Raw genomic sequence first — 142564 nt, 5'->3', positions numbered from 1 at the left:
TTTTAACAGATCTTAATTATCTTATCATTGTAGGGTTTGGTTGACACACAGACTCTCATGTCAGAGCAGAGGACACGATACCACTTTGAAGCCAAAATGGCTGCAGATGGACATGCCATGATCCTCTCAGCTAATGTTACTCGTGGACTGGGCAGGAAGACCAGATTTTCTGCTACTTTAAAAAATGTGTTTAGAGAAACTGCATCACTTTCAGGTATTCAACTGACACAACCACATAATACAAATGTAGCATTTATAGACTTAAACTCAACACTCAACTTTCAACTTTACTTGTAATTTTGCTGCATTCATAATCTGCCACATCAGCTTTTAGCATGTAGGTTACTGATGTAGCATTTGGCAAAAGACAGATAATTGACATCTGTCTGCAGTGTCCCTGGAGCGCAGACGGGATGGCAGCAGCAGGCAGTACTCTGTGGAGGTGGAGCTCCTCTTACCTGGTGTGGTTGGCAGCAGGATGCTGGGTCTGATGGAGAAGAAGGGCTCACTGTGGAGCTCCGCACTGCGGCTCAAATATGGTCTGGGAGGTAAGTGACTGAAAAACATCAAGTATGTTCTGATCACACCCAACAGTTTAAGATGCTGCCTGTATGAATAAACTCCTGAATCACCTGAAAGCAACAAAACCCTATAAGCAGTCTTATTATTATATTGTCTATTCCTTCAGATTCTTCCCTTTTTTCCAGAATCACAGCACCCTCAGGAAGAAAACAGTAGTGAGGTAATAAGAATTTTAACATCATCAAATTATCTTGACCTTTGACCCCTGCCCAGGTGATTCCAGGCATCTGCGTCAGGAGTGCCACACATCTCAGAGACTGCGGAGTGAGAGGGATGCAAACCTCACCTACATCATGAGAGCCGATCACGAGTTCTACTGCTCCAACGCTGCTCCCATCAACCACAAGGTAACTGTAGACACAAGTCCACAGTATGATGCAGTATATGTTTTGTATGCTTGTACCTCTCCTTTCCAGATTTTAAAAAATGGGAACCATTACTGTGACTAAAAGGTCTGCAGTTTCTCTTTTCTTTGTGTCTTCTCAGATTCATCTCAGGCATGAGGAAAGCCCCAGCCATGTTAAATCCTCCCTGGATGTGAGCTACGGCAAACACTGGGATGAGATGAACAACAAACGCACACTCCTCCTGAGCCAGTCCTTCAAAAACCAGTCCACACAAAATCACACCAGCTATACACTAGAGGTAAACGCACATGGAGATACAGTTTAGTGAATGGCGTAAATTACTTCTGTTACTCTTACATCATTTTTTCTTCTCTCGTGTGATTGCAGTTCAGTCTTCAGGTTCCAGAGAAAAATTTAAACTACCGCACCCAGCTTCTGCACTCCCACCTGAGACAGCTCGGGTCAGAGAGCAGCACACACCTCAAAATCAACTACAACAACTTGATGCCACTTGTGGCTGGATTACACTGGAAAAGTCCTCCAAAGAATGCCCTGCAGAAGAAATGGGAAGGTAAAAACAACTCAAATTCCCAGAAACATCTTATTTTATTAGATTTTTCATAGTTAATGCTGTGTGAGTATACACCTGCAATGAGACTCTGATCAGCCTCATGTCTTTTGACTCAGGCATGTTTAACATGGACACACCGTGGCTGTACATCTACACCTCCCACAAGCTTAGCCAGCAGCAGCGTCACACTCTGCAGCTCACCTCAGAGCTGACAGCCAGCAAGTGGCTGACCATCCGTAACCTCATCCTGGAGGCTTTCTACAGGGACAGGGGCAGGGAGAGGGAGGCCCGTCTGGAGCTCTACACACCGTCTGTCATCTACCTACAGGTAAGGATGGATACTGCATCTAAGAGTTCAGAGTATCACAATTTAGTTTTTGGCTTAGTGAAATACTTCTTCTTTCTCTATGCACATGCCCTCTATCCTACCAACTCCCTCTCCAGGCAGGAGGGTGGGGCACAGTGGGGAAGCGAAATGTGAAGGCCTCCTGCTCCTTGAGCTCATTGTGGACTGCTTCGCTGAAGGGAGACGTCTCTCTGGAGGCCTCAAAATTCAGCCACACCCTGCAGATGACCTCCAGCTACGGCAAGCACAATGCCAGTCTCATGGCTGCCCTGAACACTGTGGACAAGGTGGGTGGCGACGCTGGGCTGTGTCTGTGGAGTGGATGTGTTAAACACATTTTTTTGCATATTATAAAATGAAACTATTTGTCTATGTTCTTGTGTTTAACATTTCCAAACTAAGAATTTGAAAAAGAGGCAAGTGATAGTGAGGATGACTGTGTCGGAGCCGAAGAAGCAGTCCACAGAGCTGGAGCTGGAGGGAACAGTGGAGGAGCTGAAGAAGGACAAGAAGATGTATCAAAAAACAGCAATGCTCAAGCTCAGGTCTGTTCCCTGGTGTGATTCACTCGCCCTTAATCTGTGTATTTTGTGATGATTTTGACTACAATGTTGCTGATGTTAAAAGTGACACCATTTCGCACAGACAGCCTTTTCAGACTTTTCCTCAGAGTCTCCTCCTTAGGGAGACTTTCACCGTCGACCTCCTCAAAGGTCTCTACATCCTTGAGTCCAGAGCTGGATTCCATGGCAACAGAGAAGTCATTCACACCCTCACCCTCGGCTACCAACCACCAAGCCCTTTTGTAAGTTGAGTGCAAGTTGAATTGTTAATTCAGTCCATAACACTTGATGAAAAGAGGGAGGGAGCTGTTGATCACTGTATTAAGTAATTTTCATGTTTGGTTTTTTACCTCTCTCATATTTAGGTTTGCTCTTCACTGATTCATTTTTTCAGCTCAGACACTATTCCATCAGACTCAGAAATCTGTGTGACCATATCCAGCAACCAGGTAATCAGTTTTCCTCTATGTTAACACTAACTAAAAAAATATGGTAATTTAATTTGACAGCAATATCAATGAAAACAAAAGCCACTTATTAGACACTTAGAATTTAAAATCTAAAATATTTATTTAGACTTTCAATTCTGGTCATTCTGTGAAAGTCTCAAATGATTCTAAATATGTCGAATTTACATAAAATATTAAACATATACATATACATAGAATTTGCTGTTGTAATGCCACAATCATCAAAGTTGGATCTGAATTTTTCATATTGTTATCTAACTTGTCTAATGTAACTTTTGAAGTGGATATTTGAAAGGATTACTGGGAACATTCATTTAAAAAAATAGTGTATTGCCATATGCTTCTACAGACCCAGAAAGACATACACGGGAGGTTACGGGTCGGTAGCAAGGAGAAGCTGACTTTCTTTGGACAAGTTCAGTTGAACCCTTTGCATTCAAGTCACCAAGAGATTAAAGTTAAAGCCAACCTTACCCATCAGCTCCAGGTAAATCAGTCTCTCTACCCTGGAAAACAATGTTTCACTGATATAATTAAATTGTGCAAAGTGCTGTTTTGTGTGTGGTGTTGGCAGCCAATAGAGTAGTAAGTGATGTAAGTCCCTATCCAACAGTGTATAGTATAGTTTACAGTAAAAAAGGCCAAACTTGTGACCTGTTCAACTGTCACTGCTGTTACAGCTGCAGCTCCCCTCCTCTGCTATAGTGGAGGGTGATATATGTTGGAACCCCAAAAACAACATGGACTTTGATTATGCAGCCAGAGGTAAACTGAGAATAGAGAGACAGGAGTGTCAAGTAAGTAAAGCATCTCTGCATTATAATTATTGCTTATTTTATAGGCAGCGTTTCTGATAAATGTCTGGTAACAAGGTGTTTTTCTTTTTAGCTTTCTGTACAGCTGAATGGAACATCAGGTAGAGTCGGACTGTATTCATTTCTGAGTCACCCCTTCAAATCAAAGATTCCCAAAACACTAGAGGTGGGCTGCTTTGGCGTTTTAACAAATGATTGCATTTAATGTTCACAAAAATGAAAAAATCCCCCAAAATATGCTGTACTTTTTTGTCGTAAAAATTCAGGTTGTGCATAACGTTGATTATACTGTGCATTTTAGCATCTGAGCTATCTTGTCATGTTGATGTTTTTCATGTGAAGGCAAAAGCCACTGCAGACATTTCCACAGAAGCTGGCATAGGGAGCAGCTCAGTGCTTGTGAAGGCTGATGGGAAGGACAGGCTGATGCTGGACTCCCAGATGTCCCACTCTCTCCAGCGTGGACAAAGATCCGTGGGACTCAGGCTGAAAGTCTCCCAGAGTTTACTGCCTGCGGTCACTGATATACATGTAAACATGACTGCTAACATTTCCTCAGACAGGTCTGTACCAACATCAAGTTTTGATTTAGTCTTTATCAGCAATACAATGACACATTTGAACTCATACTTGCACTTCTGTTTTTTGCTTGGCTCTTGCTTCTCCAGTGTGTCTCTACATGGCTCCTATACACAGGGACATGAGGCTCTGCTGGCCCAGGTGAAAGGGTCTCTAAAAGATATCAGGGGTCCCCAGCTGGCTGTGTCAGGGGACTTAAGGCACTCCATGACCAACCTCGCTTTTCTGCCCTCAGCCTTGGGATTAGATGGGGCACTGGGACAGTCTGACACCCTCATTGAAGGTAGAGATTAATGTAGAAATGTTAATTACATTATAATTATACTAATAATTGTTGTATGAAATTTTGAAAAGTTGCCCCAGATGACATTTCGTGTGTGTGTGTGTGTGTGTGTGTGTGTGTGTGTGTGTGTGTGTGTGTGTGTGTGTGTGTGTGTGTGTGTGTGATGCAGGACAGTTAAGAGTTAGAGTGATGGAGACCCTGCACAGTGTGGAGCTGAGGCATCAAAAGGATCCTGGAGAGCATCTGGGAAGAGTAGATGATGAGGTCATGATGGGAAAGAAATCACGCATGGCCCATGACTGGCTGTGTGTTTGGTCTGGGGTGGAGAATTTGTGTGTTAATGTGAGCCGCCAAGTGGGAGCTGAAGGGAGGGGTGAGGTCTATACCCAACTGTCTCACTCTGTCCGTCTGCTTAATGCCACAGGTAATATTTGCACTTCATTTAGACGTCATAAACCCTCTATGTCTGTTTGTCTCTCCATTTTAGTGTCTTTATCTCTCTCTTTTCTTTTCCTTCCTTCAGATGCTCGCTAGATGTAAGCTTGCTACTAAAGGTCACAGCATCTCATATATGTGTTATTCCATTAGGTGTACCTGTCAGCAGTACTGCCCATGTGAGGTGGTTCCAGGACGGTGGTCGACTGTCAGTCCTAGCAGAGCTGCAGTCTGGACTTGAACATTTAAAAGCAGAGTTTAATGGAGGCAGGACAGACCAGCTTATTGCACGATGGGAGTTTGTCTCAAGGCTGCAGCACCAAGTGAAAGCCCTGCTGACAAGAGGCATATCAGGCTCAGTACAAGCCAAAACACATTACCAGGTGCTGGATTATCATAACAATCTATTTTTTCTCTTTTATCAGGAATCTCAATATTGTTTATGGATGCTCATGTTATTTTTTTGTATTTTTTGTGTATCTTCCATTTGTTAGTTAGATACAGAGGGTCTGGACGTAGGACTGGTCCTTCACATGGAAGATGAGAGAATGGCTGACGTCCTGTTTACTGTTGGATCAAAAAACAGCACAGCTGTATTAGTATTGTCTCTATGGCAACAGATGAAGTTGCTCCAAGGACTCATACCTGCGTCTTTACAGGTAAATTGTGCATATTTTACATCATGTTCTTGCATGTTCCTATTCCTGACTGCCATAACTTCAAATATAAATTTAGTAAATTTATGTCCACTTAGCTTTTGTCCTTTATCCTTTATGTCTTTAGTTATACAACATTTTTCAGTAAATTGAATCATCATACATCAATGGTGAAAAGATCAGTAAAGTTGTGTGTAGTCAGTATAGCAATGCTGTTTTACATTCCACAAAGAGGAATATATACATTTAATAAAAAGGGCCCAAGGATTGACCCCTGTGGGATGCCACAACTTAACTTTTTCCTTGTTACTGTACATCCCAAAATTTGTACCCTGCATGTAGGATCTGAAGATGACCCACTTTTCTAGCATCTCTTATAGTACACCACAATCCAAAGTATCAAATGAAGGACATGGAATAAAACAGAAATACTGTTTCAACATGTTTTATAATCATGCTGTAATCTTGTTTCATAATCAGGGCTCAGATTAGCCTGTTGGTATACCACAATATTTTATGTGCCTGGTTTAAAGCTCAAGATTCCTATGAAAGTCTTCCATCTCCTCGTTCAGTTTTTCCTTTGAAAAACAAACTCTGCCAACAGGGGGCTTTGTTTTCACAGATGAACTGCACAGGGGACGCCACCGCAGACCGACTCTCAGCCCAGTGCTATGGAAATGTGGCAGGCCGCCCTGTGGAGGTACGAGCCTTTCGCTCCTATAGACCACACAACAGGCTCTGCTATGGCCTGTCACTCACTCACTTTAGCCTCAGTGCTCAAGCTAAAGGCTGTTACAGTCCTAACGGTCAGAGGGAGCTCAGAGCAAACCTCACTCATTCGTCTCTGCTGCTGCTGACATCTCTGGGCGTGCCCATTAAATCTGGTTTCAAGCTTCTGCTCCGGCCTGGGCCTCAGAGGTGGACCCTGGGGATTGGGTTAGTGATTGGTCCATGGAGAATGGACTTGAATGTGGCACTGAGGGTGGAGAGGGCTGGGCTGTATGGCTGGCATGGGTTACTTGAGTATGGGAGCCACAGTGTTACAAACAAGGCAGAGTTGACTGGTCGGGTGAGGTTGGAAAGCTTGTGTCACATCTGGGCAGATGTCAATGTGGCATGGGACTCAGTCAGTTCCAGTCTGTTGCTGTCTGTCCGGTGTAACGGGGTAGGGAGGCTGGTTTGGGAGCAGGTTAGGAGAATCGAGGAGGGCATGTTGCATAAAACCTTTCTAACCATACACGGCCAGGCAGGAAGAGATGGACTCAGAGGATCTCTGGCTTTAGAAAACCAGCAGGACTCCCTCCACTGCCTCTTGTCTATGCTACTAAAGGACCATAAGGCTGAAGTGGGCTGGACTCTCCAGCACCACTGGGCTTCTGTCGCTTCCATTATCCCTAACAGAGTGGACGTCCAAGGTTCAGGCGAGCTCCACGACACCTCTCTCTCTGGAAGTGCTCGTGTCTCTTTCAACGCCCACTCTGCTCAGATAGACATCACTGCTTCTTGGGAGCCCTTCACCTCCTTCAGGGTCACACTTCAGCCAAACATGGCCACTACTGGTATACCAGGGGTGGTCACTGTTAGCATCTTGTCCACAGCTGGTAAAGCACAAGTTAAGGTGGAAAGTGAAGTATGCTCCATGCTTCTCCTAGCAAATCAACAAAGGAGAGGAGTGGACAAGGGGACGAACTGGAATATTTTTGTCCATCAGCGGTGTGTCCTTTTGAAGGTTAGACAGGAAACAAGACAAAGTGTCAGAAAACTTGTTTCCCAGCAAAAGGAAAGCAAGAAAGACATCTTTACATTGGAGATGACTCTTCTCTTTCCATTACAATATAATTAAGTTAATATTGTATGAAGCCTAAGGAGTAAAGGTTAGTCATGATTTTAATTTTAATTTTTAATTTTTCTTCTATAGACCCTCCTGCCCCCACAGAACTCATTCAACATATCCATCATCCGTTCTGGCTGCTCCACAAATCTCAGCTCTGTTCTCCACGCCAATGATGAACAAAAAGTCGTCCTTACTTTATTCATAACGTGTCAACCCAGTCTTAGTCTGAAAGCATCAGTCCAGCATTCTATAGACGCAATACAGATGCTGGGATTTCCAACCCATGGAGCGCTGATCCTTAACGTCTCAGCTGCACATCTGCCTGAGGTGGAGGTCGGCTTGGAGCTGGGACACTGTTATTTTAGGGGAAATTTGGAAAAGAGCAAGTCTTCAGAAAAGGAAACAGAGAGGAGCCAGTCTTCTTATGCTGTAAATGTGACGAACTACTGTCCTGCTCTACAGGTAAGGAAGCCAGTATTCAAAGCATATGGAAACCTGAATAAACTATCATGTTGATGTTGTAAATATTGCTGTTACCTCTAACTGTGGCAATACATTGTAATTTCTTTTATCACAGTTAAAAGCAGTGGGATTTCCTACATAACTCACCCCAGTTCATGTTAACACAACCTGGTTTGAAATACTTTTTTTCAGCCTCCTTCTACGTCAAGCTACGGCTCATTTGTCACTGGCAACAGTGCAGAACGACACCATACAATAGATGAAATACTTGCTAGATCACTAGCCTCCCCATTTGGTTTGCTAACACTATAGAAAGTGATACGCAGAGAGCTGTACCCCTCTAAACCTTTATTTATGTCAGACTACTTCAATGTACGTGAAGTGATGTCACTAATCGGGGCAGCATTAGCTTTGCTGCAGCTATTAACTAATTATTTTATTTATTTAACAGGAATAAACTGTTTTTATCTGCATTGACATTTTGTATTATTAATTTTTTGTCTTTATTTTAAATGTGACAAAAGCGTGACATAACAAAGTAAGACAAGAAAAAAGAAAAACAAGTGGAAAAGTAAAAAGAGTGTTGATATGCATGACGAATGAGAATGTGATATACTTACAAGTTAATAACAAGGAAGCAGTCTGAGTATCTTAACACTGAAGACACATTTATTTGACTCGTATATTTTTCTTCCATAGGGAACAGTTCTCCCAGTGTCTCTGGTGCTTCATGGCCTTCTGTCATTCAACCCCTGCCTACTGAGTCTGACCTCTTTTCTGAGGGCAGACAACCAGGACCTAGCTCTGGAGTTTGGTCTGTCCTGCAGGTCTCCACATCTCTCTGGGAACCTCACACACACTTTCCCTGGGCTGAGAAGCCGAGGTCTGCCCCAGACTATCACGGTAGAGGCCACTGCTCCAAGAGGCTCTGAGCAGGCTGGGGCTCTGTTAGTCAAAGTGGGGACATGTCACATTAGAGTCAACAGAGTGACAGAGGCCAGAGGAAGGACAAAGTGGCTCTGGGCTCTGGAGTCAAAGTGCCCAATGTTACAGGTACGACTTTATGGACGACTAAATCAATGATGTAGCTGACAGTTGCGTCAGGCTGTATGTCTATTTATCACATGAATAACTTTGCAATTTTTAAATTGTGGTCCAGTCAAAATGGTTGACTTGACACGGTCATTTTAATTATAGAGCCAGTGCTCTGAATAAAATGGAATTTGTTGCAAAGATTAAACTACATTTACAAACTATCTTTGGTGCATTAGGCACTACAATAGACCATTTTGCATGCAGACATATTGACATATCAGGAAAAGCACAGGTGCCATTAATAACATTAATTCAGACCGCATACTGGAACATCCAGTGGAATTGAGCTAATGTTTTTCGTTACACCTGTGCTTTTCCTGTAATGGCAAGTTAAAATATCTACTGTGAGAAAAGGCCATAACAGTTATTTTTTTAAAATTCTCAATACAATGTTTTATAAACTGCTGGGGTTATTTAGACTATAGAATCACTATAGAATCATATTGGAGGGCAATGGGTTTGGGGTGACCTGAACAGCTTCAAATCCATACCTGACCTAACGCATCCCTTACAAATACACAAAGAAGCATTACTAACTTTATATGTAAATCGAACTGTTTCTGTTATATTCAGTCTGCTTTAAAATGTCAGTGGCAATGGTTTTTCAGCAGCTTTATTTTTACTTTGAATATTACACTGTCTGGCCTCCTTGATGAGCTCTAATAACCATTTTAAACTTTATGTTCATATGTGAAACTGCCACTAGTTTTTATTGTTTCTTCCCAGGCCCATTTGAATGGATCAGTGTGGCAGGAAGCTCAGGGTACCTGGGCAACCATGCTGAACACTAATCTGGGGGGCAAAGGGGTTTATCTGAGGCTGAATGCAAGTGCCTGGCCAGAGTTAAGTCTGGAAGGGGAGCTCAATCACAACTTTCCTGCTCTCAGAAGTTTACCTGAACGCAGCAGACTGAGGGTGACAAGCAAAGTTGGAAAACAACGTTATGACACTGAAGCACTCATTCAGATGGGCGAATGTGGTGTCAGAGCCAGTGGAGCTGTGAAGTCACATCCAGGCCTGCAGGGGTCACTGGTGTATCACAACAACTGCACAGTGATTCAGGTGAAGTACACATTGTACACAGATAAAGCATTTATTCCATTATTATTCACACAGAATATTTGACAGTAGATTAATTAGTTGCTGCCTGTCAAGCTGTCACATTTTCACTTGCATCTTGTGTTGTCTTTTTTTAGGAGTGGGGTAGTCCAGACAGGATGCAGGCCTCTGGATCCTTGGTTGTCTCCCCTACTCTTGCTGAATCTCATGTCTCCATGGCAATAGACAATGCAGAGTTGCAGGCTTTAGTGGCTCTTAAGAAAACCAAGGTGTGGAAGGACATGAATTACATTTCAACTTTTAACTTTTTTCTAATTAAAATGGAATAATTTTACATCTTAATTTATGTAAGACAAAAATGTAGCCTTTTCTGTTTTCAGAGACCAAAGGGTGTGAAGCCATGTATAATGTTTTCCTGCTTTGGTTTTGTATTTTTTTAGGATACAAATGAAGCATCACTTTATCTTAACCACACAGTGCCCCTGTTGAAGAAGCTGGGTCTCACTGCAAATGCTGCACTAACAATGAATTCTGGTCATCATAGCAATCAATCGTACTATTATCTGTTGCACAGCCATGCAGGAAATCAAAAGGTAGGATGGTTGATTGTGGATATTTAAAATAATCCCACTTTGTGGCAGAGTTAGGGTTTGTCATATCCAGGAAAATTAAAAATATGTATTATGTATATATAACACTGTTCAACTGTTCTTAATGCTACAGGTAAGTCAAGAGATGACAGTGGAAAAGACGTCTGAGACGGTCAGAGTGAAGAGTAATTTCAGACACACACTGAACTACCTGAAGAAACTGGGAGTCCCTGGAAACAGTAGCATCCAGGTTAGAAATTGAAAAATGTGCTGCTGATTTAACCAATTACCACCTGTGACTGACTGAGAACGCTTCAGTTAACTTGTCAGCATCCACTCAGGAGTCTCACGTAGTTAATGTCTCGGTGACTGTGTGGGCAGGTGGAGCTCGGTTCTGCTGAAGGGAGGGCGTTGACTTTACAATCCCAGTTTGGAGATCAGCAGGCGGGACTGATACTGAAGATGAATTGTTTTCCCATGACCAAAGAGATAACAGGGACCATGTGGCACAGCTGGTCCTGGCTACGGGACAGAGGAGTGCCACGTAATATAGAGGTAATAGTACACTGGCATTAAACATCCTATATAACTATCAAATATGAATTTGTTCTTCACATTAACAATTCATTAAACTGGTGAGATATGGGCACGCAGGTGGTCGAGTGGTACCATGTACGCAGCGGACCCCGGTTCGAGTCCTGGCCGGCCGACCTTTCTGCATGTCACACCCCCCTCTTTCTTCCGTAATTTCCTGTCTCTCAACTTTCAAATAAAGGCATCTATGCCAGAGACAATCTTTTAAAAAAATGGTGAGATACATTAGATTGATAGTCATGAGGTTAGTAACAGCAAGAAGCAATCGATTTTATTTTTCTTGAAGGGCATATGTTCCATCCAGGGAGCGTTTTCTCAGCTTCGGTCCAGGGCTCAGCTTACTGTGGATGCACACAAGCTGCTCATCACTGGCTTGAATGTGAGCATGGCAGGTGGACATCTGGCTGGGCTTTTCTCCTACTCTCCCCTGGTTTCTCAGACGGAGACACAGTTCAATCTGAACACTGCGGTGACTGCTCAGTTCAAAGGTCAGATTGTATTAACAGCTTTGTGTAATATTTGTGTGCTGTAGTCGTCTTTTAATCTTGTTTTCTGAAATTTGGAATGGTTAAAAATAAGAAGTTGTTTCTTGGTGTCTTTTAAAATAAAAAAGAGAACAAGACAATATATAATTGTGTATAATTCAAGGCCCTTTTTCCCAGTCATGTATGAACGTGTCATGCTGCATAGTAGACTCTTACAAAAGATACTTGTACACCAACCATCTCATCATTGAATCTCCAATAAAACTGTTTTTAGAGGAAGGACATATCAACATTTTCTAAAACCAGATTATCTGCAGGCACTAAGTAGCTACTTGAACTTTGAAACCAAACAAAGAATAATCATCATATTTTATTCTGATATAGACACAGTGACTGTTTTTGTGTCAATGCATAAGCAACATTTCAAAGATGAGAGTGGTGAGTTGGTTTACACTGTATTTTCCCTTTCTATTTCATTGAGGTGATAAATGTAATACCCAGGGTTGGCCAGCAGATGTCACAAATTGACTTTATCGATCACTTCAAGACTTTTTCAGCAGAACTGATTATGATCAGTGTTTTTAAAACTTAGTTTCTCCTTTACTAATTACATTAATAGATTTTTCAGTTTAGCTTTAAAGTGCAGACATTACAAAAACTCAGTGCTCTGGTCCACACTGTAGGTCCTCTGCGGAGTGCCTCAGCAGACATTCATTGTGAGGACTGGAGGGTCCGAGTTATGGGGGACGTCGGGGGTTGGGGGCCGCATGGAGGGTCAAAGGAGGCCAGAGTTACACTTAAGCACACTATACAGGGTCAAACCAGCCCCGCCTTGCAGGTAAGGATAGCATGCACTCAAATTCCCACAGTACCTTGAACTTCTCCAACTCAAACTCTTAAAAACTGGATTCAGAGAGTACACAGAGTTGAGGCAGAATACATTATGCTTTGCCTCTGGATATGTGGTGTGTTTTTCTATGCTGAGCAGCTCTGTGCTGTTTATGTAGGTGGAGGCCTGGGGAAGACTTGCTGGGTCACAGCTAAGGTGCTCAATGGCTGTGAACCCTGAACTCAGCTCATCATTGGCCCTCATCATCCAGGGACATCATCTACCTCACAGGTACACACACACACACACACACACACACACACAAAACACACTTCTAGAAGTTTGAAAATACATATAATTTCTCCTGCAAATCACACACATTCTTCAAGTGACAGATGTTCTTTTGACCAGCAAGGACCTGATGGTGAAGGTGGTCCAGAATATCCCCAAGATGTTGGTCTACTTGCCCCCTCAGCTCAATGTTCGGTCTCAGGTATGTTCTGAAAAATTGCCTCCCTATGTTTGTTTGTCTGTTATGCAGCAGCAATATTGACGAATTGTTCTTGCATGACATAAGAATAATTTCTTAATGATTTTTAAATAAATACGTTTTATTTGTATGACATGTCACAACAAGTGTCACCCTTTCTCTTTTCCCTCTCTCCAGCTGAACCAGTCCCAGTCCAGCGTGGCAGGTTTGGTGGAGGTGTCTTCAGGCAGAAGGAGGCTGTGGGCTCTGGGGGAAGTGGCAGCCATTGAGAGTGGATACAGACAGGCTCTAGAGCTCAAACATTCATACCCACAGGTATTTCTGGTATATATGATATATATATATATATATATATTTCTTGACTATGATAAAGGGTGGCATGGTGGTTAGCCGTGATTAGTGCTGTCACCTCACAGTGAGGGGGTTTTGAGTTTGAACCCAAAGGCAGGCTTTCTGTGTGGAGTTTTCGTGTTCTCCTCATACCTGCATGGGTCCTTTCTGGGTACTCTGGTTTCTTCCCACAGACCAGAAACAAGCAGGGTAGGTTAATTGGTGACTCTAAAATAGCCTGTATTTGTTAACGTCATTGTGAATTGTTGTCTGTCTCCTAACTACTTGTTAACCCTGTGATTGACTGGCGACCTGTCCAAGGTGTGCTTTGCCTCTCACGCAATGTTTGCTGAGATTGGCTCCAGCTCTCCCACGACCCTCTAGAGAATAAATGGTAAAGGAAATGGATGGACTATGATAAAGTACATAACATTTACATCACACTTTACACTTTACACAGACACAAATTACAACTTTTGCAATATAGCACTGTAATTTTGTTGTCAGGGACAATTATGCAAATGATAAAATAGAACAAATAAAACATATTGGAACTATAGGAAAACAAATTAGCTGGTTTGTAATATGCTTTTAAAAGAAGAAAAGTCAACATTTTAAGAAGTAATTTACAAGATGACACTGGTTCGGGTCCTTGGATCAGTCTGTCTTTCCACATCCTGACATGAAATGAAGATGCACACACATCCTAAATGGTACAACGACTGTCTTTGTTCTGTAGTTGAAGCCACTGCCCAGGACAATTGCAGTGAGGACAGTGTATGAATCCAGGAGCTGGAGCTACCAAGTCCAACATGGAGCTGTGTGGGGCAATCAGGAGTTCAGCTTGTCTGGTCTTTACTCTGCACCTCCAGCACTGGAGATGGGGAACCAAACCCTGCAGGGTAAACTGTCACACTCCAGCTCTGCAGAGCCTCATATCTCTCACATTTATATTACATCTTTAAGTACATATAGAGCAATTAATCTGTAATGTGCTGCAGCTAGTTATAAGTGACAAAAAGTCCTTGATAGTAAAATTCTTCTAACCATCCAAATGCAGTTCACTAGAGATTGTTGTTTCTTGTCCTCAACTGTAGTTCATATCACCTGCATTCCCCGTTGGACCAGTTTGGAGATGAGACTGGAGCGTTCCTTACTGGGTCGGCTAGACAGTGTTTTACTGGGCTGGACAAGGCACGGCCGACTGGAGCAGGTCAGAATACATAGAGTATGACATGACCCAGAAAACATGAGGCGATCTTTTGTGACATCTGCTTTTGTCTGTGACTCAGCTTTTTGTCTCCTTTTGTGTCTCTTGGAGTTTGAAACTGTCATATTCAATTGGCAGTGCTCAAGAGTAGCCAAAGCAACGTTTAATGAAACTGCAATGAACAATAGTCAAAGAAAAGAGTTCATGTCAAGCCTGATCATCTGTAAGGATCTATATTCTTACTTCTGTGTGTCATGAACTGTGGTTTGTTCAACTCAAGGTCAGAGCCCTCAGCTTGTGGAGTCGATCGGAGGAGATGAATGAGACCAAGTTGGAGCTGAAGCAGCCCTTCTCCTCCACACTCAGCCAGCTGTCTCTTCATGCGCTGTCACACAGCTCACAGAGGGAAAAACGCAGCAGCCATCAAGTAGACCACACACACTTTTTACACTACTGAAATATCCATTTCAGCAGCCACTAGATGAGGCTTACCACTTTATGTCAGTGGATTTGATACATTTATCAAAACTACAGCTCATGTTCCTAAATCATTTGAAACAACCATCACCATCAGTACAGACTCATATGTTGCAGAATATGAATTAGTTTAGGTGGAGCAGCCCTCTACCTTAAATGTTCATATTTTAAAATGCATGAATTATTAAATCATTTTTTCAGTATTTATTGTTTACAACATGTAACACATCTGTCCACTGTGACGGACACCATACAACAATGATTTGCTATGTATCATTTACATTTGCACAGTTTACATTAAATTAAACTAGATTATTGTGTGAGTACAAAAAGATAGATTCCATACACATTTTACTAAACATATTTTTCAGCTTATTTAGTTTCGTTCGGAATAAAAGATATTCTCAAGATATGAGTTGCATCGCCTCATCCCTCCACCTTTTTCAATTTTTGAGCAATAAACAACAACAATAATGAGAGAATAACACTCAAATAGGTTACACTACAGGGAATTCACTCCATGGTGAATGTGAAGGTTTTGATAAATGCATAAAAGCAGTAATAGTGCTATTAGTTTTGCAATTACAGCATTTAGACAGGTGTGTAGATAGTGTGAGAATATGAATTTTGTTTTAACTGTGTTTGGAGCTTAATTGTATGTTTAACTTTTGTGCACTCAGACCCATCTGTCATGGGACAGTGCAGTGCCTGTCAACGTCTCCCTCAGCCTGACCAAGCAGTGGCAGATGAACTCTAGCAGGGGGCAGGCGTGTGCTCTGTTCTCAAGCCAGCAGGTAGTGTAAATGGATCCTCCTTCAGGATTTCTACATTTTTGCCTAATCAGTCTTTATTGAATACCTGATTATGTATTACTGTGTGTGTGTGTGTATGTGTGTGTAGATGGCAGTGTCTTCTGTTAAAAGTTGTGTGTCAGTGGGCCAGGAGGGAAACTTATATTCACAAAATGCAGAGTTAAGATGGGACAACAGGAGTGTCAAGCAAGGCATGAAGTACCAGGTACACACAACATTAGTGTGTTGTTTTTGTTTGGATTTCTGCATATTAAACTCTCTCTTCATGTGGTGCAGTTTTCAAATGTGGGTTTTTCTTGTGTTGTTGCTCACAGAAGGGTCCACGGGGAATGCACAGCCTCCAAGTTAACGTTGGGCTGGACAAAGTGTCTCCTGCACCCTGTCCTTCACACACACTCCTGGCTAAGGTCCAAACCAACCTCAGGGATCGCTTTGAGCACACAGTGCTGCTGGGCCTCTGCCCACCACAGCCTGTGAGTCCACAGCTCTTTGTCTGTTGTTTTTCTTTTTTTTTCTGCTTTAATCTGTGACTCTCAGCGGTATGCTGATTTATTTCTAAGCTGGTAATTTATACACCCATAAATGTGTCACTATAAATGAGTGATGCTGTGTCTGTCTGTGGTTGCTCTGCATGCTGGTCTAGCCTTATGTGTCTATGGGGAATGCTCGGCATGACTCAGAGCGTACACTGAAACAGCATTTTTCAAATATTTGTTATGTCTAATCAGGCTGCTTTAATCTGACAGGCTTTAAACTGAACTATTTATCACTGTAAACAAAACTCAGATGTAGAAATATTTAAAATAGGCTGATCTAGTAACATATTTTAATTACATCTAACACACAGAGGATTTAAACATTTCTCTTTTAATTTGACTTAAATAAACGGACACTGTATGCTACAAAACCATCACTCTCCTGATGATCTCCTCAGACTCTGTCGTGGTCAGGATCCCACAGACTGAACTTAGGACAGGAGCTGTTTTACACACAGTCTCGCCTGTCAGTTTCGGGGCGGCCCCACCAGTGCAGCCTCACCCTCGCCCTGACCAACTCCTCCACGGCTCAGGGCACCAACATGTCTCTCTTCTCCGAGGTAAACACTGAGATAGACCCGTTGGTGATAATTCAACAGTATGTCTTAGTTAAGAACTGAAGAAAGAAAATCTCTCTAGACTCAGTGAAACAGGAAGCATGGCAACAGACTGTCAGTGATGATATACATGTTTAATTAAGTTATGTAGTCATATCCAGTTTTTATGTTATTCGATATATATATTCTATTACGTGACAGGTAGAACTTTATAGACATAAGCTGATTAAATAATGGTCAGTATGTATGATATCTACTTGAATAACAAGAATATGTTAATAAATAAGGGTTTAAGACCCTCCACAGATCTATTCAATGGGGTTCTTCCATAAACTGAATTATTGCCTTTCTTGTGATAATATGGGCGTTATCAGCTTGTGTTGAACAATCTGCAGCTGAGTCTAAAGTACAACTGAAGTCTCCTGGAATAATATTCTGTCCAGAAAGACTGAAAACTGTAAGGAATAATTTCATGTAAAATCTAGGATCATAATTATTTTAGCCATAAGCATTTTGACAGATTCAGGCAGGCTATTATCTTTAATTGTTTCAAAAAACCTACCTCTTCAGTCTTTGATTACATCTGGACCTGAACAGAATACAGTCATAAATATAATGACCCCTCTTGACTGGGAGGAAAATGATGGGAAGAAAACCTGTCCTGGCTATCTCATAGTAATATTAGAGTCTCCTGGGAAGACAGTCTTTGCTTGTAGCTGTTTTAGTCATGATGTTAATGATCAAAGTCATCCCAGTTATATTCCTCAGACCCCTATAATACCTTGAAGAATGGAAATTTAATTTTGGCCATATAACAATCAACAAAACTGAAGGACCATGACCTTGAGAGAGAGAATTTCTAATTTTGAGAGAAACATATTACAAAGATAAATTCAATATGTAATACGAAACATAACCCTTAACAAATCCCCTGTAGTCACTTCATATATCTGTTCCCCTGAGACAATATACCCCTGCTCCAGTTACAAATCATCTGGAAACACTAGCTACACCTCTGAGCAGATTTCACTCTTGGAATTAGTTTCTTTTATCTGGCTGGTTAGTAAAAGTGATCCCATTTACCCTTTAACTCATATGATGACAAAAAACCCCTCAAGAAAAAACAAAAGAAAAGAAAGAAAAAAGGACACAGAAGTACATAAGCTGTAACAAATATTTGTCTTGGAGTCTCCTCAGTTAGGGTTTAGGAAATTCTTCTTATCAGTGAGGGTCCTCATAAATATAAAAGTACAATCATGTGTATGTGTACACTCGACAGTCTAGGATAGGTAACTGGAGTGTGGAGGTGGGAGGCAGTGCCCTGTCTTGGCCCCGAGGGTCTGGTCTCCAGGTGCAGGCCAGACTGGACCGCAGAGAAAAGATTTGGCTGAACGGCACAGTGGAGGGAAGATGTCTTCAGACCACGGCAGGCTACAAGAACGGTAAATCCTTGCTCATCTCTGCATCCCTCACAAAAGTGCTCAAAATATTAAAACTAAGATTAAACTAGGATAAACTTTTTACACATCTGTTTATGTGCAGGCCCAGACCTGAACGAGGACGTCACTGCGGTGGCATGTGTGGGAACAAATCACAGTTTAATGATGAATGTGCAGAAAAGAGATGGCAGCACTGAACCTGAAACTCTGGGCAGTTTGTCTGTGGGAACAGCCAATCAGAAACTGATGTTGAGAGCAAGTGGCTGTTTGGAGAGTCTTACAGCAGTGGAGGTACCACCAAACACAAAAAAAGTAGCTGTATTTGAACTCCCAAACAATATAATACTTTGAAGTACTGTGTGTTTTTGTTTTCATAGGCACGTGTTCAATATTTGAGCTCTCAGATACAGAGGAGGCTTCTGGAGAGAGTCAAGATAATACAGAATCTCCTCGCTGAATTCAGACGACAGGTAACCACATCACACACACACACACACACACACACACACACACACACACACACACACACACACACACACACACACACACTAGCAAACTTAGTGTAAACAGATGCTGCAGTGGTGTAGGCTGAGCCGCAAACATAGGGCATCAAGCTGGGTTTCATTACACAGTTTGTAAGGAGCTGACAGCTTCTCTTCTCCGCTTTTCCCTCCAGTCCAGAGACAGTGCGCTGCTCCAGGAGCTAGGCGCTGTGCCTCTTCACGTTTCCCTGCGAGCGGAGGCTCTCTTGGGGCAGAGAGACAGAGGTTTGTTGGCTCTGTGGCAGAACAGCCCGCTCCGTCACATCTGGACTGACAGTCTGCCTCGCTTTCTCGGGCTGCTGCAGCATGCCTCGCTGCTGGGACAACAGGAGCTGAGGAGTGAGTTCATACAGATGAAGCTAACCAGTGATGTCAACTTAATGACAGCTCACAATTTGTTTTGTTGGAAAAAAGAAATAAAAACTAAAGGAGCACCTTTTCCTGCTCCACATTCCCCCTTTGATCAAAATTTTCTTTGTCTTGTAAATATAGAAAATATACATACCTACAGTCTATAACAGGAATAGACTGGTGCACTGTGGTTGTATATAAACAGCAGATTTAGTCGCTGTAAATGTATTAATGCCATTTAGTTCTTGAGTCGGGACAGAGCAGTCTGTCCCTGCCTTTCTTCACAGGCAGAAATCTAATTTCTTTGAGATACCCTGAATCATAAACTAATCCTCTCTTCCTTTACTTAATTATCTGAAGCATAAAAATAATCCTCTCTGTCTTCCATCATTATTTATGTTTTTTTCGTACATGATCACTGAAATATTGTTTTGTCAGTATACTCTGACCCCTGCACTCCTCATCATTTTGTTTCCTCAGTGATGTGAAAAACGAAAATGTATTGCTGTTGTCTTCATCTTCAGTGCTCTCTCACTCCTCAGGGCCCCTGGCCACACTGGCAGGTGTGTACCAGGATGTGAGGGGCCAAAAGCTGGAGACTCTGTGGAGGGAGGCAGTGTCGTTGTGGACTGAGCAGCTGGTGGAAGTCCTGCCTACTATGTTAGAAAACCCTCAGCTGAGGCCGCTGGCTCAGGCCAGTGTGGCCACGCTCAGTGTCGCCCTGGATGTGGTGAGAAACCTGTGCTCTCTCTTTGTTGTTTTTGATCTGCATTAATATTCATCAGCTGAAAAGTGTTTCCCAGTTTAGCTCATTCAAAGCATGATGTAGACATGTTTAAATGAGTGTGATTGTATATGATCAGAGTGCATTAATGGTTGATGTTCTTTTGTAATCAGGCAGGCCAGCACACTTACTACTGGGTTGAAAGCAGGTTGGCAGTAGCTCTTTCAGGAGTCAGGAAACGACTGGCTTCTGTCTACAAATTCTCCCCCAGGTACTGCACGTCTGAGACCTCTCTGCAGCACTCCATAAAAGCTTGGTATTTCACTCTGGGGGGGGGTCGTCTCCTCACTTTTTGGATAATCTAGCAAAACGTAACCTAAAACATTGTTTATTAACCGGATATTTGCCATAACCCCAATTTAATCCTGCGGGAGACTTCACACCTCATTGTAATTTAAAACAGAGATAAGATCTTGGGTTGTCTTCACTTTTTGGATAAGCTAGCAAAATGTAACCTGAAACCAGCACATGTTAGTGCTCATCATTGGAGAGCTCACACCCTACTTTTCTTGGTACAATGTTTTATTAGTAGTTAACCAACTTTAGCTCCTTAATAAATTTCATTCAATATTTTCATGGCACATATGATCTCCTCATGTTAGCATGAGTGGATATTGCAAGTAGTAGTAGTAACCTGCATTATTTGTATAAAACTAACATAACTTACCCTCATTGTGGAAAACTCATAAACATGCACTCAGAGCACAGTCACAGAGCTCACTGAGAGGCACTGCTACATCCTGTCAAACTAATGCCCAACCATGTATGATACCAGGTTTTTGGGGAGTCACCTCTCTTTACACCCTTCCTTTCATAAAATCATTTAAAGGCTTCAAAGAGTGGATACAATCCTCATTATGTTTTAGTATGCTGGTCCCACCCAGTAACAGTTAAAGTGAAAACATGTTTTTTCAAGAATACATATAATTGTTGTCAGACTGGTTTTTTAGTGATATCATTTCTTTTTGAAGCAGTTCCAAACTATACCATTGACATTTCCCAAATTAACATTACCAAATTAATTTAGCACATCTGACTAAATGCTTCAAGGTTTACCATTTGCTGATCACCAGATGCTGAACCAGAGCAAAACAGGTGTAAGGAAATTATTCCAATAAGATATTCTAAACCAAGTGATTTTGTTTTTTCCAGTGAGTGTTCAGTAACTGTGTCGGTGCCGCTGCCATCACTCCCGTGGTCCAGAGTGGCTGAAGCTGGACTGGTGGAGGTCCTTTTAGAAGATTGGCTTCTGAAGCCCTTGCAGACCCTCACCTCCATCAGACCCACTGCTGAACTTTACCGCCTCAAGAGGAAGATCATGGACAGTCCCTTCATGCGTAAGAAAGACTCACATTAAGTCTATTAATAATAAAGGGCAATCATTTTACAGTTTGACCCTTTTTTTCTGTCTTTCTTGTTCTATTCCTCTCCTTAAGACCAAGCTCTATTGGTGGCAGATCAGTTCGTAGTGACCTTTGACGGAAATCTGTATGAGCTCCCAGCCTCATGTCCACTTCTTCTCGCCCAGGATGTCAGCGCTGACCCATCATTCATGCTGCTGCTCAATTCGGACTCACAGAACTTCCTCCTGCTGGGAATGAATAACAGCACGATCAACATCCAGAACAATGGACAGGTATCAATGACTGCTGATAACAAAAGGCTGCTCAGTAAATAGGAAAGCGGTCTAGTTTTCAAAAAAAAAAAGGGGACCCTGAGTGCCTGTACATGTGAGAAAAGCAATCTCAGTGGTTTTTTTGTGTGCCTTTAGGCGAGGTATTTGAAAAATTACAAAAAGATTAAAGGGAAAAAATATTCTTTGTGTCACAGGTGAAAGCCAACTGCAACAACGCTGTAATGCACACATTTCATAGTGACAGTGGAGTGACTGTCAGAAGAGGATCAAATGCTGTGCATGTGTCCAATCAGAATGGCGTATCTGTGTCATGTGACCTGACACTAGAGGTGTGCAGCTTGACTCTTGATGGGTGGTTGCACGGTAAGAAAACTAAAGAGTTAGTATGATTAATTAATCCATGGTCAGAATTCCTGATCTGACCAATTGTTAGCTTAATAATTGTAAAGAATATTTTAATGTCTGTGTTCTACCCCAGATAAATGTTTTTCTGTACACAGGTACGTCTATTGGTCTGTTGGGGTCCAATGACAATGAAGCAGGGAATGATTTTCCTTTACCTGATGGATCTCAAGCTGAACACTTGAAGGATTTTCTCTCTAGTTGGCAGGTACACTGGCAGCCTTTGTATATTGAGGACAAAGGATAATCCTAAATTCTTGAGTCTATAAATGTGTCGTGTCTGACAGTCCTCCCCTGCAGTTTAACCATTTGTCTGTGTCTTCAGATCAAACCTGAGTGTATTAAACCTCCAGCTACAGCAGTAGAGCGCCTCTCTAAAGCAGCTGTGAGCCCAGTGTCCTGTGACTTTCTGTTCTCTTCTCCTGACTCTCCACTGAGCCCCTGCTTCAGGGTGGTGAGTGAGAAAGAAGAGCTGACACACTTGAGCAGTTTCTTACCCAGCATGATTTTAGATTACGAGATTAATTGAGTGTGAGGTAGATTGCTGTGAAAACAAGTGTCTAGCACAGTGCCTACCAGACAGCTCCCTCCCTTTGAAATCTAATAAACCTTTAATAGATTTCAAGCCAAGAGAAAGACATTAATTAACTTGGCTTTATGACAAAAATTCCCACATGATAAAACAGACAAGATACACGTCTTCACTCGTTGCACAGATGAAGGAATAATTATTCAATGGAAAAGTGTACAAAAAAATAAACATGTTGCAAAATAAATGTATATATTTTAGTCTAAAAGAAATTGTACTAAATGTACTTTTGATAGAATGCAAAACGTCACATTGTGTTTTTACTCCTGGAGCGGCCGGACATGTCTAAGTATATTAAAACAAACTCAGGATGTGATAAATTAAGTTCACCGGACACTAACTGTGCAAATGTAGATCATTTTTAGGTACTGTTTGTGATGGATTGTGAGCTCCATGTTCAGACTGTGTCTTTGCCATCAGGTGGATCCTGGTCAGTTCTTATCAGTGTGTGAGTCAAGCTCCTCCAGAGCCCCTTGCAGATTAGCATCTGCCTTCACTTATCTCTGCCAGCAGAACTACATACCACTGGAGGTCCCTGTCCAGTGCTGTAAGTTGGAATATAATGTACCCAAGATGTGCATGATTAGACTCCCACTGTATCCAATCAATAACACTGTGTTGTCTGGATGTGGCAGATGTTTTAAATTGAAATCTAAAAAACTGTTTATGCATTTTTTTACCCTCTTGTTTTTCTTTTTCTTTCAGTGAAAGTATGAAGGATGGACACGCTCGTGAAGAGCAAAGATAAGAGACTTATGACCTCTAATAGCTGCTAAAACAGACACATTTACATTCTCATACCACTGGTTGTGCTACATTAATTATATCATTACATTTTATATGACATTTTGTACCCCACTGTATAGTTCCACATTTTACTATACCTCCTGTAATGTACTATACACTGTTCTTGTGCCAATAATGTGAATAGCAACTGACTAACTTAAACATCTAGTTTATTATTAATCATACGGCTTCATTGTGTATTTTCTGTGGTTTGTAGAACAAACACTGAAGATCATTGGTGACTGACTTTAGTGCAACCACAGTAACTACTCCTCACAGACAACCTTTTACCATGAAGAGATCAACAAATGTTTTTTATACAGTTTGATAAAGTACGTTTATTACATTGTACTATTGTATGTTAAATGCAGAACATGTTCCAGTGGTTCTTGCTTGATTACTTTGTTCCCTGGAAGATGGGTATGTAATTGTGTATCTTGGACTTCTGTCTCTGTGTGACACACTCGGCGATCCAGATGATGTTGCGACCTTCCTGCTCCTTCAGCTTGATGTAGGAGTAAAATATTCCAAAGTGGAACTGCTGCAGGAAAGCAAGCGTGTTCAGCTTCACCTGAGAAAAGATAAGAGTTGAAGCCACTCAGACAAGCTGAAAGGCAGTTAATTGAACACATATAGACATTAATCACACTGAGAATATGATTTGTAGTTTTGAATTGCGTGTCCACTATTTGTTGTTTCGGCTGTGCAGGTGCCCCTTAGTAAAACATACTGTTACCTCTCATTCCCTAACTTCACATATTGCTCCCTTGTGCCTACATATATGTATTAGTACTGTATTGATACACCATTAGTACAGAAAATGAAACTGTAAATTGTGTGTGTGCATTGCAGGCCTTTATCCACATTCTTCACAGTGTCAGTTAAAAAAGACTGACTGCCTATACTAATAAATTGAACTTTGAATCAACTCGAGAAGCACAAGTGTGAAATGTGTTGTTTGATCCAAATATTTTCAGAGAAATCACCTGGAGGCAACATCATTCCATGGGGCACTACGCTTTTTCTGAAGGGCATTAAAGTTATATTACCTCTTGTTCAAAGAATCTGTCCTCCAGAGTCTTGAAATCTGATCCTGGCTCAGGGTCATCAAAAATGATTTTATATTCCTGCAGATAGGTTAGGCCAAGGTTAAACAGTTCGCAAACAATACAGCAGCTTTGATAATGGAGCCTAAACAGTACAAAGGAGGTCAGACTCACTGGGTAACACTCGGCCACAGCTTTGACCTGTTCAGGGTCTTCTGCTTTTGCCAGCAATTGCAGCCCTTCAGGGTAAAGTTTGCCACATGATGGATACAGCTCGCTCCTGTCTGCACCGCTGAGATCTGTCCCGAAGGAGTTCACTGTGATTGTGAAGGCTCGTCTGTCTGCTTCGAACTGCAACAGACACGCATACATGGAGTATTTACAGCAAAACCAATTTCATACAGTTTGTGAAGCTTCAATGGACCCAGTGGAAATAATCACAGTACCTCCAGGAGAGGACACATTATATCCTTTGTGGCACCACCTGTGTGCTTGCATAAAGAGTGGAAAGACTCTAAATATGCCTGGAAAAAACCCCATCAAATCTCATTAAAAAGAAAAAAAAAGTGCAGTTAACATGTTTGACAAGGTAGTAAAAACAGACATCATGGTAAGTTACAGTTGTCATGACATCTGTCACCTTATGCAGTTTGTTTCTCAGGATCTCAGCTTCCATCTCATCCAAGTTGGAGTCAGATACAGCATCCTGGAAAAATGGAGCTATAATACAGATGGGTGGGCATCAGTTTCATCATTAATGTACAGTTTATGTCAGTTTCTATCTAATAAAGCTGCCTCATCAATTCAATATGGAAGAATTTTTATACCAGGAAAAGAAACAACATAGATAATGTGATAAAAGTAGTCATGGTAGTTCAAATGTATGACTTAATAGGTCATAATATGTAATGTTGGTCCACTACTTTCCTCAGACTCAACTATGGACTGCATTTATATAAAGTGCCTTTCAAGTTCTTTTAATTCAGGGTTTTTGGATAAGGGCACTTCTACATGCAGACTGGGATGGAGCTGGAGTTTAAACCACAGATGCTGCAGTTAATGGAAGACCCTCTCTACTTTGACAGACATTCGCATTCTGACATTCCTTAACCTGGCGCCTTCAGGTTATGCAAATATGACCTTGAACATAAGCAGGCTACAGAGGGTTACCTTACTTTTTTTGTAACCCCCACATGCCCAGACGTTTTTTTCCTTTTCAAACAGCCTTCAACCCCAAAGGAAATAGCCAATTTTACACAGTTGAAAGGCAATTACTACTGTTTTTATTTGGGAATGAAACACAGATTCTGCAGCTGTTTGATGAGTCTACCTAGGGGTGTGTCCACCAGGATGGCTGAGTAGAGTTCAGTCGGGGTGCGAGCGATGCCCACTGCTGCCATTTGGTCGAAAGCTCCCAGTGGGTGACACCGTGGCAGCAGCTCTGCCACATCCCTCTGTTTCAGGGCTCCGGTGATCAGCATCACCACATTGTCGATCATGTAGCTGTAGCTATGGCAACACGGATAACACAGTGAATGGATGTCTCTTCTGATAAATCCTTCTCATTAAGGACATATTTGCCCATAAATATCCTTTAAAAGACTGTGAAACTGGAAGCACATAGAGGAGGTTGAATGAATATAGTTTTCTTTGAAAATAATAGATTGCATTATAGGCTTTGCTGTGGCACAACAAAGGTTTCTTTGAATAGTGCTTTTAGCTGTGTAAGGGTTATCCTTTTCAGTAACATATTTCTTTTTTTTTTGGCGGCCGGGGGGGGGGGGGGGGGGGGGCATATTGAATGAATAGAGAACTACAGGGTATGAGTATTATGCATATTTGGACAATATCCCACACCATTGGTATTATTAGTCATAAAGCAAATTTCATGTTGTAGCATACGTTATATAATCAAGAAAGGTGGAAAGTGGTGGCAGAGCATTGGAGCGCAGGCAGCTGAATTCGGTCACCAGGTTCTCCCTCAGTTTGCTGTCCACCAGAGACACAGTCAGGTCGTCTTCAGTCGAGGACAGCAGTTTACCGTAGTCTGTACTCTGAAGGTGCAACTTCATGTCTAAAGAAAGGATAGAGGAGGAAAGACCTAAAGGTTCTTCAGCCAACACACATCACATGGTATTTCTGCTCTGAAATCAGAGTTTTCCACACTTGCTTCCTGTTAGGTCACAGTTACCAGACATCAGGAAGAGGTGAATCATAATAGAATGTGTAATTTGGCGACAGAGTTGCTATTTCTGACTCTCTGGCCAATTTGTTCAACACATTAAACATTAGATTATGGAACAATGAACAGTTTGTCACAAACTAAGACTGTACAATTTTTGATGGTGTTTTTCTGTGAATTGTCTCAAAGACTCTTTCCAAGAATAATTTCAATACTAACATGACCAGTGAGTGAAATAAACATCTGACTGACATGCACTTTGTCTCTTTCTCAGAAAGGAATGTTTAGTTCCTGGAATGAAAATTCAAATTATCTCCTTGGTCAAATGGGATCCAGGTGAAAAAACTGGGTAGATAAGATGATCCCTGTCAGCACTCCTCTGCAGCTACTTAAAACACACACACACACACATACACACACACAAGAATTACACGTCTTTAGCTGGAGCTGTAATATATTTCTGGGAATACTTGCACAAAACTGAAACCTACCCAACACAATTTGCAGTGGATTATATTATTCTTACCCTCAAGTGTGTCACACTGGGCCAGATTGTGATAGTCATTGCCAGTGAGAATCCCAGCCTTCATTCCTCGAACCAGACCCTCCAGATAGCCATGATCCACATTAAAACTGAGCTCTGGAGACACTGCCATGACAGTAAATGGGTTGTTAACAAGCCTGGCTGCAGTTGAAGTGAAGGTTCCCTGGTAAAAATGTGCCCCTCTTTGTTGGGTTTACTGTAACTTCTCTATTATCATGTCTCTGACTAACATTCATGCAGTTATTTTTCCTTCCTCCTTGACACCAAGAAATTCCCTAGCTGCCCTAAAAGTGTTTGCTGTCTCAAGCTCTGCTCTCAAGTACATTCAGTCTGACTATACAGGTAAATCACCTTTATTTTTTGACTAATATCACCCAGGGAAATAAATGTATTTTGAAGAAACTGTGTAGCTATATAAATCAAAAAATAGGTTGGTCTTTGGCTGAGCATCAAACATGAGTGCAAGAATGAAGCCAACAAAAATTACTTCCCTGTTTTAAAACAAACAGTAAGAATCAGCTTCACTGCTCTTCCATCATGCAATGTACACAGTTTTTACGCACCGTCAAAATCAGGAACGATCAAGTGTTTTATTGAAGTAAAAAGACAACATGTTTGACATTTATTATGTTTCCTTGGAGACACATCAATGCACCCAGATAATCGCTGACCTTTTCTTGTGTCTTCCTCCTTGTACGAACATGACTATTTTGTTACTGGTTCAATTACCACTCTGTGTTCAGCTCTATGAACTTATATGAGTTATTCCATCATAGATACATGACTAAAATGTTAGCTAGACCTTCTTCAATGACTCTCCCATCCTCATTTCCTCTGTGCTCATGCCTTTTGAAGACATACTGTTACCATTTACAGCTATCTAAACATATGATGAAATCTATTAAATGGATTATCAATCAAAACATCAGCTACTGTTGTATAATATGAGATGTGCATGTTTTTGCCACCACATACCCTTTCCTCTATTCATTTTCTATCAGGGGAGGGGCACACCATAATACAATACCATAGACTGCCTGACTGGGGTTTAAGATGCAAAACTGCTTTATTTTGGATTTTTGGAACAGTCAGTTGTGTCTATGCATACCCCTCCTGGATACAGACATGGTCCCCTACTTTTAATTTTCTCTGTTGCCCACTTAATTGCTTTGGAAAAGAATAAAAAGCAGGTTTAGTCTCTGTTTATGCACAATATAGCTGCCAGCAAACAGTTGCAATAAAACAATTTTGTGGGGTTTTGGGTTTTGTTTTTTCTTTTTTGATTGTTTTGGTTTCTCTTGATCCATTGTTTCATATTTCTTAAATGAAACGCAATATCCTCCCATAAATCCCCACATAAACAACGTTTATGCATGTTGACATAAAGGATTCCACATTAAGAGAATCTGTGAATATGAGGACAAGGACAAAAACACAAGAAGGCTTACAACATATTTATTCAATAGCAAAAATATAAACTGACTTTACTCGTAAATTCACACACAAAAAACTGATAATTCCATATTTGTTCTCCAAGGCATGATCTACCGGTACATATAGGAGCAGAAAAATCCAATCCAAAACTGATGGTTGTGTTTTCATCATTTAATTTTGAGTTAAAAAAAAGAAAAAAAGAAAAAGAAGTTAATGCTCCCATAAGAAGTCAGTATAACATGGCAGGAGAGCAGCAATGACACACATATTTACAAGTAGCGACGGTGCAGGAAATGCCCGAGCCACAACACAAAGTTTACATGTGATTGTCTACTACATACATGAAAAAGCATATATCACTCATCCTTTGTTACATCTACATTATATATATATACTATACTGATATTTCTGATGGGTTTTTGTTTTCACTCATGCCTTAGAAAACTTCTTTGATATGGCTTCCCTCCTTCAACCAACATCTCCACCTCTATTACTCAGCTGATAAAGCGATGAAAGAAAGAATTGAGACCTTTACTTTATTCTTATTCTGTTTTATGATTCTCGTCATAATATTCTCTGAACTGCACCTATGCTGTAACAGAGGCAAACCGACTGGCCAAAGGGGAGAGTATGTGTGTGCATTTTTGTGCATTCCTCTGTGTATGTGTGTGACTTTGTATGTTCAATATGCTGTGTGTGTCTGTGTGTGCATGAATGTGTGTGTGTGTGTGTGTGTGTGTGCATGCGTGCGTGTTCCGTCTACGTCCTCTTTAAGCACATGGGGTTCATTCTCCAGCAATGGCATATGGTGTTGAAGAGTCGACAGCGGCAGGAGGCGCAGGGGTCACAGCATGGTGCGTGAGAGGAGCAGCTTTCCATCAAACGGCTACAGCGGCGTGCAGGGGTCATGAGCTCTGTCTTGTGTCTCTGAAACAGCACAAAAAAGACTTGTGCTCAATGTTCATGAAGTGTATCACAACTAAATAGAAATATAATAAAAATACCCTTTGACCAGTGCGTCAAGATACTTTTGTGTTGAATGGAAATCCATTATTTCAACCCAGGGAACTCAACTTAAGGTCCTGCTCTGTCTCTGATTGGCTAGTACTTTGTATGAGTCCTGGAGCCAGAGATAGCAGCAGGTGAACAAACCATGAATTAACACCTACATATTAAACATTAAAGCTAATATAAGTCTTTAAATCTTATTAATGAAGCAATACTTTCCTAAATGACCACCTGATATAGTATTTCTAGACCGGCAATGACTATGAATTGATGCTTCCACATTGGCTTCAGGCTCAAGTTGTGGTAGTAGATACTTGGCCATCACCGCTATGTGTAGAATTGTATAACATCTATCAAATCATTACAATGGTATTAGTATTTGTTGAGAAATGAGACAATCACAATGGAAATAGGTACAGTCTGTATGTTGCTGTCAGCCCATTCATCTCATTGTTAGGTCTGTATGGGATGCATATTAATCATCTTGAAGCTTTTCAAGACGAAATGTAGAGGAAACATTTGGATTAAAGTTCTTCAATGCACATGTGCAACAAATCCAAAATGTTCACTGCCAGCTGCGCTCACAATTTACATTCAAACAGCCTTGAGTCAAACACTTGAAGCATTTGTGAACATGCTGTACTGAAAGGTTAGTGAAAATGAGAATCATGCAGTGGCATAAAATGATTTGATGATATTTGAAAATAAATATAAACACTTACAGGAATGTGACTTTCCTGTGGTGTAGAAATCTTTCGTCTTGCAAAAAGTCTTCTGGTCTTCCCTTGGCTCCAAACTAAGGTTGGACAAAACAAAAGTATAAATAAATAAATAAATAAATACATCTTTCTCAAATTAATTTCTCCAGTTTTTTTCATTGGAGGTGAATTTCCATGGCCAAGAAAACAAAAACCTCACCACACTCTCTTGAGAGTTATATTCTGGTCATGCATGGAAGGGAAGCAACAATGCAGCTTTTTGTTTATTTTCCTGTCTTTGTTCTGTCAGGACACTTAATTATGAACATGATCTGACTGAGAAAGAAAGTAAACATGAATTAAATCTACCAGTAGTGAGTGTTTACATGAGGTATTCCCAGGCAGGTGAGATATACTGTCTACCTCAGGGTCTCCTTCTAGGCAGACTTGGCTAGAATAGGTGTCCAGGATAATTCTGATCAAATGTCAGAACTATGTACACTTATTCCTTTATATGATAAGGAGCAGCTCCTCACTTTGGTGATGGCCAGGCCAGTCCAAAAAAACAACCCTCTGGTTTTTCGTCATGTGGGCACACCACCCAGAGGAAGGGGCGTAATAGTTCAGTCCGCTGCCAGTGAAGGCAGAGGACTTGGCGTGCTAAACCCCTTTTATGCAAACTTGGTTTTCATCAGTGGAATACATTGTATAGTAGATGCACAAACATTTTCCCATAAGCAAGCAAAAAAACAAAGGCTCTGACTTGACGATTTGGGCGCCCCTCCATGTCTATCACAGATATAGGCAGGAGTCTGGCCATTCAAGACTTTAAAAACAGGCAGTAAAACCTAAAAGCCAATAACCTGACGGATAACCAGTGAAAGAAGTAATGCGGTTGCTCTCTTCATGCGTGTTAAAAGCCTGGCAGCAGCATTTTGTATCAACTGTAGTCTTTGGATGTTTTGCCTGCTGATACCAGAATAAAGTACACTGAAATAGTCAAATCTGGAAGAAGTTAAAAGTATGGATGACCTTTTGTAAGTGTGCAGAGGAAAGGAATGGCATGATCTTTGTTAGCTGTCTCAGTTCAGCAAAGCAGGACTGCAACACTTTGGTCACTTGAGCATCATAAGGCAACTCTGAGTCAAAAATAACACCTAGGTTGTAGGCCTAATTTCGAACTTTATAGATAAGGAGCCCAGACTTGAGGAGAGAGTGTTAACACTGTTAGTGCTTTGGCAAAAGGGGGTAATAATCACTTTTGGTTCGGAGCAATTCAAGTGCAGGAATTTCAATACTAGTGCAGGAAATCAAATTATTAATTTCAATAAAGCAGGACATAATATGAGCAACATCAGTGGTACCAGACTTTAATAAGACATACAGTTGGGTGTCGCCTGTACCGTAATGGAAAAATTCATTTCGATCTGCTCCAGGGGTAACATCTGTATAGTGAATAGGAGGGGATCCAAAATAGACCCCTGGAGGACCCCACAAAAGAAATGAGCAGAAGAGGAGGAGGCATCTCCAAGCATTACAGAGAAGGATTTGTTTGACAAATAGGAGATGAAACAATCCAGAGCCACTTCCCTGATGCCAACATATTTCTTCATACAGCTGATTAAGACACAATGTTCCACTGTGTTAAAGGCTCAGCTGAGGGCAACAGAAATTAAAATGTACAGGCCTGTGGTGGCTTGGCTGCAAGCAGTAAGTCATTTGTGACCTTGACCAGAGCAGTCTCAGTGCTGTGTCAGGAGTGGAAACCAGATTGATTGTTGCTCATAAGAGAAGTCAGTTGGAAATAATCCTTTCAAAAATCTTAGATACAAATGGATGGGTCCAAAATGACTTAAAACAGAGGGATCCAGAGAGTTTCACAGGAGATTAAAAAATAAGGATTGGTGGAAAAATAAATATTCTGGGGGTCGAGGGCGGGTTGAGTCGGTGGTAAAAGATCAATGTAAGATCCCTGATGAAGACTGTCAGGGATCTTACATTGAGTAAATAGAAATGAGCTGAATCAACAGCAGGGATTTTAACTGTGAAGAGATTGTTCCTGTGTGGACTGTGAGCAGATTTTGATATTGAGCATTGCCTTTCTGTGAGCCTAAAGGAATGAATGAATTAGTAAGGGAAACAAAACCAGCACCAGCAGGACCCGTACTGCCTAGGACAGGGCACACAGCCAGGATGCTGGGGAAAGTCTTGCTGGGAAAACCATCAATTAAAGCTAAAAGCAGTGAAGTTAATACAATTACAAATCAATTTTCCTAACCCTTTCCTGTTAGGATCCAACCCATCATATTCAAACAGGCCCCACTTGGTCCAGAAGGGATAACAAATAACTAATAAAACCAGATCTAGAGGCACTAGTCGAATTATGCATCCTTAGGTGCAGACTAAAAAGATGGCTGAAATATTCAGTGTTCTAATCATAAAGGGAGTGGGACCAAATAGGGCATACTTCCTCCAAAGGCTTTCAACTATGGACACTAGACACATGAAGTTTATAATGCAGCTTAATGAATTGTCTGGACATTAAATTATTTGTGCAAGAGAACGATTACTCAGTCATCAAGTGATTTAACAATTGCTAGGCCCGCTGGCAAAGAACAATAAGCCTCTAGGAGTAAAAACACACAAAGGATGGACTAATCATGATGACTAAAAGAACTACACATAAGCACTTAACAGACAGTTTGCTAAACAACTCAATACAACTGTGTAAATCAACAACAAACTTAACATTAACAAGAAAGAAATTGGCTAAGAAATGTGAAAATCAAAAAAAGAATGTTCTTTGTCCAAACCCCCCCCCTGAGAGTGACAGGAATTTGATTCAGTCATGGGACCATCTGCAGCCATTTAACACTGCCTGTTGCGTCAGTAACATCTAAAGAAAAGGAGGTCACATTCCAGTCCAAGCAGCAAGGTAACTCAAACACAAAATATTAATGCAACCTATAAACAATATATGACAATATAAAATTAACTAAATGTTCATCGAGAAGTTGTGCATGTCAAAAATGCTAATAAAGTTAAAACGCAAAATCAAATTGTGTTGGTTGTTTTTATGTTGGAAATGATCTGTAACTGAATGTAGACCTAAAGAGAGAAGTTACATATTAAATTGCGGGTGTGGCCGTGGGTGCAGCCCACACTATGCTAAAAGCGGGTCTCTGGATGGCAACGTTGATCTGTCAGTGCACCATTTTTTGAAGTTAAATTTTAGATGGACTGCCATGACATTTTTTGTAATGATTTTCATGACATTTTATTTAGTAAAAGTACTTTGGTCTTTCTATTATGCAAGGGGTTTATGACTGCATTCATAAAAATGTTTTAATACTGTCCATTTTCTTTATGTTGTGAAACAGTGTTTTCCACAATTCATGTAGGTAGACATAAATTAAAGGTGTAAATCATAATTGAGCATGACAGTCATTCTTAACTTTCTATCTAACAGCCATGGTCATTGTCTTTTTAAATCATTCTTACAGACAGACAGCTGAGACATTGTTGTTAGCTTGCAGATTTATTTAACTTGATTGAACTGAAGGAGGATTGACATAATGCGTCTCCAGCTTGAGCTGAATACAGCTCTAAACATTACAAATGGATCATGACTAATCAAAGCTTCTGCTTTGTACATCAACAGTACCAAATAGCACAAAGAACAGTATGTGAGGTACAATAAGTAGAGCATGTTTCTTTTTTGGGCCAATTTTTTTGAGCCAGATTTACATCTGTACAGGATGACATGATTTACTAAAATATTTGCTTTGAAGTGTGTTGATATGTTCCCATAAACATATGGAGCTGCATCTATATCTCAGAGTTTTGGCAAGCTGTGGAGATATATTATCTACAGAAATCGAAATAGCAGCTAAGTTGATGTTCCAATGGAAATCAGAATTATTTGGCTCTGTAGCTCCTCTCTGCTGGCCTGTATAATCTTTTGGACAATCACCAAAACAACCTTCATCAAAGTCTACACACCTCAGACACTGGCACCTTCAGCACCTTCACCCTATTGTGTTTTTATCCTAATGTGTCTTTTACAACCTGGATACAATGAAAGTTTACAACATCAAAAAACCTGCCTCGTGATTGATGGCCGTTGCACCTTCCAATCCAGCTCAACACCTTGGGTTCTAATCTTTGACCATATTAATTGTGCTGAGAATACCTTTATTCACTTTTATGATGTTACATGCCTCCCCTCCTTTGATATCCTGACGGATAACTCTATTAAACTATTTAAAAAATACAATTCTGGGGAATCACTTCATCAAATAGCAATAAAACACTATTTCCCTCATGTTCTCACACCGTGTTGACTTTTAAATCTCTGACTGAATTGTGTTTTGTGCACTTTTTCTTCTCCTTTCTTCTGTTGATATGACGTATCTTAAAGCCCCTACAAGAAAACCACAAGCTCAATCCCACAGACCCAACACACCTTGAGTACACTTCTGTGCTGAAGCAAGAACATATAACTGCATTGAACAACATTTTTTATAAATTTCAACAAAAAAAGCTCTGATAAATTTATGATATCATGTCCAGCACCAAACAGCTGAGAGACAAAGTTAGCACCAAACCAGTAGACCATTTAGCAGCCAAAGACAAAGAGATAGCAGATATTTCCCTCAGGAATTGCTGAAGCAACTAAAAGAGATCTTGAAGGAGGGTGAATATTGGACTTTGATAGATTTTGTCAGCTGGCCAGATACAACCTCATTGCTCCATGTCTACTAAATGTTTAAGTAAGCAACATGTTTGCCATATAAACTTTATAAGGTGATAATGTCCGTGTTGTGATTACAGCCGGCTCTGTTTCCACCAAGTAGCCAAAAAAAAAGATAAATGAATGCAGGTTTATTCCTCTGGCAGTGAGCCCAAACAAGACAGACTAACAAAACAAATAACAGGACATATAAAAGGTTAATACAGTATCTCTGATGCTGTTAAAGGATGTGGGTTTTTTTTACATCAGCATTGCTTGCAGCAGAAAAACAGGCTGAATACATAAAACAATGTATTTTTGTCATTAAGTCAAGTTATAATTTGTATAATCAAACATTATGGATTTGGCTCTTAACAATCTGTATGTTCTCATTCTATTGCAATTCAAAGACAACAAACTCAGCAAGCTGCCCAACACATCGACACACTGACACAGCGACATGAAAGATGTCAGAGTCTGCAGAGGTCTTCATGAATTTAATTAATGAGTGGGGTGCTGTTACCTTCTGCTGTGATCAAACCCCTTCATACACCATGGAGTGAAAGCTATGGACAGTGAACCAATAGATGTCAACAGCCATTGTTTGATTTGATGTTTTAAAAAGAAACTGTTAAAAGAAAAGTGTTGACTTGAGTTTGACAATGCAATTTTGAGGGGCACTACAGGTAATCAATACTCAGGATCAGCCTGTAATATCCACATACTTATGTAGATTGAATCAAGTCAATCCTTCAAGCTGCAGTATACTCAGTGACGATGTTACCTTCTGCAGGTTCACATCACAGCAAAAAGAAAGAAAGAAAGAAAAAAGAAAGAAAGAAAAAATCTGCCTAAATATCTTCATAAATATTTTAAAATGGTAGAATCCTCACCTGTGTTATTCTCAGTCTTCCTCACATCTTTCTTCATATCCTCTGCCCAGGACAGCGGGAGGGCGAGCAGGAAGAAGCACAACAAGTGTTTGCCTGTGATCTTCCTCATGATGGTGAGACTTGTGGATGACATCCAAAAAAAAATGAACTCGGCACTATCAGGAGCAACGGAGGAAAAAAACACACAAATATTATCCGCGACTGACGTAGGCTACTTATCCTCTGTGCACGCTGACTTCAGTTCGCTCAGGTGCTTTGTTGGATGTGGGGAGGTAACTGCGCCTCCAGCACGCGCCGCCCCCACGTCACAGGCTCGAGACACTGCAGGAGGTGATGATGCTTGAAGGGGAGGAAGAAGAAATACTTCAAAACTCAGTCCCGAGGGTACATTCAAGTGTCGCAACATCACACACAACAACAGAATAAAATAGTGAAATAGAAAGGTTTGTTATTGTAATGCAGGAATCATAAACATAGTGTATGAGATGCGTGTAATGATTATATACAATTAAATATATGACGTCAAAAGAGTAGCTTATATTTTTATTGTTATTATACATTGTGCAGAACGGTAATAATTGCTTAGTGCAGATTTTAACCAGTTATGGCTGATGTATGAGAGGGGGATTTAGCATCTCCTGAACCGCGGTTGCCATAGCAACACACAACAAAGTCTTTTAGGCGTAGGTAATGACTAACTAATATAATAAAGACAGCTTCATTTGAATGTAATTATTTTAATCTGCCTCTTGCACTTCCCCCAATGTTTTGGAGGCTTGTGAAGAGTTTACTGGTTATTTATTTTCATGGATTATTTAGGTGACCTTTTTTTTCTGAGCTTCTTTGACATAAACATCTTACTGGTTATGATAAAAGAAACTGTGATAAAAAAGAAACACTTTGAGGGCATTTTGTATTACAGAGTCTAGAATAGTAACATAACTTTATATGATAAGACAGCATTTATTAATGGTAATGAATCAATTACCTATTCTTTACCATTATACATATTTATAAGCTATTAATAAGAATACTTTTTTCAGTAGGTTGTTCAAAATCCTTCATTTTTATACCTTCATAACATTGCTTTATCTAATCCTGTAAGACACCTAAAATGATCTTGAAAGAGCTGCAGGGCATCCAGATGAACATACATTTATTACCAATTTATTCATATTTGTAACGGCAGACTTGAATTATTTTTATTAATGACTCAACTCACAGTTTTACTAGGTTTGTCTCAAAAGGGAGTAAATGATTAATGTAGCCTGACCAATCAGTGTTGTTTCTATGGTTACCTGCAGTTTCCATAGTTTGCCTTGTGCATGTGTGCATGTGTGCATGTGTGCGTGTGTGTGTGTGTGTGTGTGTGTGTGTGTGTGTGTGTGAAACCATTTCAGCTGAAAACCAGTGTTGTGAGGACATTTTTGTGTTGTATTGTGTTGGGTTGGACTTGTTTTCAAGGTTAAGGGAAGAATAGGGTTTAGGTTCAGTTTAGGGTACGAGTTGGGTTTAGGCATTTAGTGGTGATAAGTATTTATGTTTAAGGTAAGGGGCTAAGGAGTGTATTGTGTTGAGTGTCCTCACCACAATATAAAAACAAATGGACGCATGTGTGTGAATGAGAGGGGATTGCTCAGACTTGGAGCTGTTGAAAAAGCTCTAAAATGCAAGTAGGTGATAACATTTTAAAATGAGGTGGACATTTATACAGCCATCAGTTGATGTTATTAGTAACACCTGCCTGCTATTTTCCTACTTTGTCTAAGTCGAAATGTGTGCTGTGAAAAAAGTCTTTTGTCAGGGTGAATTCAGTACAACCTGGATGAAAACCAGGCTGATTTGACACATTGATCAAATTGATTTTATACTGAAGAAACAAACACTGAGCTTTCTATATGTGTATTTGTCTTGGGTTTATTACGGACAAAATGTTTATGTCTTTGAACATATTGAACTAGAATTCTAAATCTTTACATGCACAGCCACAGACCAAATGAGCAGAAGTCATAAAGGCTTCTTACTGAGCCTGTGGAGCTGGATGCTGTTCAAAACTCAGAATCAGGACTCATGGGTGCAGCTTTGGAAGACAACCAAGTACATGAGGCTACCTTACAGCTATATGGTTAAATTCTTATCTTTTAATGCATAGAGCGAGTATTAAATTTCCTGTTTGACAGCACCTCACATGCTATCAGTTACAGCCCCAGCAGGAAATAATGGTCCTGGACTCCGCTGAGCTTATTATTTGGCTTGTAATTTATTTTCCTTTTTAAAATGCTGGTTTAGTTTTATTCTCTATTGTTGATGTGGTCCCATTCAGGTTATTATTAACCAGCGATATGCTACTGTATATTATGGAATGGTTATTTTATCTCTTAATAAATTCAAAATGTGAAACTGATGATAAGCAGGATCAAAAACTTAACAGCAGCTTGCTATTTTTAAAGATAACACGGATTTTTATCATGAGATGTCATTAAAACGATTTAGAATAAGTAGCAGAGACAGATAGAGTGTGTTAGAAGACGTAATTGAAAGATATATAATTGTTCCCCCCACAATCTGATTTATTTTATAGCAGAAGCAATAATTATCCTGTATTTTAAATAACTTCTTCTGATCTCTATGACAGCTGGGAGTTTTACTGTGGACCCTTTGAGTGGTGAAGATACAATAACTCACTATAATGCAAGAATCAGTTTTTCATTTCATAGAATATGTTGTCTCGCTAGACCTTTGGAGACATGTCTGCCCAGATGGAGTAAAATATTTATGAACTCCAGCACATACCGGCTTTATTCTTACATTGGGTCATTTCACTGTATGAAATTTAGGGAAAAAAACAACTGGTAACTATTGTAGTTATATAAGATCCTGCTGCAGGATGTTTGATTTACGGTGACTCAGAAACCATTCCTTCAGGTGTCGATTGCAGTTAAAATGAGCCTTCTAATATCCATCCTCTGTAGAATTTATTTGGCAGAAAATGAAATAAGAAAAAAACTAAACAAACAAACAACAACAAAAACAAAAAAAGGTTTTTGGCCTGGTGTATAAAACAGTTCCAGATAGAAATTAGAAGACTGGATAGAATATTTTCTAAAACATTTAGTTTTTAACTCAGACCTGAAAGACTTGCAGTTAAGTTTGGATGGTAAGAAGGCCTGATGCCCTCCCTGTAGAGGAGATAAATGTTTCCTCTATTTAAAATGTTTCAGGAGGTTGTTTTGTGAGGGAGTACTGTATAGTGATACCAAAACCTGGACAGTGTCATACAAAGTGTAAAACATGCACCTGATTAATACTGATATATGATTCTAAATGATCTGACAAAATGACTCATGGAGCTGTGTGAAAATTTAACATTTGATCTTATTGTAATGTTATGAAGGGAACTCATTGTGGCTTCACTGATTTACCTTTAAAAGAACAATGTCTGCATTTATAGAAGTACTGAGCCAGACATGTCAAAGTTATTGACATTGTTATTACTCTTAATTGAAAATCATTTAGGATCAGACGGGTTTCGGGACTGTGCTTTGAGAGATGGCTTTTTGTTTGCCAGTGGAGAAAATTACATCTACTGTAATTTCATAACTCATGTCATTTATCAGTTTTTATTGTTGGCAGACAATTTTGTGTGCTTAATGTTTTTTATACAAAAAAAAAACAATTGCTGATAAATCTTGTTTTTTATTTAGGCAGGAAAACCTCTTGGACACAGTCTGTTTCACCTCAAGTGAGAATCAACAATGCAGTGTGAAGTGCCATAGTGGTTGAGCACTTAGAGCGCATGCCACAAAGTCACAGAATCCCTGATTCGGATCTCCTGTTTCCTGTCGGCCTCTCTGCCAGTAACTATATGTAAAAAAGCCGGGAAAAAACACAAAAAAACAATGCAATGTGAAGACAAGCACCAATAAATTCAATTTGAATTCACATCATGTGAGCAGAGCACAGAGAGCTGTGCAGTATTACAGAAAGCATTACAAGTGAGGTAATAATCCCTACAGGAAAATAAAATTAATGATTCAATAGTGGAAACACAGACAGTACAAAGTCAGTAAACTATGTGGACTCACCATAAATCCTTCCTGCTGTGGCTCCATGGACCTACATCCAAATAGAAACTTCTCTTTTTAACAAGTTTCCACCAACAACCAGACCCCAGTCATTTAGCAAGAGAGAGGTGCAGTTTAAGCTTAATGGGAAATTTGTGTCATCCTGACAGTGATGTGAATGTCTGGAAAGACGCAAACACAGAAAAACATTCATACTTTTTGGCTCATCGTCACACGTGCATGATTTTCAGTGGAAACAGTGGAACTATCAGTATCAGACAGATAGGGGGATTCAGGGGATGCATATGGGTTATGTGATTTATTTGCAATGCACACAACTACCTGCAACAAGCATTATGCTGAAACCATCAGCTCCAACACCAAATACACATCAATCAACCATAGCGGAGTATTTATCACCCTTAACGATGACCTCTTAGAGGATGAGGAGGTGTTTCCATACATGTGCAGCCTTATTGTCAAGGCAAGACTCTGGGAAACTTAAAAGAGGATCTGGAGGTTTCTCATAGAAAACCTGCTTCAGCACGGCTCATACACAAGTCTCACTTTCTATATGAACATGGATTAAGGAAGTGGCCTATTCATGAGAGTGCTAATATGTCTGGGAGTCTTTCATTTTGAGTCAAGCTGAAGAATTTGATAAAGAGTCATGTTTTTTGTGCAGTATTTGCTGCACATCCTGCTGTTAATCTTAAATGATGGAACCCTGTCGTGTCATCTGTAAGTAGGATGTTACAAAGTTTTTGTTCAGTTGATACAAATCTTTGTATCCTGACACTTCAGTGGGGATACATGAAGTATTTGTTTCCCCACAGACATCACAGTCAGTATTTATGGCCCATTTTTCTTGTCCTCACAGTGCGTGCTAAATTGTTGATCCCACTTACACTGACTGTAGGATGATAAATTGAGGCTTAGGATGAAAAATTCAAATCCACATCATGTGTTCCAACATCTTGAAGCTGGCTTTTCCCTCATACACTAATCAACAACTGGGAGATAAAGTGAGTTTCTGAGAATCTGGCTCTCATTGAGTGCAGGATTTCCTTCACACACTTCTTCAGCAGCACATATTGGTACATCTCAAAGGTTAGAACTATCAATACGTTGCCATATTTTTAATACTCTAAATCCAGGTAAAGGCAGAAATTGTGATCTAGATGTGAATGGGAAGATAGCTCCACCCTGGACAAACTGAATTCTGTTGTCAGTCCTGAATGTATTTCCAGGTTTTAGATGGACAACAACTACATTTGTTATTTTATGTTTTATGATGTGGTTAAAGGTTTCTACAAGAGATGGGACAAAGCCATTGTTTTAAACGCACATTTAAGTCTCAAGTCTTGCTTTGAAGTCTCAAGTGATGTCCAAGCTCTGACCTTTGTGTTGTATGCAGTTTGCAATGCCATTGGCTGCTGCAGGACTGACCTAAACATCATCTTTCTACTTTGGCCTTGAAGAGGACATTGCGTCACCCCCCAGGCTCGAGTTCAAGTGAAATCTTGTAAAGTTGGGACACAAATCTTTTTTGTTTTTGTCACCAGATTCATGAGTCACAGTCTGACTCGAGTCCATAATGTGACTCAAATCCACACCTCTGTTGTTTACATCAGTAATACTTGCAAACACAAGAGTAGTCTTAGATTACAATTATGAGAAGTGGAGAAATGTTTTTTTTAATTACAAAATGGAATCACTTCTACACCTACAAGAGGTGCCTGGAAGAGACATAGTCTGATATATAGTGTTTTAGGAAATGATTATTAATACACATCCTGTCAGATACTGCACAATTCAGTATGAGAGGACAATCTTGTCAGGTTCATGACCAAACCACCAAAGTGATATCCACAGTTTAGTTTGTTTCCTTTGATTCACAAACAATCTTATTGCTTCAGATTTTGTCTCCTCTTTTATAGTTATGAAATGTATCAATTTATGTCATTGCTGTCCATTGCTTTATATTCCACTAGTTTGGTACCATTAGTGGATGCTTGAGTACAGCTTTAAAAAATGGTTATGAACCCTAAAATAGACATTTTCTGTGCCTCTGTGAATATATTGTCATTGTACGTTGACTTTCATTCTTGCTTCTGTATTTATTGTTTTCACATCATGGTTATACAAGCAAGCACAGCATGTAAAACTGCCATTCTGTTTATCTTGTTCTTGCATGTTTTAATTATGTGCAATAGCCTACAAATAAAATCAACTTATGCACAAATGCATTCAGTATAACAGCATGAATGTAGCTTGGTTCCAGACCTTTGAATCGCCGCCCACATCTGCTATTTGTTCAGTGACTCAAATAGAATCAATGAAGTGAAAAAAAGCTATTCAGTCTTATTTTTCTGGCTGGCATGAATGTAGTCTGAAGCTTTGACACACACAGACACACAAACACACACACATACGCTTCATTCATTGATTGTTATACTGATATTCACTGTTAGAGAGGGCAACATCTCTCCTTTGCTTTCAAGAAATCCATGAGAGCCCCTTACCCAGGAGCACTGTGCACCGTGTGTTCAAGGTATAGTGAAAAGCCCTTGAGTGTGCTGAGAACAGAACATCAAGTTCTGAATGTCCACTTCTCATTCATGTGTAGCAGCTTTCCTTTTGGATACTGCTATTACAGTGCCCTCTTCTGGTCATATTTGTCTTTGGCTTCAAAACTCTTCAATAATAATAAAACAAGATTAAATAAACACATCACCTCAATAAATGAATAACATAGTTCATAATTTACATTTGTGATGAGGATCAGATTATTCCCTCTTAAAAGCAAGATAATACTGGATAGTTTGTGGTATTTCTGGTTGATACACCATGGACACCTATTAATAAATCATGGCAATACCAAAGTGGATTTACCGTTAATATCCTCCTATACTTTGGATTTTTCTTTCATACAGACACATAGAAAGAACATACAGAAATTCAACACTGAATCATATTCAGACTCAAAATATGAGGCAGAAATGTGCAAGGTGTCACACTAGACCAAATCTGTCCGTCCATTATTCTCCATATATTGTCACTGAGCTTGTGTTTCTTGGAGTTGATGCATCAGTGTGAAATTTGCAAATATCTCATCATGGATTTCCTGTTTTGGTTTTTCTCCATCATTTGACTTTAAGATACACCAGAGGAATTACTGTCCACAACTGCATTCCAGAGAGCTTCATGACCTTTCAGATCAGTGCATCAGACTGTCACCTAGAGTACAGCAAAGGTAAGAACATCATTAACACCAGCACAGGAGATAAATATTAAATCTTTCCCATCATATACACATAATTATCTTTATTAAATTGTTGTTTTTTTGACATTAATATAAAACACATATAGAGAGCCAACAGGGCTGCTTACCTTGTTTCTGGGCTTGTTTCTTGGTCAGCCTTAGTTATTGAGTATCCTCTGCCATTATCCACCTCTTCAGTTACATCAGTGTTACAACCATTCAAATCTGTGTCTCCTTCTCCGTGCATGTCTGTGACTACAGTAGCTGGTAGATCACAAAGATGCTCAAAGCTGTCCGAAGAGAGTGGCAGTGCTCTGTGTAAGAAGGAATGTAAATTGCTTAAATACAGTGTATAATACATATAACACCTCTACTGACAGTGTCTGTGATTACAAATGTCACAATCCCTACTTCACTTTCTTTGCCAGGAGGTTGATGTGATTCTCTCTCTCCTCTAGAGTCATCTTTAAAGTGTCAACTTCTCTCTGTTTGTCCAAGAGCTCCATCTGGAGACGATGGTTAGTTTCCTCCAGAGTCTCACAGAAAGCCTGCACAAAGAATGACTTAAATCAACAGGTGCAGTGCTGAGATTGATTGATTGTTAAAATTATAAATTGATCTGTTGATGTTCTGATTGGTGTTTTCAGGCCTCTCTTGTGATCTCTGCTCATGCTGTAAGCACTCTTCCATTCTGTAACATGTAGAAAGAACTCACTCTGCTTTCCTCCAGACTGTCAAATGGATTTGGTGGCTCAACCAAACACAGAAAATGTTTGACAACTTCACTGGGAAATACAAAGATGACAAGTCCAAATCAAACAAGGCTCAATGTAGTCTCTAAAGAAGTGTTGAAGAAGTGTTACTTCTTTTCAGCACAACGCTGACACGCACCTGCTCATGATATCTTTGTGTGATATCAAGTTCTGCAGAAAGGTCTGCAGCCCGATCTGCCTCTCCTCCAGAAACTCCTCTTCGTAGTTGTCTTTGAACCAACGTTTAGGAGGAAGGCCTAGACGTAAGCCAGGGAATAGCTCTTTAAGCTGAATGAAAGGGTAAGAAAGTAGACATATATATATCATAAGTGAGACAGCTGAAAGTGTTGATGGTTAGAGAACACCACTGTAAAGTGTATAAACATAGAATGAAGATAGAATATGGACTGATGTGCACTCAACTAAATGTATAGAGTATGTTTTAAGTCAGCAGGCTGGTGTAACCCTGCTGATCCGTCCTTGAACAACGACAGTTCCTACCAGGCACTAACAGTGTGCTTTGAAATTGTAGAGAAGCACAGAAAGTGATCATTTTGCAACATTTTACTGGGGTTGACTCTGTTTTTATCCTCATCCTTAAGCTGCTCTGTGAATTTACTGACTTGTCATTTCACACCCCAATAAGTCAAGTCAAGTCAAGTTTATTTATAAAGCACATTTAAAAACAACCTCAGTTGAACCAAAGTGCTGTACAGTTATTAAAATACAATATAATCACACACAATATAATAATGAATAAAAACAATAAAGGACTGGTAAGAGCTCAATTTAAAAACTAAAATTAGAATAAAAACAAATAAAATAAGTAAAATAAATAAAAAGTAGGAAGCCAAGGATTCTCGCCTAGCTGGGACTGAACGCCAAGGAAAACAGATATGTTTTTAGTAGTGTTTTAAAATGGTCTACAGACTGTGCAGCTCTAACGTGGAAAGATCAGTTTTACTAACAAACATGACATGGTTGGTCGTCACCTTATCGTTGAGTCTGCAGAAGTCTGTGTATCTCCTGAAAATCACCCAGCTGTCCGCTTCACTCCCAGTCACCAGGATCTTATAAACCTATGACACAGACTCAAATGTGATGTTACCTGTATTCTGTAAATATCTTTATATCACCTATTGTGACAGTTACCAGTGGGCGTGACTGGGTGCACACACACACACACACACAGGGTGATATTTAATAGTGGGGAATTCTCAGGGAAACTACTGTTACAAAACGTACTAACATGCTCAGACATGTGGCTGTCAATATGTGATTCAACATTATTGTGCAGTCATACAGTCAACACACACACAACCCACACACACAGACACACACATGCACAAGTAAGTCATGTGATGCCAGTGTGACATACTATACATTGTCAGACAAAGTCCATGTGCCTTTATACATTATATATCCACTCACCACCATTGTAGAGTCCATCTGAAAATCTGTTGGGTTTTTTTGTTTTAACCAATAACAGTATTATGTAACTTTACACAAAATACTGGATGCATGTCAAGCTAAATGTTCTCATTTTTTTCCATTAAAAGATTCATTATGATTATAGTCCAACTTCTAGTTTATGCAGAAAAACACACACATGACCAATGACACAAATCCCTCACACCTTACCGTGAACTTTGCCCTGTCCTCACGGATCTCATAGCCCAGCAGTGTTGGGGTGATGGGTCTCTCCACCCAGCTTTCCCCAAATTCCCTTTCACCCTCCAGCAGTGGGATTGACCCATCCAACATACCTCCTTGGGGTCTACTCTGGGACTTATCTGCAGTATCCCAGGGTCCAACTCCTGTAACTGATGGAATTCCCTCTGGAGGTGAGGGCTCACAGTCAGTGGATGAGGTGCTAGTACCTATGGGAGACCCCCTCTTGATCCAAGACCTGTGTGCTGCAGTCCTGTCTACTGGGGTGGGAACTGGAACAAACAGAGCAGCCATCTGAGGTGGTTAGGGTGAGCTTTTGCTGCTGAAAGCACAGAAGGTTTGTGAAGATGAACACAGGAACACACAGTCACATGAGTTGTCCCTGCCTGCCAGTGCTGAAGTTTCTCTGAATCAAGTTGTTTCTTGCGTGAGCTATGCAGGGATTGTCCTGCTAAAAGTTTTGCTGCATCATCAGAAACACAAAGCACATTGTGTGAAATCCACGTAAGCAGCAGTTATAACGTGGTAACTTATTTGTTGACACCCTTTGCTTCACAGAGGTTTCAGATTACAACAGGAACTAAGCAAACCCAGTCATGTGCTTCAGTGTGTTTCAGCCAACAAAGAAAGAGCTCTTCCTGTTTCAGTACAGAAAGTAAAACTTCAACAAAACACTTCATCTTTATTTTAGCTTGGTTGGGATTTATTGTTGGTGCTACAAACTGATACAAAATTAGTTTTTGTTTTGTTTTGTTTTGTTTTTTAATGTATTCACACGTCACATCAGCACATGTTTATGGGAAAATCCCGCATGTGGGGAAAGTCCATCCTGTGAAAACCCAAACCTCCTGAAGAATTAAGTCATTACAAAGTTAGGGTGCTATTTCTGTGATGGGGGGCGCCTCACTGTTGCAAGTGAAACAAAAATGACTACTATTACAAAATAAAAGGAGTAAGAAATGGATAAACTTTATTGACAACAGAGCAACATTGCGATACAAGTAACAGTAGAGAGTATTCGAGAGACCAAATAAAATAGCAGAAACACAAGCAGAAATAAAACAGTACAGTGTAAAAAAGACATATTATACAGAAATGAAGAGAGAAAAATAATGCTTTTAAAAGTAAATAAGCAATATTGCCAACCAATTTATGCCTGTGTTGTCCGCAGTATGTCTGAAGAGACAATAATAAATAAGAAATAAATCTGAACAGTACATGATGTTTGCCCAAAATAACACATTCTATCATGTTATCAACTCCATTTATGTTGGAGTTTACATATTTTCTATCTATTGCATGGACCTCATTATTAATCTCCCCGATTAATCAGGAAATTTGGGCCCAAAGCTGATTTAGTACAGATATGAAAAACTAAGAAAAGGACAGAGGGAATAAAAGGGGAAGCAAAAATTGCGAATGAAATTCCCTCACTTCATATTTGGACCTGCCCCCCTCTTGAAGGCAATTAAATACTCATACTGTGTGAAGCTCTGGAAACCTATGTGCCCTGAACTCACCTCCGTGTCGTCATTAGCAACAACAAACCCACCTGCCTTAAAACGGAGCTCAGCGGCTCCTGTTGTTGTTGTCCTCTGACTCCCTCTGTGACCGACCAGCCGGTAAGAGGTAGCTGCACATGACACACGAGCAAACGGGGAAAGTTAAAGCGCTTCATACGTTTAACAGTGACCGTAGGGCTCACGGTGTTTGAGCAAACTGACGAGCCGTCCGCTAGCTTAGCCTGCTACACTCAGCGACACAGTTCATGGCATGTGGCGTGTGACTACCAGAGCTCTGCCTCGTTGCGTTTACCAAAAAAGGGGCAGTTCTGCTTTCTGTGTCTGACCCAGTGGATGACATATCCTTCGGAGACTTATCGAAAAAGACGCCCAAACTGCTATGGAGCCGCAGGCGGCTGTGGGCTGTGTGAACATAGGCAGTCTGACCAGCACCTTGCCGGTGATCCCCTACCAGAAGCTGACAGACCTGTACTACCTGAGCAGAGGGGGCTTCGGTACCGTGTTCAAGGCGCAGCACTCCGACTGGAGGACCACTGTGGCCATCAAGTGCCTGAAGCTCGACTCTCCTGTCGGTGAAAGGTACAGTGTGTTCCTGTCGCCACTTGTTTTTGTGTCAATTTTTACCATTGTGTGGCAGAGATCTTAACTGCTGCTTTAAAATAAAAACAAAAAACAAACCCTCTCTCAAATCTACAGTCGCTGACATCTAAAACAGGAAATCAGAAAAAACCCTATAATTAGTGTTAGATCATTGACATTTTAATGACAGCTGAGACTCACAGGTACATTTGAATCCAGTGTAACCTTATATCAGTATCACGAGTGCTGCCATAATGTCACAGTAGTAGTTTCCTCTGTCTGTAACTATATGAAGAGTGTCCTTAATGCAGTTATGTTTTAAGTCCTTCATCACCAGAAATGTGTTTTACTAGTTGTTATTTCAGTTGGATGTTTGAGCTTCACTGTGCAGAGTTTGACACTAGAAGTCTGTTTTCACATTGATCTGCTGAGAGAGGAAAGTTTCTCTGAGTTCATTGATAATCTAAGTTAAAGGAGCGTGCCCACCAGCGAGATTTGTGACATTACAAATAGTTTGGAAACTGATCCTGATGCAATATGTAACTTATAAATGTGATGTGGAAACTTGACTTGACTTAGAAGACTTAGAAGCACAAATACTGAGGATGGACTTTCAGTGAAGTAGTAGAGATTGTGTCACATTATAAGTACTGTATTTATATACTCATAGATTCAGAAGATTTAACCCTTCCGTACTGTTCATATTCTGACTCATAATTAGTCTCTACACCAATTAACATTCATAAATTCCCCATCAGTCATTAATACATTTTGGATTAATCATTAATGAAGCTGTCAGAGAGCAGAGTGTATCCTATTTGTTTATACATTCCCAATCACTATTTTATGGTCCAGGTGGACATTTTATAGAATATAAAGAATAAAACATTTGAATGATGTTTTTTTTTAATTTTGTACATTTCAATGTACGCAATGTGTATCAACAAAAATAGAAATAAAAAAATATGCATTTATTTCAATTTTTGTATACTGTGGGTCACATTAGGAAACGTCCGGCTAAAAGAAATGTACATGTGTATAGTGGTGTTACAGCTCTCAAATGTACAAATGGGTCAAATTTGTCATTTTGATAATTTATAACTAGTTAACTGAACTTTTTTGTGGAAAAACCGTATTAGAAGCAATATTATTGAAATCAGGGTGTTTTTATATGTCTGGAGAGGATTTTGAAATAAATGTAACCATGTCCGAGCAGTCGTTTCCTCTCTGTTGACTATCTGCAGGGTTTTCTTGATGCTCTCTCTCTGCACTCACGTTTAAGGATGACTCAGATCCACACATTTAAAACTGAGCAGTATATAAATGGTTTTTCATTCACGGCACATTTTTATCAGACTACTGTGACCCCCCCCCCCCCAGGGTCCTGTCTAATAATTGATAACAGTCCACTGTGAGGTGTAAGGACATATTGGGTTTAATAAATCTGATGATATATACAAAATAGTTTTTGTTTTCACATAAATGGAACATTCACATTTTTGGTACAGAAATGTTAACATTAAAAAACTGTGACATCGTTGAAATTTCTTGTTACTCTTTGATGGCCACATACGCCGACACAGAGATATCTTTGAAAATGTAATATGTTGGCTTTGCTTAAACTAAATGAGTTATTTAAGTGTTTTGTTTGACTCTTAATAACAATGGGATCCAAGTCTTTGTTTTGAACGTCAGCTTGGTTACTTTCTGTGATTTTTCATTCATTTTTTCTATCACAATATAGATATTCTGATCAATATCATGATAATGATTTCAATCATGTCGCCCCTCACTAATTACAGTTCACTTCCTTGCCTCATTTCTTTGGCATTCTTCTTAAGTGTTTTGGCATTTTTCAACACTTTGTCCGAGGATAAAGACTGATCCGTGTCCTTGATGTGTTTCAGAGAGAGGAACTCCCTACTGAAGGAGGCAGAGGTGCTCCACAAAGCCAGATTCAACTACATCATCCAGATCTTCGGCATCTGCAATGAGCCGGAGTTTTTCTGCATAGTCACAGAGTTCATGAGCAATGGCTCCCTGGACCTGCTGCTCCACGAGGTAGCCATATGTCATCACTAAAACATCCAAACAGCTGTTTATTTGGCACAAGATCTCACAAGCTCCTGATAAGACTTTTTAGCACATATACTTGTTTTATTAAAGTTTGACAGAGTCACAGCCAGGAACTAAATATTTAATACATTTTTTTAACATTCCGTACTTCTGGTTTGTTCACTTGCGTTGTCAGAATGGTTGAAGTGAAACCATATCCTTTATCTTGTGTATGCCATAGCATTCATGCCTGTCAGACAGTAAGCAAAAGTGAAAGTCTTTCTCTGATGTAACGTTGAGTCAATCAGGGGAAGAGATGCTGACCAGTAAGGAAAGCTGTTAAATACAGTCTGGGGGAAATTCCCCCTTGACCCACTGTACTACAATTCCTCTTTCGTCATTTTTTTGGTCTTATGATTCTTGCTCTCTCTCTGTCTCTTTGCACTCACGTGATCACACATATGTTCTGACTCTGTTTTTGTACCTCTGCCTACAGAAGGACACGTACCCTGTGCTTGCCTGGCCTTTGCGACTGAGGATCCTGTATGAGATCGCTCTGGGTGTCAACTTCCTTCACAACATGAACCCGCCCCTCTTACACCACGATCTAAAGACACAGAATATACTGCTGGATAGTGAATTTCATGTTAAGGTGTGTGTGTGTGTGTGTGTGTGTGTGTGTGTGTGTGTGTGTGTGTGTGTGTGTGTGTGTGTGTGTGTGTGTGTGTGTGTGTGTGTGTAACATAATAGTAAGACATGAGCACAACTAGTCAAAACTATCTTCAAAAATCTGTTTTATACAGTTTCTACTGAATATATTAGAGACATATTGTCAAGGTAACTTTTTTAATACCCAAAGGTAGATTTGGTTACAATTTCAGGAGAGGGCATCTCAACATACAGACAGATACATACATACAAACTTTAGTGACAGCAGACAGTTAAAACACCACGAAAACAGACATGGGCAGGTGCTCGCAAGGCTAACTGATCAGGATTAGAAAAGTAAAACCAGATTTTTAAAAGATCATTAAAAGGACCACTAAAATGCCAATATAAAGCATGATTCAAGGGACATGGATGATAGATTAAATAATTAAAGTCAGGTTCAATTTCCAATAAATATAAATAAATAAGGTAGACCATAAAAGCAGAAAAGTGCACTAAGACATTGTTTAAGCTGGTTTAACAAAAAAAGCAACTTCTTATTTCTTTGAACAATGTGAGATCACACTTTTATGTCATACAGAAGTTCTCCTACAACATATAAGGAGGAACCCAAAAATTCCTCAAATACTTAAAACAAACTGTCACTATTATTCTTTCAGTAGTATCTTTCTAACCCTTCATGAGATGTGATACACTTGTCCCAGCACGTTCCTTTCCTGGAAACATTTCCTGTAGTCGTCTTTTGTCACTGTGTTCAGAGCTTCCTGCAATCCTTCATGGATTTCTTCCAAGTTGGCGAATCTTCTCCCTCCCAGTCCCAAAACTCACTTGCTTTTGATGATTAACAGAAAGTTTTGGGTAGCTCGTAGCTAATATTCTTCGAGCCCCAGTCATCTTCAATTGATAAAATCAAAACAGAATAGTAAAAATGTTTAGACATTTTCTAAATCGACTTAAAGTTCCTTGCTAACATTCTGCTAATCTTCACTCTAGATCGCAGACTTTGGTCTTTCGAAGTGGCGGCAGCTGTCTGTCAGTAAAGGCTCGGGGTCGAAGCCCACAGAGATGGGGGGCACAGTGATCTACATGCCCCCCGAGGAGTATGAACCATCCAAGAGCCGCCGGGCTGATGTGAAACACGACATGTACAGGTCGGACAACAAATCTCAATAATATGACTGTATAATTATTAGAAAATAGACTGTTACTGCAGTGACACTCATAATGAGTTATTTTGGATGGCGCTCATGTTGACAGTTTATAATTTGAAATGCCAACACTGTTTTTATATTTCTGTGATCTATGTACATGATGGTCGACGTTTTAGGCAAAATTTGTGAATGGGTTAGGGTTAGTCTTGATGACTTATTATTGACTGATTTTAGCCTCTGAGTAAATGTTTGTCCAGCACAACCAGCATTTCAGGGAAGTGAGTTTTCCCAGCGGGACAGGGGAGATAATGAGTGTGAGGTCGGATTGTCAGCATACCAAAACAGCACAGTGTGGAGAGATCTTTGCCAGAGACTGAATGCCAGGCAAATTGCCTTATTTCAAGAATCCGTTAGGAACAAGGAATGGTCACTATAAGAGCAGTTTAAGTAATGCTCTTTACTCTGTAGCTGATTATGAGCTAATGAAACTCTGACGCTTTGGGGCAAAATGTTTGGAATGCTGCAACAAGTCAATCAGTCATCGCTCTTCCTCAAAGTGGCCTGTCTAGTTTAAATAGTAGCTATTTGTAAAGTCCCTCAGCTCTGAAGGGGAATGCCCTTACTCTTTTTGTTTTTTACATCATAGCTATGCCATCATCATGTGGGAGGTGCTGTCCAGACAGATTCCATACGAAGGTAACAGATTTTTTAGTATATGCATTTTGTACTGTAGCTTTTTTTTTTAAATTAATTCATACTAACATTGATCTGTTGTTGTCCTATTTTGTTCACATGCTCTCTGAGTTTTCATCAGTGTGTGTGTTTGTGTGTGTCAGAGGTGACCAACCCCATGCAGATTATGTTCAGCGTGCTGCGCGGGATGCGTCCTGACACAAGCTTGGACAGCCTGCCTGCTGAGATCCCCAGCAGAGGGACCCTCATTAGCCTAATGACCTGCGGCTGGACCACTAACCCCGATGAGCGACCTTCCTTCCTCAGTAAGCACACATCGCTAACTGTGCTGCACAGGGTCACCTCATCTCTGGCAGAGGGTTCGCAGTGACTGTGCACCCTGCCATAAACATTTGACCTTTTCCTTAGTTTGGTTTAGTTTAGACATCTCCCCTCATGTTGAGCAACAGGCAAATCCTGCTTGTTTGAGCTAAATTTTACCCTGACTGAGCAGTGACTATCATCTTCCTGTCATGTTACTGAAATGTGTCTTCTCTCTGTCACATCCCAGGTTTATTTTCAGCTCTATTGATTAAACTGGTAAAGCTGACGGTTATGGCTGAAAGAAAAATGTCTATATTTCAAAGTATAGGTTAACAATTTTTAAATCAGCCTTAAAATAACATCCAGGGGCCCAAATCAACATTGAAACAGGTTTTGCTCACTGAAATCATTCATTCTCTTCACACAGGCCATTAGAAGATCTCTTCATAACACCCTGATAATATAGTGATGGGAGACAAAATCCACCCTCCTCATTTTGTTTCAACCATCTGAGTTAGTCAAATAAAATATATATCTACAACAAAAAGAGGGAATTTGGTATTAAAAAGACTTTGACTTGACATGACCAAGTAGAAGACATTTTGGCTTGTGGATTTTGGAAAGCACATTATGAAGGGATCTCTTAATGGTAAATGAATATGAACGGGAGGAATGATTACAGCAAGAAAAATGTATGTCAGTGTTCATTTGGGCACCTGAGTGTACAAATCTATCAGGATTTATCAAAGGCTGTGAATCTCAGAAATGTGTTTCTACAAGGCTTAAAGGACAGGTTCACATTTTTCAAGTTTGTCCTAAAACAACAGATGAGTGAAAGCAATTTAAATTTAAGCATTTAAAAATCTAAAACAAACATTTTAGGTCAAATAAAATCAATTTACAAACTGGGGGAAACAAATAATTCTGGCTAAATATCCTCATGTCACTTTAACTTCAATGGTTAACAACCATTAACTTATTGGTCAGACCATGGAGCAGGTCTATGAAATTGTTCCCTAAACTCACTGACAGTAGCTACAGTAGCACTGACATATGTTTGGACAACACTCTCCAGCGCAGAACAAAAATCGAATACACCTTATCATCTTAAACACACAGACAGCAGAGTCACAGACTGTTGCTGGGAAAAAATGAAAACAAGCGTACTCTACTGAAACTGAAACCCTGAACTGCGGTTCAGTATGTTTCCGTTCTACTTGAATTCTGATCAAATGTGTTGTTGTTTATGTTTAGGTTCTGACAGTGTGTACATGAATGTAGAGCTGCAACACTTCAGAGATCTACGGACATTTAATCTGCTACTATTTTATTAACCAATTAATCATAATTATTTCAGGCAAAAATACCAAACATTTTAGGCACAGGTTCTTAAATGTAAGAATTGATGCTTTCTTGGTCTTGCATTGTAGTTAAATAAATATCTTTTTGTTTTAGACTTTCACCACCAGTGAATGTTGGCAAGTTTGTGACCATGATAACCCAGCTAAGGGCACTGTGGTAACAAAACAGATATATATATGCGTCATAAATAGTAATGCTGTGATGTGTTTATTGCCATTTCAGAGTGTTTGATTGAGCTGGAGCCCATGGTGAGGAGGTTCGATGAAATCGACTTCCTGGAGGCTGTGTTGGAGATCAAGAGGTCAAAGGTCAGTCAGAAGTCTTCTCACAATTATGATTAACTTTGGAGCGGATGAATATGAAAATTGAGACCATAAATAAATTATGACTTACTTTTTACCTCTTTGAATTGGGAAATAAAACCATTGAATTTGAATTGTGTTTTTCACTACTTTACATATTTTCCCAAGTTATCAGAGCGTAAAGTGATAAGATTACTTAGTTTGAGCAACAGCCACATTTTTCTCAATTGTTTCATTCATTCATTTTCTCAACAGCTTATCCTCTACAGGATGGCTGGGTCAATTGCTTCAATTATTTAATTAATAAACTCATTGTTTTTGTGTTACGGGAAGAAGTTTCATCACTCAACTTTTACTGTAGTTATTTCCTTATCTGTCACAGCAAGCTGCTCCGTAGCATTTTTGTACTCGGACGAGTGTGTGCAGTGTTGTGACATGTGAGACAAGTTAAAGAGAGTAGCAGAACTGTGGTCTCAGTTGTTTTTTCCTAGATAAACAATTAAACGATTTGATTATAATTTTTAATTTTAATTTAAGAATAATTATCACATAATCTAAACACCTGTTTTGTTTTTTCTATCATGTTTCAGTGAATTTACTAGTTTAAGTACTGTGAGGCAGTGTTTCAGGAACACAAATAATTGCTGATTATATAATTTCTTCACACATGTATGATGATCTGTGTGTAATTTTGGACAGTTTGAGTTGAACCATGACTCAAAAATGTACTTCCTAATTTTCTACGTATCCTTCCTCTTTTAAGTTGTGTGCACACATGAGAGTGATTATTGTTTCCCGTCAACACGATAGGTTACTATAAAACGTTTGTGTGAAAGTTGAAGTTGGATCAGGGCCAATTGAGGCTGTTCAAGTGAATCGCTTATGAGGAAGTAGAAAAATATTTCCTGTGTAGAATAGAATAAATATAATTATCTATCCAGAAATGAGAATGTTGTCAGCTCAATCTTTTTTTGCTACTTTATAATTTATTTATAATTTATGTCACAAGTAGACATATATACATATATATGACAACTTTTAATACTTACTTTTTAATACTTTCTCAGCTGAAAATATAGGCATTTTTATCTCCTATTTTAAAAAAAGATACACATATTCATATACATTTATATTCAATTATTTAAATATACTAAAGTCAATCAAGTATAAAAATTATTTGAATATTCGTTTATAATTTTTACCTGATGATAAGAACTGGGATACAGGATAAGTGGTATTTGGTGTTCAGCTTTTAAATTCAGATATACAGAGGAATGGTTCAGTACAAGCAGCAGAAGAAAATATCAGAACTAGTGAGTCAGAACTAATATCAGAACTAGTGAATATTTGCATGTTTGATCAGATGTATCAAAACAAGTCTGCAGGGAAAGCAAGATTATGGACTTTTTCTCTTTTTTAAATTGTGTGTTCTTTGTTTTTACTTACATGAGAGTTAGTGAGAAAAGATATCTTGTTTTTGGGCTAAGTATTTATTAGCTTAGATTTTGGATCATTTGATCGAACATAGTAACATTTGGTTGTACTTTGCTAAGTCATACTTTACCAGTATGACACAGTAGCCCCCAGTATGACCCAGTATGACTCAGTATGACTCAGTATGACTCACCTCTTCCTTTTTATCTTCCACAGTTTATGCGGAGATCAGGCTGCTGTACCGCCCAGCCAGAAAGTGAGAAGAGGGGTGAGGAGGGATCCTTGAATATGCTGAAGGACAGGTCCAATCCCTGGCCGGTCAGTATCTACTGATTCTCCTCTCCGATTAATCCTAAATGGAAGTAGTCAAGCGTAGAACACTGTGCTTACTGGAAAGGAAATGTGGAAGTAACTTAATTTCCCTGCCTAATAATAAACAGGGGTACTTGGGGATGCACTTCAACATTTGAGCTCTCTGTACTTTTAGATGTATGGTAATAGTGTGTGCATGGAAATTTCAATTAATCATCTTTGTGTTCTCCAGCAGGAGACCACCAACTCAGGCTCAGGGTCTTGTTCCTCCCAGGACACGGATGTATCTCTACCAGGCCCCCTCACCAGCTGCAATACAGCACCCTCTAAAGGTAATAAAAGAAGGACTGACTGTTTATGTTTTAAGTTTCTTTCTCCGGTTCGGTACATTATGCCTCTTCTTCTACTTTTTCAGTTGTAGAGGGGCTTCCGTTGTCATTCATAGCTCCTACTCTTGAGCCTCCCGAGTCTCTGAAGGACCACTGTGCAACCAATAATCTGAACGGCCACCAGAGTGCCAAGCTCATGAATGAATGGAACATACCCGTCAAACCTGGCCCGCCTGTCACTGAGTATGAGACACGACTGGATAACCTCACTCTTAATCCAAAGCCTCAGCAGCCAGGTACGAGCAGATGAAACATAATGGATGAAATGAAAGATACTGGAAATTCTGGAAAGTTCAATCTGTTCAAAACTGTTTTACCCCAGATATCTAAACTCTCCCTCTCTCTCTTCCCTCGCAGCTGATAACTCTGCCCCATTGTGCAACTCGCCTCCATCACAAGGCGCCATGACCCAATGGATTGAGACACGGCGTGAGGAGATCGTCTTGCAGATGACTGAGGCCTGCCTCAACCAGAGCTTGGATGCCCTGCTGGCACGCTCTATGATAATGCGTGAGGATTATGAACTGGTAGTGAACCAGGCCACTCGCACAGCCAAGGTGCGCAAGCTCTTGGACAACTGTCACCGGACCAGCGAAGACTTCTGCCGCATTGTCGTCCGCAAGCTGCACGACAATAAGCAGATGGGCTTGCAGCCATACCCAGCTGAAATCAGCTCACCAACCACAAACCTGGTCCCCAGTGCACCACCGCTGTCTGTGTCCTACAATATCATCAGGAATATGTAGCAACACTCAGAAGCAATGGAAACTGTCCAGATTATAGACCGTGCCAACTTTACACTACACTTAACTTTTGGTGGTTTCCGTTGTCATTGAGATTGTCATCACGGTTCATGTAAGTCAGTCCCTCAGAAAGACAGAGGAAGAGCTGGCTGAGTTAAGAGTTGCAGGTGCAAAAACTAAGGTATTGGCTTCAATTTATCCACTCGTTAGCTAGAGTCAAAAACCCAAAGTTTTATTCTGTATAATCAGAATCAAAAGATTTCGACTGAATCAGTGATTTTATTTACTAAGTTTTGGATTTAATGAGGCGATTGATTTATAGTCTTTCATTGCAGGGTTTCACTCCTTTTAGTGCGTTACACTTTTTGTTTCCAGAACAGTTAGTATTAAATGATTAAGTGTAAGCATTATGTAGCCCAGTATTTTCGTTTAGTGTGTGTGTGTGTGTGTGTGTGTGTGTGTGTGTGTGTGTGTGTGTGTGTGTGTGTGTGGCTTCGCTCAGTTGATCTGAGTAAGTTACACAACATCTGTTAGATGCTGGAAAACCTATAGCAAACAGATAGGGTTTACAGCAATTTTTGAATTGTCTTTAGATTCATTATCAAGATAATGTTTACCACAAAATGAATTGAGAATGTGACCCTCTCTGCAACAAAGAGTGTTTGTGTCTTTGTGTTGAAGCACATAGAGTGACCTGTGTACATTATATCAGTGAGAAAATGCACAGTAAAGGGAGCAGCAGAGACTTAAGAGCAAATAATAGCAATCTAAACATCTTGTCTTGAACGTTAACGAGTTCAAATGACTCTGAATTGCTGAAATGATTTGTGATTTTGGAAAGCTGTGTTTACATGACTGTATGGAAATTGTGGGCTATTTTTCCTATCCAGACATTAACTGCTGAGTTAAGGAGTCGGAGGGGCTCGGAGTAAAGAGTAAAGAGGAAGTAGAGACTGTAACATAAAACCCAGAATGAGAGGGACGTGTGTGTGTGCACGACTGCATGTCTGTGTGTAAATGAAAAGTGGGCAAAAGTGATCTTTCTAGTTGTTGATTTAAAAAAAAAAAAAAAACTGGAAACTTCCAGAGTTACAGTTCTTCCATGGACTCTGAGCACAGACTAAAAGATAGATTTCAGCGCAATGCTCCATAGAGGTGTAAGATAACAGCAAACGACCAGAGCAAATCAAACCCGCCTTGCTTGTAGCGGTGCCTCTGTGTACCTACACCACACGGTACATGATATGACTCATTTAACTTTTTCTACCGTGGCTGTGCTGCCTCGCTGCTCATAAATAAACAGTTCCTCGTACATCAGTAGCATTCAGCAAAGTCATAATCCTGTTACAAGCAAGAAGATACACATTCACATTATACAGTAGCACCATTTTATTTATATGAATGGGAGTAATACCTGTTTGTCAGTCACAGAGTTCACTGTTACTTCAGTCATACATACTATTTATAGAAAAAAAAAGAAATATGATTTCTGCTTCCTTGAGACTGTTGTTACTTTCAATCTTCCTTATATTACGTGTATGTGTGTTATTGGGGCTGCGTTATTGTTCTGAGTTATTCATTTGGCCTATAAAACGTCTGAAAACTGTGAAAAAATTCAGTTCTCAGCTTCCCAGACTTGAAGGTCATAGATTGTTTAAATTGTCCGACATTTTAAAAAACCAAAGAGATCAAATTTACTATCGTAGAAAACTAAGAAAACAGATATTTTCATTTTAAAACCTGGAACCAGATTTATTTATTTTTTATTGTTTGCTTAAAACTAACTTAAGCAGTTGTTTATTAAAATTGTAGCAGTTGTTGATTGACCGCTGAATAATCAGCTGACCCTTGCAGCTCTAGTGTGTGTGTGTGTGTGTGTGTGTGTGTGTGTGTGTGTGTGTATGTGTGTGTGTGTGTATGTGTGGACAGTTTCTCATGAACACTGCCTTCACTTCCTCGAAGTAAGTGCTCAAATGAGTATGTATCTATACTATCTGCACATCTATAAATTGACCACAGATGAAGATTTGCTTTGTTCTCATTTCCTCTCATTTCCTCACAGAAATCTCATTATAACGATGTGCAAAAGATCCACTGTAAATTTCAGTTCAGTCACAAATCCACAGGAAGTGAGACAGAGCAGGCAGTTCTTAGTAAAAATACATTGTTTCAAGAAGTCAAACACAATTATATAATGTGGCTTAGCAGCAGCCCACAGGAAGGCCGAGCGAGGTCAATATGCTTCCATATTCTTGGACTTGTATTGCCTTGTAGTTGACAACTGTGCCTCATATTCTGCTTTCGGCCTCAACTATAGTCAACATGCAAAAGCCTTTTTACACACATATCAAGCAAAGCTGAGTGAAAAAAATGCTACAAATTTGATAGCCTAAATATGTTGTAACATATTTTGTACTGTAGATGATAGTTTCATCTTTTTATATATATATATTATTTTTTTCTGTGATCTCTTGTTTGTTGTATTTGTAGAAATGCCTTCTGCAAAATACCTGCCTAATTTATCATTATCGGTGTCAGTTCATCAAACAGTTCTATAAAGTATGACATAAAGTTCAGTTGATGTGTAACTGTGGTTTTAACAAACAAAGGATTTTTTCAAATGGTGTATCAAAGTCTTCAATAAAATGGGTTCACTGTTTTTACCTCTGGCTGCTTTATTATACATTTATTTTTATGTAACAGTAATCCAAGAGCTATTCATACAGTGCTTAGTTAGCACTGTAAGCATGATCAGTAACAAATAGCAGCTGAGTGACTGGTGGTAAATCAGCAGCTATAGGGCTGATCACAATCTGACTACAGTATGTTGACCCAGAAGTAGCTCTGGCCCCCTCTGCCTTAACCGTTGAGGGCTCCCGGGGGGGCTGGGACGAAGTCTGCCTGTCTCTGAAAATAGCTCAGAGGGGGAACACGAGAGTACGGTTGGCCTGGCGCTGGAAAAAAACACTGGTTGTGGTTGTACTGGGCAGCAGGGATTGCAACATCGACCGTCCTGTTGCTACTTCTCAGACGTGATCTCGCTCAATGTCTCACTGCTTGCCTAGTTCACAGGAGCCACAGTGACCTGAGAGAGACTCTACATCTTCAGAAGGACAAACAAACTTGCTGATCTTCTTTGAAATAAGGTGATCTCACTTTTAAATTCTTGTCATTAACTACTGCATCTGATCAATGTGTTTGTTCATGTATGGAGACATATAAGAGTGGACTATGTGGATCCGTGTGTGTGTGTGTGTGATCTTTGGAGTCGTGTAGTTACTTTATAAAGTAGAAGAATCATATTTGTCTGGAATTAAACAACCTCGAAATGATCTGTTTTCATGATGGACTAATAGGGATCTGCAGCAGAAGATGGGGGTCATGTCAGACACCATATGCCCAAGATCACGGGCTCCATCTGATGAAGACTTGAAGGCTCCAAGTGGTGGAAAAGCAGAGAAAATTCGGATGAAGAGGGAAATCTCTCTCATCAATGGCATCTGTCTCATCGTGGGTAACATGATTGGCTCTGGGATCTTTGTCTCACCAAAGGGTGTACTGATGCACAGCGCCTCTTACGGCCTGTCTTTGGTGATTTGGGCTCTTGGAGGCATCTTCTCCGTGTTTGGGGCTTTGTGCTACGCAGAGCTTGGCACCACCATCACCAAGTCTGGAGCCAGTTATGCCTACATCCTGGAGTCGTTTGGTGGCTTTCTGGCTTTCATTCGTCTGTGGACGTCCATCCTGCTGATCGAGCCGGCCAGCCAGGCTGTGATTTCACTGACCTTTGCCTACTACCTGCTGGAGTCTTTCTACCCAACCTGCCAGCCGCCGTACGATGCTGTCCGCCTCCTTGCTGCGGCCTGTCTCTGTAAGAAATACCCGTGTTTGAATGCGTTTGTATTCAGTGTCAAGTTCATTACAGAAAGAAACTAAATTAGTACAAGATCGACAATGTAATTTCAATCTCATTAAACTCCTCAAAATGTGTGTTTGCATGCATTCAGTACACTGACCCACATCAATCAATGCAGAAACAGAAAAGCTCCATTTACACTATTTCCATCCAGTGAAATTTACACTACTGCTGAGTTTGGTCTCGACACAGCTCCGGATGTCAGCTCGACCCCAAGAAGTGTTTTCATTATTCTGCTGCAGGCAAAGACTGAAACAGAACACACTTACAGTTAAAATTCTCAAAATGTTCATGAAATCAAACCCTGTTTTAGTAGCCATTCAAAGTATTTAAATTCTGTTATTTCCTCTGTGTATAGTAGTTTTGATTGTAAGTGGCAATGTCCACGGTACCCACACTGGATTAAAATGGCCTTCTGAGCACTAGGCAAACGATGCAACATGTAATCCAGCTACTATGTGTAATATCATCTCACTGATAATAACCATGTTGTTTACTGTTCCCTCTCCTAACCAGACATCTCCTGCTGTTGCTTCATATTACCACCATTTTACTGTTGTTTTTATTTGTCACAGGAAATGCAGTGTACTTGTTAGTGTAAATCTTTTTTTAAAGAGCTTTAATACTACTAAGGACTATATAGGATGACATCGGCAAAAACAAGCAGTAGGGTGATATCGTTCATGCACATAATCAGTTATCTGTCCGCCCCATTTACAGCCTCAGAGACCCTGCGTGGGACTGGAATCAGCTATAGTTAGACTGTCTGTCCTGTAGAAATATCACAGCCTGGCTTTGTGCTGTGGAGAATGCAGTTCACAGGGGTGGTATTTAGGTGAGAGAGCAGCAATGCCCGTAATGGTCTACCAAGAACTCAGTTTCTCTTTCTGTACCCACATGAAGCATGTGATCCATGTGACACAGAGAGAAGTTAGTCAATGGTCTGCTCTTGTTGAAATACAACTAAACATGAAAGCAGAAGCTGTATAAGAGGCTTTGGCAGGCCTCACATTGTCTTGTTCCTCTGGTTTACCCAGGTATACTCATCTTCATCAACTGTGCCTATGTGAAATGGGGGACTCTGGTCCAGGACATCTTCACTTACGCCAAACTCATGGCACTCATCCTCATCATTGTTATGGGAATCCTGAAAATATCTACTGGTAAGTTCAAAACAACATATATCAGAGGAAACATCAGAGGAAACAAAATGAAATGTGTTAAATCTTAACATCTCTTTCCGAAGGAGAAACAAAGAGTTTTGACAATCCGTTTGAGGGCTCCTCCACAGATCCTGGAGCCATTGCTTTGGCACTCTACTCAGCTCTGTTCTCCTACTCCGGCTGGGACACGCTCAACTTTGTCACAGAGGAGATTAAGAATCCAGAGAGGTAACGCACACACACACACACACATTTGTCTTTATAATCTTGTGAGGACAGTCACTGACATACTGCATTCTTTAGCCCCTTACCCTAACCTTAACCATGACAACCAAATGTCTAAACCTAATTCTAACCGTACCCTTACAACTAAGTCATAAGTTGTGAAGACCGGCCAAAATGTCCTCACAATGCTGGTTTTCAACTGAAATTGGTTCTCTCAAAGAGACAAAGACACACATACACGTATATGTATGTACACTTAAGTCTATGTGGACATCTTTCCTGCTTTTTGCTCACTGATGATAAATCCACTCACGGTTCTCACTGTGGACAGTGACGCTGATAAGTTTGAGTTTAATGGATAACAAGCTTCTAAGCAGATGAAACACAGACTCAATGGATGTCAAATTAAAAGGTGAAAGTTTGAGCCATTCATTAATGAACACTGATGGGATGATTGATGGGAGATGGTATCTTTTTCCCCTGAAAATACAGTTAGACATTTATTTATCCTTTATCTAACCAGGAAGTGTCGTGAGGTGAAATATCTCTCCTATAAGACTTCTAACAGCACGGCCAGATACAATTCAGCTTATTGATTTTCATCCTTGTAATTATTTGTATTGCTCAGGTGTAGATGACATGACTCGTGCAGTTTTTACAGAAACACATTGCCACAATGGGAAGATTACTTTCCTAAAATAATCATTTTACAACTTTTTATTTTTGTTGAAAATGATGTTGTCTGTTTAACTGACTGTAATCCTGTTACTGCACGTTTTAAACCTCTCTGTGTGTTTGTCCATACTACTTTTGTAGAAATCTGCCCCTGGCCATTGCTGTCTCCATGCCCATAGTGACCATCATTTATCTGTTGACCAATGTAGCGTACTATGTGGTTCTGGACATGCCATCTCTGCTAGCCAGTGATGCCGTTGCTGTGGTAAGGCCCCAACAGTCAACTGAGTGAGATGTTTCACTCTGCTGCTAAATATAAATGTTGTTGACCCAAGAGGTTTTTCACCCTGAGATGAAAACAAGACTTAAGTGGAAGCTGCTTTTGTGATGTGAGGCGTTAATGTGCTTTAAATCATAAAATGTGTAATTAACCATGTGAATCTGATCCCTCAGACATTCGGGAATGCAGTCCTGGGCCCATTCAAATGGATCATCCCTGTGTCAGTAGCCATGTCCTGCTACGGAGGACTTAATGCTTCCATCATTGCTGCCTCACGGTAATCACAAAAATACCGTATTCATCTATATTCTGTGACATAAAATGGCCACAGAATACAGATCAATACAACTCAAATACACAAGCAAAACTGCAACGTCTTTTATCAGTAATAAACAGAAAAACCAAAACCCTTTTAAGAACTGAGATGAGTATAAAATGTGGGCATACATACCGAATTGAAAACAAACAGACAAAGGGCAAATAATTTGTGCCGAGAGCCCAACACTGAGCAGGATGGGTTGAGGGCGTCTGGATGAAGGGTTCAGGGGCAAGTGGCCTAGGTGTAGGGCAGAGCACGAGACCTCAGGCGGTGGCCTGGTGGCTGGACATAGTCGCTGGGAATGGGGACCAAGAGGACGACCAGACATGCAGAGCTCCTCTGGATGAAGGCACAGAGGCCAGTGAAATAAAGAGAAATACTCTGTGGAGGTCAGCCAGAAGGCAGGATAGAGGGGTAGGCTTGTTGTTGGTAGGGACTGTTGACTTTAGGCCTGGTAGGGCATCAGCAGAGGTGGCCGACTGCTGAAGGTCTAGGTCTGAAAACTCAGAGGGTGTCTGGTGGAAAATGACAACTAAAGAACATCGAACGAGGCTGTGACAGGAACATTACCTTATCATGATTAAAGAATATTATGATGAAACTGTAGAGAGAATTTTCCCAACCAGCCTTTCTTTCTTACCATATTGTACCCATCATGCAGGTTGTTTTTTGTCGGGGCCAGAGAGGGCCACCTCCCTGACAGTCTCAGTCTGATCCACCTGGAGCGCTACACACCAGTACCTGCACTGCTGTTCAACGTGAGAAGCATTTCCTTCATTCTTCAATACAAATCAACATCAAATATTTTTTAAATTTTGTATTACTTTAAAGACTGCCACAAAGAAACACAAAGATATTTTATTGAATGTTTTCTTAGAATGATAAATAACTGTTGATTCTGCTTTGTGGCTGCAGGGTGTAATGGGTCTGATCTTTCTGTGCGTGGAGGACGTATTCCAGCTCATCAACTATTTCAGCTTCAGCTACTGGCTCTATGTGGGTCTGTCTGTGGCTGGCCTCATCTACCTGCGCATCACTCAGCCAGACAGACACAGGCCTGTGAAGGTGCTGCTTTATTCACTGTTCACATTCTTATTCAGTATATATATATATACATATATATATATATATATATATATATATATATATATATATATATACATATGTATGTATGTGTGTGTGAGCATACATATACTTTATATATACAATATTGCAGTTCCTGTAAGCGTTTCAAATGCTGGTATGGTTTGAAGTGAATATCTGCAACAATATTAAGAGTGCAGTTTGAGCCCGACTTTTGTCTCTTGCAAACATATTTACATTTACAATTAGATTAGATTAGTAGTAATAGTAGAAATAATATAATATATATATAAATATAATAAATGATCGTATACATACAACAGGACGATGTGCAAAACAAGGCTGTACAAATGTCAGAGTTCACCATTCTCTTCAGTTGACTTTGCTTGTTAGACTTTTGTGTACATCCCAACATCAGCCACCCTTTTTTCTCCACCATTAAACAAGCCAGATGTATGTCTTCTTCTCTCCACAGCTGACCTTAGTCTTCCCCTTCATCTACTGTGTGTGCAGCCTGTTCTTAGTCATCGTCCCTCTCTACGGAGACACGATCAACTCTCTCATAGGAATCGGCATTTCACTTTCTGGTGTGCCAGTCTATTATTTGGCAATCTACCTGCCAGAAGAGAGGAGACCCAAATTCATACGCAAGTTAAACGGTAAGATTTAGACTTAAATGTCTACAATGTAATAATTCTGTGCATTAGGATGTGTAATAAATCTGTAAAATACTGTCCTGAGTTTCATGAGCCATGTTCAAACATTAGAATAAGAAGAGATTGTAGAGATTTTGTAAGATACTGATCTCTACTCCAAAATTGGAGAGTTCATGAAGCATGAAATTACTATGCTCATCATTCCGCAGCCTTCACCCAGCTTGTCATGTGTCCCTCGTGATTTTTAATAACTTTCCTATTACAGCATTAATCACCAGCTGTTATCAGCGTCAACTGTAGCTGATCTCTCCACTCCCTTTGTTTTTTCCCATCCCATTACTCCTCTTTCAGTCTTCGCCACTAGATGCACCCAGAAGCTGCTCTACTGCTGTGTGACTGAATTTGACTTTGATACAGAAACGCAAGAAGATGGTAAAACACAATAAGCTGCAGACATACCCCATCCTCTACTCGCCAGCTTTTTGCCAGAGGCCTCAGTCCTGACCGGTGTGCCAATGTTCTTGCTCTCTGAATGGAGAAAAACAAGGCCTTGCATGGACAGAGTGGCAAAGCACACGCTCACAAGATTTGTGAGGATACGTTCTGCCAGGTCAAGTTAAAAAAAGGCCCGTCATCTCAAATGACTCAATACGAAGAAGCAGACACTTGACAAACTGTCCCTTTCGTCTGTAAATGTGATGTAATTTTCTACAAACATCGAGGAGTATCTTCTATGAGGATTGAAATTAACAGGTGAAAGATGATGACAGATATGTAACCTGTTTTAAGACTTGTGAAAAGAAATAGACTGATTACTTTTTATCAGACATGTTTGATGAAACAGATCTTATGTAGTTACAGTCATATCCTGCAATTGTCATTATTAAGCAACAACGGGTCTAATGTTATTCATCTGTGGGGGGTGGGATGTGGTGGGGGTTGTAACTCTATGATTTATAATTTTATAATTCAAGCATAAGGTAACATAAAAATGACCAGATCTCAATAATATGACATATTGTGTTTCATAATATAAGTGTGAAATTGACTTGAGTGTATTTTAGTGTTTCTGTTTTAGGTAAGTGCAGCATAATGACTCAGCATAATGAGTGATTAGCACTGCTGCCTCACAGCAAGAAGGTCCTATGTTCAAACCCCAGAGGTTTCTCTGTGAGGAGTTTGCATGTTCTCCTTATGCCCCCAACAAAAGACCTGGAGTTGGTTCCTGGGCTCTGCTCTGTGGGTGCTGCCCATTGCTCTTAGTGTGTGTGTGTATAAAAAGGATCAAATGCAGAGGATCAATTTCCCCATGGGGATCAATAAAGTACATCATCTTCTATTTTGACAGTTTTTATGACACCTTTTGTTTTTTTTATCCTAATCTTACAACAACACACAACCCACAGGCATTACACTGGATTATCTGACAAATCTGAGCTGTCTGGTCTGCATGTACTGAGTCATGCAAGCTTTTATCACTCATTCACTCAACCTTTAGCAAGCTTCAGCCTCTCCACAAGAGGGAGCTGTTTCACCATTGTCAGTGCACATGCCAGCCATCAGCCTTTCTGAAACTGTTAAGCTTGTTCCCACTTTGCATAACTTTGGACAAACGTTCCAATTTTTTAGCTGTAATCTCTGCTGGTTAAAAATGACTGTATATCCGTATCTAAACATGAAGTAAACATGACATACTGATGACTAAGGGTTTGTTCCAAGGCATCGTTACAAATGTCAACAGGATGTTTGGATTTCAGATTTGGGTTTCACTTTGGCTCTCTATAGCAGGTAGCTACTACTATGTGTTTTTGTGCCTCATGTAAACCAATCCAACTTGGACCAGGCAGCATTTGATAAAAACAACCTTCTCCTAATTTCAGCATATAAAGAGTAGCTCTGATTTACAGCACTTTAGTTGCTTTCAAACTATATTTTATCTTTATTAAATTAAAGAATACTCTTTAGATGTAAGAAACTGTTTCTTTTGCTCCTTGCCCATGACACAACACATTATTATCTGCCTTTTTGATCAGCATGTTTGCTTTGTCTTCTTTCAAGAGCTTGTATTTTCCTTTTTTATTTTACATTTAATCCATATGTAATGTTACATCTTACATTTAGACCCATAGTTTGTCTTGAGTGGAGTAAGTGTCTCTGTAATGAATGTACTTTGTCTCTTTATCATTTTGTCTTACATAAACTGCAGTTCTTTCCTTTTTCATTGCATTGCATCATCTATTGTCAAAGGACCTGCCTTTAAGCATCACATTTGCCAATATTAGAATACTGTTCAAGTGAAGTTAGTGAGCATCACCAGTTTGAGCTGGTTTCAGATAAAATACCAGATGAATTGGATTTTTTTAATGCATATTAAAAGATGATAACACTTCACAAATATTAACAATAATACAATGATTCACATTGGAATAAAATAGAGAGCAAAATACACTCTTTGGAACCAATCCTCTAATTCTACATATGAAGTGACATTTGGATTCAGGAATACACTCCTCTTAAGATAAGGTGCAGTTTACGGTATCAAATCCAGGACAGATATACCTGTTGCTAAACTGCTTGTATCCCTCAGCTTCGGTCAGCTTACTTCCTGAAGAGGGAAAAGCAAACACATATCGTTATCACAACATAACACCATGGTTATAAAATCTGACGCAAGCATCCAGTTCTTATCTAAAGAGAGATGATACTCACCCTCCATCAGGTTCTGGAGGCTGCAGAAGTTGGTGCTGTTATCAGTAGGATCTTTGGCGAAGTCAGACACGGCATCTCCCTGCACATTAGAAACATTAGAGGAGACAGATTTTTTTTATGAGGGACCAAAAGGAAAACAGTATGTCATAGAGGAATGTCTGTGACCAAAGCCGATTAACTCTCTGAACTCTGATTTTACACTTTAAATTGCTTTTAGTCATAACATCTTTCCTTGCTGTATCACATCACACACAAGCATGCATTGCTTGGTTGTTTCATATTTTTATTAAAGAGATATGACACTGAGTTAAGTAGATATTCAAACCCCACATTTGGTGTGTTTATGATTAATAAAATTGATGTATTTCTGATATCAGCTGGACTCATTTATAGTTTTTGTGAATTTCAAGATTTAAATTTGGTATTCTCTTAAATGAAGTCTTTTGGTCTTTAACAAAGCTCGTTGTGAGTCCAGCTTACATTTACAGGTCACACTTACAGTCACTTTGCAGATGGTGGACTGCTCCAGAAGAAACTGAAGGTCGCTCACTTTCCTTGTACTTGGAGACGTGTGTGTAGCTTTGATCAGGTAAGGAATTGTCGACACAAGCTGCAGCACATTTCAGATTCAGAAAAGGATGTCAGAAACACAGCATATTAAACTTTTCAAGCTCTATCTATCAATACTGGAAACAATTACACTCTGTGAATCATGTACTACTGTTTATGGTTATAACCATAATGCCTGATAGTCAGTTGCCAAAGATTAGGGGATGTATTGGGTTTCAATTTAGATCCAAGCCAAAGTTGTTCAAATTCAGGAAAATCCTTCTATAGGCAGCATGAGCACATACAAATAAAATCAAAGTAAGAACAACAAACCAAGAGGGACGGTACCAAAGGGGACTGGTATCAGTAAGTACTGAGGTACAAGAGAAGGGTATGTTCACTGAGAAAAACTGGAAACAGTGTGTAGGATTTAGTGGCATCCAGCAGTGACATTGCAGATTGTAGGAGAATCAGTGACCACAAAACTCACAAAAAGCATGAAAGGCCCTCTTTTGAAATAGTGTTTGGTTTGTCCATTCTGGGCTATTGTAGAAACATATAGATATAAAAGGCTAATTTTAAGGTAAAGAAAACACAACATCTCTTATTTTCAGGCGATAATATATTCAATAAAAAATACTTATATGAATATTATATTCAGTTTCTGCCAGGTCTGTTTCGCTAGATGCCAATAAATTCTTGACACTGCACCTTTAAATGAATGCCTCAAAATAAGATGTTCTGACCTCATATGAGCACCTCTCTCCTGCATACAGACAGCTCTGCCTGATCTGCCAGGCCTTGATCTGGCTCACCAGCGCTCCTTGGACAGTTTCACATGAGATGCCGAACAACCTGCAGAGCAGAGCAGTGTAAGATGTGTAACTGTAATATTGTTCAAGATGTGTTAGTGTTGCATTATTTGTTTCTCTTCACCGATACATTTAACGTGCGTCTTGTGAGTCCTGTAGTCTACCCATATCCAAGATAACAGGCGTGAGAGATTACACTGCACAGAACCTCAAATTCATCTGCCTCATCTAACATGCATTTGACCCTTTTATGCCATGACAGCAGTGAACTTCAAGTGAAAACACCATCAAAAAGCACTTTGCTGGTCATATGATGCTGCATCTGCTTTGTGAACATAAATAGCAGAAACACCAGCTGCAGCAGCGACATTAACAGTCAAATAAAATAGTTTCACATTTAAGAAAAACACAGAAAAGTTACAAAAAGATAGCATAAAACCCTAAAAATTAATTAAATAAATAAATAAAAGTACTTTAACTATCTCATTATCATTGCTGACTACTCATAGATGCACAAAATGAATTGACATTACCATTTGACTTTGCAACTGGAGTCTGCCAGTGAGATGGTGAGTGAGGCTCCCACAATAAGAGCTGAAGCTAACATCAGGCATTTCAGGTCCATACTGAAGGTAGGTGGGTTTCAGGTATCCTGGATGTACTCAAGTGTGCAGACTTCTTCTGAATGTCGGCTCAAATGATCCCAAGGGCTTAAAAGGGCGACACATTGGTCATGTGCAAAAACTGGAAAAGAGGGAAGCGCAACATTGATTAACATAGACCATGGTATGAGAAAGGAAGAGATGAGAGGACACTGGCAGAAAATCTCAATATTGATGCTTTCTACAGCAAACATTACACATAGGGAAAGTTATTTGTACAAGAACTGGAAATCTTAAATCCTTCAAAATGATGCTGAACACATCCAAGCAGCCATTTCTTTCCATTGAATGCTCCAATTGTTCTTACTCGCCTATCTCTCATGGCATCTTCCCATCTTTTCGCTGAGATTCCTGCAGCTGCCCCTTACTTTGGAGTGAGCAGGATTTTATTTGTAGTGCACACGGCATCAAACATTACATTTAGGAAAATCAACAGTTCCCCTGTAACTCTGGAAAATCTACTGACTATTTGCTGGGACTATTTTTTTTTTTTGGTAGAAAGAAGTTCTGATGAAATGTGCAGGAATATTTAATGTATCTGTGTGTGTCGGTCAGTTTGATGCAGTTATGAAAAATGGATGAATTGAATTTTAAAAGTATTTGCATCTAACTCTTGTAGCTGCTTCATCGTTGAAAAATCAGCTTTGAATAGTTTCTGTTCTTCCTCAGATGATCTTTTCTAAACCTAACCCCCTTTTTGCTGGTATTGCCTTCCTGACAGTGACCTATATTCAATCAGTTCCACTTTTACCGATTATATGGACACATACATGTTAGACACTGAAGATTGTGGACTGATTCAAAAAAGTCTTAAATTCAGAGACCATAAATAGAAAACAGAGTCTGCTCTGTGCTATCCATTTTCACACTTTTTGATATATTAATATGTTCATGCTAAAGTAATTCTATTTCCACACGTTGCATGTGAAATGATTACTGAGAAACTTTCTCAGAGGAGAGAGACACAAGAAAAGAAGAGCTCTGTGTTGGAGGCAGCCCTCAGAGGATGACTGTGGGGTACATCAGGTTGATGTTGTTCATTTGAAAGAAGTTGCTGTTGACCACAGTGGGCAAATTATAACATGCTACAGAGTTGCATCAAGAAAAATGAAGGATTCAGCATTTTGGAGCTTTGATGTTGAAGACATTTTTCTCAGATCTGTCTCTTTGGAGTCCTCCAGCGATATGGAAGTGTGTTATAGCCCTTTATTCATTCCATATCTCTTTCTCTCCACTTTTTTCTTGCTTCAAACAAGTCTTGAACTAGCCTGATATGTGTCTAAAATATGCTTGTTAATTTATAACGATCCTAATATTATCCTGTAATGCTTGTGCAGCCTTGTGAGAATGATCAATTTATTTATCAATTATTCTAAATTGATCAATCAAACTTTATTTGTACAGCATCTTTCATACAGTTAAGTGGAATTCAAAATGCTTCAGAGATGACAAATGTAATTAATTTAAATTAATTAAATCATAAATACAAAAAACAAAAAAGTTACAAATTAAATCAATGAGGGGAAAAACTAATACTATAAAATGAGTGATTTAAAAAACAAACAAACCTGTATCATTCGTTCATTTGATATTCATTTGAGAATTTAAAAAAAAGAAAAGGCTTGTTATTTCATTATTTGTTACAAAAAAGGAACTTTTTCATTTTTTTCATTCATTTTGATTTTAAGTTCGGTCAAAGAAATTTTTTTTACAAAACTACACGGCCCATTTAAGAATTGAGGAGTCATGAGAGCAGGTTGAGTACTGTGTTAGAGAAACAGGCTCCCTCTACTGGCTGAAAATGTAACTATAGAAACTATAGTTACTATAGTAACTATATATATAACATGCCTTTGAATACACAATGTAATTCTTTATTGTTTAGTAATTACCGTGACATTTGCAGGAAAATTACATTTCTTAACCAAAAACCTGCAAGACAATGTTCTTTGTTTTAACCCTGATATCCTCCACTCCCTTTACATTGTATTAACATTTTCATTCATTTCATTTACATACTTTAAGCAACATGCACATACACATACGCACAGTCCATTTTCTTTTATTATCACATAGGTTGATGATCTGTTTTTTTTCATTGTCCAACATCTCCACTGTGAAATCATCCTTTGAATCTAACGGCCAGTCTCTTGTTAGCAGGCTGTGACAGTTTCTCCTGTTCCTCCTCCTCTGCTGTCTGCTTCAGACTGCTGTCATACCTGGTGAACAATTTTGGTTCCACTTCTTGGTCTTAAATCTGAACCACTGTTGGTGTAAAATTGCCTTTTCACAATACGCTGAGTGCAATGTTAACTTTACTTTTCTGCTTTTACATGTGATCAAGTATACTGTAGGTGTATTAGGTTCATTATCACCACTCCCTTCTTTAAAACAGATTGTGTTGTTATTCATGACAGCTCGTGGCATGCAGGAGATGGATAATGCATGTATTAACAAATGTGTTTGCTTTAATATAACTGTTTTTTTGCCCTTTTTTCAGCTGATCCATCTCTTTCCTGATCTTCTCTTTTATTTTACAACCCAGTAATCACATGGTGTGAAAATGACATAACACAAAACATAACATTAGCAATTAAATAAATAATAAATAGAAAAATATAGCATAGAAAAGAATACATTACTTTTGTGTCTTTTGTACTTTATTGGCACAGCTGGTACACTTGTTTTACACAGTTTTGATGCTTCAAATTTGGTTCCAGATTTAATCATTTTACAGTTTTTACCTCTTACTGATAAATTATTATTATTTTTTTTTAAATGCAATCTAGTGAATTATTTCTATTGTTAAACTGTCAGACTTCCTTTGTTTAATTATCTCTATCAAACCAATTAAAACTCATATTTTGTCCTGGGTGACACTTTAATTTTGTTCCATTCATACAAATCCATTTAACAGATTATAACCATTAACAAATATCACACAGGGTACATATTCATGGCATCTCCAGCTATGAAAAAAAAGACACAAATTACCTCCACTGAGTGTGCTGCTTATCAACTTTTACCAGTCGAGCAGAATAAATGACCACACCAGACACCCCAGAGAAGTTTGATCTGCAGAGCTTTCATACTTCAGTGATCTTCTTCACAGTGAGACGGAAATCCAGATCTGGTCGGATCTTCTGGATGATGTCATTGAGCTGTAAGACACAAATTATTTTATATTCATCATATTCAAGTTCTGCTCAACAGATTGATTTTGACAGATTGTGAGTGTGAACAGCACATATTCCATTAAATGAAAAAGAATCAATACTGAACTGGTTTTTAAATGAATGACTAGTGAGTTACCTCATTTAAAACTGGAGCAAGTGTTGTTTCGTTTAGTTCACGATGGGACTGAACAGCTGTCTCAAGGATTGCCAAGACTGTCGGAAAATACATTTAAAACCATCAAAATCCTGCTCGACTTCAAGTTGAATATTCTGTGTGACAGTGTAAAATGAACTTACTGTTGTCCATTTGTTCAGGTGAGGGGGAGCCAGCTGTTGCCTGGAATGGTTGTGTGGATGCCCCCCCGATGGACGCTGAGGAAATATTTAAAATGAATACAGACAACATTTACAATCTAGAGTTTTTTAAACAAACTTTCTTTCAGCTGTATTTACAATTATCAAAAAATTCACTGAAAAGGAAAAAGAGAACATCTGCAGTCTTTACTTATAAATAAAGATACTTTTACAAATATAACACGTATAATAATAACTAAAATAAGGTATCTTTATTGAGCAAATGAAGACAGTGCAGTTGTTGCCTTTTTCCTTTTCAGCTATATTCCCAAATCAAATCACCAAAAAGGCAACTGCAGATATTTCACTGCAAACTTGAGCTGGAGATTTACTCACAGTCTGTTTATTCATTTAAAAAACATTTCTTTTCCACAAATTTCTGCCTGTGTACTTACTTGTTTGTGCAGCGCATGAGACCAAACATGCAGCAAACAGGATCAGCAGCATTATGTTGAAGCTGTATTTCAGAAAAAGAGAGAAATCCGTTGTGAGAAAGTCTTCCTTCTGCTCTCACTGAGCCTCAGGGTACTTTGTTCTGTATGAGGAAGTCAAACCCTTATTCACATGGTGTGACATGTCAACAACAATACATCATATCTTTGAATGCAGCAAGTCCAGTCAGTATCAAAGGTTGGAAGAAAACCCAGTGAAATATGAGAAAGCACTCTACCTTTTCAGCCTGTCGGGCTTGGTTTCTAAGCTTGAGTTTATTTACTTAATTATAAACCATGATGGAGGTGAAAATGTGTCAATAGTTAAGTAGTTTAATACATGCTTGGAGTCTAGAAAGAAAATGCACTCACTCCTGTCTTGTAAATTAGAATCTTTCTTTTATTGGAAAAGAAAAATGTCTGTTCACATTGTTACTGCCACAAACTACAGTCTATCTACACTTAGAGGGCACATCCAATCTTTTCTTAAAGAATCTCAAGTCTTCCTTTCAGGCTGCATTAGATTTACATAAATAAATATAACTGCAGGGGAAAGTGAACAAAGTCTCCAAATAACACAAATTCAAAATACATAATGTCAAAATACAGAACACACATATTGTCCTGAACCTCTTTTATTAACACATTTCAGCATTTTATCAATTATGTGATAAAACAGTGATTCTGTGCAACTATAGCTAACTATAACTAGCCGTTAGTAACCAAAATCACAGCAGCCGTCAGTCAGCGGAGCAGCACATCAAGGGTTCTTTAACTTGCTGCCGGTGCTGCTGGTGCTGCTGGCAGAGCTGGAGCGCCTGGAGGTGGTGAGAGGAGGGGAAGTTACAGGCAGATCCAGGCCCAGTTCCACAGTCTTCAGTACGGGGGAAAGTGTAGATGACCTGGGGCTGCTGCTGGCTGAAGACGAGGGACACCTACAGCACAGAGAACAACGCCTTCATATATTTGTAAAAAGACAACTAAAATCTCTTATCTTTTCTGTGGAAGGGGTACACAGAAACGGAAATGTATTATTTATTAAGAGAATGACAAGAGAAGGTCTGATACACTGCTTGACACTGGAGCGTCCCAGTGAAGGCACAGTCTTCCTCAGATGACTGGTTATTAATATAAGAGTGTTAGCAGTTTTATTAACATACTTAATTATACAGTTTGTTAGAATTGTGAGCCAGGAGCAGCCTGACCTGAGAGAGCCTGAGCTGTGGGAAGAGCTTGACTTGGAGCTTCGGCTGCTGGTAGGAGTGGACGCCGGAGACGGAAGAGACAGATTGGCCTGAGAGAAACAGCACTATTAACTTGAGCAGTGTACATGGTTCTTTTTTTTTACCAAATGACTCCACTAATGAAAGTAAATCCCTGCCTGTCCTAGATAAATGCTTCATGAATCTTGTTGTATACCTGCAGGAAGTATTTCTCCAGCTCTGCTCTGAGGTCAGGTTGGTCCTCCATAGCCTCATTCAGCATCTTGTTAACATTCTTGTTGAATTCTTTCAACTGTCTCAGCTTGATGTCCTTTTCTTCAAAAGTCTCTGCTTTGGTGTTTTTTGCTGTGCGGATTTCTTTGGTGAGTTTGGAGCACTAAGAAATAGTAGAATAATGCATAAGATAAAATATGATTAGGGCCACAGATGTGTGTATAACAATAGTAATCCTATTGTAGTAACAGAGGAAAGTATCAAATATGTTTAGTAGTGGTAGAGGTGAACGTCAAACCTGTTTTGTGGCTCTATCGATTTTCTCTTGCTGAGAAGAGATTTCTTTGTTCAGTTTAGTGATGAGTGTCTGCTTGTGCTCTATCTTATCTTTCTCCATCAGCTCCTCTTGCAGCAGATTCTCCAATGTATTGTTCATGTCCTGGAAACGGAGAGCAGAAATACACAATAGAGTAAACAAAGGCAAGGCACAGAGACACACACACACCCATGCCGAAAAATGTAAGATTAGTCTGCCTGGGTGACACAGAGAGACAAGAGCAGTCCAGCGAGTTCTTTGTAACCAAATATCCTATGAGGAACACAACAAATATTAAAGTTAGTCATAATTGAGAGAGGAAATAAGAACACAGGAAGACAGAGTGTCTGACAAAAGCAAAAAAATAGGTACTCTTCAGCTGTGAGATACAGAATCTAAAACAAAAATCCAGAAAATCACATTGTTATGATTTTTAAATAATTAATTTGCATTTTATTGCATGACATAAGTATTTGATACATCAGAAAAACAGAACTTAATATTTGGTACAGAAACCTTTGTTTGCAATTACAGAGATCAGACATTTCCTGTAGTTCTTGACCAGGTTTGCACACACTGCAGCAGGGATTTTGGCCTACTCCTCCATACAGATTTTCTCCAGATCCTTCAGGTTTCGGGGCTGTCACTGGGCAATACGGACTTTCAGCTCCCTCCAAGGATTTTCTATTGGTTTCAGGTCTGGAGACTGGCTAGGCCACTCCAGGACCTTGAGATGCTTCTTACAGAGCCACTCCTTAGTTTCCCTGGCTGTGTGTTTCGGGTCGTTGTCATGCTGGAAGACTCAGCCACGACCCATCTTCAATGCTCTTACTGAGGGAAAGAGATACATGTCCCCATCCATCCTCCCCTCAATACGGTGCAGTCGTCCCGTCCCCTTTGCAGAAAAGCATCCCCAAAGAATGATGTTTCCACCTCCATGCTTCACGGTTGGGATGGTGTTCTTGGGGTTGTACTCATCCTTCTTCTTCCTCCAAACACGGCGAGTGGAGTTTAGACCAAAAAGCTCTATTTTAAAAAGCTCTATTTTTATCTCATTAGACCACATGACCTTCTCCCATTCCTGCTCTGGATCATCCAGATTGTCACTGGCAAACTTCAGACGTGTAGTTCTGGGCTGATCCCTCACCTTCCTCATGATCATTGATGCCCCACGAGGTGAGATCTTGCATGGAGCCCCAGACCGAGGGAGATTGACCGTCATCTTGAACTTCTTCCATTTTCTAGTAATTGTGCCAACAGTTGTTGCCTTCTCACCAAGCTGCTTGCCTATTGTCCTGTAGCCCATCCCAGCCTTGTGCAGCTCTACAATGTTATCCCTGATGTCCTTACGCAGCTCTCTGGCCATTGTGGAGAGGTTGGAGTCTGTTTGATTGAGTGTGTGGACAGGTGTCTTTTATACAGGTAACATGTTCAAACAGGTTCAGTTAATACAGGTAATGAGTGGAGTACAGGAGGGCTTCTTAAAAAAAACTAACAGGTCTGTGAGAGCCATAATTCTTACTGGTTGGTAGGTGATCAAATACTTATGTCATGCAATAAAATGCAAATTAATTATTCAAAAATCATACAATGTGATTTTCTGGATTTTTGTTTTAGATTCCGTCTCTCACAGTTGAAGTGTACCTATGATAAAATAATTACAGACCTCTATATGCTTTGTAAGTGGGAAAACCCTGCAAAATGGGCAGTGTATCAAATACTTGTTCTCCCCACTGTATATTAAGAGAGCTATGAAGAGACAAAAACAGTCATGCTGTAAACTGAGCTGGGCTGTCATGATTTGTTTTTAAACCAGCATGAGCACACTTCCTCCTGCATGTATCAGATAAGTAAGATGACAGACCAGATAACTGGGATAATAATACAACAGGTGTCTGTGTGAGTATTTTTATCAAAAAACAGTCACCAACTTCTGGAAACATCAGTGTGTGCTAGTTAAAAGATAAAGGTTTGTGCCAATTCACCCAGATCAATATCACCAACTATAGTGCCGCCAGTGAAGGTAAGAATCTATTATATAAGCTGAGTTGTTTTGTTTTTATATGAGCTGAATTGTTGACTGAGTGTCATTATATGAAGTATGTTGATTATTACACTAATAATTGGCAACAGTAAATGGAAAGAGAAACAAATACAACATCAAAAATGATTGACATTTGGCACTTACTGATTAAGGATAACATATCAAGTATTCTGCTCAACAATAAGTCTATAAATAGAAATAACCTGTAAGTCCTGTTGGAGCTCTTGGACCAGTTTTTTCTTGTACTTCAATGTCTCTTCAGCAACTTTGAGCTGCTCTTCCAGCTTCTGCTTTTCCTGGTACTCTGGACCTGAACCCAACAGAAATTAAGAACGAATAATCAGTTCCTATTTGAAATGTTGTGCTATCTTTCAAAATACTTAAATGAAAAATGAATGAATGAATAACTAGTTGGAGAGATTTTCTTTTGTTCCTCAAAGGGAAAGGAAGCCGGCTGGGTTGTTTCATTCTGTCTACCTCGCCATACGTACTGGACTCATTGACTCTGTTGAGGGATTTCCGAAAGACAGAGTTACTGTTGTTGAACAGTTGAATAGTGTTCTCCAGAGCTCTATTTTCCAGCTCCATCTTGCGAATTCGGGAATCAAGACTGTCTCCCTTCTGCCTGAGCTCCTCTCTCTCTTGAGCAGCCTGGGGAAAAGCACACAGCAGAGATTTAAAATGCTGGTGCACTGCAGACAAATAAATGCAACCTTGTTCTGCTTTAACAGTCTCTGTATGCGACATGATGGTGCGTTTGTCCTCTCACCTTTGTGATGTAGTAAGCTTGCGATTTCTCCTCTTCCCCCTCAGGAGGAGCCATTGAGAGGGTCACAACCTCAAAACGTTTTTTCATCATGTCAATCTTGTATAGTTTCTCATTCAGCTCAGCACTGACAGAGAATCAAAGTTAAATTAAATCATATTTTTTTCAAGATCAAATGAAACAACTAAAAGAAAAGTTAGAAATGTTTGATCATTTCGTCAGTAGTCGGCCTGATGAGCAAAGGCCCCAGGAAAGTGAGATTTGGGGTCACAGCTGAGTTCTTTACCTGAGTTTCTGCCTCTCCTGCTCGCTGATCTTGAGCTGCTGGTTGAGCATTTCTCTGTAAACCTTGATCTCATCCTCCCGCTCCTTTATGGCTCTCTGCAGGTCCAGTTTCCTCTTCTCCAAGGTCAGCATGCTGTCCGTCTTGTTGTACAGCAGATCCCTCACACGCTTGACCTCTATCTTCAGGATGTTGTGCTCCACCATGTTGTCCTAAAAAGGGACAGGTGAGGTCAGCAACACGTGTGTTTGCAGGCATTTGTTGTGCATGTAGATGGCAATTATTTTCAGATACAAAATAGATCCTTTTTTTTTTAAATTATGTGAAAACCTTCTAACATCCATCAGGTATTCCAGAGATTACCATGCATGAACATTTAGGTATATTTGTTTCTGAATCTATTTCCATGTGCTGAAAGGAAAAGGTTTCATCACAACTCTTTTAGATTCGTTAGAAGCAGATCTTTTCATTTTGTATGAAAGTAATGAGTAGAATGTATGTAAGTCATTGTAGAGGATGACAAAAACCACTGTGGTGCCTTTACTGTACGTGCAGCTGATTACTGGTGGATGAGTGTTGCCATGTTTGCATTATCTTGTCAAAAGGTGAGAATTAGAAGTCTATTCCTATTACTCAACTATCTAGTGATTATTTTTTTATTCATTGAGTCTATAACATGTGAATAAATCATGTCAGTTAATCTCCGGTGTTGAAGTGGCTAGTCAAATGATTGATATTTAGAGGCTATAAATACTTTATGTTATCTATGGATGGAGTATAATTTTCCAAGAAGCACTTAAACCCCTAAACACAAATTGAACACAACAGCCTTCAGATTTTCATTCTGAATTTGTGATACCTGCCAGGACATGAGTTAGTTACCTGCTTCCTAGCCCTGACTATCATCAGCTCCTTTTCATTGCTGTGTTGAAGCACAATTAGTTCTTTCACTTTGCCGGTCAGATCTTTCTTCTGAGCTTCTGACTTGTCCATCTCTTTCCTCAAATAGCGAATATCATCCTAGAAAGATACATGTGACACAGGATTATTTGTGAAAAATACAGAATAAGACGCTGAGGTAACAAGCATGTAGTCTGACCTCAGACTCCTTGAGTGTGTTGGTAAGCATATTGGCCGTCTTCTTCTTCTCATCCAGGGTTTTGTTCAGCTCAGCAATCTTCGTTTCTAGCACTACTTTTTCATCGGAGTGAATGTCACCTTGCAGTCGTGCCAGTTTTCTACCCAGGCACACAATCTGGGTGTCCTACACCAGGCAGGGAAGTGAAAGGAAATATTTGTATATAAAGTATGCATATGAGAAAGCTGTGTAGTGTAGCTGTAAATCTGCACATTTCTGTGTGTGTTTTTTTTTTCTGTTAAGCATGCCTGTCCACTCATGGTTTTCTGCTGTCTTATTAATTCCTTCTCCAGTTTCCTGAGCTGACCGTCCAGACCGATGATGGTGGATTTGCTTCTGGAAACATGAGCAATAGAATCCTTCTCCTTCATCTTGACGGCATGTAAATGTTCTTTGTGACGATACAGCTCCTCCCTGCAGTCACGCAGCTGGACATCCAGCTCCTGTTGTAGTGCACAAAACAGGGTTACACAGTATATAGTTCACAGTGTCACAGCATTTTCTTATTAGTACATTTTGAGCTCAAACTGCATTGATACGGCAAATGTATGACAGCCTGCAGAAATATTGACAATATCTATCAAGGACATAGGTGTGGGACACACAATGAAGCTGAATGTCGTCAAAAAAATCTTCAATTTCCTGCATTTATATCAATATTTATTCAGTCAATCAAATATTACATTATCACATGATAATCCGATGGAAAAAATGTAATGACCCTTGCTGTAAAAGTAATGCACTAGTTTAGATTTCACTGGTAGATATTTTTTATGTTCAATTCTAGTTTTGTTTTTTTTTAATTTGTGGAGAATAAAAAAAGTTTGTGGTGGACACACACATCCAGAAGACGAATAAAGCAGGTGGGCAGCTCCCAATGCAGTCTTCAGACTTCAGTCTGAAGAAGAGCACTGTGCTCGAAACTTCACGTTGGTGATATACAAATAAATACCTGCAGTGGGAGCTGCAGTGTGCAGACTTTTCTCTTGTTTTTGGGGAGAACACTAACTGAAATTTCAAAATATTTGTTTGTCTGTTTTACCCTGAAAAGTGGACGGCACAGAACCAACATCCTCCACCTGTAGCCTCTAAGGCAAAACCCAGGACAAAACAAAGCTAGACAAACAAAAAACACAAGTGCAATGTGTAGAATTTAGTAGTTTATAGTGGAACAAACTTTGCTGAAATAAATAAATATGTTTTAATTCAAGTATAATCACCTGAAAATAAGAATCACTGTGCCACCACTAGATGCCACTAAATCCTCCACACTGCATGTTAAGCTTATTGCAGTGAATTCATGGTAATAATTGAATAATAACGGGTTAATGTAATATCAAAGTTTTATCAGTTCAGAGCTCATCTCATCAGGATTACAGCCGCTGGACATGACAATTTTCAGAGACATGTTAGGGTAAAAATGATGTGGACATGCCACCCCCTACCCATCGCCAGTGGAAATTACACCCTTCACACATCCCTAAAAAAGGCCACTTTTACTCTATTTCATGTCTATAATTGTACAACTCTAATTAAAACTGCATTTGAAGTTTGTATGTCTTCCTTATGCATGATTTACCCTATCAGGTTGCAAAATAAGATTAAATGTTTATTTCATTTTAAACATGCAGTAGGCACCTTTATTTTAATTAAAAAATGAAAGTGTGGCAGCCACCCACAACTAAGATGTAGAGACACACTAATTACCCAAATTTGTTTTTGCAGGTATATTGATGTCTTTAAATTCATGACAAAACCAGCCAACCTATAAAGCAAAAATGATAATGAAAGAGTTTCCTGAGGTGAACACCTGAAAATAAGGTTAAGCTGGGACATGTATTGTAAGTTCTCTTCATACTGGAGAAAAACAGTTTGTGTGGCTGCTCACCTTGATGTCCTGCTCCTCCTCCTTGAGGAACTGGTCCATCTGGGCAGCTCGCTCCTCCTCACTGAGGGCAGTCTGTGTCACAACTTCCAGCTTCTCCTCCAGCGCAACATTGTAAGTCCTGGCCTGCTTAAGTCTACAACACACAAACATACAAAAAAAAGTCAGATAGTTTGGAGTTATGTACTGATTTAGATTTAAAATCATATCACTGTAAAGATTAAGATTAACACATGAGATCTGACTTGTCATTGTTATCTTGGATGTCTTTCTTCATCCTGGACATGCGGGATGTCAAAGAGTCCACATCAGAGGTCGCTCTGTCCAGTGTGCCTTTACAACTATCCAGCTGTGGACACATGAGAATAAATCAATCACTCTTACAAGATAAAGCCAGATTTTTAATTCATTGTAAGATTCTATGAGCACACATTCAAATATACCCATGATTAAAACTATTTGTTAATAGGAGTCTCTGGTAACTAGTTTTTCATGTTGAGCTGCTCAGAGATGCTGACCTCATCCTTCAGCCTGCTGCAGTTATTCTCCTGCTCCTTCAGATCTTGCCGCAGTTTTGCAGCCTGCCGGTTGGCAATGCTTGTCTTCCTCTCGGTTTCCTTATTGTTGTTCCTCTGAGTGTCAAGCAAGTGCTTCTTCTCTGCAATGGTTGCGTTTTTCTCCCTGATATTCTGATTGGCTTGGGCAAGTTGCTGAAATGACAAAGGAATGAGAGAGGAGTACAAACTTTTGGTGTTACTCAACTGTTCTGTTTTGTGTGTGTTTTCACATTTTGGTGTCTTTTATTGTTCAGCAGTTAATGTGCCTTGGTTTTCATCAGCATGTCTGCTGTAACATTTACCAGCGCACACTGCTGCATCTCAGTGTCTCGTTGCTTCATCTGCTTGATGGTGTTTTCCCACTGGTGGATGAGCTGCTGTGTTTCCAGGTGGGCCTGCTGCAGATTCTCTGTAGTCTTGTCCAAAGCAATCTGATGGGAGAGCAGGAGAAAAATGTTGTTGTCTGTGGCATCTGCCGGTTAATAGATTTAAAGATAGCTCCCAAGAGGAGTGATATGAAGAATATGATGTAAAGCTAAATTTATACTTGCAAGTAAATGTCATAGGCTGAGAGACATAAACATTGCAAAGTCAAATATGTTGATGTCAAAACAACATAAATTGTTCTTAGACAATAATCTGCCAGGTGCCAGTGGCATGGGGATTAATGTATATATCAGTGCAATGGGTCCCATGTTGGTTAGCAGACATCAATTTCAAATTTCAATTTCCCTTTTCTGCCTGACAAGGGAGTATTTTTGTATGTTTTATCTATTACAGGGATATAAAGACAACCTTCTCATCTTCCTTCATCCACTCATAAAAAAATATTCTTTAAAATATCCGTGCTCAGCAAGAATCAGCCATATTAACAGTGAGAATGTGTGTTTTCTTACAGTACCTGTGCAGTAATAGTCTCAGTCAATTCCTTGTCGAGTGCTTTGTGCTTTTCACTGGCCTCCAGTGTCTTCTTCTCTATAGCCAGAGTTAGTGACTACATCAAGAGAGATTATAAAGCTCAGTATGAGTCAGACAGAGCAAGTAACAGCAGTTAAGTTTGTAAGTAATGGCTGCTGCAAATCTACGTACAGGCCTTTTCTCATTACCTTGATCCTCTGCTCATCTTGCTGGGCGTACTTGATGATGGCCATCGTGTCCTCATCTTTGCGTGCTGACTCATCCAAAAAGGCGTTCATGGTCTGCTGGTCCCAGTTCATCTGGTTCCTAAACTCCTCTAGCTTCTGTTTAGCCTTGAAGATGTGGTTCTGAGGATATGAACAAATGTTAAGTAGCACATTATGGCACCAACAGCAACTGTATAGCCAATTCTACAGTTGAGGTATACACGCTGTGGATGTTATAGACCTCTAGCATGTTTCTCCTCTCTGCTAAAGATCTAAGTGTGTTGTCCATCTTAGTAGTCTCCTGCACCAGGCGACCTGTCTCTCTCTCAGCGAGGGCTGTGAGGTGCATTTCCAACTCTTCTTCTCTTTCCTTGGCCTTGCACAGAGCCTATGTGCAGAAAAATCAAAATGATAAATGAACAGCACACCCTGACACTGTAATCTAGTGTCTCCTATCCATTATTCAAGTGTAAACTCTGCACGCTTATTAACATACACTTTTCAGACACATAGAGTAAATACAAATCAAGTTTTGTACTGTACCTCAGTATTTTCCAGCTCCTGTTTGGCATTTTTGAGGAATTCACTGAAGAACTGCTTTTGATCTTTGTTTTTCTCCACTTTGATTTCCAGTTGCACCAGCTCCTTCTCTTTCTTACTGATCTGTAGTTGAAATCACAAGCTGATGATACGTGACAGACAATCCACAGCATGTCAGTTACAAATATTTTGTGATGAAATACGGATCAGATATGGACACTTAACCAGTAACGTTGTCATAATTGTACATTGCATTAGTTCACTATAATAACGGAGTCACATGACCGCAAAAAATATAGAGAGAATTACCCAATAATTAGAAATGAACAAAATATACAACGGTTGCATTTCAATCCCTGAATCATATTCATCACAATTTTGGGGTACTTGTATTTTACATGAGTAAACAGTTCCACTCTACTACATTTCAGAGGTAAATATTATACTTTTTACTCTTTAGTGTTACATAAGAATATACTTGACTTATATAATATGTTAGTCAGAGGGACCTAACCACTACTTCTATATCAAGCTTATAATATGTGTTTATGAAATGATGTTTTACATTGCTTAATTGTTACTTGTACTTAAGTGAGGGGTCTGAATACTTCTTCCACCACTGGTATCTATGCAGTAACATTAACCTAATTAAGTTGGAGCCCTTAGGTCACATGACCTTAAAGCTACTGATTTTGACTTTTAAAAGTAGATGTTACATACTACTCCAATGTATTAGGTAATTTATTGAACAGTTGGCATTGATAAGAGTATTCTAGGCTACAAGAATGAACTACTTGATCATCAGTGTCATGAACAAGTAATTTAGGTTAACTACCCTACACTCACCTCTTCTAGCAGAGCCTTGTTTTCAGCGTTCAGCTCTGGGAGAGCAAAGCGCTCATCCCAGCCTCCGTCAAATACATCTGTAGACATGTTTCACCACCGCTTAACTGAGCCTCAAGAAACAAACAGAAAAACTGTTCTGAAGTGATATTTTGTCCCGCTAAATTAAATTTGACCAGCTATCACGGTTTCTTTCTCCAGTTTGCGGTAACTGCTGTAACCGCTGTCTGTTGTCAGTCGCCCTTAGCAACCACACGCGCCTTAGATGGTTGTCACCGGTGGGTGGCAGCCATACAGTCTATGGTGGCAGCGCGAGGCTCGAGTCAGCTTCAAAACATTCAAACTGGTGAAAGACTGGTGAAATCAAAGGAGAAATCTTTTGGCCATGAGTTTGTAAATGTTAATGACAGAGGATAACAGCTGGGTCTTATCAGCTTCATGAGTTCACCGACCAGAGAATGATCGGTGGACTCATGCAGTTGTCTCAGGCAATGTCGAATTTGAAAAGTTTTGCCTGTTTGCAGCGCAACTAAAAAAGGTTGTCTTCCAGATTTTTATGACAGGATAGGCTTACATCTTGTTAAACTTTTTAACATGCCTAGGCAGAGGTTTAAGTTCTACTGGTCTCACATGATCTAATAAATCTAATACATTTTTATCTCTCATCTTCTCTCTCTGTAATGTCTTCAATTTCCTGTAGGGGAGAGTGGGGTAATTTGTGCCAAGGGGTAAGTAGTTCCACCCCGGTTATCTAGAAAACCATTGAAGAAGTTGCTCATGTGACCACATATTTTTGAAGAGGCATCCATTTCACTCATCTTGTGAAGAGGGGAGACACTTGGCTTGAGAGGTTGGCACATTTAAGTTCAAAAAACAATTTTTTGCCCTCCAAAGTAAAATTTCTATGATCAAGTTTTTTTTAGTGCTGTGTTTGAACAATTGTAGACAACTTTGAAAACAGTTCATACATGTTTTAGTGCTTTAGTAAGCTACAGCATGAGTATATACAGTTAGCATGATACTAGCTCAAAACAGCTGGGGGATACATTTTTTTCAAAATGGTGGGTCTGGGGTAATTTGTGCCAAAGGGCGTGGGGTAAGTTGTGCCACTGGGACAACTTAACCCAACTTATGATTATTTATGATATATTAGTTAATTGTATTTTATTGTTATTGTATATTGTATTCTTACATTTGATCACTAAAACTATGTGATATTCTTAATTTTAGACCATCATGCCACACAAATACAAATACGAAAAGGAGACGTTGAACCCTTCTATGCTCCGGAGGAGAATTTCACCTCTAGCAGCACAATACGAATGTTTTTATAAGTAAATTGTATTGAATTTGTTTTACTTTTATATAGCATTATCATTTGTGAGATTAAAATGATCTGTTTTACTTCAATTATCAATGGCACAATTTACCCCACTGTATTCTCTCTAATGGCACAACTTACCCCCTACCGGGGGCAAGTTGTGCCACAGGACACTTTTTTTTTCTAAAGCTATATTTCTCAAACTGTTTGTTTAACATCCAAAGTAATTGTTCCCAGGGATGCACAGCATCCTAAACTATATGTAGATATCTTAGTTGGAGGCATTACTGTTGTCCCCTTGTTTTAAGGGCACTTTAAGTAAAAATTGGCACTACTTACCCCACTCTCCCCTACCTACTTGGGATTCTGTAATCATAAAGTAACCCAATATCCATCTCTACAAATGCAACTTAATCCAAGCTAAAAGCTTGGAAACACCTTTTTAGAAAAGAATATTGTTTTCCTTTTAAGGTTTTACTACACCACAAGGCTTATATCCAGTTTACAAAATATGTAGTATAATGAGTATAAACATGGAACATATCTTATCCAGCATATTTTTTAGCATGTTTTAGATCTTGGACAGACCTAAATACAGTCTACATATATTATTAATGTATTCTTATAATAATAATAATATTTAATCCATATACCGCAAACCAGTGAGCAGTACTGTGTCAAAATCAACTGAGTGGAATACTGTCTGCTTCAACAGCTATATGTTTTTGATGGTGTTATATTTTCTTAATGGCCAGCCTACATACACATGTTATTTCTATCATAGTGTACTCCATTGTAAGGGCATCTTGCAGGGAAAAGTCTCTCATGTTCTTCACTGGAGGACAATGTTTTTCTTTGAAACTACATAAAATTCTGCACTTACAGGAACCCTAAATACGTCTTTTTGTTTTTTGTTTGTTTAGTTTACTACAAGGACACCCACACACACCCTCCAGCTCATCCCTATACAATGGCAACTCTTAGGGCACTGTATTACATCTTGCGGGGGTACTTTAAGGGTGCTAACACTTTTTCTTCCACTGAAATGATAGTATGGTACTTCTTCCTGATTTACCAATAACAGACAGAAAATACAGAACGTTGGCATATTTTATCCATTGTGTCGGCACCTTAAAGGACAACCTTAGGGGATTTCTGTACTTTGACAGTATTTAACAAATACTGTGATCAACTATAGTATGTCCACATGGACTATTTAGTGTATCCTTCAAAGAACATAATGTTTTATGTGCATATCATGAGGTACTTTGGTTTTGTTTGTAATACAGCACTGTCTACAGTACCCTAAATTCAAAAGAAAATATTACAAGATAAGAATAAATTACCTCCAACTAGAGGAACAAAGACCTCCTCTATTTTAGCTCACATTTGACTTATTTAACTCAAAACATCCTCCTGATTTATAAAAAAACTCATACAAGCCCTAAATCAAAATAACCCATTCCTTAACCAGGGGCTACTGAGAATCACTTCTATTTACACATAAGCACACTGAGGTCCAGCAGCTTTAAAGATACCAAATTGAAACATTTATTTTACTTTATACATTTGTGTTTAAAGAAACAGCATTATGCTTAAAAAATTACAATCAATGTTTTATACTGACTTGTCACACAAATGTATCATAAAACAAATCAAAAATTAGGAATGCACACAAGAGTATTAAAATTCAATTCAATATTTAAAGAACAACATCCCCTGGTAAACCCTCGTGTTTAGATTACAATTCAAAAGTGTGTCTATCTACCTGCTTTTTAGCAGAGCCCAACCACATCAATGAACCAGGTGGGCCAAGATGGTGACTCCTCTCTAGTTGGCTTGAGCGCACACAAAAAAGCCCAATACTTTAGTTAAAAGTTCCAAACCACCACAAGTTGACCAACAAAGTGATATGCCTTTTTTTTATATATATATGTACATACACATACACACATATATAAAGTCTCTGCTGTGTAAAATATTTCAGTCCTGAGGGTTGAAAAGGCAACATAGTTCTCAGCTCAGTGCGGTCCACTTTCTCCATTCACTGCGCTCTCTTGTTTTTGTGGAAACCTCACATGGATGTTCCTTCAGAGGAGCCCTTAAACTGCCGTACTTTTGGTCCCGATGTGTGGCCGTGCAAACTCCACAAAGTCGTCAATAAGGACAGGCCATGCTCCTGTTGAACAAACAGAAAGGGTTAAATCATTTGACTTTGAACAACATGTATGAAGACATGATGGTTGCTAACAGTGATATTTTAATATTGTTAAACCATACTAGGCCTGTGTGACGCAGGGTAGCAGCATCAATCACATCTATAACATTATGGGGGGATAATTACGGGTCACAGATGTGTCTCATCATGTGTCTACACAGTGTGTACATTTTCAATTGAGCAAAACCCTGTACAAACCTTCCTCATCATAATTCGACATGTCATCTGTGATCATTGTGCTGAAATCTAGTAAGAGGTTCCAAGTGTCCTTAGGAATCGATCTTTTGTGGTGCTCCTGCAATACAAGGCACAGGGTAAAGTTCAGGCAACGTAAAAGAGAAAAGATGATTGTTGAATCTCGACAGAATGTTTATCCACATGTACACACGGTGTGCTGTTATTAACTTACAACTAAAAATGTGTTCCACAAGTCCAGGAACTTGAATCTTCCAGCCAGTACTAAATTCCAATATGCAATTGCCATTTCTAAATCTAAAAAAGAAAAAAATTGCATTAAATGTACACCTCAACTTTTTTCAGTTAAAATGATGACCAAGAAAAGATCCTTACCCAAACCTTTCTGGCCAGGATTCTTTGCAAAATTAAATGTAAACTGGTAAAAGTCCTTAAATCTCCCTTGGTCCTTTAACTCTTGCTCCATCTTTGGCAGCTGAGCTTTTAGCTTGTCTATACTGTCACACCTGGGGAAACAAACCAGATTTTTACAGTCTAATGGACCACAAAAAACACTTTTTCCAGTGCATTTCATTAAATATGGATTTTTAAAAACATAATTAATACTAATAATTACACAATATGTATTTGTATATAAATGATTTACCAAAGATAAAATGTGCTTATTTGTGGTGTCATCAAGACAAAACCTAAAACATCTAAACTTATATGTAGTTTTGGCAGCAAATGGTATGAATCAATTTACAATAATAATAGATAGTTATAATAAAGTTAATGCTCTAGATACAAACTCAAATAAAATCGTGCAGTATGTATAGCTAAATAAATCAATATAATGAATAAAATATAAAGCGAATATTTTATTTTAGACTTGTATGCACCATTATCCAGGTTCCATTCACTGTGTGGAGGAGCAATTTCAGGATTTCCCTTCTGGATGTCAACAAAGTTTGTTCTCTTTTTTTTTGGTTTGTTCGTTTGTTTTTAAAGACAATCTCACCCTTGCTCTGACATGCCATCCATGAACTCCTGTTTTGAGAACTCGCATTGTGTTGCTGCCCTGAATTTCCAGGCTATGAGGAGAACACTTATACTGGCTGGGTCCAGACCCAGGTCATCACAGAACTGCTGGATCCCGTCGATGCCGATCTTGTTGTCATCGTGAGGATCTAAATGTAACAGTGTGTGTGAAGAGTGATTTCATTCATTAGTAATGTGCAAGAAAAGTGTCTTCAATCAATATCACTCATTTTAAACAGTGTTGAACTATGCGCTATATTCATCTACTGTCCATAGCATCTGTAAGTGTAGTGGTACTTAACTCTTATTAATTAAATGACTGTCCATACCTCTGTATCTGTTGTACAGCTGTTCAAGCTTCTTCTTGTCTAAGGCCCCTTTTAGATTTGGAACATAGAGCTCTGGATTTTGGAAAAACTTGTCGGTGGCAACATCTAGTTTCCAGTCATTCTGTGCCAGGCAGGTCAGTGCAGTCTTCTCGTTGGATTGAGTGAAAATCATGAACTGACGAACTTTATCCTTCTGTGAGGACTTCAGCTTGTTCTGTACAAAGATAATAAAAATACACAGATGGACTAATGTGAGGAACAGCACTGGCAACCATTAAACACATTTATTTGATGCAATAAGTGCTAATCTGTCAGTGGTCGAACCTGAACATTTCAACAACAACCTATATACCACTGCAGGACTCTTACCATTGAAGATTTCACACAAAAACCACAAAGGATAGGCTAGCTGTTAGCTGCATCAACACTGAACCAGGGAGAAACACATCTGTATACCAGCCATAAGAGAACTAGCAATAACATGCTATCCTGACAGCTCTGACCGACTTACAAGGTATTGACTGTCATTTGGCTGATATAGTAACATTTATGATAACACCGAACAAGCAGTATAGTTTTAAATTTTCTTAACAATAATTCATAGCTAATGTTGCTATAGAGCGTGTCATTTTGTTGGTCAGTTGGTCTGAAAAGCTAGCTAGTAAGCTTAGCAGGCTAACGTACTGTTACCCTGAGCTAGTTAGCTCATGCTAACGTTAAGAGCTACGTTTGTTTGTATTTTATAAAGAAAATTAAAACTATTAACACATGATGTTGGATATATTAATTACACCCAACGTAACAGTGTATGTATGTAAGCACTGTTTACATTTGCATCGCCGCACAAGAACAAAAAGAGACATTTCTTACCATGTTTGTCTTCGCCCGACTCCCCTTCCTCCCATCCAGCTGGCTAACTGCGTGTAAAGTTTTCACGAGTCAAGCAAGACACATTTCCGGTTGAGCCATCGTTCTTCAGAATAAAAGTACACATATACTCGCTCCTGTTTTATTTCATGTCCCGAAAAGTGTCAAATGATTCGATTTTTATTCATTGCATAACACACATGTATGGTAAAGTATATCTCATGAAATTTTGAGGGTTCGGCTACTCATTCGGAAATATTCGTACGTGTCCTCTTTATTTTGAAGCGTCTTGTCGGAAATGACTAGAGGATTGATGAGAATAAGCTAATTCCTTCATGTCAGAGCTTTCAAACACCGCTCTGAATGTTTAGAGCAGTTCTTAAAAGGTTTCAGAGCAAATGGAAGTCATACCGACACAGATTTGTGCCCTGGGTCGTACTGAACCTTTCTAAAAATGAGAAAACTCTTCGGCAAGTGGGGGGGCGCTCCAAGGACAAGCTGCTCTCAGATGAAGAGGTTTCAGGGAGCCTGCTGAAGCTCTTCAGAGTTCTGCGCAGGAGTCATGGGGCTGATCATGGGCAGCAGCTCCGAGCAGTTCAAAGTCACTTCCTCAGGCAGGTAACAGGTGATGAAGAGCAGTGTGAAGGAAACCCAGTCTGTGCACATGATGCCATGTTACAATCTCTGGGATTCTGTATTGACAGGAAGCCTAGCACGTTGCACTTTGCAGGAACTGGAGTCTTTGTCACCAGGGGATTTGTACCCAAGGGAGCTACAGTTGCCATGTATCCTGGCACAGTCTACCAGGCCTATGAGCCCATTCTTCTCCAGTCCATTGGAAACCCCTTTGTCTTCAGATGTATCGATGGCGTCTTGATTGATGGAAATGACAAAGGCATATCCAAAATGGTGTTCAAGTCATGCAGTGGAAGGGACCGTCTAGGCCCCTTCATGATGAGTGACACCAGCTGGCTGACTGCCAGCCCACAAAACCCACTTGCTGTGGGTCAGTATGTGAACAACTGTTCCAACGAATGGCCTGCCAACGTATGTTACCAGGAGTATGACGTGCCTGACAAGTTTCCCATCGAGCTCCGCCAGTATCTTCCTAACATCAACTACAGCCTGGACATACAGAGACCTCTGCGCTGTGTTGTCCTGGTGTCACTCAGAGACATTAAAGCTGGGGAGGAACTGTTCTCCAACTACTTCACCATTGTGCGTTAGAGTCAAAGTACACTCCAGTGTTCTGCTGTGGTGGCAGCACAAAAAAAAGAAACACATTTTGACACAAGTCAAACTTTATTTTAAGAATTATCATCTGACTGGGCTGGGGGAAAAATACACCTGTCTTTGTATAGTGAGCATTGGAATAAAGGCTACAATTGGCTAGAATTATTTAATAAACAATAAATTATGTACACAAGAAACAACTGGTCTCATTTCACGTCACATTTACAGGTATGCATTGTAGAAATAGTGTATAAAGATGGATGCAAGATGGGCAACCATTGGACCTGCATGTTCAAGACCAAAGTTGTTGTTGCAAGTAATATTTAGATCCTGTACTCAAGTGAAACCTTCAACAATGCAATGTAAAACTACTCCATTACAATTCCACAAGTGTTGCCAACAAAATGTACCACAGTATCAAAATAAAATAAAGATAATTAGTCAAAATAGTAATATCAATAGTTTTCTGTTGTACTGATCATGTGAAAGTAGCCTGAAAGTCAGCTGTCCAAGGCTGAGCTCATTTTAACTAACTGCATCCTAATTTATAAAATGCTTATATTTTATGGATGACATTTTTGCGCAAATAGTGTAGTGGAGTTAAAAGTACATTTCTCTCATCAAATGTTGTGGAGTAGAGGTATAAATATAACTCAAAGGAAGTTTACTACCTGTCCTTTAGTGGTGCAGACAAGCATGGAAAAAAACCAAAGCACTCCATCTTCAGGTGAAATAATGTTGTGACTTTATTCTTCGAGCATACAGGCAACCAAACTTACCAAAGCATATCAACTATAAGTCTTCATCAGGGTCTGACAAATGTATAATCCATTTGAATTATGTATTTAAAAGAATCAAAGTGAAGATGTACATAGAGGCATATGACAATCTATAGACACCCATAGTTAAAAAGGCTCTAAAGAAATGGGAGCATTTCATTATTATTCAGTATTATGAATGAATCAGAAGCAGCTGTTCTCAAATGGTAGTACACCAACAGGCAACATAGATTGTAGAGCGATGAGGCACTGAAGATTGGACCATAGAAAACAATGCAATCCATTAAAAGGCCTGTCCACAGTGGGCTAACTTCCACACTTCACATGATAGGAATACATAAGGAAGGTCTACAGATGCCAGGACACAGATACAACACATGTTGGTTATTAGTGTAATAAGGATCACTCCCGTCTGTAGTGGAAATGTAGCAGTACTGCCCTCTGCTCCCTAATATACCACAGCTCACTCATCAATGCAGGGAAGAAGAAAGAAAAAAAGGAAAGTTAAATGCAAATGCCCTGCTGGCAGAAATCCCTCTTCTAAACTCCCTGCCATTTAAAACTGTTAAATGATGATGTGGCTCCCTCAGTATATACATTTTATTCTCACTTTACAATTTTATTTCCATAATGTCCCCCATCCACTCAAAAATATGTTTTTCTTGTTGCTTTTGCAGTTGGATGTTTGACCTTCACTCCAGAGAACGATGTATGTGCAGAGTTTGAAACTGGAAGTCTGTTTTTACATTCATCTGTGCTCATAGAAAGTCTGATTTTCAGGGTTAGGCCCATGAGCATGATTTCCACAACTAGTTTGAAGCCAATTCTGATCCTATAATCAACTAACAGAAGTGTAATGTGGAAATTTGAAGCCTCCTGTGCACAAACAAAGAATAAACAGTGAAGAGAGATTGTGTGTTCAGCATCACTTTAAAAAAAGAAACAACATTTGCATGTTTATAGATTCTTGAATTCATAATGAGGGAGAAGGAGATGTCATTTTAAGACAAGACATATTTATTGAAAATACCTTTAATCATACCTGCATTGGCACTTCCACGCTGCAAAAATGTTGCACAACCATGTCATTTTGAGTTTTGACCCGTCCGAGCCACTGTAGCAACCGAAGTACGCTCTCTTACTGCAATATCCTTCCGCAGAGAAATATAGTGTGGAACAATAGTCATATATTTTAACGGTTACCGAGATATAAATATACTTACATCAGATAGTAGACAAATGTAGTGTGATACAAATATTACGCCGGTCAATGTAGACTGTATTGTCAATGAAATCGAGAATTTAAGTTCATCAGTGAAAGTAGTCCGGCCACATAAAGGCAGTTGGCGTCGCCATCAGCGGTCTTTCCAGTCGCATGCTGAAGTTGGGTACAGATCATGTCTAGCGATTCTGCTGATTACAACAGGTAAACTTACACATTTTAGTTACTTTATTACAACAATACGCGATGTTTTGGTCTGGTTAAATCGTCTTATACTGGTGTTTATGCTGATGGTGCGTTAGTTATTATTACATTAGTTACCGAGGCCCAACCGTATCCAGGGTGGTTAGTTAGCTTTGTAACGTTAGCTATGCTGCTAAACCGCAGTTACAAATAGCTGTTACTGCAGATCAGATTGGATATGTTAAACCTGATAATAAAATCACACGTTCACGTTATTGAACCTGATTGTATATATATACTATTCCACAACTGTTTTGTTGTTGGTAACGGGTGTTGGTTTGAATCTAAACATCTTTTGGGCCAGGCCTTAGCTCGGCCTCAGGCAGCACAGGCCCGACTGTCCGACATGTTGGCTAACCGTAAGAGAGGCGCAGCTCCATGTTGAGAAACGCCAAAAAGTGTGCAGATGTGACTTTTTAAATGCTTTTGATACAGGCTAATATGAAACACACGAATGAGCCGCTGTGCTACCCTTTGACATTACATAATCGGGGGGAGTGTGAGGGGCAGTAAGTTGAGCCCTACGTGTGGAGTTTGACTCGAGTCCCGGACTATGTAACGAGATATTCAGGGCGTAACCCGGACCATCTATAGACTCACCACTAACGTTACACGTCTCACATAGCTTGTACAATTTGAATTGCTTAAATTATACATTAAATGGGCGAGTTTTTAATGAACATCTTAACATGTTGTCCAGCCATAATAGCAGCCTCCTTACGATATGACACGTGGTATGACGTGAATGACCTCCATCTTTTTTTTTTTTTAATTTTTTTCTATTGAGATGTACTTATGTCTTAATGAATAATAATGACACAACACACTGTACATACCTACACTTATTTATCTGGGGGTCATGTGATGTGGCAAACATCCCTTGATTACTGGTCTAAACGCTGCATGTCCTGACCAAATAACCAATGTAATAACCCAATTACAGCACACACTTTACATTGTGTGGATGCATTTATGTAATTTACACTATTATAATCAAGTAGTTAAACTATATCAGTCCTTTTTTTTTTAATTGACTAAGCTAAATTGACTTCCCGTTAAATTTGATCACTGTCTCTTCTCTCGACAGCTCAAGAGATAGAGACCATGGGGGGCCCGATGGAATGGAGCCTGATGGTGTCATCGAGGTAAACATGAAGAAATGGTGCTGACAATATGACTCAGAATGAAAGTCGTGTGCTTACCTTCACTTGTAAACTTTTTTCTCTTTCTTTTAAAAAATCCAGAGCAACTGGAATGAGATTACGGATAACTTTGATGATATGAACCTGAAGGAGACTCTTCTCAGGGGAATATATGCATATGGTTTTGAGAAGCCATCTGCTATTCAACAGAGGGCAATTATTCCTTGCATCAAAGGTAAGGAAATTACATTTTAGAGTAAAATGTATTTATAATTGAGTGAAGTGATGCTTTACCATCTTTCGGGACTTACCCAATAATGGGGATAACTTTTTTCCAACTGATCACTCAACACTATTGCCTTTATCAGTAACTCAGTAGTTACATCAAATGTTCCATGTGTACACCAGTGAGGCATTAATGAATATGATACTTGGATTTATGCACTGACCATGTAATCCCTTCATACTGCAAATAATTGTTGTCCTCTTGTCATCAGGCTATGATGTCATTGCCCAAGCCCAGTCAGGCACTGGCAAGACGGCCACGTTTGCCATCTCTATCTTGCAGCAGCTGGACATAGAGCAGAAGGAGACTCAGGCTCTGGTGTTGGCTCCTACCAGAGAGCTGGCTCAGCAGGTATGCTGTTCCTGAGGTCACGATTACCTCAGTCTCAGACCTAGGCAGCATATTGAGGACACTGATTCGAGTATTAAGGTACCCTTTTTCTAAATTTGTCAAAATTCTGAAATGTAACCCTCTTACGATTGGTGTAGTCCCTGTCCATGGCTGCATTGGTCTAAAAGGTGATTTGGCTTAATTGAATTCATTGTGCTTGAAATATTCATGTGTTTCTGTAGAAAACTGGGTGATATGATGGCATACCATCTTTCGGGACTGACTCTTGAAATGGAGAGTTCTTATATTTCACACTGATCACACTGACCAGTTATTCTACACTTGTGTTTTGGATGTCGTGCCACCTCATCTGTACCACACCACACTGAAGTGCATTTCTTGTTTGGTGCCTGTCTCTCCTGATTAGATCCAGAAGGTAATTCTGGCTCTGGGTGACTACATGGGGGCAGCCTGCCATGCCTGCATCGGAGGGACCAATCTCCGTAGCGAAATACAGAAGCTCCAGGCTGAGGCCCCTCACATAGTGGTGGGCACACCAGGACGAGTTTACGACATGCTGAACAGGAGACATCTGTGTAAGTATCACGGGTCCAATCAGCAGGAAAGCTTATTTGCGAAATTAATTCGCTCAGAATGTTCTAATTTAACATTTCTGCACAGCCCCAAAATGGATCAAGATGTTTGTTCTGGATGAAGCTGATGAGATGTTAAGTCGTGGTTTCAAAGATCAGATCTACGAGATCTTCCAAAAACTGAGCACGAACATTCAAGTAAGTATCTTTTTGTAGGCAAAATGTCTGAGGATTTATGTTGACTATAATGTTCTTCTGCATTAACAGAAATCTGCTATAATTGTGTGATTCAGATTTATCTGTTTCATGCAATAATGCTAGCAGAGTATTGCGTGGAAGGAGATTGTGCTCTGTGCTGAAAATGAGATGTGGTTGAACCTCTTTCTTAATGTTCGTTAGCCTCCGTCTCAAGGCCCAGTGCAACAATTGTCTGCATTTAAATGAACTTTTGATGGTAACCTTAAGGTTGAAGTATCCTGAATATGTGGTGTCTGCTTCAGGTGGTTCTACTCTCTGCCACCATGCCAGCAGACGTGTTGGAGGTGACCAAGAAGTTCATGCGTGACCCCATTCGCATCTTGGTGAAGAAAGAAGAGCTTACCCTTGAGGGTATTAAGCAATTCTACATAAATGTAGAGCGAGAGGTGAGTTTACTTATATGTAACATATATCAAAGCTCTGTTCAATGACATTTTAGGAAGCTTAGTGTTGGTGTAGTAATGTGAGCATAGACTCCACTTCTCTTTAAAGCACCCTGCTGAAACTGCAGGAGCCAAACCTCACAGGTTTAGCTCATGTGGCCGTGTAAGCATGGGTACACCAGGGAAGGAGATTAAAGGCACAGTGTCGGAAATGAGGCTTGGAGGGACCTCTTTCTTAATGTCCAGTGTCCTTCGTCTCAAGATCCTGTGTCACATGTCAGCTGTTCCTTTCCTAATATATGGAGTTTAATAGATGTTAATTATTGGCATTGTTGGAGGCTTGCATGGCAACTTTGTTCAGTTGACAATGTTGACTTTTTTTTTTTCTTTCATATTTCTAGGAGTGGAAGCTGGACACCCTGTGTGATCTCTATGAAACTCTGACCATCACCCAGGCTGTCATCTTCCTCAACACCAGGAGAAAAGTCGACTGGTTGACTGAGAAGATGCACGCTAGAGACTTCACAGTCTCTGCTCTGGTATGATCTGCTTGCCTCTACAGCTGTGATGTTTCATTAATTTTGCTTTTCAAGTCTGATCAGTGTGAATGCTTCCTGCTTTTCTAACAAAGAATTCTCTATTCACAGCATGGTGATATGGACCAGAAAGAGCGTGATGTGATTATGAGGGAGTTTAGGTCTGGCTCAAGCAGAGTGTTGATCACTACTGATCTTCTGGTTAGTATGATATACTATATGCTGTGTGTGGAGGGGAGGGGGCATGTAAACAATGTGATTAAATATGCAACAGGTGTCTTAGGACCTCATCACCTGAAGTTGTTAAATTAAAACCCAAATGTGTCAATGCTGCAAAAGTCCTGAAATGACCAAGCAGTCTTAAACTTTTGGGGACATTAAGGGCTCGTTCTCCACAATGGTTTCTTCAAAGTAGGATTCTGTTACTTATTAACGAGCGACATTATTGTTCTAGCAATCAGTTTTTGACTTGGAATATAATTGTCTTTTTTTTTAATATTTTTTTTGTCTTTCCACTCAGGCTCGTGGGATTGATGTTCAGCAGGTTTCCCTGGTCATTAACTATGACCTCCCCACAAACCGAGAGAATTACATTCACAGGCAAGTTGAATCATTAATTGCAGTCATATCTGCACACGAAGCTCTCCAGCATGAGTCTAACATTGCTCATCTTTTGCTCTTTCCAGGATTGGCCGCGGCGGCCGTTTTGGCAGAAAAGGAGTTGCCATCAACTTCGTCACTGAAGAGGACAAGAGGATTCTTCGGGACATCGAGACGTTTTACAATACAACCGTGGAGGAGATGCCTATGAATGTGGCTGACCTGATTTGAGCCTTGAGATTTTTCCTTTTTTTTTAAATGCAGTGATAGCGATCGTCCACTTGCATTGTGCTTATATTATTCGAGGGGGAAAAAAAAAACTTTTCAATGCTAAACCTTGGATCAGAATTTTGGTATGTGTTAAAAGCGAGGTGACTTCTATGGTGGTCCCTCTCTCGGACAGTTGTAGATTCTAACCTTGACAGTTGACTGGTTGGAGCTACAAAGCCATGGGGTCTGTAAACATTAAGGTCCTTATCAGGTATTTCTTTCCATCTTCAATTAAGATGCGTATATTCGATGTTCTCCACCATTTAGTAACTTTCTTGTGGACTAAAAGGTATAAGTGCTGTATAAAGTCTGCAAATTATGTTATGCTAACATATGTGCGATGTATTGTGGGCCTGCTTAGTAGAGGCACTTGTCATGTTATACTGTAGATTCACTTGCTTTTTGTTATCTTTTTGTGAATGTGTTTATTTAAATGTACCTTTTTTTTATCCCACTTGCTCTATCAGAATTCCTCACTGGTTGGCCATGTTTGCTGACATGTGGTTTTACCCTAACATATTATATTGCTATGTCCCCCTCCCTTGACCTCTTTTCAGATTTCCTCCTCCCCAGAATTGTTTGAATGTCTTAATAAACAGAAATTGCTGTTAAATAAACTCGACTTGTGTTTGTGTCATGTAAAACTAACATACTGGCATTAGTTGATACTTAATGGTAGGTTGAGTTACAAACTGTCTTTAAGTCTAGTATTTGATCATGGTTCATGATTCATGATTCTTTCTCGAAGCGGAAGTGCTGCTGATTTGTCATCTTGAAGGCCGCTCTAAACCTCACGAGGAGCCATGTGCCAGGAAACACGAGGGCTGCCTTCCCGGAAGTGTACCGGCCAACACGCCCCGTTACTAGGTAACATTATAATAACAAATAAATAATAAGCCTTAGAAGGACTTTGGTATCAGCTATGAGTTGGACACTGCAGCTGATCAGGCTGATCTCATACATTAAAGGGCGGCAAAACAATGAAGGGTGTGGACCGTGGGGGTACAAGACCGGTGTTATTTGTCGCGTTTTACTTGTTTTGGAGCCTTGTACCGAATTTTTTGATAACACCCCCACTGTGCTTAATTATGCTTATTTTTCATTCAGTACCTCCCGGCTCATTTTAGCAAGTTTCGGGACAATCCGCCAGTGGGGGCACCATAACCTCAGTGTATCACGCCCTCTTACATTTACTGTCTAATTTACCATCTAGTTATAACCCGTTGTTGGGTCTGAACAACAAATAACCATGAACACCATTTTATCACCCCCCCCCCTAAACTTTTATGGATAAAGTGTCAGCCACACATTTGTTTTTCATCACTTATCGTAACTTCAGTTATTAAATCCCTGAGGGTCGGGTTTTTCGCGAGTTACATAATTTTAATTTTCCCAGAAACATTTAGCCAGTACATAATTTCCAGTACTCAGACACTCCGATCATATGATGGCTTACTAAATAATGCATTCGCAATCAGCGTATCAGTAAATACAGATGCAAATAATGAATAAATAACATAAATGCACTCTGCTTGTAGAAACAGTTCCTGTGGCTCTGAACAGGACTCAGACTGCAGGTCCAGGTGTTTGTTGAACAGGTAACCGGCTGCAGAGAGAAAACACTGCTGCTCTGGCAGTGATAACAGCGCACCTTTATTAGTACAGAACGCATGTGGAGACAGAAACCGTCAAAAGTCGCTCCAGCTGTTAAAAATGACAGCTGTCCAACTGCCGCCATAATCAGAAACGGACGTCGCTTCACAGGAGAGGATGTCTCATACATTCTCTCTTTAAAGGACCAATGTGTAAGATTTAGTGGCTTCAAGTTGAGCTAATAACCTGAAAAAGAATTGATGTTTTTTAGTCACCTCAGAATGAGCCCTTTATATCTACATGGAGAGCGTGTCCTCTTCCATGCAGCCCCAGTCTCTACAGTAGCCCAGAACAGACCGAACAAACAGTGGCTCAAAGGACGGACCTACACACTTTTTGTGGGCACCACAGGTTCTCCTACATGTTTGGAAGAGGAGAGGGGAGTATTCAGTTAGTTGCAATCAGCAAACCTCACCACTAGATGCCACTAAATCCTACACACTGGTCCTTAAAGAGACTTGAGCTGTACTCCATGTGATCTAAAACTGCTAGAAGATTGTTATACATTGTCAGAGTAATTGCTGGTAAAGTAAAACCCACCGACACACTCCATTTAATATTGCTATATTGTGTTATTGGCAAAAAGTTGACCTTACTAAAGCATATTGGATACTGGACCAAACTTTAGATATTGTGAAGACTGAATACCTGTAGTTAAGAAAGATAGTTGTGTTCCAGAGGGCAGGGTCTCTGCAGATAAGTCCCCCACCATACACCTCTAGTGAGTCATAAGAGGAATTACTCTTGTATGAGTCTATACATTGTATATTAGGAAAATCCTGCATAGTATGCATTAAAGTAATAAACAGCAAGTTAACAGCTATGTTGGTTAAGCAGGAAACCTTGATCACCAAATAGCTTAACTTTTGTTTGTTGCTTTTTCTAATTGATTTATTTTGGTGTTTGTTTTTTGTTTTTTAGTCTAATTTATTATGTCTGTCGGGGTCAGAAAATGAGGACATTCAAGCCTTTGGCAGAATCATTTTCTATATTTGACCAGAACAGCTGTGTGTTTCCAGAGCTCATCCTGAGAGATATTATCAGCCCAAATCCTCTTTACTCTACCCAGCAGGTTTCAGTATATGCAGAAGTATTTACTCTGCAAGAGCTCAAGTCATGAATGCAATCATATTCTGGCACAAAAATGGATTCTTATCTTGTCATTAAGGACCCTATTGTATTTGTCTTTTTTTAAAATAGTTTTTTCTCTACCGCCTATTTTTGCCTCAATTTGACCCCCTAAACATGCTTGAAAACTCACCAAATTTGGAAGGCACATTAGGTCTGGCGAAAATTTTGATAAAATGGCGGGGGGGGGGGGGGGGGGGGGGGGGGGGGGGGGGCAACATAAAGCTCTCTAGCACCACCTATACACTAATACTGCCACTACGCCTGATAGGAATGTCGTAGAAAGATCAAACCAAAACTCAATTGTTTGTCATATCAAGACCTGTAAATCACATACTGACACCCCGCCCTAAAGCCAGCAGGAAGTGCACAATTTGCCTTTAAATGTATGATTTTTGTGGATTTCTGGCCTGCTACAAACGTTAGCTCAGCACTGTCAACTTTTCAGAAAACCTTGGAGTGAGATTTGAAGGAACTTTTTTGGGCCCTTCCATAGTCGCCACCATACGTCAAAGACATTTTATTCAATTTGTACTTTAGGTAAAGAAACTTGACTATGTAGCCTACAGCATGGGCATAGGAAACATTTGAAATGTGGGTGGGACAATCTATGGGGGGAGGTCTGGGTGTCCTCCCCCAGAACATTTTTAACAGAGTAGATGTCATTTCCTGTATTAATTAAAAAACCACAATCATAGATGTTTCGAGTTTGTAGCCTGTTCAGGTTTCGTTAGTTTGTTCATTCATTCATTGGGCAGGCTAGTGGCTAGTTTTGAAAATCTTTTCCAGGTATGTGTTGCTGTGGTTCTATGACATAGATGAAGCATACAACAGCCTCAATTAAACACGCCTTTGATTTGTAACTGCCTCGCTTCGATATAACAAGTTTTATGATGAAGACGTAAGGTGAGCTTCCCCTGTTTAAAACACCAGCAGCCGCCACTGCTGCACTGTCCCTGCATCCTGTCCCTGCATCCTGTCCCTGTCTGTGACTCACTCTCATGCACCTAGATGTCAGGAGAGGTGGTGGAGTGAGTGATCATTATTTAGTGAGCAGTATCTATTTTCACATTTATAATCAGAACAAATTATACTGAATATAACATATCAGACTGTAAAAGCCCTCAGCAGCAGGCCAAAGGTTACTCCTCAAAAAGTAGAATATTTGTCAGTTTTATGAGCCAGTTTATTACCATAAGTGATACTTACTTTCCTCTTATTGAAAAAATAACCGTATGTCCATGTTGTGTGGGGAAGCAAACGTCAAACCAAGAGCCTGTCAGCTAAAATATAGACTAATGTACTGAGGTGTGAAAACAGCCATTTGCTCTGCGTGAGAGTTGACAGCTCTGGTTTTACTTCTGCTTAGTGTGCCCTCATTTGTGCTTACAGTAAATATACAGAAAATTTAATGTATTCACAAAAAGAACATTCTTGCTAAATATACCAATAAAATTCCAGCTTCCCTCTCAATAATGGTGTATAATGTGGCCTGAGTAATATTTTAGATTTTGTCTATTGGTATTACAGTTAAGAATAGTGAATGTGTTATCTACAATTGATTCCCATTATCTTCTATATAATTCTTCCATTGTCTTCTAATTTGTCTAATTATAGAATATTTAACATTTAAACTAAAGGTACCAAAAACATAAGAAAGGCATCATTTTGGCAAAGCCTGTGTAAGAATAGACAGACATGTTTGGAGTCTGTATGTTTGTTTGCTTTTAAAAATAAAATGTCATATTTGTAAATAATGGAAAATCTGTTATGTCTTCAAGTTCCCAAAAAAGCTGCCAAATGAATCGTCCACAGACTTTAGAAAGCTGGTCCAAACCATGTTCCTGTCAGTGACACCAAATTCTGACACAAAGGAGGGAAATCTATTGGTGAACTGTAGAGGTGCTGGCAGGCGGGTTGTGTTACTTTTGGACGGAGAACCATATCAGCTGTTTCCAGTCGTTATGCTAAGCTAAACTGCAGCTGCTAGCTGATAAATATTTAATCGGTCCATATGGGGGCCCTGTGCAACATCTCCATGTCAATCTATGTGTTTAACCTCATACGTATATGAATAATTAAGCTGTACTGTATTTCTGGGACTCCTATACCACCTAACCCTAACCCTAACCCTTCAAGAATTAGTTTCACATTATGGGAAATGCACCAATTTGCTTTCTTAGTAAGAGTTAGAGGAGAAGATTGAATCTTATGTATATATAGCAAATATGAAGTATGAAGCCTTTATCAGCCTTTATATGTATTTAGTTATTCCGCTTCATCTATGTAAATAATCTTTGATCGCCATTTTCCACAGAGAGGCGCCAATTCTTATTCTAACATAGATTGTCTCTTATAAAAATGTGTTTTTGCTTGTTATCGCCTCCCTGTTGGGGACTATATTCAGATGGTGCATTGATGAACGTAGTGTGCACCTTTATATAGCATGTCAACATGGTCAACATAATTATTTTACTAAAGTACCACCTGGGAGGCAACTAAAGATTAGGGTCATAGTTCTGCAGTCAGTAACTGACTCCTCATGGACCAATTCTCTGTCACAATCATTTGAGTAAATCTAAATATAACAAACCACTTCCCATCTCCCACAGAAATGAGACCAAACAGCTGGTACATTGTACATGGCATTATCAGATTTCCTCATTTAAATGAACATATTTGAAATATTTATCCACCTTTAAGTGGACAATCTAATATCAAACCTTGTGCAAATTTTAAAAACAGTCAGTTACTGCAATTTATTAACACATGTAGGCAGCTGTTTGTGTTTTTATACCCCTCTGAATCCTTTGTGTAAGTATTCTCCGTTATACGTTGCTTGGAAACAGAGCAGCTGTTTGGAGAACAGTTAATCCAGGTAACATCACATTTCTGGATGAGGTGCTGTAAATAAACATATAGACAATTCACAGCGAGTCATGGTGAAGTGAGAAGACATGGCTGACATTTCATGACCTTAAACTGGCAGACACTGAGACATTATTTAAGATATATGGATACTTACTGAGATTAAATTTGTTGAAAATTCTCGTTGAGAAATATTGGCTGTTGCTGCAGCAGAGATTAATATACCATATTGTAGGGAATGAACAACGCAGATAAATATAAGTAGCACTTCCTAACACAGCAGATAAATAACTACATATTCTTACAGGTTCAGTGATCTGTGAGTGTAATAATCTAAATTCTGTGTTGGTTTATTTAAAAACCACAGTCTATTGTTGCAGGAAATTGTTTTCATGAGTTGTTTTTTCGACAAATCTGATTAAATCAGTCACACAGCTGAAACATTACCACCATTTCTGTTTGTCTGTGAAGGTTTATGACATTATTTAACGCATGTCTGTTGAACAGTGACACAGGATCAGCCTCAGTTATTACTGTGTGCCAGATGCCTCTGTGGATCAGACACTCGGGGGGGTATTTTTGGCTCATCACATGTCAGATGGTAAACAGCTACAACAAAATCATAGTGAGCAGCATTCCAGTACACACACTACTGTACACAAAGTCCATTCCTTCTCTTAAAAGGATTTGATTTTTTGGAGTAAATTGTGGCGTGCTTTCATTCAAGATGTTTGCACTTTGACTCTAATGAGGCTTGAGTATCACCTATACACCCACCCTGCTGCTCAGCAAACTGTTGCTATGGCGAGAAAGGGAAAACACATGGAGGGATCCAGGCTTCAGGCTGATTTGTGTAGTAATTGGCTTCTTACAGCCAAATGGTTTCAGAGCATTTATCTGAATGCATGTGTATCTGCAATACACAGCGGTTGATTGTTTCCGGCATAAACTGAATGTGGCTTGCCACATTAAAATTTTTATAATTATTTTTATTATTTTATTTTATTATTTTATTATTGTATTTTTAGACATTTTGGAAGAACACTTTTTATGATAGTATCATATCTGTCTCTGTGTGTTGTATTTCAAAGTTTGTACTTGCAAACAAATGTACGGGAACGGTGTGACATTCAAGGAAATACGCTTAATTGCTTACCTGTTACCTTTGTATCTTCATTGAGTCTCCAGCCCTGCTCTCACCTAACATTTAATTGCATCTTGGATGATCCGATCACAAGTGGAAAGCCTTTAAACACAGGTGTGAAAAAGGATTTGCAGTCCTACATGCTTCTCTGCATTTCCATCAGGACAATTAGCCACCCAAATCCCCATAGAAACTGTGCATTCAATTAAAACTAAATTAAACATAATAAAAACATAATGAAAATGAACACCACCACTACAATACTACAAAAAATAGAATAATTAAACCTGGACTCTCACACATTACATATCGATCATCTAAAGCTGTTTTAATAAATAGTCTTATATCAGATCATCATATTGATTTATTTTGTATTACTGAACTGGCTGTAGCATGAAGATTATGTTAGCCTATGCATCCACTCTCCCCAGTCATATTAATGGTCACATTACTGGAGACACTGACTGAGGAGACACTGACTGAGGTGGTGCACTGAAGCCTAAGACCTTAGACCTAAACTTCAAAAGCCTTGTTGTTAGTCTTTCACACCTAGCCTGGAAAACTTAATGGCCAGTTCTATTTGTTATAGTGTACTGTCCTCCTGGCTCAATGGTGTAGCTAAATGTAAGGAAGCAAGTCCATCAGAATTGAATTCAATGCCATGTACAACAGAGGGCTCTTACTGTAACGGACACTTGACTTCATCACCTCTTTAAAAAAAGATGATAATAAACAAAAGAGGTTGGCTCCATGGTATAACTCCCAACGACACAAATTAAAGCAAACACTGCAAAAATATAAAAGAACATGTGCTCCATCAAACTAGAAGAATCTCATTTCGTCTGGGAGGACAGTCTTAAAACTTACAGGAAAGCCCACGCTAATGTAAGCGCTTTCTATTTCTCATCATTAATAGAGGAGAAGAAAAACAGCCTGAGGTTCCTTTCAGCACTTTTGCCAGGCTGACAGAGTAATAACTCTATTGATCCATGTATTCGTACAGCACTCAGTGGTAATGACTTCATGAGCTTCTTTAATGATATAATTCTATTAGAGACATAATTCATCATCTCCTCCCCTCAACAGGCACAGATTCATCACACAACACAGGAACCTTAGAAACAGCTCTAAAACCCGATATACATTTAAACTGTTTTTCTTCAATTGACCTTTTTGAACTTTGAAATTTCAGTGATATTTTCATCTAAACCATTATTTTGTCTCTTAGACCTCATCCCAACTAGGTAGCTTAACCCTTTACAAGATATGATTCATTTGTCTTAACAGGTAGTTGTAATAAAATCTCTTCATTAAAAGCCTACTCTTGATTCAGGCATTTTAGTCAACTATAGATATATATCTAACCTTCTCTTTCTTTCTATTACCCTTGAGAAAGCAGTTGCCAATGTTGTGCCTCATGTTAGACCACGTGGGGAAATGTACTAAACTGGCGCTACCCTTTTCTCAACAATGGAGTAGCACTCCCCAAGACCTGTGATAATACTAGGACTGCACAGCCTTCCCCTTTCTCACCTATTGGCACATAAGTGTGTCCAAACCACCTGACTTGACCATCTTTGGTCTATGAAAAGAATCCTCATTCAAAATGTTCACAGAAATGGCAGGGTGCAGAATCAATCAATCAAATCATTCCATGCCATGGAGCCAATTATCTTAGACACAAGTAATGAACTTGTTAGTAAAAAAAACAGAGATCCTGCCGCTATTATTATATTATATGTACTGGAGCTCCGAAGTCGTATTGAAACAGCTTAAAGTTGTGCAGTCAAACAGAGGTTTCCTGAGCTTGTGTTTGCTGGACAACAAACACAGCTTCAGCCAACAAACATGACTTGACTGATGACTACTAACAACAACAAAGACAATATTTGACTACTCTTTTACACCACTAAGAACAGAGTGGAGATTTTATTTCATTAAAAAAAAAGTTTCACAATTTCAGTTACATAAAAAAAGATGAATTTTATGAATGAATGAATTTCTATTTTGAATCCACACTTTGTTGATCATCAATACATGTTATTATTTTCAACACAGGAGCTGTTTGTAAAGCCTGTTCAATTACACATCTATCCTACAGTTTACCTCACTGTGTGGAATTTTACACTTCATGACGTGCACATTTTTAGATCTGACACATCACTGACTGACTATATATTTTGACTCACACATAAGGAGGTCAAAATGTGTTACTTCTGCATTGCGTTGTCCTTTTAGAACCACCCAATAGATATATATAGATAGATAGTTTTAAAAAATGTAATTCAGTATTTCTTGAAGTGATACAGTTGGCATTCATGTTAAAATGTATTTGCAACACTTCTGTGTATCACAGCAGTGGAAATCCAAAACAAGGTGGAAATATCCTCTGAACTGACTCAGACTGAAACCAAATGAGTTTGTTGATTTAAAATCCCATTTGTGAGTGAAGCTGGGACAATATCTTTTCAGGACCTATTTCAACACATTCTGCTGTCATTGCAAAGCCAGTGTTGTCACATTACTAAACACCCTAGGCTAGAGGTCAGTGATGCGTTGGTGATCTCACAATAACAGTATCAGACATCAATCGTCTGGTCTCTTTGTCTCTTGAAACACCCAACATACACTCCAGTGTTTTGACATACACGGGTGTCCGACTGAAAGGACTGAGGTAATATTTGCAGCAATGATCCTCACTTTATTATGATCGATGACGCATGCTCTCTCTTTCTTTCACACACTGACACACACAAACCTGAATAATACTACAAGAAGGCTGCCTTGCAGGGGTAGGTGTTGAAATAGTAGGGTTTACAAAGAAGAGCCATTTTCACAGCTGTACAGTACAGCCTCCCTATGAATCCAGAGGTCCTCTGTTTCACCTGTGGGTGTGTCGCGGCCTTCCACAGATCATAGATATCATCCACGTGACCATGTGATGTCATCATCTGGTCATAAATACACAGGTGGTAGGGCGCCTTGCCCTCCCCTGAGAAATAGAGGTGCTCTTGTGGTGACACACCAATGGCGTTAGCACAGATCCCCATGAACACATCATCTATGTAAAGAGAGGCGTTCAGGGTCAGCGTGGCTTGGTAGATTTTGTCCGCTACATCCCTGGAGACCACGTACCCCGCCCCAGCTGTGTAGTCAGGGTAAGACATCCATTGGTACATCTCAAAGCTCACATAGTATTTACTGTCTTTGCTACGGATTGGCGGTGCCCCTCTGTGCACTCGACCAATCCAAAAGTCTGTGACGCCTCTGCTGCTCATATCCTGCAGGTAGCTCACCAAGTTGGGCATGTGAACAAAGATGTCATCGTCAGCGGTCATGAGGAAGCGGGCGTGGGGGCAGTGGCTGTGCATCCAGTGGAACTGCAGGATCAGCTTCAGTGTCAAGTTGTGGAAGGAGTCTAAAAAGTCTTGTTGGATTAAGTCAGAATGGAGATGATCCTCCTGGATGAGCTGCTCCTGAAAATCAACCGCTCTCTTACTTGAGGAGGGCTCGTCCTTTTTGGTTGGAGGTGCTCCCAAGGCGAACACCACCTTCACTGTTACTCCCAGGGTGTTTTGGATGTAGGTCTCATTACCCCAGGTAGATCTGATGGCATTACGCCTCTCAATGTTCTCTGGGGACGTTTTGACAAAGAGGAGCAGGAGGACGTCCTTGCCGGCACACTTATCTGGGTGGTCCAGCAGGTAACGGAAGTTGCTGAAACTGCGGGCCTGCTCACGTGGGATGGTGAGGCTCTTGTTGATGTAGGCGAAGCGGTTGACCAGGTAGCGGTATGAGTAAGATTTGACATGGCTGACAACGCTGTTGTCCAGCTGCTCCCAGCAAACCATTACCACTGACAGCACCAAGCAGGTGGTCATCAGCTGCACACACTGGCATTTTCGTATCCGGCGGAAATTCACAAACATCCTGGAATCTTGTCACCCGGTGGCGGTGGTCCCTGTCTGGTTAGTGATGGTGATGAAGCAACTGGTCTTGTTAGTGTGTGAGGAGGAGGCAATGCAACAGAGGTGGTGGACGTTCAGAGTGTTGTTCCAGTGCCTCAGTGCAGCACTTGGTGGGTCTTCCATCCTAGGCTTTCCACATTCAATAGGAGGCATAAGGTGGTGGTGAGAGTCACTGGGTCTGCTGGGAAATATCCTCCATTACAGCAGAATTCCTCACACGCTCACTGTCTCCCAGCGGATGCACATTCATTTTTCACCCATGAGACTGCCGCTGTGAAGCTCTGAGGAAACAAAACACATTTACTGTAATGGCAGGGTATGATGACTACATTGGTGAAACACAAATATGGAACAGAGTGGATGCCAAAAGGAGGAAGTGGAAATAAGTGCAAAAAATTATGACACTTTCTCAATGGCTGTTTAGGCAATTTCCTCTTCATGTTTAGTCGGTCTGTTCTGTTCGCATGTAATGATGTGTTGTCCAGTACAGCATTTCACCATAATGACGGTAAACCTCTCATCCGCAGTCAACTTAAGATGCAAATCAGTTTAGGAAGTCATTGCTGTTTTTGATTCAATTAAATAAGTTTCTCACAGTAAAAGAGGACCACATATTTGTTTATCAGTCAGAAAGAGAAAGCATGCACTTTTGCTTATGTGCACGAGTAGTTATGTTAGCTGAAAAGTCACAAAGTTAGTGGGGTGGGTTGGGGGTGGGTTGGGGTTGGGGTTGGGGTTGGGGTGGGGTGGGGTGGGGTGGGATGTACTGAATGCAAAAGCCAACACAGCAAATGTTGCAATACAAGCTGGTCCATAATGGAGGGGTTTAAGGTGCGGACCCGCTGAAATCGCTGAGAGTCATGGAAAGCATTCGGACACAATGGACAGCGCCAGAATAGCTATGCAGCACAATGCGGGACGAGAATAGCCTGCTTCCGCCCGGGCCTGGGCTAAAACCTAGGGGGGGGATCATGATGGGCCCGGGGCCTGGGACTCCCACCGCACCCCGAGAGCTTTTTAAACATCATTGGATGGCCTGTGCCTAATGGGGTCACTGGCTCAGAATGGCTCTCTTTTCTCTTGGCCTGATAATGAGAAACACTTCACCTCTGGTTCACTTCAGCCTCATGCTCAATTACAGTATACACACACAGTACCTTACTGGGCTGGGACAAGTATATTAATGTACAGCCTGTCTGTTACAAAGATCTGTTCTACTCTCTATAAAAACCGGAAAGGAGAAAAGAACACACCTAAACTGTGATCCATGGATGTAACATATGAATATTAGTACAGGATTTATAGTTATTTTTCATTGCTTAGAGACTGGTCACGCCTTATCTTAAGAGGATAGGTTCACTCAATTTACATTTACATTTACCTCTGGTGATAACTAATAATGTAGTGAGTTTGGGTTGTTTTCTCTTTTTTACCTCAGAGGTTTATGCCAACACTGTTCTCACAGCATTGTTTAAATTACATTAAAAATCAACAGCAATATCTCTTTCCAGGAACAGTGTCACTGTTACTCTGGGTAACCTAGATTACACGTTTGAAACAGTTTTTTGTTGTTTAAAACATGTTCAGCATGGCAATATTGGGAATATTGACATTGTGTCAGGAAAAACAAGTTGCTGTTGATTTTTTCCTTTTTTTTTTCTTTTTTTTTTACATCTGCCTTTTACTTTAGCTTTAAGTGTCTCCGTAGTACTGGGAAGTAGAAAACCAAAAAACAGTATAAATTAAACCAAACTATCTGGTTGTGCAGATATACTGTATAGGTTAGCAGTTAGTGATATTTCTTTTTTTTTTTGTGTGTGAACTGGCTCTTTAAGGACGAGGTATGACCAGCTGTCCACTCCAGCGCCATAACATGACTTCACATATACACATATAGATGAGATTATAGTACAGTGGAAAAGCTACTATGTTCCACCCACTGTTAAATACACAAACTACCACAATGACTATGCTTTTTAATATATACATTTTTGGGTTATATATTTGACACTCTGAACAATAGCTTGACAAGCCAAAACTGTCATGGGATTAATTTGTTCAATGAGAAAAAGAAAATACACAATAGATTGCAATCTGAACTGTGTGATTCAGAATCCCATAGAGACAGTACTCATGTGACAGGTGTCCAATGTCATCATTCAACAATGTGTGTGACTATGCTTAATGCATAAGACCTTTGTATCCAGCCTGGGGTATTGTATCCAAGACTGTTATTTTAATATAACAGTTCTCTTACAGTTTACAATTTCTTTTCAAAGAGAAGCGCACGATGAGATCTTGTATTTGCTTATAGACTGAATTCTCTTTAGATTATTGACTGAAGGTGTTGTCACCGTCATGCTCTGTGCTGCTGACGTTTGTGATTCTCTGAGTGCTTCTCTGTTTAACACAGAGTGTCTATTGAAGTGAGCAAAAATGCAACCCTGAAAGTGTTGGTCCTACATCTAAAACAAGCACTCTGAAAGTGAACTACCCCACTAGCATATTTCTAAAGTCAACGTTTGTAAAAATAGATTTTGAAACCAGAGGCAAAGAGGGAGGGAGGGAGGAGCAAGCACACATCACTCGACTGAGAAGCAACACTCACCGGCAAAATAAAATATCTGTGTGTGAATCCAAGACAGAGAAGCAGCAACAGTCTCCTTTTGTCTCTGAGTTGTTGTCTTCTTCTGCTGCACAGATCCTCTTCTCTACTTGGAATACCCGTTTACTTTCCCTTCAGGGGACAGGAGGTGAAAGACTTGTTAGAAGCAGGCATCACTCCTTAATTAAACACCCAAAGCCTCTGCGTGGAGTATCTGTGTGAAGATATCTGTGATGGAGCGTCTGCGTTTTTTTAATCTGATCCTTCCTCTGCCCTGAGTGTGTAGACAGTAAGTTGCTTGTAAATGTGCTGCTGGGTGCCTTGGCTCTTCTCTCTCTCCCTCTCTGTGTGGGGGTGGCCTGTAGTCAGTGTGGGTGGTGCCCTCTGTCTCATCTTTTTGCTCTGCACATCATCAAACAGGATGACAGGACAACTGAGTCAGTACAGTTGACTCAAATCATTGTCTGATATGAATTCTTATTTTAAAAAAATGATCTACAAAACATAAATATCTGCCACATCACAGGTTTGACAACACCCCTTGGACAAACTCCTTGTTCTCTACCTGTAGGAGCCTGGTGGGTGGAGTTGGGTCATTAGGGAGATGCAGCTCACCTGGACTTGATGACAGTCACTCATTGGCCTTGTCTCCTCACACTTACACCATTTTGTGTTCAGTTTCATTACATTTTTTAGGTGTGTTTTTGCAACTCTTGTGGGTTTCCCTTCCTTTGTTCAGTTTTGAGCTAGCTTGTGAAAGGAGTGCTGGTTTCATGCCCCTGTTTCATGCCCCTGTTGCAACATTGGTTTCTTTTCATGTCAAGTAAAAGTTTTTCTGACCTTTATGTACAGGTTAACCGTTTTTATGATATTTGAATATATTTGCTTACTTACTGTAGGTGGAAGCAAATATATTCATAGCATGCTCAGTTGAACTACTTTGAATTTCCTGGTTTGTGAGGGGGCATCTGTGAAAATACGGAAATACACATATATCAGATCAACTATGATAAAATACTCTGCAAACACATCGCTTTACCACTGACTTATTTGCATAAAGAAATTGCCAGCCATAAAGCAATCAGCATTTTTACCTGCAATAGATGATCCAAGTTATCATGAAACTTTGTACATCCAGATTACTGTGAGAAAAACAATCTATACATTGTTCATGGAATGAGTGATTTCAACCACAGCTGGCAGTAGAGAGATGACATGTACATGTACAATATTCTTTTTTTTGCACATTATTCTTCATTTTTATTTGTTTTATGCTAACACAGGAAGAACTTTGGCCATGTGATCTGTAAAATGCACAGCCCCCCCCCCCCCCCCACCAGTCATGCTACTGCTTGTTTGAATCATAATTTTTGTGTCCAGTTACGTAATAAATGAATGAGACAGAACTTGAGTGTAAGACAGCCTGCAGCCAGGCTCCTGACAGGTACCCAGAAGAGGGACCAACCTTTTCGTGGCCTTTCTCTACTGGCTGCATGTATGGTTCAGAATTGATTTTAAGGTTCTTCTGTTTTTTTTATAGCCCTACATGTGCTTGCCCCCTCATATATTAATAACCTTCTAACCTCTTATTCTAAATCCAGGTGCCTGAGGTCAGCTGACTTGGAACTCCTGGCTGTCCCCTGATCTAAACTTAAGCTCAGGAATGACTGTAGCCCCTAGACTGTGGAGCACCACGTGCTCTGGTCTGCACGGCACTTTCACTTTTGTTAACTTAGGTTAACCACCACTCAACGTGGTTATAGAGTTGTGAGCATAAAGAAAGTAAGGAACTGTGAAGTAACTTTTGTGTGTAAATGTACAGAAAACAGGATAACATGAGACACTCAGGTTTCAATTATAATCAAACTTGTTTTAGCAGGGACTCTTGTCCTGGTTGCGTTAGATGCAAAGACAACAGAACTCATCACCCAGACAAAGTTGCTTTTCTATTCAAACAGTTGCCTACAATGTTCCTACTACAGCTACAACTACAACAGGTTTGCACAGATAGTTTTGTTTGATAGATTGTTTGAGGCTACCACCAAACTGTCAAACCACATCAAAGCAGCTTCTCAGAATACCACCTGAGAGTTTGGCTACCAACCGGTAGATGGATGTCTAAAAATATGCAGAATGACCTGATTAGACAGAATGCTTATCAGGAGGTCACAGATGTAGAAGACTAAGGTTGTGCAGAGCAAATGACTCAATGACTCATGGGATTTGTCAAGTGTATTAATAAAGGAGAGATTCAGATTTGTGTAAGTATCTAAATATAAAAATTATATCTTTTATAAGAAAGGAAAACTGTATCTCATTCACTCTACTCATCTGTCCTTTCACTCACATGCACACACATTGACAGAAACTGTGGGTTGAATGAGTAAATAACTATAAAAATATAATATAAAATAATTGAAAGTGCTTATGCAGTTATTGCATTATGGTACACAACTTCCTGATATGTACCGTATTTCTCATAACTTATGGTATAACCTTCTCATATAAATCAGTACATAATATGGATGAAATGCAATTGAATCATATCCATTTAGTGTGGGTGAAGCTTGCCTGCCAAACACACATACATAAATAAAAAAATGACTGTCGTAACTGCCATGAGCTTAGAGCAAAAGTTACACTGTAAGACATGGGCTGTATTAGAAAGGGTTACCCTATTTTCTAACAAAGCGTGGTATTAAACATGTTAGCTAGAATTAAGTTTAAAAAAAATCACCATCTAGCTAATAAATAATTTGCTAGCAGACTGAGCACAATGAGCGCAATTTTAACAATGAATGAATGATGTTGAGCAACAACTGAATGGTGAGAGAAATGCTGTGCATGGTCAATATAACACTAAAGCTATTAAAGTAGATTTTACGAGATAGGTCTAGTGATATTCATATTTGTTATATTGGCAATTGCCTTGGAAAATCAAAACCAATTTCATTGTAGCTAATGCCCATTAGCTTATCCAATTTATTTGTCCAAAAAATATAGTTTGTTTGTATTGTATTGTGTGTTGTATTGGGTGATGTATTCCTTCTTTACAATGAACATGACACTGTGGTTTATTTTGAGTCAATCCCACATACAGTACATCATCTTGCTGCCATAAATACTCACAAGAGCACCTAATACGTATGTACTAATCCGCTGCTGAAAATAGTCCCTATCAAATGTGCCTTTAACTAAGAAAATAACACCAGGCTCGTTTTTTACTTACCTTGTATGAAATACTCTTTCTGAGCTTTACATCTTATAACATTGACATTAACCAGTTGGAAACCTGGGATTTCAGTAACTCCATATCGGCACTGATATCCATCAACACCACGGCAAACTAGGTCCAGATGCAGTTGCTCAGTGAACAAGCATGCACAACATTTGTAGTATTATTACCCGTAGTTTTTCTGGAAGTATTTCTGATGACAATTAGCCACAAATAACAGATGTTTCAAAGTGCTAGCTGTCTATTTTACAGAATGACAAAAGGATTGTCGTTACATTGCTTTTGTTATTTGTCATTTTTTGTTGTAGTTTAGTTGTGTATATAAGACTACCAGATACTTGTAATTATCTTCAACAAATAAACAATATGTAAAGCAGGTGTTATATGTGGCCCATTTGTTGTTTAACCACAAATACACACTGTAAACACAGATGTTTGTTTGCAATGACAGGTATGGACCATAAAACATAGGAAGTGGTTAGCAAACAGGCTAAAGTTTTACACTCAGATGATTCAGATGTATCTCTGAAATGTGCATTAGTATTAGGTTTTCCATTTATCAGGTATTCAAACCCTGACAACATCTGCTCAGTATAAACCCTAGTCCAAAAAAACTTTACAAAAGGATAACTAATTTCTTTAACAGCTGGGCACCATCGTTTTTAGGAGGCATTACTCAAATAGGAGTAAATAGTGCATTTATGGGGGACTATTTTCTGCGGTGGATTAATACACAGTTTGTGCCATCCTGTGTTTTTATAACAGCAAGACAGTGAATGTGGGATTGACTCAAAATAAACCACAGTGTCATGTTCATTGTAAAGAAGGACTACATCACCCAATACAACACACAACACAATACAACAAAACAATATTTTTTAGACAACAAGATTTGTGGCTACAGAAGAATAAGCTAATGGGCATTAGCTACAATGAAATTGGTTTTGGTTTTTCCAAGACAATTGTCATTTAGCTTTAGTGTTATATTGACCATGCACAGCATTTCTCTCACCATTCAGCTGTTACTCAACATCATTCATTGTCAGAATTGCGCTCACTGTGCTCATTCTGCTAGCAAACTATTTATTAGCTAGGTGGTGATATTTTTTCACTTAATTCTAGCTAACATATAATACAGAGCCATGTTTATTGTAGTGAAGGAACATGTCAAAATGCAAGGATGTGGCTCACTGATGTGTTTTTTTGTGTCAGTAGGATCAGTTTATTGTTGCTTTTGTTATTTTCACTGGTTTTGACACAAATAGATCACCATACCTTTAAAAAGTACAAACAAAAAAAACATGAATATGAATACCTGGGTGACAGCTGGTGTTTTTGTTTTCTCTGTGCACTGGCCTCACTTTTCACCATTATAGGCTATGCATTTTAAACTGCATTTGTATTGCAAAGTCTCTTGTGGCTTACACACTTTTAAAGAGGAAGTACTTACTTACTTCAGGTCTAACATTAGATTCAGATGTCAGTGCAATTGTGTGAGACTCTTGATAGCCAACAACAGTCAAGAGAGCCTTGTGGAAAATATGAACTAAAAATGAGTCTCATTGCTTCTTTATAATTAAAATTACATTCAAAAAGGCTGATTAAAGAACTATGCTATTGAACATTTAAGCAACTTATATCCCAGTGTATAACATTAGAGGAAGTAATTGTTTCCGCTTACCACTATTTTAAGAAAAAAAGACTACCATCATGCTAGCCCTGATGCATGGCTTAAAACGGATAACTGCTTGAGCTGCTGAGTGTGACGTATTGGATTTGTGTATGAGCTCCACACAGAGACATTTATTCAAAAACTCCTTTAGTAAATGAATAGTTAATGCAGCAATGTGGAAATAAAAAAGCAAACAAGTAAACACATTGATATTATCAAAATAGATTTTATTCTAGACCTTGTGATCTGAGTGATATTACAACAGTCAGATCAGGAGGCTGCGGGCTGCAACCATGCGAGTGAGAGAGAAAGAGAGTACAACATAGGTGAGGGCAAAGACAACACAACAAAGAAAAAACAAATCTGTAAATTGGTATTTACATGTTCTGTGTTATAATACATCAACAATTAAATCCGGATTTTATTTTTTATTTTTGTTCATTTTGAGTAAGTAGCTACAAATAAATCAGAATTACAAAAGTTTTGAGAAGTACAAAACCTTCAAGGGCTCTCAAACATAGCAAAGATAGAATTAACGTTAGTACTTTCGGTAGGAACAAAAAATAGCAAACACACTTGAATGCAGTGTAAAAAGCTTATCGTCTAAAAACAAACCATTATAAAATACCATTCCACTGTCATAGACATCATTTGAAATAGTGTCTTTGTGGTACAGTCCAATCACTGTCGACTGTATTAAAGCAAACTTCAAAATAGTCTTTAGCATCAGTACAAAATTTTTTTTCATAACAAGTAACATTCTGAACAAAACCTCTGAAATGTCCGATGACGTGTGTGTTTGTGTGTGTGTATCAAGCCGTTAGGTGTTAAGTTATGGCTGCGAGATGAGACCTGGAATGCCATGAAGTTGGCTTGGTTCGACTTCGACGTACCCCGAGGAGTCAGACAAGATACTATTCCCCCTTTCATCCCACTGGAACGCTGTATTCGCTTCCTGCATCATTTCTGATTCATCCTTAAAGAGCATTTTAGCATTAGATGTGTCGACAATGGCTTGAATAAACACACCTCCCTGTTTCTCCATTTTTTAAAGTGCAAAAAAAAAAAAAAACCTACAAAAAAACCAAACCAAAAAAAAAAAACCAAACACCTTCGGTCTTCGATGGGCTGCTCTTTTAATTTCGCTATGACTGTTTAATGGTATTTTATAAAAAAGAAAACATTCCTCATGGTCACGACCCCTGGTGATGCACGAGAACATCACTCACGCGCTATATTTCAAGCGTTGTTAAAATCCACCCTTAGCATACGAGTGGCATACAAAAAAGAATCCCCTGTGATAGCACAGATATATTCATATATATTATATGCAGATACCATGTTACATCAAGTCATATGCTGCAAGTCTGCTTTGTAACGAGCACAGACTTGCCTCAATACGCCAACTCTGAACACTACAAACAAAAGCGCTGTCTATCCGTGCATAGGCCAGAAAATAGCCTGTCTCCAGAGACTGTGTGTGTGTGTGTGTGTGTGTGTGTGTGTGTGTGTGTGTGTGTTAATGCTGGGCAACAACTGCCTGACAACAGCAAACCAAAGCAGGGGCTGTAGTGTGTACTGAGGTCGACACTGGACAAGAAAAGTGCACACCGACAGCGACGAGTCAAAGTGGACGTTTGAAGCCGACTGAACATTTTAAACTCAAACTGTGATATGACGTCCAGTGTCGTCAATCAGCTGTTTCACATGTGATGTGACGTGAGAGAATGTCGAGTCACGTTAAACGCAGTGCGATTGAAAAATCCCTGCTCCCGCACAGGAAGTGAAACTCCAGATAATGTCCTGATGTTTAATGACCGATCATGGAAACAGGACACAATTAGAACAGTTAAGTCTGATTATCATTCAGCATTGGTTCGCAACGAGCCATGGATTGAGGAAACAAGCACAATTATGACTATTAATTGTTTACGTCAAATGGATTCAAGCGGTTATGGGCCTGCTTTCCCGGACCTAAACCACCCACCTTCCCCCTTTCTCTCTCTCGCTCTCTCTTTGCCCACAGATCCCAGACGATGCACTGACGCCAGAAATGCGAGCTATTGCTGTGCCATTTTGCCTCACTAATGAAACAAAAGCACAGCAGTCTCTTCGAAGCTTAAGACACATTTCCAGGATGAGCTCAGTTTCAGTGACGGGAAACTGAGGCTGCAGCGTTGATGTCTGATGTTGTTCTGCCCAGCACACTGTTAGAAGATAGAGATTGACACGGTGTTTAACAGCTAAAAGAGATTATATCTCAGCCTTGAGGTTTTGAATTCTTTAGAGCTCTATATTAACCTGATGAATTGTGAACACCTGAAAACCATTTCTGAGAAGCTGCAAACAAAGGACAGCTCACCCTTTGATTAACTGTTTTACATTTTGTTAAAAAATGGCAAAAATGGAACAAGCCTATTGGATAAAAACAAACCATTTCATCTTCTGAGCTATACATCTGCATTATTGAGCCTTAAAGAGCGCCAAGAAAGATGAATGGTCTCCTAATGATCAGATTTTAACACCTATTGTAAAAGACAAACAACTCTCAACCCCCCCCCGCCCCCCCCATCTCTCCCACCCCACATGTGATATAAAACCTACAGAGATCGGTAAAATCCAAATTCAAAACAACAATGTCCACAGGACACCAAATGCTGACATATGCAATATGCACACACCAACAGAGAACAAAAAATCTGTAAAATTCTGGTACAAAGGATAAAAAGAGGAAAGCAAGAAGGAATCCTGGATGTTTTGGTTTATGTGTGATGGTTCCAACAAGTTTGTACAGAGTGAAGAGATGCTTTCTTCCTGCAGGTCTGTGAGAGCAACACAAGTGTTCGTATAGACCTGTTTTATGTCCGATGCATGTACAGAGGAACTGTATAGGGTGAATGTGTGGTCCTTAAATGTGTGTGTACATATGAAGGGAGGGGGGAGCGCTCTGTTTGGCTGTAATGGCGGGCCATGGCATCAGGTGGGACTACAGCAGTGTGGTGGACAGGCAGGGACAGTCAGTCATTTTGGCTATGTACACATTCGTAGTCGGTCCATGGCTCCCCCAAACGAGTGTCATTTCCTCAGGTCTAATACACAAACCTGGAAACAAGAAAGAGCAGAGGGTTAGAGACGTAATTCAACGCTTTCTACTCTCTGCCATGTCAGGTCTGTTACTGGCTTTATTTCATCAGTACCATAAATCATTCTTTTTGTGTGTCTGTTGAGGTGAACGTATATAGAAAACCTGCCTGCACGTTGAAAGCCAAAGATTCAACCCGACCTGAACGCTTCATTCCAACTATTTTTTCTACCTTACCGATGAGCTGATGTCATGAACGGCTGTCTATTCCGTAGACTTAGTCGCTAAGGTTGTTGCTATGGTTTTTTCATGTGTTTGCATTGCCCACTCACATATTTTGGATCAGACTATGACTAGAACATGTACAGGTGTATTTGAGGGGTTGACATTTTGAAAAAATAAAAAATAATGAAATCCTTCTACTAGTTTTAAAACATTTTTTTATGAAGCTACCAGAGCTGGCGGGAGTCTCCTGAGGGGAAGCATCCCAGATCTGAGCAATCAGAACATAGTGTGCTCATAGGGAGGGGTGCCTTAAAGAGACAGCAGTTAAAACAGCCTGTTTCATACAAAGGCTGAACTGAGGGGCTGCATGAAAGGCCAGTAAGAGTTAAATTAGTCTTTTGAACTGTAATTTATGCAAAAATATTCCAGTAGAGCCGCAGATTAAAAATATAGATCTGTGAATGTGCATAATATGTTTATGCACATTTAAGTATTTTAGTTCCTTTCACACATACAAGCTTCATCAAGGTCCCTCTGTCTCATATGATGAGAGAAATTCTTCCTTTAGTCCTCTGTAACGTAAGTGTGTGCAAAACCAAGAAGATTGTATGCAAACATTTTTGTGAGCATCGCATTAACAAGAAATAAGCAATGCCATTTTTTTCCACTTTATGGAGGTATTAACATGTAAAATGATGGCACACAAATAAAAGCACAGAGTAATAATACTGTGTTATTCATTACTTTTATAGCAAGACATCAGATGCTTCAAAACAAGGGTATAATGGTGTTTACCACACCCATACAGTGTGATGGGTTATGAACATCTTATAGGTGTGTCTCCCTCTGAGAGAGCAGCAACTCATTTCAGGCACTAGTGGCTCTATCTAGTGTTAGCTGATGGCACTGCAGAATCAGCTGTTACAGTTTCAGTTCTCACTGGCTTCACGGCTGGCTTCACCAGAAACAACAGACATCACTGTAATTCACTCACACTAAATCTTAGTGTTGAAAACTTTTCATTATAAACTAGCTGTATGTCAATTTTGTAAATCGCCCTGTTGCTGGCAGCATGCTGAGCATCAGTCGACAATGTCACGTGACTGGTCTTTAAAGCTATGTGTACATATGACACCAATGAAACCAGGAATCCTGATTTCAAGTGAATTACTGAAGTTTCATCTCCAGCAGAGCAAAGTTTGACCTCAGTGTTAAACTCTGATTCTGACCACAAGCATTTTATGGTGTCATCTCACCTCGGCCAAACTTTTAACACACATGGTCGACACACAAACATCTTGGGGCACATTGCTGGTGTGAATGTTGTATACAGAGGTCTGGGTTACGGTTAGGGTTAGGGGCCGCTACTTTCAGCAGTGATTATGATGTGTGAGGTTAAAAAATGCTCAGGCGGAAAAACTTACAGATCCATCTGATGCGCTGGCTCCTACTTTGTCCCCTGTGGCGTTCCAGCACACCTCGAAGATCCCTCCTGTCCCTCGGTAGCTGTGGACTAAAGCACCAGTCTGAAAACACACACGCACACACACACACACACACACACACACATACACACACGTTAATAATGACGGGCAACAGCTTTGTCATATGTATTTATGCCACAAGGACATGTATGTTTATTAGTACGTGTGTGAGATTATTATCCCAGACCTGAGTGTTCCAGATGTGGACACATTTATCGAAGGAGCCGCTGGCGAGGTGTCTGCCATCAGGGCTAAAGGCTACGCTGTAGACGGGCTCCTGGTGGCGGGTCAGTGTGTGGATACACACCCCGCGCTCCACGTCCCACAGGCGCACCGTTGAGTCAAATGATGCACTGGAGAGGGTGGAATAAGTGCCGGAAGCAAAGTGTCATGTTGCATGAAAATGTACTGCCACGTACCACACTGTGGGCTACTCAATTACCCCCCCACCCCCCACCCCCTCCCCCACCCCTACCCACGACCACCACCATTATGCACCATCCATCTCCTAACTCTGAGAGAAAAAACAACACAACGGATAAATCAATACATCCCGGCAGAGATGATGATGATGATGGTACCAGAGGCCAACAACACACAAATGTTTTTCCATCTTTCACTAAGATGCAGAACTACCGTCTTTCAGTAATGTACTGTCAGTTCTGCTCAGACACCTCATGACTGTGTGGTTGTTTGATGGTAGGCCCACTCTGATCTGCCTGTTGTTTCTCCAGGATCTGTTCAGCCCCTGTGGCATCTTTTACAAACATGTCTGAAAAGTATTAAAGCTGACCGTGTGGCGACTCACGACACACTCAACAGTTTCATAACACAAGTGAGTGCAACTGAGGCATCATAATCTACTTAGCTGATCAAGACCATCAAGAGTCCAGACTAAACTTTTTATGGCAAACTGAACATGAATAATGCATGAGGAGCAAACCCTGAGGTTGCTGCTGGTGTTATCAAAGAACTGCTGCTCAAATTGGATCAAAGCAGTGGAGTGAGAACTTGTGCATGTTATTAAAGATATTTCACTTCATGCCCTCTGGAAACACTCAATTGTCTCCAGGCAGCTGAGTTTTAACCATGCTGTAGACAGGACAGAGATTTTTACTCCAAGTGAACAGTGCATCACAAGGTGGAGCTTTGCAGTCTCACCTGGCCAGCATGAGGTTGGCGCTGGGGTTGTTGGTCCCGGGGCCGGTGGGGCTCCACTTTATGGTGTAGATTTCTTTACTGTGGGCCTGGAGGTCATGGACACACGAGTCCTGCTTCATACTCCAGATCTACAAGGGGGAAAAAAGTGATCATATGAAAACAGTGGATCAACTGGCAATTAACACAATCAACATGTTTTGTCTATATTCACAATTCACAATAACTCCTTGTTGTATGGACTGACCTTCAGTGTCATGTCATCAGAGCAGGAGGCCAGCAAGCTGCCAGTGGGATCCCACTTGATAGCGTTCACCTCATTCTAAAGCAAATAATAGGAGGGTTAGACAACAAAACTAGACCAACAAATATGACTGATGTACACAGGCGTGAATACGGTACATGTATACAGATATTCTTCTCAAAGAAACTCAGTAAATGGTTAATAAAACAATGTCCTCCTTTATCAGTTTGTCACAGCAATGACTCTCCAATCTGGAAGTTGTTAAGGAACAGTAAACCTCAGATTATAAGCTAAGGAGAGCCAGTGCCAGGACTTGTATGAGCTATCCTTTAATGCTTCAATGTACTTGGTGGCTGCATTTCTTATTTCTTTCCCTGTGAGAAAGTAGCGTTCGCACAGGACTCCTGTCTTACCGTGTGTCCCTGGAAGGTCTTGACAGGTCTGTCCTGACCCAGCTTACACACATGGATGCACATGTCTGTGCTGCAGGAGGCAAACGTGTTGTTGCTCTGCCAGTCTACATCCAGAGCAGGTGCTGTTGGGAGAGAGAGAGCTTAGAGGTGGGCAGGTAAAGACAACATGAATATGATGGACAGAATATCTTTAGAAATGTTTAATTGCCATATTCAATCTGATAACATGCAGCTAATGTGTATCGTATTTCTACACACACTAAAAAGAGTTGCTTCTAAACATACTCATATTTTAGGGCTTAACCAGTAATACCAAATAATGCGCAATTTGTAAAGTTAAGCATATGGCAGTAAAAGATGTCAAATACAGTGTGAGAAAAGATTTGATGACACAAAAAAATGAATTTGTTGTCACTTTGGTGTCAGTGCAGTTCAGCAAAAGGTAACATCTGTCTAAAAACAGAAAGACTGTAGCATGAAAAGTCATGTGGAACAATGCAGCTGACTCCTGTCACTCACCCGAGTGGAAAGGAAATTGTTGCTTTGCCTCTCCCGTGTGAGCGTCCCAGATAATTGTGGTCTGTGAGAAGAAGGTTTCCATTATTCATACTAAACTGGCATCGCTTGTGTCAGGAAATCAATAATAATACCACATTAAATATAGAAAATGTGTTCTTTTTCTCATTTCGGAAATGTTAAAAATCACACTCAGTTGACCTGAAAAATGTGCACAAACACGTCAGTGAAGATATACAGTGAAGCTAATGTATCACTAACATAAAGCATTTTTATATCACCATGACATCAGTGTTTATGAATGTATTCATGCGTATGCTGAAGGTGACACTGCTCACGTCAATATACTAAAAGAACACTAGATGGCAATGTTTAACAATGTCCAAAAATGCTTGTTTATTGTTAGGTTTTTTTTTTGACAGGAAGTGAGCCTGTCTACCTGACTTGTGGTGAAGATGCGCCCCAGGCACATGTCAGTCAGTCCATCACATTTTTTAATGGTCTGCGGACCCTGACATGAAGCTATGCTGAGGACAGTGCATCACATCTGCATGGACCTCTCTTTTACCAGCAACACCATCCACATGCAACTATTACTTGATGCATCGATCAACAGAAAATGAATCGGCAAATAACTTTGATAATCTATTAATCCTTTGAGTAATTTAGTAAGAGATAATGGAAAATAATTGGTGGTTACATAAATTCAAGTTTCTGTATGGTGCATTACAATAAACTGAATATCTTTGCATTGTAGAGGGAAAGACCTTCAAACATGACACCATAGGCTCTAAAAATAACTTTTTAATACATCTTATTAACAAAATGTTTAATCTAGAAAGTAATCTGTATTAATGAAATAATCAATAGTGACCAAACGCAAAGGACTTCTAAGGTTCTTTTCACATCCTGGGAAACGGTTATTCTGTATCATGTTTTACATAACTCCTACTTGTTAATGTTATCCATTACATTGGCGTGTTTTGTAGATCCATAAATACTTACAACAGGAAATACATCACAGTGAGACAGTGAGGTACTATTTCAAGGGGGCTTTAAAGTGGAAACTCTAATTAAAATGTCAGGAAACATTTGCATAGAACAAGAAACATTTATCACCTTTATTCATCTCTTAAAAATTCAAAAGGTAAAATCAATTTGTCTCACCTTGTCTACACCAGCACTGAGTATGAAGTTTCCTTTCTTATTCCACTTGAGTGCAAATATAGGACCTTTGTGCTGGCCCAGAGTACTGGCCAGGTTACCTGAACATAAAAAAAGCCTGAATCAAAGAGGGAAAATGTACAACCATCCTTAAAAACTGACGTAGAAGTAGCTGAGAGGCTTACCGTCTTTTGTCCATATTCTAGCAAAGCCATCATACGAGCCTGTCGCTAGCAACGTACCCTCACTCTGAAACAGAGAGTTCTCATTAGCATGTAGTCAGCTGCATCAAATCTTTCTTGGCCATTTGCATATTTTGGCACACAACTGTGCTTTAATTCACTTTCTTAATTAGCACGACTCACATTGAGGACCAAGTGTTACATGACATAAAATATTAGTGCTGATTTGGCATTAGGCATTCACTTTTACTACTGAGGGAAAAGTAGTCTGCAGCTGAGCAGCATAAAAGGCTTGTGGGAGTGACTCGCCCCCATATATCTGGTTGGAAGGAATGCCTTTAGCAGAAGTAGCGGTCACAGGCATGCACACATACACACACATACACATATACACACACACACACACACACACACATACACACACATACACACACATACACACACATACACACACATACACACACATACACACACAATTAGATTACTAAAATCTGCAGTCACTGGAAGAGGCACACACACAATCACACACTCACATTCCAGTCTAGTGAGGTGACGTCTTTGTTGCTGGGTACGTCCTGGCCCCCTTCCCGTATGCAGTGCCTCAGAACCAGCTGGGTGGATCCGCCTGTGCTGTTCTCGCTCAGGTTCCAGATCCGTGCTGTCGAGTCCCCGGACCTACCCGGGTTAAAAACACACACACACACACACATGAAAATTGGCTGACTGTTCAAACCAGCACTGATAATACAATAAAACTGACCAGCATTGATCTTGAGTCGGGTTGAGGCTTGAAAGCAGTTTATTGAACCTGAACCCGGGATATCAAATCTGAAATATTTTGAAACTCAAAACCTTTTCACGTCATCTATTGGAAGAAAAAGAACATTTTAAAACCCTTAAACTCCTCAACTCTTGCGTGAGTTGCGAACATATTTGCCGTCTATGCAGTCCCTCTTAAATTACAGGACCATACTCGAGATCATTTTTATTTTTCTCCATTTTCAGTTAATTTGGAGAGGGGTGCCCGTGCTTACAAGACAGGACTATGCACACACCCAGCGGACTACTCACCACTGCTAGGTAGCTACTTTGATAAATGAATACTAAATTGTTGAATTTAGAAATCAGCAAGGTCCCGGACTTCAATCATTTTTTTCCTGCTGATAAAGGCTTCGATTGACGCCCTATGTAAATGACACTAAACTGTTTATTATGACTCATTTTAGGGGGTGGGATATTTAGCTTATTTTCCATCTGGCTGCCGAACACACCAGGAAGTCAGAGCGGGTATAAACACATGACATTATTGAAGCAAACAGTTGATTCAGTGAGTGGATTTGTTTGATTTTGCGATTAACAAATCTGCGTTTTTCAAACTTGGAATATGCAATATTGCAATACTTGTGAGCCAGCCGTGTCAACTAAGGAGCACGTTATGTTAACAGAACTTAATCCTACTCTTGAGGCTGTGTGTCTGGTTTCACTAAAGCCAAACAACAAGTGATGCGCACCGCCCAATCTGCATCATGTAATGTTTCAATCCCGACATCAACCCATCAAAACTGTACAAGGCTACATGACTTCTGAAAGACCTTGAACAACAGACCTCATAAGTCCCTTCTAAGTCGACTGATCTGTCAGCAGAGTCTTGGTTGAGTAATAACTGCTCAGACGATTAGTTGTTCTTTATGGGCAATAAGCCCTGAGTCATTAGTCGTTACTGGAAACAACTTTGCATTTCCAGCATTGCAGTAATAATCTGAAATATGCTTTGCTCTTTCATAAACACTAGTTTGTAAGGGATTCTTCTGCATGATTACTCTGGAGAGGGATAATGACACTGGGTAAACAACGATTTTATTCAACAAAGATTTGCTTTGTGGTGATCAATTTGAGAGGATTTATGAAAAGAAGCTCACTCATCTCCTTCCCCCTCCACAAGACAAGGTTGCTTTTTTCTTTATCTTTATAGAGAAATATTTATCACCTTCTGAGAATTAGACTTAGATCTTCTTCTTGGCCGCAAACGGGACCAAAGGGACCATTTAAAAACAAACGCTGCTGTGTGTTTTAAAATCAATATGTCTGATGGCTGTCATTACAAAGGCATTTCTATTAAAAAGGTATGGTAACCTAGAAACTCTGTACTGACCCAGAGGCGAGGAGATCGTTCACTGGGTTCCAGGCACAGATAAAAACTTCGGATTCGTGCCCCCTCAGCACCACAGCTTTGCTTTGGGGGATCTCCACGTCGCGGTCCACTTCCATCATCTCTGAATGGTGATCTGCAGGGAGGACAGAAAGAAGAAGAAGAAAAAAAAACCCTTTAACTAAAAATCAGTATTTATGAACTACTGTCTCGCTGTTCTGATGGGAAGGAGGGCGCGATTGTGATTTTCAATGGTAATGGAACCAGATGAAATGAATCACTGCTTTCCAGTAAAATAGCCCATTACTGTTGAAATGAATAAGTGCTGCTTCCCACGCTGCAGCCTTAACTTGGATGACCTGGGAAAGTATATTAAAAGGCCAGCCAAGTAAATTGCAACCAACTTAAACAGTTTTTTATTGGATAGCTGATAGCTTAGTTACAAACAGGACATGGATCAATTTATCTCTCAGTAGCAAGTTTTGTTCAGATGCACAGTGTTAGTCTGATTAAAACATGTTGAGGGGAAAGCAGAGGCTGTGAGGGAAAACAACTGAGCAAACCAGACCACATTTTCTGAAGTATGAAGAAAACACCAGAGACACTTTATGTAATACCATGCGAGCCACAGACATTTTACACAAAGCAAAATCCCAAAGCTGTGCTGCAGCTGCCACGGGAACGGGCGAGTGAACACATACACACACACACGGAAACTGGAGGCGGTGAGCATGAACTATTACATGATTTTTATTTTTTTTTTTTAAATACTGTAATTCAAGATTCTCATACTGCTCAACATTCATTTGCAGCAATCTTTTGTCTTTTTGCAGCATAAAAAACAACCCTCCCTGACAAAAAGCATCCCATTCACACACATTGAAGACAGAAACGTAATGACATAACAATAATCCCGTCATACAACTTCCACAACATCAATCAGACCGCGTCGAGGCATTTAACTCAAGAATAACATCCTGCACAAGATCATAAAATATGTCCACAATGTGGTCCACCAGTTTTTTTTTCGTTTCTCCGCAATAAACACGAGAAAGCACAGCTGTTTATGTTGCGGAGCTGATTCAGAGAATGTTTACAACTGCAAGCTTGCTTACTGGCTAAAGCGTGGGATCCGTTTTCCTCCCCGTTGGCGGCGCCCTCTCCATTCTTGGTGTTTCCCTGGGGCCCTGTGCCGCTGCCGCTGCCTGCTGCCGCCTGCTGCTGCTGCTGCTGTTGGGCCAGCTTGTCCCTGTAGGCCTGCTGCCTGGTCTGGACCACATCTGGCATCACAGCGTCGATCAGAGACAGCGACTCGATGGGCCGCCCGTCAAATAAGGTCCCATCCTACACAAAAGACATTTCAACTTTGTACAGTTTGCACTTTTATTCTAATAAAATGAGAAATGTATTGTTAACGACTAGAGGTGCCACGGTTACCGCAGCAATGCCATCATGTCTGCAAATTTGGTTCTTAATGAAAACACTGGATTCATCTTATATTCAGGTTCTAGACAATTACATGTTCACAACATCAGGTCTTCTTTTTGAAAGGAAAACGACTCCTACAGCATTATGGGTTGTTTAAAGACTTACTGCTATTCGCTAGCAAGAGTCTTAAAGTCTGTTTTCAGTGAGTGTTTTAGAGTCAGTGAGCCATGAAAGTGTTTCGTTAGTCCAGTTTTACCTGCAGGACTTTCTGAAGGCTTGTGTAACATTTCTTTCTGTAATGTAGCAAATAAATTCATGACTGAAAATAAGCTCAAAGCATCTTCTGACGTCTTTACTGCAGAATCTAAATAGGTCAAGCTGCCAAATATCACTGTGATAGATGATCAGGAGCTCAAAAAGACAAACAGGCAGTTGTATAAATGCTAAATGCCACTGAAAATAATTTTTGACTGTTTCCAAGAGGCTGGTAGGAGTGTATGAGTATGTTACTATACCATGATGCAAGTTCGAAAAGAGGGGTTTGTTTTATCATCAGGGTCTCTTTATATTTGGGCCTATATGGTACATAGGAACCATTTATTTTATATTTTTTAAGGCACCTACTGCTTTGAGTTGAATGGCTTCACTAATTTGTGCAGTAAGGAAAAAAACAAAAATCTATAATGCAGCAGCTCCGTAAACAACCAGACACACTACAATGTAAACAACAGACACACTTACAGCTGACATTGCACCGTACTTGCCAGCATACTGCAAGGTTGCACCAATTAGTAGTTGGCGATGTGAAGGTGGCGACTGACCTCATTGATGCTGACTTCAGCCTCCACATACTGCAGGCCCTTCTGGATGATGGAGATGAGGGCAGCAGGGGGCACCAGGGCTCCATTGATGTTGGACTGGCTGATGTGGCTCTCTATGCCAAAGGTGAACGCTGAGTGGGAGAAGCCTGGAGGAGACGAAAATAATTTGGAAAGTAGGATGGAGTTTAATTACCGCGAGCCGAGAGCAGCAGTGTATAATATTACATTTGAAAATGAAGGGTTTTTTTTATATTAGTGAAACCAGCATGACGGCATGCGGCGAGGTATTTACCAAAATACATTTTTTTGAGTCCAACCTACCTGACTCTTGCAGGTATCTGTAAACCAGGAAATTGACCTCATCACTGCTTATGCTCATTTTTACTCCTGGTGATTAAACCATTGGGTCAGCACAGGATAGGAGCCTGTGAAAGCAAATGGTAGAGAGGAGAGTCCTGCTTATTAAGAGTTGATCAAATTGAGCTGAAAGAAATGTGTAGTTTCATCACACATTTTTGCATTAGCTATCACCCAGAAACATAAACGTATGGTTGAAAAGGTGACGTGACAGATCAGAGAGCTGAGCCTGGTGTATAAAAGAGCCGTCACACACCGGGGATGATGTTACACTACAAGCTAACGACGTAACTCACTACCGAACTGGCACACATGATGAAAACAGAGAACAGGAAGCGGTTGGAAAACACACACACACACACACACAAAAACAAAAAACACACACATCGCCTCGCTTGACCTAGATCGTACAACTTCAAAACAGTGTAGACAAACACAAGCTGTGATCTGCCATTTTGATAAATAATGACGTTTTGTACCCGTCTGCTTTTTGGTGGCGGCAGACGCCTCCAGGCTCTAAGGCAGGGTACCGGTTTCCATTCATTAACCTACAACTGGAAATAATTACAAGCCCCCTTCATGAGGAGCTGGGTACTTTGGGCTAAAACATCTGGAATAGAAGGACTTTAAACCTCAGCAAAAACAGATCGTACACCGCTTGCGTCCGGGCTCCGGCTATTTATTCATGCACAATCTGCACTGTTTAAACGGGACTGTGGAAATAAACAAGGGGTCTGGACAAGGGACAGAACCTCCACTGTTTCCATCATGCCAACCCACTGAAAGAGTCAACATGTCTCCTGTCGCATCCCAGAGGCTGCGATCCAAGACCAACTAAACCAAGGGGCCTGGAATCCTGCAGAAGGTCTTCGGCAAACCCCTGAACAAGGTGGTCGCAAAGTCCTGACGGTTCAAGTTTCCACGGTGAAGCAAAAATCACAGCAACTCAACGAATGTCTGAATGAAATCACAGCTGACTAACACTCTGTTGAAGATGCAATAACTGTAAAATACAAGAAACAAAAACAGCATGAAATCAACGAAAATAATCAGCTTTTTTCCCGCTGCACTTGAAATGTACATATAATGTTATGATGCATTGAATGCACTAAAAGCATCGGTAAGCATACAAAGATATCATATCACTATTCTTCCATGCTAGTTTTGGAGACTATTTTGCAGGTTACTGAACAGTACTCAAGATTTTAAAAAACCTTATTATCTAACACATAATAACAGAAATGTGTCTTAGGTTAGGGGCTCATGAACAACATAAACTCATCGACGTAATCATACACTCGTGAAAGACATTAAAACAATATGAATTCTATAAATAAATAAGAGCAGGTGTGCAGAGGTGCATTAAAAAGTATTACTATTTGGCTTTGTTTAAAATGAATCTTTTAGTAGTAGCTTTTAGTAAAACCAGCAGGATGTGCACTAAGGCTGCAAAATTAAAAACTACATTTGATTGAAAACACAATATGGGCAACTGTAATATTTAAATTGCAGGAGGTGCAATATTTACCATTTTAAATGTAGTACTGCTGTGCTGCAGAGAGGTCCGGGCCCACACATCATATTCCAAACAGGACATTAAAACTACTGTAGATTTCACCAACATGCTACTGAGCATAAAACCTGTGAGCTAACAGGAGACGAAGCCCAGAGAGGTGGCAGTCTACCAGCGAGGCCTGAAACAAGCGCTGCTGCTCAATGTTTTTGTAGCATTTACCGTTAAAAACAAACAGTTTGGGCTCCTGATGTGTACCGTGCAGATAGTTTGTTCTGCTGTGAACACTGAAGCGCAAAACTATCCATGTCTCTGGAAAGACAGATCGTGGAGACATTTTCCTTTTTCATGGTCCAATATCGTCATAGGGCTCACCCCTATCTAATACTCTTGCTTACATGACACTCGCCTGCTTTCAAAGGGCGCCCTGCAAAATGTCATCACCATGCAAACGACGCAGGAGCAGTGAATGAGGTCAGAGCTCAGTTACAAGAACAGGTCGGCCAATTTATCCGGGTGACATAATGTCCGCTGTTTGATGAACATCAGTGCTGATCAATAACTCCATCTGTATCACTTTTGCTACTTAAAGACAAAATGGAGTTTAATCCTCTAGGGGAGCGATATAGCTGCTGAGTGGACACAGTAATTACACATCATCGATCATTCATGTTGAAGTCTATATTAAAGTTGATCAACTTAATACTTCGGAACCGCGACTCCTAAATATTCGAGGCGATGAAGTAGCTGCCTGACAAACCCAAGATTAGCTCAAGAAGGTAGAAAGTAGAGCTCTCCAAGATACAGTTTACATTCCAGTATTAAACTCACTGACATTTGTCTCACATTACCAGACTTAAGTCCACACTACGTCTACTCTGTGCCAATGTAGGTCTGGCACTGAGAGCGCCTGCATGTCTTGCATACATAACTGAGGATGATGCCTGGTACAACCTTGTTTAAGTAGCGATGAAATAAGCTGGAAGAACTTGTCCAGCAGCAAGATAGATTGTCTTGTTGCTGGTTCACATCAGTGTAAAAGTTTGTCATCTTTTGATTCTGAATATATTTGTGTCAAGTGTATGTTTAACTTTTTATGTGATTTTGCATAAAATTTAACAGGAAATTCTGAAATGAGCAAAAAAAGAATTAGAAATGAGTTTGCTGGAAAAACTGAGACGTAAGCCAGATACAAATGCATCTACGATCATTTGCAGCATGCAGCTTATCTTAGGAAGCAGCGATCAGATTTGTGAAGATATTCTCCAAATGCTCCACTGCAAAACTGAAGCGATGTTTGGGTTCAAGCTGTTTCTCAGCTGCAGTTTCCAGCAGATTTCAACATGGTCCCATATGATACAAATTTCTGCTGAAAGCCAAAGTGTACTGAATCAGTGCCGCACTTGCACTGCCAAACCTTGTCCAGACCCACCAGAGGTACAATACAGCAATTGTGCAGCGAAACGACCAAACTAATAACACAACTGCCATCAATCCCACATTTCCAAAACAGAACTGAAACAGCTCCAGTGTCTTTCTGCCTTTTCAATAAGTGTTGGTCTGTGTTGAAGCCACATTAACCATTTGTCCTACATATACTGTACCCTCAGCTCATTGTTGAAACATCTGGGCATTCAGGATGCTCATTACATTTATATGAACGCTAACACTTCTGCTGGCAACTGATTAAAGTGAGTATTATGATAACTGCAACTGCTAACACATTAACTAGGTTACATTAGTAATTATTAAGGTGTTTTCAAGCAGTGCTGCTGTGACTGCTGCCAGCCAGTGTCGGGGTGTAAAATAGAGGCAATATGACACAAATAAATGTGTTGCTGACTAATATTTTTTTCTTCGAAATGCTCACTGGCTCAGGTCAGATTAAAAAAATTAAGATAATGTTGCTCTAAGATCATTTCTTCTTACTTCTACATCGGTTCACTGCTGGTGGAGAGATGTATCATTCAAACTTGGATACTGATAAAATTAGCTCATGTATCATTTCCCTTGCTGTAGTTTATGTGGCTTAATCACACCAAGCTGCTACTTCAAGTTGAAAAACATCATCAACCACAAAAACGCAGCAAATAAGTGTTAAGTTTACACTGGAAACAATGGAGGGTGCAGCATTAACTGCTTGCTGTCTGAAAGCACCCTTGGGGTGAGTCCGTCTCAATAACCAGGCAGACATGTTAATCATCCTGTCCCTCACTTTAGTCACTAGTGTACACTGTCCTCCCACTGGTGAATACAAAGCAATCATCTTCTCTATATGACTCCTGACACATGAACATGAGATCAGATATCAGTGCAAACATTAAGAAACAAGAAGAAGAAAATGAAAACATATGTAGGTGAATTCAAGAAAAAAATAAAAACTGAGATACATTACCCATGTGATCAAGCTATCTTCAGATGCGCATCATTGCTCTGTTGTTCTCAGCAAGAACTCACAGCTCCTGAAACGAAGAGAATAGAAAATGACCATCCCGTCTCATCCACCTCTGGAAAAACACTTTTAGATCACATTAATGATAAAGACTGGAGTGTTTCTTCAGAGTGAAATCACCTGCACTCTGACTGTTAGAAGAGATTATGACAAAGTAGAACTACATTTTTTATCATTTTGACTAATATGCCTATGAATATATCAATAAACATGAAACGCAATCACTCATTTCTTTCAGTTTTCTCCTCGGCCTTTTTACACATCACTAAACCTCCTTTAGTAATCTGCCTTTAACATTTTTTTGCACATCATTACATATTAAAATCTTGGTAAATCAGCATGACAGACATACAGGAAGTGCCAAATAATTCACAGAAGTTGGGATTTCCTTTTGAGCACTGTGACAAATGACTTAGACCAGAATGGACATGTTAGCAGAGGTGTGTCAGAGAGTAGGTGAAAAGGCAGCCAGAGGAAAGTGTTATGTACAATGGGGCGTGTCACCAATCAATGAGAGAAACTGGGTCAACATTGTAAAAAGACATAGCAGCCAGTGGGATATCTGTCTGTACTATGCACAGTGTAACTATCTCAGCAGGACTGTAATTAAAAGGGAAGTATGCCAATGTGTTATAAAAAAAAAGAAAAGGAAAACGAAACACAGACGTGGCGTCATTAGTCTAATTTAGCAAAGACACGTTTTAGACGCCTTTAGTATCACCGCACAGCTCACTTCAGGTATTAAATAAACGTGGACCAATAACTCTGGTGTCTTACTATCATTTTAAATGCAACTACATTCAATTTTTGTTTTGCCGCGTTTACAGTAAAAAAAAAAAAAAAAAAAAAAAGTCGCCTGTGTATGTGCAGGCCTACTTCTGTTGTTCCTCTTCAGCTCAGGTTATGTCACCATGTTGATCTATCAGAAGCTAAATGAACAAGATAGCATGGCATGTTAGTTACTTGCCCATCCCCCCACACACACACACACGGTGGCGAGTGAATGGGGCTCAACAAATTACAGTGTGTGTACATTAACCGACACGCTGTTTGTGGTGTGTAGTGTTAAAGTCACCAGCACCAGTTTACACCAATGAATGACTCAAAATGCTGTTTATTTCTTCTAAAACTACCGTGAAATAAAATAGCACGTCCACTGTTATCGGCGGTGTAACACAGCAGCGTATTTGTGCAGTTAACTCGTTACTGTTGTGTCCACATGTCATAGGTCACTACAGAGTGGATGTACGGAGAAATGGGAACAGGCTTTATCTGCACTTGCCTACTTAGTAAACTGCAAAGTAAACACGCATTGCTTTCGTCTTCTTGTTATTGACTTTGCTAATTGGTGTAATTAGTAGTTTGTTATTTACAGCCCATGTAACGGTGTCCAGACTGTGAGCTAAGTAACATTAGCCAGGCAAGGCGGTCTCACATTTGGATCATTTGGTGTGGGTCATCAACAGTTACGTTAGCTACCAAAGTAACCTAGTTAAGGCGATATACGTGTTAGCGTTATATTTCACTTTATAACGCACTTGGATGCAATAACGTTAAAGTTAGCGTCTTTTTAAAAGCATTTAAAATGAAATCGTCAGCTCGCTATCCTTCTAACCTGCTAACAAGCTAGCGAGCTAGCTAACACTACCATGCTATGCTAATGACAGTGTCGCTACAATCTCGTACCTACTTGGGTTAAACCTTTCAATAGACGATATCTTCCACAGCTCTTGTGTTCAAATCAGACAATGTTATCTCTTTAATCGATTGGAAGACTGATCGTTTTCGCACATAACGTTACATCAACTATCGTGAGGTTATAATATTAAAGCTGAAGCCAGGCGGTAAGAAGCCAGCAACGGCTATTCGACACAGTGGGCTGACTCGACATGCGAAAATGAGCTGCCTGTAAATACTGTTATTTCACTGAAGCTCAATGTAAAGATTAACCCGTGACGGCGGCAATTTATCCAACCTCCTCTGTCGAATAGTGTAACGTGTAGCTCATGTAAGCACCGTTGCTTTTGGATGCACCATGATAAAAAAAGCGTGTTTTTTGTCTGTTTTCTAGCGAGCGGAACTATAATATATCGCTACATCGGTAACTAACCTATTTTCGAAAAGCACCAAACACCACCTCGTGATATGCAAAAGATGAAAGCCGTCCTCCAGCGGTGATTAAATATTAGATCCCGGTCCGTTTGACAGGTTCACAGAAAAATGGAGCCACATTTCCTCGTTGAAAACCGACCAATGAGATGAAAAGGAAAAAAAATACCGAGGCCTCTGGAAGTTTGTCCCGCAGCCAAGGACCAGTCATAACAACAGAGTGCTCGCCCATCCCCCACTACACCTCTTTTTTGCTTGTCTGGTCACTACTAGCCATGGATTAATGACACCCCACCCCCCTATCCTTTGCTCAGTCATTCAGACTGGGAAAGTCAACAACAAGCTTACATCATCATTGCAATCTGTGTTTTACACAGATTTTTTTTTTTTTTTTTAATTTTTTTTTTTTTTATACCTTGATAGATAATCCATAATAATATTAATTTCCCCAATGCTCCCAATGAAGATGATTGCGTGAAGATATTCAAACTGTACCCAGATAATTAAAGATTCATGAAATATCAGTGATTCACCTTGACCAAAAATTGGGTGCTGACCTTCATGATTCAATATGATGTACCCTCTATCACAATATAACTTGTGCACATGCGATCAGTGACTGCCCTCTATGTAAGTGGCTGCCTCCGCCTTTCCTATGTGAGATGATGACATACCATGAAATGCTGAATCGGGGATCATTACATTAGTTGTACAACCACAGCAACTGTGCAGCATATTCAGTACATCCTTTGTTGCAGGTTTTTTTTTTTTTAACCACAAATGTAAGAATCTCTGCTGGGAGCACAGATGCACTTACAACATCCTCTCTTTATCTCTCATCATCTTTGCATTTTCACGTCTCCACAAACACAAGAAAACGAAAGAACAATTACAACGGCGGTGTGTAATTACGTGCAACAAATAACGTATCATTGCAAAAACATGGCTTTGCATATCCTCTTACTCTAAGTCAACATTGATAATATGGCAGAAGTACAGTATTTGCATGCAATCAGATAGCAAAAGTCGAAAAGGTTCAAATTTGTTTGTATATCCGCTCTATGATCTAGTCTACACACAGTGTTGCTGAGTGATGGATTTGACTGTAGCAGGAGCTGCAGTCCATGTATTTCTTTCCTTTGCTACCTCCCAGGCCCTGAGCTGTTTGATCCACCCACTCAATTATTTCAGTGCTCATCTGGCCCTTTGTCAACATCCTTGCAACTCATCCACCAGAGACCTCCCAGTCTAATATCCTGTGCCACACAATCACAAATATGGATGAGTGATGGGGTCTTGCAATGCATTATAATCTCTTCACATAGAGCAAAAACTGGGAGCATGGTCTTGATGGCAAAAACATCAGCACTTATGTGGTTTGGATTTTGATAGGCTTCTACTTCAAACAAAATACTGCAAAAGCGGCTTCAGTTTTATTGCTGTTTGCCTCTATTAGTTCAATTAAGAGTGATTTCCTTCATTCTGCCTCGCTTCTTTCTCTTCAAGCCAGGAGAAACTGAAATATGTGCTCCATCGCTCCCACTGTGTGAGGGAGCTTTGGCTGCCAGAAAAGAAATGCGAGGCGAATTCCTCCTTTCTGATGCCAGGCTTTTACACAATTTATGATTCACTCTAGGGGCAAATATTGTGAATTGACTCACCTCTTCTGTGTGACTGAAAATCCTACTCATCCATTTTTACATACACTTACAGTACATGCACATACTACTGCCATACATGAATAGAAAATACATCTCAGCCTAAATTCCTAAATCTTAAGTGCTGATTAGTACAGTTTCCTTCTATAAATATGAGACTGGAAGGAGTACAGCAGTATGATATCTGTGTGGAGGTGGGGAACTAATCTGCAGGACAATAACACAAGGTTGCTAGGGATGCAAGCACAGCGGCAACACTGATAAATATGTGCTGGACCTGTTGGCATTGTGTAATTGCTTGGATACAGCCACACAAGTGGCAGCGAGCTTTATCAACTGCCCTAGCAACAGCAGCATCGCCTATTCATTTTCGTGTGTGCTTGTTGTTTGTGTGTAAAGAAGAAGAAATAAAATGACCTGGAGATTACTGTAGAGGCTACATCTGAGATCTGGATAGGTGGTGTAAGACATTTGAGGCACTGCCTAATTTTCTCAGAAAAGATGTTATGCTATCAATATTAACAGGATATCAGTGATTCTTTTTTAACTCGTAACACCATCAGAATATGCAATGCCTGCTTGGGATTCTCTGTTGCAAGTGCACAGCATACAAACTCTGACAGGCTGATGATTTGGAATTTCCTTGTTGAGGGTGCAGATGCATCTAATGAAAGATCAGAGGCATGATGAAAGATATGCACAATGGACAGTCCCAACCTTCCACTCAATTATATCTTTCAGCAGAGTGATAAACAGCAGCACTGGTGACACTGCACTCAGCCGCCACATAAATATTAATAACTCTCCCTGATATGTAATTCATTATAACATCAATTCATATTGGACAAGACCAGCCTGACCTAATAAGTGTTAACATGTCTGACTTAAAATTCATATCGCATGCATCATTAACAGGATGTGTTGAGATGGCGAGCGGCAGAAAAAAAGAGGAGAATGGAGCAAAGAAAAGGGACTGCATCTCTGCTTTACTTGCCTGCTCAGCAAGAGCTATTTTTAGATCCGGAGAAACAAAGAAGCAGAATCGCCTTTCATCCCCCCCTCCATCATCTCCAACATCGTTTCACCTCCAAATGTGGCATTCGAAGACAGTCTGCACCTCTTTGTAGCTATGTTTAGGCCTAACCTCAAATAAATACTAATGCCTTTCCATGTGCCCTTGAGTCTTTTTTCTCCTCATCCTGTTATAATTGTGCATGTTTTCCTCTGCTGTCTTACTGTATGCAAAGGGAATGTTTTTCTTTTTTTTTCAAAGCTTAATTAGGCTATAATTGAAGGGGGCCGAATCTGAACTAAGAGGCCGGATGGAGGTCTGGAGTTCTTCAGGGAAATAGTCTTCTTATGTGCTGGACTCTCTTCTCAGCAGCTGGATGGGGCTCACAGGAAGTGAAGTGATGGACAGTGTGAACCTCCTTACACAATCTGATCTGCAATGAGGGACAGACTTTCATAATCACACGCACACCAAGGAGAATGAGTAATGACTGCAGCCAAGAAGGCTCATCAGCTGGGGTCTGCGAGGGAAAATCCGCCAGCTGGTCAGACCAGAACTATCCTGGAAATGACTGCCTACAGAGAGGATTTCATTGTTCAACACAAAACAATTTATTACCTCTTTAGATTAAATTTGCTCACAAAATGTGTCACGTTACATATTTTTGTCGTGGTTCAAAATGACTTGCTTCATCTGTTTTTCTGACCCCGTCCATATGAGAAGATGTCCAGTCTCAGGGGACCCATGGACACTGCCAACACCTACATTTAGTGTGTTCATTTGCTGTAGATCATCTACAAATGAATGTTTCTGCAAATCATGTGCGTCTTTAAACAAAAAAAGATATAAAAAAATAGATTTATGGCCAATGCGTTCATCAAATTAGCCTTCCCGAGGTGATTCCCACCAAATTTCACAAATATATATTTATCTTTTTTCCTAAAGAAAGCATTCAACATGAAATATTCAAGCTTTCCATGTGAGTTGTTGCTTTTAATCAGATTGACCTCTAGAGGAGGTAACACCCCCACCTCTAATTTCTCTTTCTCCAGTTTCTGAGGTTGCAGAGACACCTTGTGGTGAAATGTAGCACAATTTAATAGTCATGGTGTCCTGAAGCAGTTTCTTTCAAGCTGCCTATACATAAGCTACTGTACATTTGTGACATGAAAAGGCAGAGGTGTTTTTTTAAAAATAACTGGCCCTGAATTACTCTATGGATGTGCAGCAGTGTCTGCAACAGACATAGCAATGGGCCCACACGGGAGCCCTTCATAGTCAGTTATTTGGAGATACAGTGGAGATTCATTGTGCTGGGACCATCTCATTTTAAGCCTGACTGCATTGTACAGGGAACTCATATTACGTACACAGGTATGGCAGGCATCCTGTTCACTTGGGGGTAAGAGTTTAAATAAGAGGTAGCCAGCTGCTGTCCCCGGGAGCCCAGACCATGTTGGAGAGCCACTGCTGACAGTTGTAGCCAAAAGTCTGGATTATCATAACAGACCCAGCGACAAGAGGTAGGACCTCACAGATTGGACATATTATCACTGCTATTTCAACTTAGCACTTGTTAGTCATACACAAAAGCTGGGACTGGACACACATATCAGACCATGTGGTTAAAAATGATCCAGCACACGACAGAAGCTCAACACACAGCACTTAGCTGCCAGTACAAAGGATTTTAAATCTTACTGGTCTCATACATGTGAAATTGATTTATAAGGGTTCTGATTTAGCTATGTGGGTAGCTAGAAAATGCACAAGACTACATCACTGACAGGAACAGACTCGTGACTGTTTGAGGACCAATGGGGCAGTGAACATCTGTAAAATCCATTTAATTCAATCATGAATGGATGACTGGGTTTTGACATTGCATTGTGTACAATAATGTTAATGGCATGTACAATGTGCATATTGAGACATGCAGTTTATTGTGTCTCACACTGTTCACGTGATTCAGTTGCTAGTTTGTCGCACTTCAGGTAAGTGTTTACTGCCTGTGGGGTGCTGTACATGACTTTTAAAAGGCAGCAAACACTAAGGCACCTGACAGGGAAGCAATAATCACTGGAAGGACAAGGCAAAAAATACATCCTGAGACATTCTTCATCAAAGAGCGTGTTGAAAGCAGGCCACGCTTTGAATGCCACAGTGGAAGTAAACACATAATAAATCAAAATCTGCAGGATCAAGCGATGAGCGATCTGACACATAAAGAAACCAATTCAACCTAAAACTAATTTCTATTTGTTACATTTATTTCATTTAAATGATCTCAGAAAGAAGAAAAAGAAATACAAAACAAATACAGATGCACCTGCTCTACAATTATGCAGTCTGCCACATGCCATTTTGGCTCATCACTCATTCACTCAAGCTTTCAACATGGGAGAGAGGCAGCTGGAAGAAATATGAACCAAGGACACACCCATAAAGAATATACAGGGAGGTCGACTGATCCTATCTGCCTCTGGCTCAGGATATGTAGTTCATTAAACTGATAATAGGAAAATCGGAACAGTCCGTTCCTGCCGGTATAAGCAGTTTCACACGCTGCCGGGACTCGGAGCATCTCCTCAGATACACAAAAGACTGTCTCACTCCAATCCACTGCTTCAGGTGGCAACACTGCAGACTCAGTAGCTTTTTAAATAAGCAGTGACGATGTGAGTGAAGAGGGAAAAAGATTTAAAATACATCTTTCAAAATGCTCAGACAATTGGACATTCAGAGAACCATTCCGTTTCTATGACTATTTATGATACAAAAATTGTGTTTAGTTATTGTACTTACTTTGTACTTTCAGATTTTCAGGCAAAATTAACATACTTTTCATTCCCTCAATGGGATAACATTTCCATCACAGTCAGCTTTGATAACTGAGAAAATGCTATTGTGTGAGAAAATGACTACAAACACTATGATAACACCAATTAGTGTGGAAAATGTCTATATCACATTTTGAGCTTTTTTCTGGGATGTTTTAAGTTGGCTTACCTAATTTGGAGCCAACTTGGAAGGGCCTGCAAGGTCAGCCAAGACTGCTGGACCCATATTTCATTACGGTGAGCGTCACCAGTCATTCCTTATAAGTTATTAGGTAGGAAGTCACCTGCCGCTGTAAGTCCAGCCTCTGTGGCACATGAGGCACAGCTTTCAAAAGCCTTTAAAAGCTTTAGCTCAACTGTAACATTGGCACAAGGAG

The 142564-nt window shown here is 39.9% G+C and overlaps 10 protein-coding genes and 4 non-coding genes across 19 annotated transcripts; 8 read left to right on the top strand and 6 right to left on the bottom strand.

Moving 5' to 3' along the window:
* Positions 1-23933: 23933 nt before the first annotated feature.
* On the bottom strand, positions 23934-36182 carry LOC128369604 (V-type proton ATPase subunit d 1-like). The gene is made up of 10 exons (XM_053330680.1): positions 36099-36182; positions 31324-31414; positions 27291-27404; positions 26485-26656; positions 25913-26091; positions 25223-25302; positions 25029-25106; positions 24757-24933; positions 24586-24663; positions 23934-24107 (listed from the first exon to the last, which is right to left on the bottom strand). The coding sequence occupies exons 1-10, from the start codon at positions 36180-36182 to the stop codon at positions 23934-23936; spliced, it is 1227 nt and encodes a 408-aa protein (XP_053186655.1).
* Positions 36183-43809: 7627 nt separating this feature from the next.
* On the bottom strand, positions 43810-46119 carry LOC128369603 (sorting nexin-16-like). The gene is made up of 5 exons (XM_053330679.1): positions 45796-46119; positions 45147-45233; positions 44294-44442; positions 44118-44187; positions 43810-43950 (listed from the first exon to the last, which is right to left on the bottom strand). The coding sequence occupies exons 1-5, from the start codon at positions 46117-46119 to the stop codon at positions 43810-43812; spliced, it is 771 nt and encodes a 256-aa protein (XP_053186654.1).
* Positions 46120-47643: 1524 nt separating this feature from the next.
* On the top strand, positions 47644-58878 carry LOC128368809 (receptor-interacting serine/threonine-protein kinase 2-like). Its single transcript, XM_053329693.1, has 11 exons — positions 47644-47927; positions 49835-49988; positions 50479-50634; positions 51645-51802; positions 52449-52498; positions 52639-52800; positions 54383-54468; positions 56113-56214; positions 56444-56540; positions 56624-56833; positions 56955-58878. Exons 1-11 carry the CDS (start codon positions 47728-47730, stop codon positions 57341-57343), a joined length of 1764 nt encoding a protein of 587 aa, XP_053185668.1. The 5' UTR covers positions 47644-47727; the 3' UTR covers positions 57344-58878.
* A 1825-nt stretch (positions 58879-60703) lies between these two features.
* LOC128368785 (Y+L amino acid transporter 2-like) lies at positions 60704-66555 on the top strand. The gene is made up of 9 exons (XM_053329666.1): positions 60704-61211; positions 62294-62419; positions 62503-62647; positions 63461-63584; positions 63773-63876; positions 64580-64676; positions 64834-64983; positions 65477-65660; positions 66009-66555. The coding sequence occupies exons 1-9, from the start codon at positions 60713-60715 to the stop codon at positions 66101-66103; spliced, it is 1524 nt and encodes a 507-aa protein (XP_053185641.1). The 5' UTR covers positions 60704-60712; the 3' UTR covers positions 66104-66555.
* An 8555-nt stretch (positions 66556-75110) lies between these two features.
* On the bottom strand, positions 75111-85372 carry ccdc39 (coiled-coil domain containing 39). Its single transcript, XM_053329595.1, has 20 exons — positions 85286-85372; positions 84443-84562; positions 84141-84287; positions 83882-84040; positions 83677-83769; positions 83078-83206; positions 82737-82928; positions 82464-82567; positions 82222-82354; positions 80582-80776; positions 80295-80459; positions 80078-80215; positions 79199-79407; positions 78916-79039; positions 78638-78797; positions 78350-78456; positions 76085-76225; positions 75770-75949; positions 75556-75644; positions 75111-75285 (listed from the first exon to the last, which is right to left on the bottom strand). Exons 1-20 carry the CDS (start codon positions 85370-85372, stop codon positions 75111-75113), a joined length of 2847 nt encoding a protein of 948 aa, XP_053185570.1.
* A 2754-nt stretch (positions 85373-88126) lies between these two features.
* On the bottom strand, positions 88127-91271 carry dcun1d1 (DCN1, defective in cullin neddylation 1, domain containing 1 (S. cerevisiae)). Of its 2 annotated transcripts, XM_053329664.1 has the most exons (8): positions 91236-91271; positions 90366-90579; positions 90017-90185; positions 89392-89522; positions 89231-89313; positions 89020-89116; positions 88884-88921; positions 88127-88782 (listed from the first exon to the last, which is right to left on the bottom strand). In XM_053329664.1, exons 1-8 carry the CDS (start codon positions 91236-91238, stop codon positions 88678-88680), a joined length of 840 nt encoding a protein of 279 aa, XP_053185639.1. In that variant the 5' UTR covers positions 91239-91271; the 3' UTR covers positions 88127-88677. The 2 variants fall into 2 exon arrangements, with proteins under 2 accessions (XP_053185639.1, XP_053185640.1); XM_053329665.1 differs by lacking the exon at positions 88884-88921.
* A 399-nt stretch (positions 91272-91670) lies between these two features.
* Positions 91671-92494, top strand: setd9 (SET domain containing 9). Its single transcript, XM_053329663.1, has 2 exons — positions 91671-91850; positions 91937-92494. Exons 1-2 carry the CDS (start codon positions 91795-91797, stop codon positions 92457-92459), a joined length of 579 nt encoding a protein of 192 aa, XP_053185638.1. The 5' UTR covers positions 91671-91794; the 3' UTR covers positions 92460-92494.
* A 2110-nt stretch (positions 92495-94604) lies between these two features.
* On the top strand, positions 94605-99724 carry eif4a2 (eukaryotic translation initiation factor 4A, isoform 2). Its single transcript, XM_053329640.1, has 11 exons — positions 94605-94670; positions 95797-95854; positions 95954-96086; positions 96349-96488; positions 96895-97063; positions 97149-97258; positions 97561-97704; positions 98103-98240; positions 98349-98438; positions 98758-98837; positions 98924-99724. The coding sequence occupies exons 1-11, from the start codon at positions 94642-94644 to the stop codon at positions 99066-99068; spliced, it is 1236 nt and encodes a 411-aa protein (XP_053185615.1). The 5' UTR covers positions 94605-94641; the 3' UTR covers positions 99069-99724.
* Positions 96127-96199, top strand: LOC128370204 (small nucleolar RNA SNORD2). The gene has a single exon (XR_008322316.1). It is a non-coding gene; the product is annotated as a small nucleolar RNA SNORD2 (small nucleolar RNA).
* Positions 96716-96791, top strand: LOC128370203 (small nucleolar RNA SNORD2). The gene has a single exon (XR_008322315.1). It is a non-coding gene; the product is annotated as a small nucleolar RNA SNORD2 (small nucleolar RNA).
* Positions 97311-97488, top strand: LOC128370202 (small nucleolar RNA SNORA81). Its single transcript, XR_008322314.1, has one exon. It is a non-coding gene; the product is annotated as a small nucleolar RNA SNORA81 (small nucleolar RNA).
* LOC128370201 (small nucleolar RNA SNORA81) lies at positions 97796-97979 on the top strand. Its single transcript, XR_008322313.1, has one exon. It is a non-coding gene; the product is annotated as a small nucleolar RNA SNORA81 (small nucleolar RNA).
* An 8600-nt stretch (positions 99725-108324) lies between the features above and the next one.
* On the bottom strand, positions 108325-112488 carry LOC128368770 (lactosylceramide 1,3-N-acetyl-beta-D-glucosaminyltransferase A-like). Its single transcript, XM_053329650.1, has 2 exons — positions 112477-112488; positions 108325-110149 (listed from the first exon to the last, which is right to left on the bottom strand). Exon 2 carries the CDS (start codon positions 109827-109829, stop codon positions 108669-108671), a length of 1161 nt encoding a protein of 386 aa, XP_053185625.1. The 5' UTR covers positions 109830-110149; positions 112477-112488; the 3' UTR covers positions 108325-108668.
* Positions 112489-117596: 5108 nt separating this feature from the next.
* LOC128368756 (F-box-like/WD repeat-containing protein TBL1XR1) lies at positions 117597-136830 on the bottom strand. Of its 5 annotated transcripts, none has more exons than XM_053329626.1 (16): positions 136679-136830; positions 134512-134578; positions 130568-130671; positions 130247-130392; positions 129113-129341; positions 128001-128133; positions 126382-126523; positions 125852-125915; positions 125670-125767; positions 124506-124566; positions 123987-124108; positions 123577-123651; positions 123333-123460; positions 122359-122524; positions 122112-122213; positions 117597-120482 (listed from the first exon to the last, which is right to left on the bottom strand). In XM_053329626.1, the coding sequence occupies exons 3-16, from the start codon at positions 130623-130625 to the stop codon at positions 120456-120458; spliced, it is 1551 nt and encodes a 516-aa protein (XP_053185601.1). In that variant the 5' UTR covers positions 130626-130671; positions 134512-134578; positions 136679-136830; the 3' UTR covers positions 117597-120455. The 5 variants fall into 5 exon arrangements, with proteins under 5 accessions (XP_053185601.1, XP_053185602.1, XP_053185599.1 ...); XM_053329627.1 differs by having other exon boundaries at positions 136706-136726; XM_053329624.1 differs by lacking the exon at positions 136679-136830 and adding an exon at positions 136259-136409.
* Positions 136831-142564: the final 5734 nt, after the last annotated feature.

The sequence above is a fragment of the Scomber japonicus genome, chromosome 12 (assembly GCF_027409825.1).
Source record: "Scomber japonicus isolate fScoJap1 chromosome 12, fScoJap1.pri, whole genome shotgun sequence".
NCBI classification, from domain to species: domain Eukaryota; kingdom Metazoa; phylum Chordata; class Actinopteri; order Scombriformes; family Scombridae; genus Scomber; species Scomber japonicus.
Note: the sequence above shows the minus strand (reverse complement) of the source record. Positions and strands in the feature narration are given on the sequence as shown.

Bases quoted from the DNA above. Each gene is read 5' to 3' on its own strand.
- setd9 (XM_053329663.1), top strand. From the start codon at position 91,795: ATGGGGCTGATCATGGGCAGCAGCTCCGAGCAGTTCAAAGTCACTTCC. The intron at 91,851-91,936 runs GTAACAGGTGAT...CTGTATTGACAG, and splicing joins AAAGTCACTTCCTCAGGCAG to GAAGCCTAGCACGTTGCACT.
- LOC128369604 (XM_053330680.1), bottom strand. From the start codon at position 36,182: ATGAGGAAGATCACAGGCAAACACTTGTTGTGCTTCTTCCTGCTCGCC. The intron at 25,303-25,912 runs GTAGACTCATCA...TCTGTATTATAG, and splicing joins CCTGGTGGACACACCCCTAG to CTCCATTTTTCCAGGATGCT. The intron at 24,108-24,585 runs GTAATATAACTT...ATCTTTTCTCAG, and splicing joins ACAGATTCTTTGAACAAGAG to GTGAAGCTGAACACGCTTGC.
- LOC128368785 (XM_053329666.1), top strand. From the start codon at position 60,713: ATGGGGGTCATGTCAGACACCATATGCCCAAGATCACGGGCTCCATCT. The intron at 61,212-62,293 runs GTAAGAAATACC...TGGTTTACCCAG, and splicing joins CCTTGCTGCGGCCTGTCTCT to GTATACTCATCTTCATCAAC. The intron at 62,420-62,502 runs GTAAGTTCAAAA...CTCTTTCCGAAG, and splicing joins AATCCTGAAAATATCTACTG to GAGAAACAAAGAGTTTTGAC.
- LOC128369603 (XM_053330679.1), bottom strand. From the start codon at position 46,119: ATGGCTGCTCTGTTTGTTCCAGTTCCCACCCCAGTAGACAGGACTGCA. The intron at 44,188-44,293 runs GTGCGTGTCAGC...TGTATTTCCCAG, and splicing joins CACAAAGATATCATGAGCAG to TGAAGTTGTCAAACATTTTC. The intron at 43,951-44,117 runs GTGAGTTCTTTC...TTCTTTGTGCAG, and splicing joins ACAGTCTGGAGGAAAGCAGA to GCTTTCTGTGAGACTCTGGA.
- eif4a2 (XM_053329640.1), top strand. From the start codon at position 94,642: ATGTCTAGCGATTCTGCTGATTACAACAG. The intron at 98,241-98,348 runs GTATGATCTGCT...CTCTATTCACAG, and splicing joins ACTTCACAGTCTCTGCTCTG to CATGGTGATATGGACCAGAA. The intron at 98,439-98,757 runs GTTAGTATGATA...CTTTCCACTCAG, and splicing joins TGATCACTACTGATCTTCTG to GCTCGTGGGATTGATGTTCA.
- LOC128368756 (XM_053329626.1), bottom strand. From the start codon at position 130,625: ATGAGCATAAGCAGTGATGAGGTCAATTTCCTGGTTTACAGATACCTG. The intron at 122,525-123,332 runs GTGAGACTGCAA...CACCCTCTCCAG, and splicing joins GCCAACCTCATGCTGGCCAG to TGCATCATTTGACTCAACGG. The intron at 120,483-122,111 runs GTAAGTTTTTCC...TCTTGTTTCCAG, and splicing joins CCAGCGCATCAGATGGATCT to GTTTGTGTATTAGACCTGAG.
- ccdc39 (XM_053329595.1), bottom strand. From the start codon at position 85,372: ATGTCTACAGATGTATTTGACGGAGGCTGGGATGAGCGCTTTGCTCTC. The intron at 84,288-84,442 runs GTACAGTACAAA...TTCTGCACATAG, and splicing joins AGGAGCTGGAAAATACTGAG to GCTCTGTGCAAGGCCAAGGA. The intron at 79,408-80,077 runs GTAACTAACTCA...GTCCCTTTTTAG, and splicing joins TAGTCAGGGCTAGGAAGCAG to GACAACATGGTGGAGCACAA.
- LOC128368770 (XM_053329650.1), bottom strand. From the start codon at position 109,829: ATGTTTGTGAATTTCCGCCGGATACGAAAATGCCAGTGTGTGCAGCTG.
- dcun1d1 (XM_053329664.1), bottom strand. The intron at 89,314-89,391 runs GTAAGGATCTTT...TTTCTTTTTTAG, and splicing joins TCCTGGCCAGAAAGGTTTGG to ATTTAGAAATGGCAATTGCA. The intron at 88,783-88,883 runs GTATGGTTTAAC...TTTGTTCAACAG, and splicing joins CCCTGCGTCACACAGGCCTA to GAGCATGGCCTGTCCTTATT.
- LOC128368809 (XM_053329693.1), top strand. From the start codon at position 47,728: ATGGAGCCGCAGGCGGCTGTGGGCTGTGTGAACATAGGCAGTCTGACC. The intron at 54,469-56,112 runs GTCAGTCAGAAG...TATCTTCCACAG, and splicing joins TGGAGATCAAGAGGTCAAAG to TTTATGCGGAGATCAGGCTG. The intron at 56,215-56,443 runs GTCAGTATCTAC...GTTCTCCAGCAG, and splicing joins ACAGGTCCAATCCCTGGCCG to GAGACCACCAACTCAGGCTC.